This window comes from Moschus berezovskii, chromosome 18, assembly GCF_049115385.1.
Source record: "Moschus berezovskii isolate FMDL1 chromosome 18, NW_MosBer_1.0, whole genome shotgun sequence".
Taxonomy (NCBI): Eukaryota; Metazoa; Chordata; class Mammalia; order Artiodactyla; family Moschidae; genus Moschus; species Moschus berezovskii.
In genome coordinates this window covers 47,888,676-48,016,114 of record NC_142477.1, presented here as the reverse complement: position 1 = coordinate 48,016,114, position 127,439 = coordinate 47,888,676, and the positions used below count along the sequence as shown (strand labels likewise).

At 37.8% G+C, this 127,439-nt stretch overlaps 1 protein-coding gene across 1 annotated transcript; it reads left to right on the top strand.

Moving 5' to 3' along the window:
• The first annotated feature begins 12,188 nt into the window (after positions 1-12,188).
• LOC148774985 (potassium/sodium hyperpolarization-activated cyclic nucleotide-gated channel 1-like) lies at positions 12,189-72,007 on the top strand. The gene is made up of 3 exons (XM_088827587.1): positions 12,189-12,595; positions 70,874-71,297; positions 71,873-72,007. The coding sequence occupies exons 1-3, from the start codon at positions 12,189-12,191 to the stop codon at positions 72,005-72,007; spliced, it is 966 nt and encodes a 321-aa protein (XP_088683713.1).
• Positions 72,008-127,439: the final 55,432 nt, after the last annotated feature.

Here is a 127,439-nt window from a genome sequence, read left to right as displayed (position 1 = left end):
TGTTATAAAGGACTCACTCTGGCTGCAGAGTCTGAATTTAAATTATAGACTCAAAGTAGTGAGAAGAGGTCTGCTTCAGAATGTAGAGAAAATAAGAATTGTTGACAAATTGGATATAAGGAGGATGTGAAACAGATATCAATGATAAAATCAATTAAAAAATCTGAACAGAATTTAATGTAGAATGTATAAATTTATAGTTGATGTTTCACAAAGATTGTTAACAAAAGCCAACATAGGTTAAGAAATTTTTCCAAAAACAGTTGTTGCTGAATAATATTATTAGAGAATATTATTATGCATGTGTGTACACACGTGCTTAAGTCTCTTCAGTCATGTCTGACTCTTTGCGACCCTGTGGACAGTAGCCTGCCAGGCTTCTTTGTCCATTGGATTCTCCAGGCAAGAATATTGGAGTGGGTTGCCATGCCCTCCTGCAGAGGATCTTCCTGACTCAGGGATCAAACCTGAGTCTCTTAAGTCTTCTGCATTGGCAGGTGGGTTCTTTACTATTATCACTACATGTGAAGCCCCATATTACTATTATTATATATATATATATATATAGAGAGAGAGAGAGAGAAAGTTAATAATTTCACATATACACATAATAAAACTAAACAATTTTGATGAATGTGGAGACAAAAATATAGGCTAATGGATCTATGAATCCTCTCGTGTGGGAAACAGATGCCAACTCTCCGAATTCCCTTACAGTCCAATGGTTAGCACTCTGAGCTTCCACTGCAGGGGCATGGGTTCGACCCCTAGTTGAGTAACTAAGATTCTGAGCACCAAAAAAAAAAAAGACAGTTGCCAACTCTGATGAAGCAATCTGAAAGAATTTGTTAGACATATACTAGGAAGTTTCCCTGGTTGCTCAGCAGTAAAGAACCCACCTGCAATGCAGGAGATGTGGCAGAAGCCACGGATTCCTAGGTCAGGAAGATACCTTAGAGGAGGAAATGGCAACCTGCTCCAGTATTCTCGCCTGGTAAATCCCATGACAGAAGAGCTTAGTGGGCTTTGGGGTCACAACTGAGCTACTGAACAGCAACAAGAACAGGAAGCTTAACCAGTCAAGATCCAGGCAATAAAAAGGTGGCACACTCAGCAGATTTCATTGAATATATTTAATGAAAGAGCATACGGTAAACAGAGATACGGGCATAGTTACAGAGACCCACAAGGATGGTGGAGCAGCCACATGGGAACTAAAACAGCAGGAAAGCATCACTGCTCCTAAAGTGGTAATTATTACTAACAAGCTATAGATGCTGAGAAGGCAGTAGTAGCTGTGGCCACAGAATAAATCTGCCTAGGATAGCACCATGGTAAGGAAGGAAGGAACATGCATAAGGGGAATTTTTCTCCTCTTGCCTTCTGCTTTCTAGTTGTTCCTCCTATTTGCCTTGAGAGTTTAGTATATATGGCCTCCCGGTGATGAGCAGGCCATGGGTACCAGCCTCTGGGGCACAGAGAGATAAGAAGAGGACAGAGATCAAATCTGGAGGGAAAATAAAGAAGATACAACACAGAGTTTCACATAATTTAAATAAGATCTGAAAAGTGTGACCCGAAAGAGGGCAGCTCTGTGGAATTCCTATAGGAGAATCTATGGATTGCATCTCTTCCTTGTTATCGTGGAAAACTCAGCCCCAACTGCTCACTTTCTCTTAGTCTGTGTTGAGGAGCTCAGATTCTGGGGGAATAACATCCATGACCTGGCTTGAGTCAAGCACCTACAGTTGTGGTGCGAGGAAGGGGTAGTAGGGTCCTGTTTCTGGAGCCCAATCCTAACCATGTGAAATTTGCAAAGAGATCCAATTCAAAGAAAGGGATTATAAACAAAACAAGTCAGTAGAAAGCTCTCTTGCAATATTAAACTATTTATAACCAATATTTTTATTTTACCTAAAAAGAAGTTACTCTAAATGTACACCAAAATTTCAGAATACTGGGATATTGTTTAATTCATTTCTCAATTCCAATAAGATCAAAGATTTGTTCTTTTGTGTGATTCTTTACCCTCTTTATTTCCAGCTAAAACTTTATCCATAATTCTTAGTAATGTCTTTAAAAATAAAAATCCTTTGCTTACAAAAATCTTAAGAAGAGGGCACATGAGTGGGATATTGTAGGAATTGCCACCATTGGGATGTGAGGGGTGAGGTACAAAATAGGTAATAAAACCTCAAAATGTAGGTTTGCTAGAGACAAGAATCACAAAAATTAACCTTTTTTAACTCAACTTCTGCATTCTAAAGAATTCAGAGGCAAAAACAATAGTGGTCTCATTTACAAAAATATGCAACTTCATATCCAGACTTCCTCTGAAATTTCTTGCTAAAGAGGTGGAGAAGGTCAGCTCTGAGACCCAACTTGATCAATGGCCTCTTTGTTAGTGAGAGTACCACCTCCTCTCTCTCAGACAATGGGTCATGAGGACTGGCCTTGGAAATGAAAGGTTAAAAGAAAGTACTTTATTTATTTATTTATTTTTTATATTCCTTTTTTGCATTCTCTTTTTTTTTTCTTTTTTTTAAAAATTCATTTTAATTGGAGGCTAATTGCCACTACTGCTGCTGCTAAGTCACTTCAGTCGTGTCCGACTCTGTGTGACCCCATAGACGGAAGCGGCCACCAGGCTCCCCAGTCCCTGGGATTCTCCAGGCAAGAACACTGGAGTGGGTTGCCATTTCCTTCTCCAATGTGTGAAAGTGAAGAGTGAAGTCGCTCATCGTGTCTGACCCCTAGCGACCCCATGGACTGCAGCCTACCAGGCTCCTCCATCCATGGGATTTTCCAGGCAAGAGTACTGGAGTGGCTTGCCATTGCCTTCTCCGGGAGGCTAATTACTTTACACTATTGTATTGGTTTTGCCATACATTGACATGAATCTGCCCTGGGTGTACATGTGTTCCCCATCTTGAACCCCCTTCCCACCTCCCTCCCCATCCCATTCCTCTGGTTCATCCCAGTGAACCAGCTCTGAGCATCCTATATCATGCATTGAAATTGGACTGGCGATTTGTTTCACATATAATAATATACTTGTTTCAGTGCCATTCTCCCAAATCATCCTACCCTGGCCCTCTCCCACAGAGTCCAAAAGACTGTTCTATACACCTGTGTCTCTTTTGCTGTCTTGTATACAGGGTTATCGTTATCATCTTTCTAAATTCCATATATATGCGTTAGTATACTGTATTGGTGTTTTTCTTTCTGGCTTACTTCACTCTGTATAATAGGCTCCAGTTTCATCCACCTCATTAGAACTGATTCAAATGTATTCTTTTTAATGGCTGAATAATACTCCATTGTGTATATGTACCAAGGCTTTCTTATCCATTCGTCTGCAGATGGACATCTAGGTTGTTTTCATGTCCTGGCTATTATAAACAGTGCTGCAATGAACATTGGAGTACATGTGTCTCTTTCAATTCTGGTTTCCTCGGTGTGTATGCCCAGGAGTGCGATTGCTGGATCATATGGCAGTTCTATTTCCAGGTTTTTGAGGAATCTCCACACGGTTCTCCATAGTGGCTGTACTAGTTTGCATTCCCACCAACAGTGTAAGAGGGTTCCCTTCTCTCCACATCCTCGCCAGCATTTATTACATGTAGACTTTTGGATAGCAGCCATTCTGACTGGTGTGAAATGGTATCTCATTGTGGTTTTGATTTGCATCTCTCTGATTATGAGTGATGTTGAGCATCTTTTCATGTGTTTGTTAGCCATCTGTATGTCTTCTTTGGAGAAATGTCTGTTTAGTTCTTTGGCCCATTTTTTGATTGGGTCATTTATTTTTCTGGAATTGAGCTGCAGGAGCTGCTTGTATATTTTGGAGATTAATCCTTTATCAGTTGCTTCATTTGCTATTATTTTCTCCCATTCTGAAGGCTGTCTTTTCACTTTACTTATAGTTTCCTTTGCTGTGCAGAAGCTTTTGATTTTAATTAGGTCCCATTTGTTTATTTTTGCTTTTATTTCCAATATTCTGGGAGGTGGGTCTTGGAGGATCCTGCTGTGATTTATGTCGGAGAGTGTTTTGCCTACGTTCTCCTCTAGGAGAGTTATAGTTTCTGGTCTTACATTTAGCTCTCTAATCCATTTTGAGTTTATTTTGGTGTATGGTGTTAGGAAGTGTTCTAGTTTCATTCTTTTACAAGTGGCTGACCAGTTTTCCCAGCACCACTTGTTAAAGAGACTGTCTTTTCTCCATTTTATATTCTTGCCTCCTTTGTCAAAGATAAGGTGTCCATAGGTGCGTGGATTCATCTCTGGGCTTTCTATTTTGTTCCATTGATCTATATTTCTGTCTTTATGTCAGTACCATACTGCCTTGATGACTGTGGCTTTGTAGCAGAGCCTGAAGTCCGGCAGGTTAATTCCCCCAGTTCCATTTTTCTTCCTCAAGATTGCTTTGGCTATTCGAGGTTTTTTGTATTTCCATACAAATTGTGAGATTATTTGTTCTAGTTCTGTGAAAAATATCATTGGTAGCTTGATAGGGATTACATTGAATGTATAAATTACTTTGGGTAGTATACTCATTTTTACAATATTTATTCTTCCAATCCACAAACATGGTATATTTCTCCATCTATTAGTGTCCTCTTTGATTACTTTCACTAGTGTTTTATAGTTTTCTATGTACAAGTCTTTTATTTCCTTAGGTAGATATATTCCTAAGTATTTAATTCTTTTCGTTGCAACAGTGAATGGAATAGTTTCCTTAATTTCTCTTTCTATTTTCTCATTATTAGTGTATAGGAATACAAGGGATTTCTGTGTGTTGATTTTATATCCTGCAACTTTACTGTAATCATTGATTAGCTCTAGTAGTTTTCTGGTAGAGTCTTTAGGGTTTTCTGTGTAGAGGATCATGTCATCAGCGAACAGTGAAAGTTTTACTTCTTTTCCAATTTGTATTCCTTTTATGTCTTTTTCTGCTCTAGAAACATGATCTATCTATCGATCATCTATCTAGGTATTATTAAGATAAGAAGGGCATCATTTCAGTTAGAGGCGTGGGCAGCATTGGAGTTAGATGGACCATAATCAAGAGGTATCTCTGTCACATACAAGAAAGGTCAAATCTTTATGTGATTAAAATCTTTGAACAAAGTAGGGTGGAAGGAAACCACCTCAACATAATAAAAACCGTGTATGAAAAACCCATAGAAAACATCATGTCAATGGGGAAATACTGCAAGTGTTTCCTCCAAGATCAAGAACAAGACAAGGACTCTTGCTTTTACTACGTTTATTTAACATTACAGTGCTTTTGTTTGGATAAAATTTGGCTATTAATTCATTTTATATATCACTATGCATTTCATGCTATAAGGATGATCACAGTGGACTATACTTATCAATTTGTATCTTTTACCCAGAGTATGAACCCAGAGTATGAGCAATATAACACCAGCTTACTCTGGGCTGGGCCGTATGCAATGTGCTTTACAGGTATCTATCTCACTTTAAGTTCGTTAGGCAAAGATTGCCTCTATTTTATTACATGATAGGATGGAGCGCTTGCTGACGTAAAAATGCCTCTCCGTCATCAATTGAAATGACCATGTGAGTTTTTTCTTTCATTTTGTTACTGTGAGGTATTATAGTGAATGATTTTCGTGTGGTGAGATCTTCACTCAGGAATCAATCCCGCTTGACCAGTGTATAATTCTTTTAAAATGCTGCTGAATTTTATTTACTATTTTATTAATGATTCAATTGTCTTACTAGTTATACATCTATTTAGATCTTTTGTTTCTTTGTATTTTAGTATTGGTAGATTTTGGATTTCTAAGAATTTGTCCATTTCATTTAGGTTATCCAATTTGGCGGTGTACAATTATTCTTAGCAGTCTCTTATAATCTTTTTTATATCTGCAGAATCAGTAGTAATGCAATATCCCCATTTTAATTTTTGATTTTATTAATTTAATTTTTTCTCTTTTATTCTTAGTCCATCTAGATAAAGGTTTGTTAGTTTTGTAATCTTTTCAAGTAATTAACTTTTAAAAAATTTATTTATTTTAATTGGAGGCTAATTACTTTACAACATTGTGTTGGTTTTGCCACACATTGACATGAATTCGCCCCAGATGTACATGTGTTCCCCATCCTGAACACCCCTCCCACCTCCCTCCCCATAACATCCCTCTGGGTCATCCCAGTGTACCAGCCCTGAGCATCCTGTCTCATGCATTAACTTTTGATTTCATTTATATTCATTTATATTCTTTATTGTTTTCCATTCTCTATTTCATTTATCTCTGCTCTAATCTTTATTATTTCCTTCCTTCTGCTAACTCTTGAGTTTTGTTTTTCTATTTCTAGTTTCTTACTTTGTAAAGTTAGGCTGTTGATTTGAGATATCTCTTATTTTTTAATGTAAGCATTTGTGGCTATAAATTCCCCCCTTTTTGTTGTTGTTCAGTCAGTAAGTCCTGTCTGACTCTTTGCGACCCCATGGGCTGCAACAACCAGGCTCCTCTGTCCTTCCTTAACTCCTGGAGTTTGCTCAAATTCGTGTCCTTTGAGTTGGTGATGCTATTTAGCCATCTCATCCTCTGCTGCCCCCTTCTCCCTTTGTCTTCAGTCTTTCCCAGCATCAGGGTCATTTCCAGTGAGTTAACTCTTTGCATCTGGTGGCCAAAGTATCAGAGCTTTGATCATGTCCCATAATTTCTGGCATGCTGTATTTTTGTTTTCACTCATCTTAAGTATTTTCTAATTCTTTTTTTGTGATTTATTCTTTGATCCATTGGTTGTTTAAGAGTGTGTTTTTTAATTTCCACAAATTTATGTATTATTTCAATTTTCATTATTGATTTTTAATGGCCTCCCACTTTGTTCAGTTAAGACTATGCATGATGTCTATCTTTTAAAATCTAGTGAGGCTTAATTTGTGGAGTAGCATGTGGTGTATCCTGGAAAACACCCTCTCTGCACCTGAGAAGAATGTGTGTGCTATTGTTGTATCAAATGTTCTGTGTACATCTGTTAGCTCTGATTGGTTTATTGTGTTATGTCATCTGTTTCCTTACTTATCTTCTGGTTGTTCTATCCATTGTTGAGAGCAGAGCATTGAAGACCCTACCTATTATTTGTGGAACTGTCCGCTTCTTCCTTCAATTCTGTCAGTTTTTGCTTCATATATGTGTGCATATATGCATACGTGGATATGCAATCACAATATATATATTGATGGTTTGTCATGATGTTTGTCTCTTTGCTGTATTATACTTTGTATTAAAATACAATGTCATTTTTTGTCTCGCAACTTTTCTGTTTAAAATCTATCTTGTCTGATATTAATAGAGACAGCTTTGCTCTCTTTTGGCTACAATTGCATGGAATATCTTTTGCCATCCTTTCACCTTTGGTAAATTTTCCCTGTTTATTTGTATCAACTTTTAAAATTCTGTTTATTCTAAATCCTGTTGTCAGTGGTGATGGTTATGCAGTTGATTCTGATGGCTTTTTAGGGAAGCAATATTATCAACTGAAACTACTCTGTATTGTAGATGAGCTGAAACTGAGTGCCCTGTTCTAACGTTAATAGGGCCAGTGTTTGACATTAAGCATGATACTGGTGTTTGCTTTCCAAACGGATACTCAGGTTTGCCTGTACATCAGACAGAGGGACTGTGAGACTGCCTCTGGACCTCTATTGTTTTCACTCTTCCTTACCATTGCCTTCAACAGAGGAAGATCTGACTTTACTTCCTTACATGTGAAATGTGTATTGATCATAGTCATTTATTTTAACTAGAGGACTAAAATGTTTTATCCCTTAAGTCTTTAAATTACACTGAGATTTTCCAATATGTTGTCAAACTTCATGTTGCCCATCTATCTTATTCTGGTCTCATTTCACATGTGCTTGCGTCTGCTGTATGGAGATTTTATTTTAGTTTCATATCAACCTTTGCCTGTTGCCTGCAATTTGATTTCAAGCACAATATTAAAGGAAACATGGAACATTTAAAAAAGATGCATGATCCTTGTATTTCCTGAACAATACTCGTTTAACTACTGATGGGACATTCTCTGAAATGAGTTCATAATTGATACTCTCTGATGAGACTTCAGAAATCAGATTCCTTTGAAATACATGGCATTTTGACATCATCAACATCTAATGACATGGAGTGAAACATTATGGTAGTCTTACTTTTAAGATGACTGAAAAAAAAGGAAAAACACTTTAATTTAGCTCTATGGATTTCAGCCTGAGATGGTTTATCATGAACAGACATGATTGTATTTTCATGACAGACAGGGAAACATGCCGAGGAAAGGTTCAAAATTCAGGCCTGTTCTTTATATGATACACGTGTTTCAGGATTGATTAGAGGAAGGACAGGATGATGTGAAAGGAGGTGAAAATGTTTTTCAGTCGCTAAGTCATATTCAACCCTTTTGTGACCCTGTGGACTGCAGCACTCCAGGCTCCTCTGTCCATGGGATTTCTCAGGCTAGACTACTGCAGTGGGTTGCCATTTCCTTCCACAGGAGATCTTCTTGACCCAGGGACAGAACCTGTGTCTCCTGAGTCTCCTGCATTGGCAGGTAGATTCTTTACCGTTCAGTTCAGTTCAATTCAGACACTCAGTGGTGTCTGACTCTTTGAGACTCCATGTACTGCAGCACACCAGGCTTCCCTGTCCATCACCAACTCCTGGAGCTTACTCTTTACCATTAGGAAAGTAAAATATAGGTTGAGGCTGGAGAGTGGGAAGAGGGAGAAGAGCAGAGTCTAACTTGCTGTGATTTTCTCAATATCACTCTGAGCGAATAATCAGTCCTTATGACCAACCTTGATAGCATATTAAAAAGCAGAGACATTACTTTGCCAACAAAGGTCCATCTAGTTAAGGCTATGGTTTTTCCCGTGGTCATGTATGGATGTGAGAGTTGGACTGTGAAGAAAGCTGATCGCCGAAGAATTGATGCTTTTGAACTGTGGTGCTAGAGAAGACTCTTGAGAGTCCCTTGTACCGCAAGGAGATCCAATCAGTCCATTCTAAGGGAGATCGATCCTGGGTGTTCATTGGAGGGACTGATGCTGAAGCTGAAACTGCAATACTTTGGCCACCTCATGCGACAAGTTGACTCACTGGAAAAGACTCTGATGCTGGGAGGGATTGGGGGCGGGAGGAGAAGGGGACGACAGAGAATGAGATGGCTGGATGGCATCACCGACTCTGTGGACATGAGTTTGAGTGAACTCCGGGAGTTGGTGATGGACAGGGAGGCCTGGCGTGCTGTGATTCATGGGGTCGCGGAGAGTTGGACACGACTGAGCGACTGAACTGAACTGAACTGAATATCTTCCTTGGTCAAACACTTCTCTAATTCATTCAATGAACTGAGAAATAGAACAATTAAATAATGAAAGAAATCTGTGTTAGCCACAGAAGTTTCATGATTGAGTCACATTCTAAAACACATTTGGTAATTCTGTCACTGATTGCTTTCGTTCTTTCATAGCTCTCACTTCGTCCTAATCTTTCTGCAATTTCTCTCTTTTTTTAGGAAACTTTTTGTCAATCCACATTATAAATGACTTTAAGTCAACAGTCTGAAAGGAACATGGAGAAACTTGAATTTTTCTATTGTTGGTAACTTTGTTAATGAGTGAATTTAATATTCATATCTCCACATTTTAAAAAATAGTATTCTTTTTGAGAATTTAAATGAATGAAGAGTGGCCTAAAAGCTATACTTGGAGCAACCAATGAATAAATTTGTGACTGTATTTAAACACTTCTTTGTTCTATTTTGAAAATTTATTTTTTAGTAATTCTGTCATATTAGCTTAGTTCAGACATTGAAACAGGAAAAATTCTGACAGAAATAACTGCCTTGATCATAATTAAGATTAAGTTGAAAAAGAACAAAAAGAAGGATTGGCTTGAAGGAAAGAGAAAGTGACTTAAACTTAGCATAACGTTTTGGTTGGTATATTTTTAAATTATTATAAAATTTATGTTAAAATATACATTGTCACACTCATGACTGAAAATAGAGGGATTGGAGAAGCCTGCAGGATGGGAGAAAAGTAGGGAACATCTTCAACAAAGAGAAGATGCCTGAGTAATCGGGCCTTTCTTCGGAAGAACTGTGCTTTAGGCAGAGTTGGTTTTTATCCATCTCCTTGGTTTCCTTCTTCCCTCAGCACCTGGTATCCTCACCTGACCTCCTGGGTTTTCAGAGTCCCTACTCTGATAAATCGGAGCACTATACTGTGCCTATTTTCCTTATTTCTTACCATTGAAATTTGGCCACCTATACTTATTCCTTAAGGTTCTGGTTTTTGATTAGCTAAAAACAGATGGTGTCTGAGTCAGGGTGGAGCGCGCCGAACAAAAAGATGTACCATAGATTATGGTAAGTAGAATGGAAAGGGGAATCGTACAGAATTAGAGCACAGCTAGGCCTAAGGGAGTCTCGTTTCTGCTTCTCTTCTTTTCCCCTCTGCTCTCTGTTTCCTTTTTCAGCCTCTGTTAACCCTGCATGAGGGCTTCTAGTTGCCTTCCTTTGTCTTTATCCCTGCCTCTCCTATTCTCAATTGGCTTCCTCCCTGTTCAGCTTGTTTTTTTTTTTTTTCAGGAAAACTCTTTGACTGGCCCCAATCATTTTTCATGCTAAGTCACTGGCTGCCAGCTTGTTGTAGAGTTCCTCCCCAAGATGCCCACTCCTCTCATTCTGAAAAGTGGCTGTCGCCAACAGGACCCATGAGATCAGGGACTCCTGGCAGGGCAGGGATTCCTTTACTGAGGCTGCTGGCAGGGAGGCAATGCGTGTAACTGGAACAGATGTTTTGGGACATTTGGGAGTCCTAAAGCTCTTCAGACTTTGGGGCTGCCCTGCTGAGTGACTGGTGAGTTTGGCAGCACATCTTGCATCCTTCAGCTAAACCAGTGGGTTTGGAAGACACCACGGGAATATGAGGAATCTCAGAATGCTTTCTTCAGCATCAGCAGCAAGCTGTAAGTTTCACTTGAGAATACTTTCCCCATCTGAAAGGGTCATTACGTTCTGTCTAGATTCCAAGGCATCTTGGCTTTCTGGTGAGGCATCATTGAACACTGACCAACACGCAAGCCTCTTAGTATGTTCTATTGATTATATAACCTGAAAAGTTAGGTCAGCTCTAGTGAGGTTTCCTTAACACACTTTTCTTTCAGTATTGGCTGCTGGAAGACCAGCGAATTGATGTGAGTGGACTTGGGAAGGAAGAAATCCCATCTTCTGTATAGGAAGCTCCAGAGAAAAATCAAGGATAAATGTAAGGAGGTCAGCTGTCGGTCCCTAGGGGCAGAGCTTCATCTGCAAAGCCCCAGCTGATTACCCTGGGTTACAAAGAACCTAGTCTCTTCCCCTGTCTGCCTCTCTCCTTCAACTACACACACACACACACACACCCACCCACACACCCACCCACGCACGCACAATTCCCTGTACTCATGAAATTTAGCATCTAATGTCAGCCGTTACTTTCTAACGCACACCTAGCTGTACGTTGAATTTTCTGCATGCAGAACCACCCTCTCCCCCTTTCCTGATCTGTAACATCAGTCAAACACGAGTTCAATGTGACAAGGTCTCAAGGAGTTCAAGGATGTTTGTCTCTTTTGGATGAATATATATCCGCTGGCTCAGTCTTTCTCCCACTCTCTCTTTGTCTCTCTCCTCCTTTTCGTGCAAACATACACCGAGTCTCTCACAACATGTACAAATGAATGTCTCCGAGGGCTCCCGAGTTCAATGTCACGCTGGGCAGAAGTGGAGCGAGAGTGGAGCGACAGCGTGTCGCGTGCGCGCGGGTAGAGTCCCTCTCCGGCCAGCAGAGGGCAGCCGAGCGGAGGCGCTGGCGCGCGAGGGCTGAGCCGAGCCTCGCCTCGCTCGGGCAGCCTCAGCCTGAGCACCAGCCGCGCCGGAGCCCGGAGCGCAGCCACTGAGGGCAGCGGCGGCGGCGGGAGCGAGGCGCGCAGCGAGCAGCGGCGCGGGCGGGAAGCAGAAGCCGCCGCCGCCGCCGCCGCCGCCGCGACGGGCAGCCGGGCTCGGCGGCCGCCGGATCGGGCCCCTGCCCCCTCCGCCTCGTGTCCCCGGCGCCGGGCGGCCGGCGAGTCTGGAGCCCGCGCCGTCGCCGGCCGCGTCCCCCGGGCATGGAAGGAGGCGGCAAGCCCAACTCCTCGTCCAACAGCCGGGACGATGGCAACAGCGTCTTCCCCGCCAAGGCGCCCGCGACGGGCGCGGGGCCGGCCGCGGCCGACAAGCGCCTGGGCACCCCGCCGGGGGGCGGCGGGACCGGCGCGAAGGAGCACGGCAACTCCGTGTGCTTTAAGGTGGACGGCGGCGGCGGCGGCGGCGAGGAATCGGCCGGGGGCTTCGAGGACGCCGAGGGGCCCCGGCGGCAGTACGGCTTCATGCAGCGGCAGTTCACCTCCATGCTGCAGCCCGGGGTCAACAAATTCTCCCTCCGCATGTTCGGGAGCCAGAAGGCGGTGGAGAAGGAGCAGGAAAGGGTTAAAACTGCAGGCTTCTGGATTATCCACCCTTACAGTGATTTCAGGTGAGGACTTGCGCTCACCGCCCCACCCTGCCTCCCGGGCGCGCCCTCCCTCGCGCTCCCGGCTCCTGGGAGGGGTCGCCCCGGGACTGGCGGGGAGGGGGCGCCGGGCCGGCCGCGGGAGGAGCCGCCGTGGCTTCTACCCGGGCGGCAGGCTCGACTCTTCTACAACTAGTTTCCACCCAGGAGGGGGTTGACTGATGAGTTCCTGTTGCCCGGGGAACCCCGGGGAAGGTTCTCCTCCTTTGCCTCGGGAACTTTGGGGCCAGATTGGGGAAGGAGGCCACGGATGGGAGGATGCTAAATTGTGCAGGGAAACTTTCACCTCGGAGAGATGGAAGTGTAAGAAAGTGGCCAGAAAGTCGTTGGGGGTGCCACCTTCCCTCGCGCTGTTCCCCCAAGAAGTGGGTCCGTCCCAAAGGGGCAAAGGGTGTTCCTGAGTTTGGGGAGAGGATGAGGCGACCCGAGACAGTGACTCACGGGTCCTGGCCGGTCCAGCCTCTCTCGCCCATAGAGGGTGTTAATCTGTTTCTTATCCGCTTATAGGCACTGGGTATCCTCAGTGCCTTTCTTCAGGAGAGTGGCTGGCAGGCGGAGAAAGGGTAATTTGAGCTTGGATTGCTCCTGATTTGAGATTCGCTGCCTGGTGGGGCAGGAGCCTGACAGGAAGCCTCAAGTTCCCGAAGAGGAGACAGGGGGCGTTTTCAGAGCCCCCTTCCTGAAACAGAGGGGCACCCTTTCTTGACCTTGGCTACTAGTCTATTTCAAAAATCTCTTTCCCACTTTCCAACTCGGGGGACAAGGGCAGGCGAGCTGTCAGCTGTCAGGGAAACTCTGCTTCGGTGAATTAACGTTAAGACGTTGCCTGATCTTATTTGTCGCCCAAGTTTTCATTGGGTTATAAGCGTGTTTAGAGATTATCAAATGAAGGTCGTGAAGTAGATCCTCTTATTAGTGTAGAACACCCTGCGGTCACGTTATATTAGCGCCCGAGGAAGGCTGAGCTTTTAATTAAAAAACAACAACAAAACCCAGTAAGCAAAAGCCAAGAGTGGCATTTATGTATGTAGATATGTGTGTCTGTATGTATCCATTTACTGCTGAAATCGTTCGGAAAAGAAAAAGAAGAAAAAGAATGCGGTGCAAACTAAGCAGTTTTAATAGGCGGCTGTTAAACAGCAAACAAATATAGCAATAAAAAGCAGCATTACTTTGAGTTGCTTGTAGAAACTAAGGGACAGTTGCCTTCAACTCCACGCCTTGATGGGAGCTGTCCAGAGTTCTGAATGACGTTTAGTGGAAAACCCATACTTCTGCCGCACAAAGCCTTGGAAAAACCGTCTTCACCTTCTCTGAGATATACGTAAAAATACATATATTCTCAGAAATAAGTAACCATGTTATTTATGCATAGGATGAATGTACTTTAGGAAGTGTAGAATGTTAAGGTTCTTATATGGAAAAACACATAACAAATTCCAAAGGACGACTTATAAAACATAACTACATTTTCAGTATATGGAAAATTAAGAGTTTGATTGAAAAAAATGTTCATGTTAAAACAATCTACTAAATAATCAAACATATTTCCTCCAGTAGGCTAATACTTATAGAAGCAAACTATGAATGACCTTATTCTAAGGTATATAACATGGTCATATTCTTTAGAATTTTAAGTTGAAATCAGATGTAGAATACTATTTCTACCTCAGTCTTCAGTGGAAATATATTTCAACCCATATTGTTATTTCTTCATGAAAGAATGTTACAGAAACTGCCTTTAGTCTTAATAATAAAACTAAGCATGTTCTTTCCAGAAATATATGCAGTTCAATATATACTTGCAAATAAAATGCTACATTCTGTTTGTTTGACTTTGCACTCAATTAAATGGTTAAGTATGATACTTTTGTTCCTCAAGCAGTGTGAAAAGAGACTGCACTTTTTCAAAATGGTGGCATATAATTAAACTTTCATCATTTATTAGATAAAAAACATAGGGCCACCTTTCAGGAATTGGTATAGTGTGCCAGAATCTTTTGAATGAATGAAATTCATGAAATTAAAGATTCTCCACATTTTCCTAAGTAAGTCATATGAGACAGGGTATCTCTTTAAAACAAACAAAATAAATTTGTTACTAAACGGGAGGAAGAAATGGAAATCAGATGATAGTTTGACTTAATCATGCATTTGAAAGAAATGAGAGATGATTAAAAAGTGAGTTAATACTCTAAACAAACTGCTGTGGAACAGTTTGGAACATTTGATTTTCCCTTGCATAACTGGAAAAAGAAAATGGTAGAGGTAAATATTATAATTTAGATTTTTAACTGGAAGGAATCTGAAAAAAATAGATTTTAAAACTCACAATTTCTGTATACACTGGTCTTATCAATAAAACAACAAAGGAAGAAATGTAAATACTTGCTTGCATATTTTAAGTCATTATTATTTCATTGATGTCTTTATATCATTTCACTACCAATATAAGGTTTCTTAAAAATCTGTAACATGCCAGGATAATGTAATGAAAAAAACAAAAATAAAAAGCATAATTCTGTTAGCATTTTTCATTTTCTAAAGGAAAAGCAGTGTGGGAATAATCAACAAAGTATAAAAATGTTATAGTCATGAGCTGTTCACCTCAGACCCTTTCCTGATGAAGACACTTTAGGGGAAGTGCTTTGCTATGTTTCCTACAATGCCAAAGTTAAGTTCAGTAGTAATTTAGTGACTGAGAAAGTGAGACTTAAGACTGCCTTTCCATGGAGAATGGGGGAGATACCAGAAATTAAAGATACCCTTTTTTTTTTTTTGTAACCCCCTTCACCATTCGAAGCCTTCACAGATCCAGGGAAGTTCTGTCAGTCAGTTCTTGGTCAGCCCCACACTGCTGAGTGTAGCATGAGCCCGCACTCCAGGGCATGTCAGGACTTTGACACTGCAGCTGGTGATCTAGTCCCTTCCCAGGATGATTGATTTCCAGGGCAGGCTCCCTTCTTCCCTCAGGCTGCAGGGCTGTGCTCCCATTGAGACTCCAGAGAGCCAGCTCCTCCAGGCGCTCTCACCCGCCTGGGCCCAGGAGTGCTGTTGCTGTGTCTGGCGAGGAGTAGTTTTCTCTGCCTCCGGTGTAAGTAGGGCAGAGGCACTGTATTTCCCTTTCTTCTCAGGGGAGGATGATGTTAGAAACCTTAAGGGACTAAACAGGACTCAAATACCATCAATACTGTTGGAAATAACTGGGTGGGAGCTAGAGAATTCAGTTAAAAAAAAAAAAAGTATAGTTTTGTTTATACCATGGTATAGAATCACCCTGACTTCACCCCAACTAGGGAAAACATGGTTAAAAAATAAAATCACACAATTTTTGTGTAGTGAGGACTCAGTTTCAGTCTTCTTGAGTTCCATGTGAACAGTACACACATACAAATAATTTGAAGGTTAAACTTGATTTTGAGGTTACTAACAGTGATTGTACATTTATTAGCTAAAACTTTACTTTTCATTCACTTAATAAAAAAGTGATACTGGGCAAGCATTGTAATTTCACAGCCAGTCCATTTATGATATAATCATTCAAATGCATTGAAAGAAGAGCTAGGGGACTCTTGTGGATGGTTGCTATTACACAAGTAATTTGCCTTAGAAGAATTTATCAACAGATTATTTGTCAGTTCAAGAATTCTGACATTATTTTGTTGGATCATGCTTACATAAGTGCCTTTTTAAAAAAATAATGCTTCCATTCCATATATACTGCCAAGAAACGTCTTGCCTCTGGTAAGGGAGGAGATTTTATATCTTGACTCATTATTTCTTCCACTGCGCTTCATCAATTAGTGTGAATGACTATGAAAAGCTTATTGTGTGGTAAGTACACAGGGACTCTGGAGACCAGAGTCATTTCCTAAAGATACTGCCACACCTGGCCTTGCCTCTCTGCCTCAGGCTACATCCACAACTGTGCTGATGTCAGAGGCCACTGATGTGTTCATTAGAGATGGGAGGCTTCCTCTGTATAACAGTCAGAGAGAGACTGCTTGTTTCTAGGAGCTTCTCCCAGGAAAACAATCCAACCTTCTGGGGTTTAAGGACTAATTAGCCTACTGTTATGTTATCTTTGTGCAGAATGCACTGTATTTTTCCCAGCAATGCTCCTTTTTTTTGCTTTCTGTATCAACACAGCCAAAATTAACCATAAGAATTTATTTTTTTCCTCTGTTAGGTGAACCTTTTTCTATCTTACAAATTCAGTTAAGTTCTTCATAGTGGCTCTAGCAGCTGTTCAGCCCAATTATAGTGAAACTATTTGAAAAAATGTGGAGGTATGAATTCATTCAGTTATGTTTTCTTAGTATACATGTAAGTTATAAAACTTTAAATTTTGCTAAATAGTTCACTATTTAATTGCATTTAATAGATATACTGATTATACTATTAAAATGTTAAGATATTTTCCATTTTTTCCTGAGTAACTTTGCTTTTAAACCTACTTTTGGGGTTTGTTATGTAAATTGAGAGTCAGACAGAAGCACTTTTACCAATTCACGTTTTATTATGTGGGCTTGTATTGATGAACTTGCATCTTGAATAATAGTGAAAGAATTTCAAATGCACTGGAACCATATATTACTTACCATTGTTATGATAGGATCATTTAACAGAATTTAAACCATATCTGCTTGATCAAAAATCACAAACCAAAACAACACCAACACCAGAAAACAATTTAAATAGTATTTGTAATTTTGCATTATTTCACTCAATGAACCTGTGAGTATGAACAAGTGAGTATGAGGTAAGCAAGATAAATCTGTGATTTGGATGTGATCTTTTTGCCATCCCAAGTGTAATTCTTATGTTTAACAGATTATTCACTTGTGCTCACTCGTGCTTCGTTCCTCAGTCCTCTCTGACTCTTTGCATCCCCATGAACTGTAGCCTGCCAGGGTCCTCTGCCAATGGGATTTTTTTCCAGGCAAGAATACTGGAGTGTGTTGCCAGGGGACCTTCCCAACCCAGGGATTAAACCTGTGTCTCCTGCAGCTCCTGCATTGCAGATGGATTCTTTACCTGCTGAGCCCATTTACTTCCTTACTTGGAGACAAAAATTGGACTTAGGATAAAGACTTTCCAATAGAGTTTCTTATAGGTATAATGCAAAAGTATGGTAGACTATCAGCACTGCAGGAAGAGTATTGAACAATTTCAGGGTCTGTGATAAATTTTCATTTCATCATTCTGAGTAAAGAAGTAGCAAGCTATGAATTAGGCTGACACAATATATTTTAGGAGAAGAGTTAGTGGTGATGAAGAAAAAGTCTGCATGCACTAGAATAAAAAACTATTTATACTTACACCAAGTACTTCCAAAATTAATTTGTGTGTGTGTGTGTGTGAAGGCATCTTGATGTACAAATTAGCATTATTTTCCCAGAAGAGAAAAATCAGGGGAAAATGGTGATGTTCCTTGGTTCACTTGGAGTTTTCTATGTTTTTGCAAAATAAACCTCCTGGCTGTGTTAATTCTGTGTGAGTGTGTGTGTGCGTGTGCCCACATAAACAAGCAAGAGAGAAACTGTTCAAGAGACATTTGTATATAAGCACAGCTGATAAATGTTCATTTATCAGACATACCTCACCCAAGTATGAGTGACAAAAATTGATTTCATGACCCTTTTCAAGTTTATTCGTTAAGTTCCTGGTAATATTATGTTTCATTTAATAACAGCCACTCAGTTAAAGCAGAGTATCAAAATTATGCTTGCCTCCGATTTACAATTTAACAATCTTATTTGCATAGACCTGTTTTTATTTTCAAGATGCTATAGCTCTAAAGAAGTAAGGCTAATTAAATCTAAAATAGAATGGATTTATGTGTACATATAACTGATTCATTTTGCTGTACAGCAGAAACTACCACAATGTTGTAAAGCAACTATACTCCAATAAAAATTAATTAAAAAAGGAAGTAAGGCTAATCACACACACATAGAGTTAGCAACTGTTTACACATTTTTATATTCAGGTTTCTTTCAAGGATTTCATTATTATCAGCAGTGCTGCCGCAAACATCTTTGTCCATTAGTCTTCGTTATATTCTGTACATGCAGATCTTATCAAGTAATACTGCTCCCAACTGAGACTCTTCTTAAAATTTTAAGTGACATGGACACAGCACTGTTGATATTCTTGTTTAGATATTCACAGGCAGTTTCAGGACAGAAAGTCAGAATTGTCCTCCATTCTGTTCATCACAGAGTATGTGGAGTGGCAAGAATGATCTTATGCCATGTTATCTTATGTCTAATGAAGTTATCACACTACTTAAAATCCTTTGAGAGCTTCCCATTACTCTTGAATATATTTGACAAACGAGCTGAGCTATAAGACTTGCATAATTTCAACTTATCTGGGCAACCTTGTCACACACCATTTGCTCCCTCACTGTCCTCAGCCACCTGGGTAAGTTTTCAGCTCCCAGAACCAGCTGAGTTCTCTCCTGCCACAGATTTTGATGTGACATTTAACCCCATTGCCTGAAATTCTCTTTTCACTTTAAGTCATTCTGCATTATAACTAGTTTCTCTTCCTCATGTGGATTTCAGTTTAATCACTGTGATCACCTTCAACAGCTCCCCCCCTCCACTTTCTTTTTCTGTCTGGGCTTTTTGTTTCATCAGAATTTGTACTTCATGTATGTTTTGCTACTAGAATTTAAGCTCCCTCACTTCATCAGTATTAGTCCATTTTATATTCCTCATGCCATAAGAATGCATGTACTAGACATTTTTCCTGCTGAGCTTTCTCAGATGCTTTAGTTTTTAACAAGTTTTTGAGAGATTATTTATCTACCATACAATTCACTCATTTAATGGGAATGATTGAACGTTTCTAATATGTTGACGGAATTGTGCAGCCATTACCACAATCAATTCTAGAAAATTTTTATCACTCTAAGAAGGAATGCTGTATCCATTAGCATGCAATTCTCTTCTTTCCTTCCCTTCCTCCCCCAACACACCTCTATCCAATCACTAATCTACCTTCTGCCTCTATAGATTTTTTTTTTCTTATTCTGGAAATCTCATATCAATGGAATGATATATAATTTTTTATTACTGGTTTCTTTCACTTAGCATAATATTTTCATGTTTTATCCATGCTATAGCATATTTCAGTTCTTTATTCTTGTATGGATATACCAAATTTTGGATTTCCCTGGTGGCTCAGATGGTAAAGAATGTACCTGCAGTGCAGGAGGTCTCCTGGAGAAGAAAATGGCTACTCACTCCTCACTTGCATGGAGAATCCCCATGGACAGGGGAGCCTGGTGGACTATAGTGTATGGGATTGGAAAGAGTTGGACATGACTTAGCGGATAACACACACACGTACACCAAATTTTACTGATTCATCAGTTGATGAATACCTTAGTTTTTGGTCGTTATGATTACTGCTGGTTTGAATGCTATTGCACAGTTGTTTTTTTTTCTTTTGTGCAGAGATGTATTTCCATTTGTCTTAGAAGTGAAATTTCTGGCCCAGTTTATTAAAAAAAAATATTGAATGAATGCACACTTCAACCAGGGTGTGCTGTATTTATTCTTTACATTAATAAATTCAGTTAAATAAATCTCTTTTCCTACAGCAATACTTGGCATCCTTTCCCTGTTACCACCTATAAGTACATTACATTTTCCTGCCCAGTACAGAGAGGACTAAATGAAACTGAAGGGAAGTTAAGCACCATGAACCTGGTGACATGGATGGATGATGAGAACTGGGCCAGAAGTTTAGCTCTCTGGAATCTTTTTTTTATTTTTAATAACCTTTATTTTTCAACAAGTATGTTGTCTTTTTTTTTTTTTTTTTGACTGCATGACATGTGGATTCTTAGTTCCCTGAGCAGAGATAGAACCCATGCTGAAGTGAAAATGCAGGCTCTTAACCACTGGACCACCAGGGAATTCCCAGTTTGGAATCTTGATTCTTTCATTCCAGCTCTTTTACCTCAAAGAAACAAGGCTGCCAGTATAAATAATTCTCCACATCTGCAGGAAAACATTATGTTAAAATCCAATCATTTATTCTCCCTCCTTCTTGAAACCATCCCAAAATAATATGAAAAAAACACAAAGAAACACAGACAACTAGAAGAAAAAGGAGAAAGCAGAGAACAAGGGATCTGGAAACATTTTGGGAAATAGAAAGCTAATGAAGTTACTCTGTTAACAGTTACCCAATCCTTCACCACTGAACCCTGAAGTGTTCAGGACATGAAGGGACCAGTTAAGAAATAGTTTCCAGGAAAACCAGTCTGAAACCAGGAGGATTAAGGGTCTCCTTAGTGAATGCAGAGCACTTAATCCTAATATAGAAGGCTTTGTTGTGCTTGGTTAATTCTCCCCAGGCAGGAAATAGGAAAATTACCTTCATGGAAGACACTTCAAGGTCTTCCAGTAAAATTTCTTATTTATTACCTAATGACCTTGCAGATAGCCTTAATTACATTTGTATACAGAGACTGTATGTATATTTTGGTACTAAATCATCTAATATGATCTAGAAGAAAAAGATTATGAGACTTTTGAGAAACATCTTCATCATAAAACAGAAAAGCTAAGTCAAACAGCAAAAGAAAGTCCCAAGAACAGAGAAGCATTTGGGATAAGGGGAAACTAAACATTATTTTAAAATACTCTAAAAATCATATCTTCAGTAGGGTATTTCATCTGTACAGTAAGAACAATATGCTATGAAGAGAATAGTCAGGATGTAATAAGTTGGCACGTTAAGTCTAGCAAACCCCTCATGATTAAGGCCAAAAGAAAAAGAATAGAAAATATAAGCAAAAATAAAGGCTAATTTATAAGGTCAAGCTTAATAAAAAGGAGTTGCAGGATGAGAACATAGAGTGAAAATGGACATATGGAATTAACAGAGACATTTTAAATAAAATTTCCAAGTAGTAGGATGTGAAATAGCATTTCTGAGAAACTCACAGAGTGCTCAGCACCATGAAAGGAAAAGACCCCACTAAGGGTCATCACACACCTCAGAACTCCTCTGAATCAGAGAAAAAAAGAAAAAAAGCAACAACAAAAAACGAAACCCTAAAACTTTCCAAAGAGAAAGTTACAAACTTACAGTATTTCTCAAGAAGTGAGAAAATACTATAAGCTAACTGATAGTGTGATAAAGTCTACAAATTGTGGGAGAAAGTGACCTCTAAAAAATTGTAAACCCTTCATAATAGGAAGATTTAATAAAACCAGTCAGAATTCGAAAACTCTAATGTTAATCACCCATGAATCCTTTCTTACAAAGTTACTAAATGATGTGTTCCAGTAAAACAAAGAATCACATCAAAATCGTGTGAAAACAAAAGATGGGATATGGAATCTGACAGAGAAGAACCTTGAAAGAAAGTCCCAGGAGTTCTGAGTAACTGGGTGGTCTTGAAGGAAATCAATCTAAACAGGGGCCAGAAAGCAGAGGGCCCTGGACTAAGGCTTTCGGGGGAGAGAAAAATCCTTTGGAACAAGGTTATCTATGAGTTTCATAGGAATGCCTATTGGGTATGTTGAATACGAACCCCTCTGCCAGTGCAGGAGACATGAGAGACACGGGTTTGATCCCTGTATCCAGAAGATCACCGGGAGGAGGGCATGACAACCCACTCTAGTATTCTTGCCTGGAGAATTCCATGGACAGAGGAGCCAGGTGGGCTACAGTTCATAAAGTCACAAAGAGTAGGACACGACTGAAGGGACTTAGCAGGCACTTAATACAAGCAAATAAACAAAAGATCTTTATCAACTCCAGGAATAAAGTGTTAGCCGCTCAGTCGTGTCCCACTCTTTGCGATCCCATGGGCTGTAGCCATTCTCCAGGCAAGAATGCACAAGTGGATAGCCATGAATTGAAAAGAAGAAAAAAATTACATTTCTTGGATCAGCAATGAATAACGATTACTGGCCATTGTAAAGTTAAATAAGGATGATTTACTCAAAGATTATGGTCCTGTTATTCTGGAAGGAAAGAGAAAGGTAGATGAAGGTTGGGTGTTCTGAGAAAGCTGCATGATTGAAAATGAGCAGGGTTTAAAGTTGATGTATCAGTTTCTTTTTGAAATTTAATGTCTTTTTGAATTTAATGTCAGAAGAAACAATTAGGATGTTTGAATTAAGGAAGTGGGTGTGTAGAGTGAAAGGGAGTTTATATCTTCTTATAATCCTTTAATACTATTTTAGTTGTTAAAAAAAGATTATGGATATGTTTTGAGGTGACATACTTTTGTTAAGAACACAGATTCTGGAGCCAGCCTGTTTGGGTTAGAATCCGAATTCCACCACCTCAGTATCTGGGCCTCAGTTTCCTTAGTTATAAAAATGAGGAAAAACAGTATTGGGTTGTTGGGAAGATACATATTTTTGTGTTATGACTATATAGTGTCTAGATGTAGTGGCTTAGAAGGTAAAGAATCTGCCCGCAATGCGGGAGTCCTGGGTTCATTCCCTGGGTTGAGAAGATCCTCCTGGAGAAGGGCATGGCAACCGACTGCAGTATTCCTGCCTGGAGAATCCCCATGGACAGAGGAGCCTGGCAGGCTACAGTCCATGTGGTTGCAAAGAGTCGGAGCGACTGAGTGACTAAGCACAGATATGTAGTGCTTAGTCGTAGTATCTTCTGCTTAATGCTATGTGTTAGCTATTATGAAAGTAAAATTGAAACGGAATTAAGAAGTGTGAACTATTTGAGAAAGGAGAATCCTAAGTACCTGCTTGTCAGTCTTCAGAATTCCTACAGTGGATGTGTCTGTGAAGGGAGGGCCGTGTAAAGGGTGTGCTGTTCTGTTTTCTTTTTATCTTCAGGGAAGACTGGGCAGCAGAAACCCTGATGTGCGGTGGCAGTTTTTGTGTGTGCTCTGTGACATAAATTCCCTCATGAGAGAATGAGCATTGGAGAACTTCTAATACAGCTTCTATCCGTAAAATTTTCTAGATATAATAGTATTATCTTCTAAGTTACTACAGAATGCTACAGTGTTGAACACTTAGAAATAGCTTTTGGGGAAAATTCTAATGGCATTGAGTTGCATACTCCTTCACATTAATCTTTATTTTCATCAGGAAATGGCATAAACCATTTGAGGTTTTATTTTAAATCAGTTAAATGTTATATATGAGCCAAATAAGATGATTCATAACTTGCTAAATTCTTTCATTTTTCTTTTGTCGATTTTTTTCCTTTGGAGTATAATTGATGTACAATATTATATTAGTTTCAGGTGTACCATATAATGAGTCAATATATTTATTCATTATAAAATGATCATTATGATTAGTCTAGTTATCATCTGTCACTATACAAATTTATTGTAATATTATTAGTTATATTCCCCATGCTGTATATTATATCCTCATGACTTATTTATTTTGTAACTCGAAGTTTGCACCTCTTAATTCATGTCCCTTTATTTGTTATTTATTTTCAAATTTAATAGTCTGTGGAAAAATGGTTATTTAAAAACATAGTTTAAGAAAAAGTCTTTTTTTACATCATTTTTCAGCAGATGTCACTTATTACCCTTGCAGAATGTGTTAGTATTATTGTTTTTTAAAAGGAGTATATTTTATTAAAAATTATGCAATCTTGATTGTTTGAGAGACATAAGCAGAGATTGAGAAAACGACTCTTGAGGGTTATATGAGTATACTTTTTTGGAGAATGCGTATTCCTTTTTTCTGTAGAAGAGTTATTAATTGTTTAAATAGTTTGTTATTTTTTAAAAGGTTTTTTTGTTCTGAGCATAAAATTTGGTATTTGTCTTGGAAAATCATGTAAGTGAATTAGGATGAAGATTAGAAACATATTATCTAGGATTTAGATGCATTTTTAAAATATATAAAATAGCAGAGGTATAAAATAGCAATTACCTAGTTATGGTTGTACACATACTGAATAATATAAATAACCCCCAAATCCTATGAACTTAATTACTGTATATTAATTGTTCCTTGACTAACCATTTATGTTATTGACACTTAGATTTCAGGCTCAGAGAATACTTTAAGAATCAAATGAAATTTGTGAATTCTCTGCCTAGAAAAGTACATGTATTCTCAAAATTTTTGTCTGTAATTTTAAGAAGTTTTTTGTTCCCTTCAAGCACATTTATTTTTGAACCCCAAGTTAAGACTTCTTGAACTGTTTAGTATTTGAACACAGATGTATGATACTAGAACCAATGCATGGAAGACAGGGAGATAGAGTTTTGCTTGGACATTAAATTGTTAGAGCTACAGTTAGAAAAATTTGCCTTGAGAGGGACAGAATTCCATCAGCCAAGTTAGTTTGTTTTGAGGCTAGATGTGGCGCTGTTGTTGAAGAACTTGTCTGCCAATGCAGGAGACATAAGAGACACGGTTTGACTCGGGTCGGGAAGATCCCCTGCAGGAGGGCATGGCAACCCACTCCAGTATTCTTGCCTGGAGAATCCCATGGATAGAGGGGTCTTGAGGGCTACAGTCCATAAGGATGTAGAGTCGGACATGACTGAAGTGACTTAGCACGCACACACCTTGTCCATAGGGATTGGGCAGGGATCATTCTGTTGTTGGGTCAGTCAGTATAATCAGGAACAGAATTATATTTGGGGTGGGAAGAGGCTAAATTACTTTTTTTCAGATACGTTTATCTGCCTTAAAGAGCTTAAAGAACCAACTGATAAATGATAGAATTAACTGCAAAATTCACTGAGAACTTATTATAAGACAAATATATTTAAAAATATCAGTAACTTTCCTATATATTAACAACTCAGGATAGTTAATAGAAAAATCAGTGCCTATGAAAACCAAAAATATAAACTATATATTAAAAATGAGTTTTACAATAAATACTATTAATCGACAAAAATAATTGAGTAAAATCCATTGTTACCAATTTATAGCAAAATCAAATCCAAATAGGTTAAACTTTATTAAAGGTAAAAATAAGTTATATCAGAGTACCTAAAAATATTAGCGAATTATTTACTAATGTTGCTTTGGTGGAGAGCTTTCCAGCATATGGCTCCAAAGACCGTGTAAATTGTTGCAACTTTTCTAAATGTCAGTTTGACACTATATAAAAAGTTTTTGAAAATTTATAGGCCAGTGTGTTTTTTTATAAAACGAAATATGATACATGTGAATACATGCATATAAGAATGATTCTTATAAATATTTTTCATAATAATAGAAAATTATAAATAAATATAACCTGAGTAAAATTTCAACCCTATTCTATACCCCTTGTTATCAGTTTTCCTCCATATCTCTGCCTTGCCTTTTCTTCATAGTACTTAGCATAATTTATTTATGCTAAATGTTTTGTTTACTTCATTTTATTATCAACCCTCATCTATAATGTAAGCCTGACTTAGGATGAGGGTTTTTTATTGTTTTAACCATTTTATTCTCACGATACATGTGTGTGTGACACAAAGTACCTGCTTAGTAAATATGAATGAATGACGAAATTGTAGAAACACTATGCTTAATTTTAGTTTTTGTACATAATTTCCAACAACCAAGTGGTATTTTCCCCTATATTTGCTACAAAAAACTATTTTAATTTAGTGTGGATATCTTAATCTGATACACAGAAACATATATTAGAAATAAGATTTTATGTCACTTAAAATAATATAATACATACTTGTATTAAGTATGTTTGCTGTAATGCTTGTTTTTATGTTGTTTAAAAGAATTTTGGGAATATATAACGTGGATCTTTGGGGATAGCTCTTGTTTCACAGGCTTATAAAACTATTTAAATGTCATTGCTTTGGAATCAGTGTTATCTTCATCGAAATAGATTTGAAAATACATCTTTCTGGGCAGTGACATTAAGGAATAATGGCACATTTACTTTACTGTATATATCTTTTATTTTTTTTTCTTTTTTGCTTTTGCCAAATTGTACTGCTTGGTATAACAGTAGTAAGCATTTCATTTCAAGCCCAGTTATATAGAGATAGAAAATTGTACTATCTATGGACAGGGAGGCCTAGCATGCTCTGATTCATGGGGTCGCAAAGAGTCGGACACGACTGAGCGACTGAACTGAACTGAACTGATCGGTATACCTGATAAAGGTAGAGTCAATGTTTTGAAAGAGGATTAATTTTGAATTTTAACTCTGTGGTAAGTAGATAACTTTTTTTGTGTGTTTGACACACAAAAAACAAAAATTCAAGCAAAAATTCCTGATAAAGCACTATTAAATTGGTTCTTGTATAGTTAATGGAAAGGAGATCATAGATCTTGATACAAGAAAACTGAAGTTGAATGATTTTGAGAAGGAAAGGGAACCTGAATCTTAGAAGACACTGATAGTTTGGTTTTTGCACATAGAGAGTGAAACGAAAAAAAAAACCTCTGACAATTTCATAGAAAAACTGTCCCCATGAACCTAAAAGATAAAAGTAATTGGGACTGGCCTGTGTGACAGCTGCAAGACCTGTGTTTTGTGAACCTCCATGTAGGTCAAAGGAGGGAAGTAATGGGAAGCAAGGTCATCTGGTAGACCTGAGAGCAGATGACCCTTCCATATAACCCCCAAGTATTTGCTGGAAGAGCAGCTGAAACTCAGATGAGATTTGCAAAATCCAGTAGCAGGAAGTCTGCAGTCATTTGAAGAGGAGAAATGATGTCCCAGGTTTGGGGCAGGAAATGTAGGTTAAGGGCCTGGAACAACGGAAAACCTCAGATAGTAGAGAAATTGTCAAAGAGAAGCAGGATAATATAAAAAAAAGTATTTAAGAGTCAGCTTGCAGAAGCCAGATGGGCTTCAGAAAGCATAAGAATTTCAATGAATTCAAGCTTATTAGATGTTTAAATTTAAGTTCATAATAATGTAAGAAATCATTACCTACTGAAACTCAGAGGGACCCAATTCATTACCTTGAAACCTAAGTGAATAAAAGGAAAGAATCAAACATTGACCCTGCTTTTCCTCAGGTATCTGAACCAATGTATAACCAAATAGTAGAGGAAGAAAAGATTGTTCTTATAAAATCATTAATGCTAATACATGAAAAGCTAATGATACATTTAGAAATTCATGGTTTTACACTCCCATTCAGTGAATACATCTAGATGTTGTACCAGTAGGTATCAAATACAAAGGGTGGGGGAAGGTGCTGAACTTTCACCCGGAGCATGTAATCAGCAAAATCCAGTGTTAGAAGACTGACGGGTCTGTAGTAGGAATGGGATGGAGGGGAATTTCTAAATTAAGAGACATTCTGGAAATGGAGGCTGGGGAAGAGCAAAGTATACAGTCTAGGCATGTACATTTGTGATGAAATTATAGAGATATTTAAGGAAGCAACAAGTGAAAGGGAGCAGAACTGTTATTTTGGAGGGTGGGAGGGGCCTGTGACTGGGACCCTGAACATGGATGGATGAGCTTCTTGGGTGGGTAGAAAAGTTTTATTTCATGTCCTGGGTGGTGATTTCAAGGTTGTTTGGCTTCTGATAAGTCACTGTTTTCTCCAGTTTTCTATATCTGTTTTGTTTTATACTAAAGAGTGAAAGAAAAAAGGTAAGAGGTCTTAATTTTCAAAAAGAAAGGTCAGGATATAATGAAAAGAAGTCGACTGTTACTGTTTATCTCTCTGTTTTACTCACAGATGTGTTTTTGTATTTGCAACAAAACCCTAATAATGCTAAGGCAAAGCAATGGGATGCAACTTTATGGTAAGAAAATGACCCAGACATAATCTCAGAAAAGTGAGAACTTTTTAACTTGATTTGAGGAGATATTCAACCTCTTTGCAACTAATTTGTAAAATTCAAGAAAATAATATCTTTACCCTTCTGAATGTTATAATAATATGTGAAAAATGCCTGACACATAGCCCATGTGTGATAAATATTAAATTTCCTTTCACTTTCTTTTGTTATCCTGTTAATATTATATAGGTACAAATATATAAATTATAGTGTTTTTTTTAAAACACATGAGCTCACACAGTAAAGATTTATTGAAAGCTGAGTATGTTTTCAAGGACTATTAAGTATTCTAGATGCGAAAAGAAATGAAGCTAAGTCATAGCCTTTGAGAGGCTTTTTGTCTAGTAAAAAGACAGTGTATACATAAGGATGTAATTTTAAAGGAAGGAAAGAATGCCAGTAGGAAAACTGTATAAAATAATATACCAGTGGAGAAAATCATGATGCCTTAATTCCGTAATATTTAATCATCAGCTAAATTTTAGAATTTTTTCACTGTTTATCAGATTTCTTTTTGGTAAGCCATTACAAATAATCAGTAGTTTTGCATGTTTTTTTTTTTTTTTTTCTATAAGAGGAATTACCCTGGTGGGGTAAAATCCCCTCAAATTTGTAACAATTACATCTTTATTAGTTCATTGTTACACTGTTGTATTCCAAAAAACATAACGTATTTTCAGGTTTGTCTTAAAAGTCAGGCAAGTCAAGAATTATTTCAGAACTGTGTGCTTAAAAGAGAGAAAAATCCATTTGGAATGTAGCAAAGGGGTTATTTATTGACTGTGGACTGCCTCTGTATCTCTTTCCTATGTAAAAATAAAGCTAATGGCTATCCTTCTGTATTAACAAATCATGTTGGAAAGAGAGAGAAAAGCTCTTAACCTACTTTTCTATCTTCAATTTTTAACTTTATCATGCTTGTTAATTGCCTGGGTGTCCTTTAACCATCTATTTCCATGATTCTTTCCCAGAGGCTTGGTTTAATTTTAAAAGTGCAGTGTATTCAGCCCTAATTATGTGAGAGTTCATTGTAGGCAAACAGCAAGAGATAGTAATGACCAAAATGTCTTCTTAAATCAGTGCCAGGATACCACAAGCACAATGAAGTAAACTTTTCATGACTAGGAAATACAATTATATAAGGTAATACTTAGAAGCCAGTAATGTTTGAAAATAGGATTTCTTCCTAGAAACCTCACTGTGATGTTTTAAATATATAATTTTGTAGTTTTATACATTTTATTTCTCTTATCAAGTATTTAAACAAGCGGAATACTCACACAGTCTCAAATTCTTTTCATAATCAGCGTTTGTTGTTCAATCACTATGTCATGTCTGACTCTTAGCAAACACATAGACTGCAGCACGCCAGGCTTCTCTGTCATCCACTATCTCCCACCTCCCAGAGTTTGCTCAAATTCATGTCTGTTGAGTTGGTGATCCTGTCTAACCCTATCCTCTGCTGCCCCCTTCTCTTTTTGTCTTCGATCCTTCCCCTCATCATGAGTCAGCTCTTCTCAAGTGGCCAAAGTATTAAAGCTTCAGCAACAGTCCTTCCAATGAATCTTCAGGGTTGATTTCCTTTAGAATTGACTGGTTTGATCTTCTTGCAGTCCAAGGGACTCTCAAAGAGTCTTCTCCAGCACCACAATCAAATAACTAGACCTCTACTTTATCTGAATTGGAATAAAGTTCACAAAATATGCAAACTGTGTGCCTAGAAATACCATCCATTGTTTTCTTCACAAAGCATGCTATTATGTTGACTTAAATGTCCAGACTAAATCAAGAAATTAAGCATTGTCTGTCACTGTTCTTTTTACATTAACTTAGTGGAGGTGAGATTATTGTTGAAATGTTTTAACTGGTCACATATGGGAAAAGTGTTTTATTCTATGAATCATTGTCAAAATGCAGACTTACCTGCCAAGTTGTGGGCCACAGTTGTAAACGTCTTTATATATATTATCTCATTGAGTCCTTAGAACAGCCCAACAGGTACTGTTTGTGTCATTCTAGAGTTTAGAAAACCAGATTATGGAGAGGGTAAGTGGTCAGTTTCTAAATGGAAAAGCTGGGATTTGAACCCAAGGATCTGTGTGAGAGCTCAGGATATTAACCATTGTCCTTTGTCCGAGAAGAATTCAGCCATATCCTGATCCAGTGATTCAGTCTTTTTTCTCTGACTTTATAAAAAAAAAAATGTACTGTTAGAATTTATATATTCTTTTCCTGGCTATAAGAATCTTAGTTATTTAACAGATAGTCTTGAGTGGGAAATGTGCCCTGTTAGCCAAAGATTGGCTGCAGTTTTCTGAGAGCTTCTAGTTCATCATATTGAATTAGATCCTATGTGTCAGTACCTAATTATTTCAGATGCTCATTCATTTTTCTAAAAAGCTAAATATTTGACAGTAAAGAGTTAAGGATAAATCTTGAAAATTGAAATGTTCTTATCCAGGCAGGCAGATAAAATGGAAATAAGACTGTAATGATTCTTTTGACTCCAGAAAATATAACAACCAGTGAAATCAATTCTACTTCCTAAAATACTTCTAATTTCCTTTCATTATGTTTATTTGCCTTCTTTTAAATGATAGTGCTTATATACCAAAATGAACAGACTATTCAAGTGGAAATAGCAACCAAGAGCTATACTGATAATGAAGGCTTTGAGAGGTATTTGGATATAGAAAGAAGTTATAAAACTTTAGTTACAGATAATCTTGAAGAGATATAGTTATTACGCTAAAAGGTCAATGTTTGCCATTAGATTACAGTCTACCACCATATAAATGTTATATATTAGATAGCTTACAAATTGGTGTTCATTAGAATAATAATGGACTACAACTGCTTGGGAAAATTTAGGATGGTTTTTATTAGGCTTTGAGTCTACTGAAAAGAAGGCAAGTAATAAAGGCAAGGAGCAATGTGTAAGGTTTTAGGTGACAGATTCTCGAGAAATTCCCCCGAACTATAGTCCTGCTGTGGGCTTCCCAGGTGGTCCTAGTGGTAAAGAGCCTGACTGTCAATCCTGGAGATGTAAGACATGGATTCGATCCCTTCATCAGGAGGGAGGAGGGCATGGCAGTCCACTCCAGTATTCTTGCCTGGAGAATCCCATGGGCAGAGGAGCCTGCCAGGCTACAGTCCATAGTGTCACACAGAGTTGGACACGACTGCAGTGACTTAGCACATATGTATGCATAGTCCCCCTGTATGTCTGAAATAATTTCTTCAGGTTTCCTGAAGTCTGATTAACAGGATAGTCCACCTAATGGAGTCATTGTTTCCAAAAACAGTTATTTCATAACTCACCATTACTTACTGAGGAGTTATAGAAGTAACCTGAGAAACTAAATCCCAGACAGAATTAGAACTAAAAAGAGAGTTACTGGAGCATTAGGAAAAAAATCCTTCTGAAGCTTATCTGTTTAAAAATAGAAGTAATTTTAAATTTTTAGAAAAATGAGATGTGATATTATCACCAGTCATCAAGATTAGAATTTCATGGATAATAATGGATATTCAAAAATATGTTTCATCTTTTGTCCTCCCTAAGTAAATTTAGATTATTTGTCTGTAAGAAACGTTTAAACTTTTAAACAACACAAAGCAAAGCAAACCCACTTTAGTTTGCCACTTTCCTTTACAGACTTTTATAAGTGTTGATTTCTGTTCACTCTTGCTCACTTGTTTATCATTACTCAACCCTGCATTACCTGGCTTTCCATTTGAGCAGTGCACCGACAAAACCAACCAACAACCAAATAGCAAATCTTGTCAGTGTCATTCAACCTCCTTGTTTCTAAATCCAGTAAACACTTTCCAGCCCTCATTTAACTTCAGCCCTTATTGTCACTTGACACTCCTTCTTGACTTCTCTGACCCTTCTCTCCCCTTCTCTGCCCTGTGCTTCTGCAGGTCGCTGTCAGGCTCTTGCTCTTTCACCCTTAGCTTAAATGTTACTGAGTCTAAAGGTCTAGCTTCAAAGATTCTCTCCTTTCTGTATGTGTTTCCCTTGGGAAATGTTATCCATTGCCCTGTTCTGAACTACCGCTGCCTATATGCTAATGATTCTCTTGATATAGTCCAGCCCAGAGTGTATTCCATAGCATCAGACCACGTACCCAACTGCCTCTTTGATTTATTATGTTACCTTTAACCTGTTGGCCAAAAATGTTCTTCAACTTATGTTTCCTTATGGATGGAGGATTAACGGTTATGCTTAACCCTGACTCTCATTATTATTCTGGGCTCCTACTTGTATTTCCCACACTCAGCCTCTGGTGCGCAGGTGTGCATCTCGGCATCTATACACACATACACACATGACTCACTGTGCTTTACTTATTCTACCTCCTAAATATCTCCTGAGTATGCCTACCACTACCATGGATCATGTTGTCCTCCTCTCTTATTTTTCTATTGTGATTCATCCATTGGCTTTTAGTTTGGCTCCACTTCTGCCTTCCAAACCAACATCATGTTGTACCCACTACATTTTGCTTCTTGCTCAGGATACATAGAATGGTCTTTCACATCTCTGTATTTTTTTCACATTTTCCCAACTATTTAACATGTGTCTAAGGACAAAATCAAAATTAAAAGCTAAATTGACGACTTTCTAGTTATCTATTCTTTGGAGTTAGGCAGAAAAATAGTGCTGGGTTAAACTAGATCTAATAAACCAGAGACAGACAGGCAATGAAATTCAAGAAGCAGGGCTCTGGAGAAATTATCTGAAACCCCACAGCTCTGCAGGTCAATTTATACTGATTTGCTGATCACCTAGGATGTGCCAGCCCCTAAGATAGACCCAGGATAGAGCACTGAAGAAGGAGACATCACACTTGCCTTTTCTGAGCTTACAATCTTGTGTGAAAGGCTTGCATTGAATGAGTTGAGATGATCACTGTAGCAAATTACAGGGTAGTATATGAAAGCATAGAGCAAAGGGCTTAGTCTAATCCAGAGGGTTAGGAAAAGCCTTCATGAAAATGTGACAACTGAGCTTAGAATTCAAAGACAGATAGGAATTAGTGAGGTAAACCAGTAGTTTCAGGTGTAGGTGAGGATGGAACTAAAAGCCCGATACATGACATGTGTAAAGAAATAACTGCTGGTAATATTTTGAGTTATTTTCCACCAGTATTATTTGGATAGATAAAAATGTTGATAGCTAATATTTAAGTACCTCTTAAGTCTCACACTGCATATTTATTTCTTTTGTAACGTCTCATTACAGCCTTTGTCCGTTTTTTCCTCTAGTGGTGGTGGTTTAGTCACTAAGTTGTTTCCAACTCTTGAGGCCACATGGACTGTAGCCCGCCAGGCTTTTCTAGGCAAGGATACTGGAGTGGGTTGTCATTTCCTTCTCCAGGGGAATATTCCTGACCCAGGGATCGAACCTGGGTCTCCCAAATTGTGGGCGGATTCTTACTGACTGAGCTACCGGGGAAGTATTTGAATATACTCTCATTCAAGGTTAGATTTACCACAGATCTTTCAACACATAAATGACCATTCCTTTACTCTGCATTCTCTTAGAATTTATTTATAATTCATATTTCATTATCTTGAGACTGCATGCATTTTCTGGTTATTTTAGCCATTCAATTCTTCCTCTTTTTTTTTTTTTTTCAAATTCCTTCCAGAGCATTTATGTCTTCCACCTTTTTCGAGTTTTGTTCGCTCTCCTACCATTTATCTGAATAACCTGAATGTCTTGTTCTAAAACGTAATCCAAACATATCTTACTGCAAACATGTTAAAATTTTTCTCTCTTATTGAGAAACAGATATCAAAAATATTGTAATAGTGCAATTATGGTTTTACTTTATTTTATTTAATGACTTCTAATGTATCTAGTTGATGAATAAAACTATATAGGTTTATATAGATTTGCTTGTGTTTGTGTGTTTTTCTAGAGCAAGCTATACCCTGTATTACTCTTTATGTAATGATAAGATGTGTATTATTATGTTATGTGGCAGCCTGGGTAGGAGGGGAGTGTTGGGCAGAATAGATACATGTATTTGTATGACGGAATTCTTTTGCTGTTCACCAGAAACTAACACAAGATTGTTAATTGGCTATACTGCAATACAAAATAAAAGATTAAAAGAATGTGGTGGTTTTTCTGAAGATTTCATAGACAATCTGACTAATATTCCTGATAATAAGATTATACTGGAAAAAGTTAAGTAACTAGATGTATTGATATATGAGAGTTTGAAATAAAGTGATACCTCAAGAAACGCGTCTTTTGGGAAAAGAGCTTGTGTGCATCAAGTCCAGCCATGTTAAGATCCTCACACTTCCACATTCATGCACGTGCATGTTTTATAAAACGTGTAAAGCCTAGAACCACACATGCAGCTGCAGTAGAGAGCTATCTGTCTTGGTCTATTTCGGGACCAACATGGCAGAGTCTGGGCAAGTCGTGAACCATGAATAATGTGTCTTTTTCAGCAGCATTTTCCCTTTTTACTCTTGAGCCTCTTTCCCATTAAAACAGAATGTATTTGACATCAGCCATTACTAATGATGTTGAGACTTAAGTGTATGAACACTGATGTGACTTTATCCTATTTTTGTACTTATATTTTTTTATCTAATGGTACACAAGAAATTGTTCACAATGAAAAGGAGTAAGCAAATTACTTGGATGTGGGTGGATGATAGGAGCTGTACAGAGATGACCCTTAAATCATATTATGCTTACTTGGCTCTTCCTGAAGGTAAAGCTGATTTAATGCTTTGGACTGATCCAGGAAAAGGTCAGAAAGTGCAGTTGAGTATAATAAATGGGGCTGAGGTTGAAGAACATAAATTTATAGTGCCATCCTTGACATGGTTGTCTGGATTTTCTCTACCAATTCAGCATCTCTTTGTATAAATAGAGAATTCAGATTGTAGCCTAGATCCACATTTGGGTTTGGCTGATGGATGTGTTTGAATGATCGACAGTGACTCAGTGGGCTAGAGAATGAATACTGGAAGTGAGTATTCTAGTATTCTACTATTCACAAGCTCTAGTTTGTGAGTTCAGTTCAGTTCCGTTCAGTAGCTCAGTTGTGTCTGACTCTGCAATCCCATGGACTGCAGCACGCCAGGCCTTCCTGTCCATCACCTACTCCCGGCGTTTATTCAAACTCATGTCCATTGAGTTGATTATGCCATCCAACCATCTCATCCTCTGTCATCCCCTTCTCCCACCTTCAATCCTTCCCAGCATCAGGGTCTTTTCCAGTGAGTCAGTTCTTCATATCAGGTGGCCAAAGTATTGGAGCTTCAGCATCAGTCCTTCCAATGAATATTTAGTGTTGATTTCCTTTATGATTGACTAGTTTGATGTCTTCCCAACATATATCTTATAAAATTCAGAGTATTAGTGAGAGCTCTTGATTCCAGAAATGTTAGTGAAACATATTTTTCCAGAAATCATATGACCACTTATTTGTATCCAAGTGATAATAATTGTTTGGGAATTCAGAATTTATCGGCTGCTTACATCAATATAGAGTAAGTGCTTCTATATCCACATTTCTCTTACTGAAAATGTATTCCATTTCTTATTTTAAATCCCACAAGTTCTTTTACTCTAAAATATACTAAAAAAAAACAGTAAATTTTTATAATATTGAAGAATCTTGTCAGTTTTAGCATCATTTCCTGATTTACATGTAATGCCTAAAAATATACCCACAGTGAAAGTGAATTCACTCAGTCGTGTCTGACTCTTTGTGACCCCATAGACTGTGTAGACTATCAGGCTCCTCTATCCATGGGATTTTCCAGGCAAGAATACTGGAGTGGTTTGCCATTTCCTTCTCCAAGAGATCTTCCAGACCCAGGGATCAAACCTGGGTCTTCCGCATTGTAGGAAGATGCTTTACTGTCTGAGCCACCAGGGAAGTCCAAAAAATAATGCTAAATTAATTCTAAGAAATGGAAGAGGACACAAACGTTAACTTATATCTAATAAAAATGCATTACTGTTAGTCCAGGTATGTCACAAAATAAATATTCTCTATTTCATCCTTACAAAACTTTGTTAAAGTTCATAATATAAGCTTGATGTAAAATAATGAACAAATATGATAAATTATGTAGATAGAAAATACTCTGAAGAAATATATTTTTTGTAGGATCTATATTTTTGTCTTCTTATTCGTTATTCTTTTATTGAACAGTGTCGATAATTGCCTTCTCAGAGAGTTCTATGGCATTTAAAAAATATAGGCTTCTAAATTCTCATCATGAAATAGTTATAAATAATTAGATTCTAACTGGAGACACTAAAGATTTTTGAGTATGTATCCCAAGGAGCTAATTTTCATAATCATAATGAGCAGCTTAATTTAAGGCACATTTGTGTGTGTGTACAGACTAAAAGTCAATGAAAATTAACATCATATTTAAATTGCAAGCATAACTGTCTCATGGAAAGCTTCATATAATACCTCAAAGGTTTTTAATTATATTTGAAAGATACTAGTTTGTTGTTTCATCAAAGAGAACAGTGTTGTACCCTATACATTAAAAGAAATATAACTTAAAAAGTGAAAATAAATAATGGGAAGTGACTTGGGGAAATGTATTTGTTCATACTTGAAATTATGAGTAATAAAATAAAAGCTAGTATTTGAATGATTCAGCTGTGCCTTTCTTGTGGTAGAAAGCATAAGGTCAAATTTGTGATGGTTGCTTAGGAGTCTATTTTAGAATGTCTTATCGGTTGATTGTAGCTATAGAAAACTTTATTTGAAGACAAACACATTTCTCTATCACCTCTAACCCCGACATGTGATGCTGATACAAGCAAAGAATCAAGCTACTGGAAACATCCTCTAATGACTAGGGTTGTCTGGTGGAATTTAAAAAGATAATCTAAAGAGCTCCCGGCAGCCAAAGATGGAACAAATTGAACAACTAAATAAATAAAGTAGTATTGAATTATAACCCAAAGTGTAAAATAAGTGTCCGTGAGTCTATACTGATGTAAATAAATAACTGAATCAATACATAAATGGAGAAGACACAAATCTCTCTGCCAAAGAGTTCCAAATAATTTATGTAGCTCCTAATCCCTTAAGGAAGTGTACTGTTCCTTCTCATTCCTTAATTGTGGGCTGTTAGTAGTGACTTCTTTCACAGTGAGAGTGAAAACAGGAGCAAATTTACAGTTGAGAAATGTGACCAACGTGACTAGCTAGGTGATCAAGATTAATATGAATAAGTTATGTTGCTAGTTATGTGCTCTTGACATGGTGTGGTTTCTATCTCTTCCTTCTCCAGACTCATGATTCTAGTCTAATCATGAGAAAAACATCAGTCAAATCTAATTTTGAGGCCTATTTTATAAAATATATGACTTGTACTTCCCTGAAATATCAAAGTCATCAAAATCAAGAATAGTCTGAGAAACTTTCACCAAGAGGAGACATGAGTAGAATCCTGGATAGGACCCTGGAACAGAAAAAGGACATTAGGTAAATAGTAGGGGCCTCTGAATAAACTGGAGACTTTGAGTAATTGTGATATATCAGTATTGGTTTATTCCTTATGACCAACATAAGGTTTAAAAATAGGGGAAATTGGACATTGGGTAAAAGAGATCTCTGTACTATCTTTGTATTTTTTAAACTTTATAATTATTTGAAACATATTTATTTGAAAAATAACAATCAAAACAACTTCTTAACAACCAGAAGCTCATAGAACATAAGAGCTACAAGCCTCTCAAATTAAAAAATATGCTCTTTTGCATAACATTTTTCTTTAGTTTTTTGGTGATACTGTTTGTATTTTTGAATTGTTTGCTGTGGCAACCTTCTGTTCCAGACACTTATACCAAAAGCAGGTACTTTCAGACAAAATAATTCCACTTACCCTGGTCAGATATTTTGACTTATGTCCCTTCACCAGTTTTTAATTACTTTATGAAATTCATTTCTTTTGTTCCAAACTGGGTTGATAAGATATTTACTTATTATATCTGCAAGTGAATGCTAGTGATCTGCCTGTGATTACTAATCATACACTTAGTTTAGAGAATTGTCCTGTGAAAAACCCACTGTGACCAGTCAGGCATACTGAGATTCATTATCATGTTAATAATAACAATAAAAAGAAAACACACATCGAATTCTGAACACCCCTATACCATAACATTAGCATTTTCTCTACAGATACACTAATCATTAAGGTAGTCTGTGCACAATAAATAATGTGGTTTGATAAGTCACTCACATGTAGTTGGAGGCTTGTGATGCAAACCTTGTGGTCCACAGTTCTTTGGTGTTTTGTGACTGGTCAAATGGATTCCAATAGTCAAAGCAGTTTATCCAGATAGATGCAGTATTGGATGACATCTATCCCATAGCAGTCTTAACTCTTTCTCTCCCCTTGTCCCATTTCCCCATGACATTCCTGCAATTCAGGAGAAAAAAGTGTAAACGTGTTTCTTATATAGTTTATACATTGTTCAGTTCAGTTCAGTTCAGTTCAGTCGCTCAGTCGTGTCCGACTCTCCGCGACCCCATGAATCACAGCACGCCAGGCCTCCCTGTCCATCACCAACTCCCGGAGTACACTCAAACCCATGTCCACAGAGTTGGTGATGCCATCCAGCCATCTCATTCTCTGTCGTCCCCTTCTCCTCCCGCCCCCAACCCTTCCCAGCATCAGAGTCTTTTCCAGTGAGTCAACCCGTCGCATGAGGTGGCCAAAGTATTGCAGTTTCAGCTTTAGCATCAGTCCTTCCAATGAACATCCAGGATTGATCTCTTTTAGAATGGACTGGTTGGATCTCCTTGCAGTATAAGGGACTCTCAAGAGTCTTCTCCAACACCACAGTTCAAAAGCATCGATTCTTCGGCGATCAGCCTTCTTCACAGTCCAACTCTCACATCCATACATGACCACGGGAAAAACCATTGCCTTGACTAGACGGACCTTGGTTGGCAAAGTAATGTCTCTGCTTTTTAATATACTATCAAGGTTGGTCATAACTTTCCTTCCAAAGAGCAAGTGTCTTTTAATTTCATGGCTGCAATCAGCATCTGCAGTGATTTTGGAGCCCAAAAAATAAAGTCTGACACTGTTTCCACTGTTTTTCCATCTATTTCCCATGAAGTGATGGGACCAGATGCCATGATCTTTGTTTTCTGAATGTTGAGCTTCAAGCCAACCTTTTCACTCTCCTCTTTCACTTTCATCAAGAGGCTTTTGAGTTCCTCTTCACTTTCTGCCATAAGGGTAGTGTCATCTGCATATCTGAGGTTATTGATATTTCTCCCAGCAATCTTGATTCCAGCTTGTGCTTCTTCCAGCCCAGCGTTCCTCATGATGTACTCTGCATATAAGTTAAATAAGCAAGGTGACAATATATAACCTTGACGTACACCTTTTCCTATCTGGAACCAGTCTGTTGTTCCATGTCCAGTTCTAACTGTTGCTTCCTGACCTGCATACAGGTTTCTCAAGAGGCAGGTCAGGTGGTCTGGTATTCCCATCTCTTTCAGAATGTTCCACAGTTTATTGTGATCGACATAGTCAAAGGCTTTGGCATAGTCAATGAAGCAGAAATAGATGTTTTTCTGAAACTCTCTTGCTTTCTCCATGATCCAGCGGATGTTGGCAATTTGATCTCTGGTGCCTCTGCCTTTTCTAAAACCTGCTTGAACATCTGGGAGTTCACGGTTTACATACTGCTGAAGCCTGGCTTGGAGAATTTTGAGCATGACTTTACTAGCGTGTGAGATGAGTGCAATTGTGCGGTAGTTTGAGCATTCTTTGGCATTGCCTTTCTTTGGGATTGGAATGAAGACTGACCTCTTCCAGTCCTGTGGCCACTGCTGAGTTTTCCAAATCTGCTGGCATATTGAGTGCAGCACTTTCACAGCATCATCTTTCAAGACTTGAAATAGCTCAACTGGAATTCCATCACCTCCACTAGCTTTGTTAGTAGTGATGCTTTCTAAGGCCCACTTGACTTCACATTCCAAGATGTCTGGCTCTAGGTCAGTGATCACGTTATCGTGACTATCTTGGTCGTGAAGATCTTTTTTGTACAGTTCTTCTGTGTATTCTTGCCACCTCTTCTTAATATCTTCTGCTTCTGTTAGGTCCATGCCATTTCTGTCCTTTATCGAGCCCATCTTTGCATGAAATGTTCCTTTGGAATCTCTAATTTTCTTGAACAGGTCTTATACATTGTAAACTAAGAAAAAAAATGTATTATCTCTTCAGTCAGATTTATTGACTTTGCAAAAGAAAATTCGTAAATGTAACAATAGCAGGTTCTCTGCTTGCTCTGACCCATTTATATTAGTGGTCATGCAGAACTGAGACCAGGCCAGTCTCATAGACACACAGTCTTAATGTTTAACTAATGTGTATAGTGGAACATTTCATTTCAAGCTTTACTACTGAAGATGAATATGCTGAATTGAATAATTATGTGACAATTGGAATTGATTCCACCTGTATATTTGTTTTTTTCTATCTGGTAGTTGTCAGAGAATAATCAAAATTTACTCAACATGCAAGTATGGGAGTTATATATAATCATGTACTAGGTACTGAAATATATTCAAAGACTTAGATGTGAATCTTGCTCTCAGGGACCTTATAGTCTAATGAGATAGGAGTAGGAATGTACTGTTTATATAAGGTACTTTTTAATGTGTATCATACATTTGTGTGTGTGCATGCTCAGTCATGTCTGACTCTTTGCGACCCTATGGAATGTAGCCCGCCAGGCTCTCCTATCCATGGGATTCTCTAGGCAAGAACATTGGGGTGGGTTGCTATGCCCTCCTCCAGGGGATCTTCCCAATCCAGGGATCAAACCCCATGTCTCTTAACTCTCTTGCTTTGGCAAGTGGGTTTTTTACCACTAGCACCACCTGGGAAACCCAATATCATACATACTGTCTGATAAACTAATGTGTATTGAAAATAGTTTTCTGGTAATAAAGTTTAGAATTAATAATCAATTAAAACTGGGAGGTTCTGAAGAGTTCATGGAGGAAGGTGGCATTTAAGTTAGAAGGAAATGGCAACCCACTCCAGTACTCTTGCCTGGAAAACTCCACGGATGGAGGAGCCAGGTAGGCAACAGCCCATGGGGTCGCAAAGAGTCAGACACGACTGAGCGACTTCCCTTTCTTTCTTTCTTTCTTGATGAGAAGTAGGATTTGGGTGGTGGAGACAGAGAGAGATGGTGTTTAAGGCACATGGTCCAACATGAGTGATAACAGAATAGAAGGAGAAGGTCGTAGGAGATATCAAGGAAGATATACTGAAAACAATTTTTCTAAAAAGTGAGGAATGGGTTTGTTGTGGGAGATATCGAGGAAGGTATATGGAAAATAATTTTTTCTCAAAAATGATGGAGGAATAGGTTTGGTTTTCTGATTGAGAATGCATTTAAATGTTTTAAATGCATGTATTGTCATTTTCCAAGGAATTGAGCCATTTGTAATTATATTAAAAATAATTTGATTGTATGACTTCAAATGTAATTTAGGGTAATTACATTTCTTGTGCCATGCATATGTATGTGTTACTTACTCTTGTAAAGTGAGAGTTAGGAATATTTATTTGAACCTATTTTGTCGTATGTTATTCACTTGGCATTTTTTCAATGATAACTGTTTTTTTGGAAGAGACTCCTTATTGATAAATGCGTTGTAATTAATTGCTTTGTAGAAATTTGTAATTATATAGGTTGCTCGTATCCTTTGAAAACTATGCATTAAAACGAGGATTTAATCATTTTTCTAAAAAAAAAAAAAATGAGATGTTTTTTGCCAGTAGGTAAATCCTGAGGTAATAGAGTTTATGCTTGACATAGATCAAACAGAAATTTGCAGGTTATTACTGTATTAACTATAGCGGTTTCCTTGGATTTCAGTAGTATAAGAACTTGAGAGTTTAATAAAGTATTCCTATTCAAATGCATGGTCCAGAATTATATCATATTCTGATGGAAGATGATTCCCTGTTAGCGACCTCCATCTACATCTCTTAAGGAAAATGCACTATGTTTATAAGCTCCTTTGGGAGTAATATTTTAAGGAAGCCAAAGAAGCCCAGGGCCTGAACTGGAATTAAAATTCTCTCCTCGATTCTGTGATTTAACTTAAAAATATATAGCATGGGTTATGTTTAGAATGTTTCAATTAACTTTCTTTTTCAGGAAAAAAATAAGCTTCAATAAAGCATAATTTGAAGATTCAGGGTTTTTGGTTTTTTTTTTTTTTGCTGTGTTCTTAAATTTGCCTTTTCTCCTTTTGCTTCAGTCTGTGTGGACTGAATATATCACACTGATGACTCAAAGCAAATTTCTTCCCCTGTGGTCTATATCCCATTTTTATCCCTCATTGACAACCTCATTTCCTGTATATTTACTCTTCATATTAATTTTTTAAATTAATGGATTCTATACAATCCACTTTCAAGTATAATTAGATTTCTCCTAGTCATGAAAAACAGTGAATAAATATATACTACCCCTCACTCCAATCACAGAGGGAGGTATCACTCTTTATCTAGATAAGAAAAAGAATGAGCAATTTGTAATTTGTTCTTCATAATGTCTTACTGCCATTACTTTTATATTGGTCTTTGCATGAATAATCCAAAAATTTCTTCTCCATATCTCTCTCAAATCTTGTGCCTCATTCCTTGTGCATATGTCCTCGTTTTTTCTGTGCTTCTCGATCTTGAATTTTCTGCTGTCTATCCTTAACCTGAAAGAGATGGGAATACCAGACCACCTGACCTGCCTCTTGAGAAACCTGTATGCAGGTCAGGAAGCAACAGTCAGAACTGTACATGGAACAACAGACTGGTTCCAAATAAGAAAAGGTGTACATCAAGTTTGTATATTGTCACCCTGCTTATTTAACTTATATGCAGAGTACATCATGAGGAACGCTGGGCTGGAAGAAGCACAAGCTGGAATCAAGATTGCTGGGAGAAATATCAATAACCTCAGATATGCAGATGACACCACCCTTATGGCAGAAAGTGAAGAGGAACTCAAAAGCCTCTTGATGAAAGTGAAAGAGGAGAGTGAAAAGGTTGGCTTGAAGCTCAACATTCAGAAAACAAAGATCATGGCATCTGGTCCCATCACTTCATGGGAAATAGATGGGGAAACAGTGGAAACCGTGTCAGACTTTATTTTTTGGGGCTCCAAAATCACTGCGGATGCTGATTGCAGCCATGAAATTAAAAGATGCTTACTCCTTGGAAGGAAAGTTATGACCAACCTAGATAGCATATTAAAAAGCAGAGACATTACTTTGCCAACAAAGGTCCGTCTCGTCAAGGCTATGGCAACCCACTCCAGTGTTCTTGCCTGGAGAATCCCAGGGACGGGGGAGCCTGGTCGGCTGCCATCTCTGGGGTTGCACAGAGTCGGACACAACTGAAGTGACTTAGCAGCAGCAGCAGCAGCAGTCAAGGCTATGGTTTTTCCAGTGGTCATGTATGGATGTAAGAGTTGGATGGTGAAGAAAGCTGATCGCCAAAGAATTGATGCATTTGAACTGTGGTGCTGGAGAAGACTCTTGAGAGTCCCTTGAACTGCAAGGAGATCCAACCAGTCCATTCTAAAGGAGATCAATCCTGGGTGTTCATTGGAAGGACTGATACTAAAGCTGAAACTCCAATACTTTGGCCACCTGATGTGACGAGTTGACTCACTGGAAAAGACTCTGATGCTGGGAAGGATTGGGGGTGGGAGGAGAAGGGGACAATAGAGAATGAGATGGCTGGATGACATCACCGACTCGATGGACATGAGTTTGCATGAACTCCGGGAGTTGGTGATGGACAGGGAGGCCTGGCATGATGTGATTCATGGGATCGCAAAGAGTCGGACACGACTGAGCGACTGAACTGAACTGAACTGATCCTTAACCTAATCTCTATTCATTTCTCCAACACTCACTATACATCCTCCCTACTCACATGATGCCTAAACCAGCACTTCCACTCCTGACCCCAGTCTTACTCTATACACGAATTTTTTTTTCCAACTGAAATAGAATATTTTACCAGAGTATTTTTTCAGCCTTCTTAAAATGAATATGTCCACATCTTACCATAAAACTAGATTTTCCCAATTGCTCATTTCTGTACCTGTTCCTGGGCTTCCCAGGTGCTGGTAGTGGTAAAGAACCCATCTGCCAATGCAGGAGACATAAGAAACATGGGTTCGATCCCTGGTCAGGAAGATCACCTGGAGAAAGCCATAGCAGCGCACTCCTGTATTCTTATTTGGAGAATGTCATGGACAGAGGAACCCGGTGGGCTATAATCCATAGAGTCACAAGGAGTTGAACACAACTGAAACAACTTAGCATGCACATACCTATTATATTTATTCAATGTTCTCTGGCCGGAAGTCTTAGAATCAGCTTCCCTGTCCATCGTTCCTTCCATTTCTTACACTCAGTATTGGCAAAAAGCAGAACTTTCCCCCTTTTTCCTTTATTCCCACTGTCTGCAACGAAGTCAAACTCTCATCATCCTCATAACCTCATAATACCATTGTTGTTGTTCAGTCACCTAGTCATGCCCACCTCTTTGCCACCCCATGGACTGCAGCATGCCAGGCCTCCCAGTCCCTCACCATCTTCCGGGGTTTGCCCAAGTTCATGTTCATTGCATCAGTGATGCCGTCCAGTCGTCTCATCCTCTGACATCCTTTTTTCCTTCTGCCCTCAATCTTTCCCAGCATCAGGGACTTTTCCAATGAGTCATCTGATGCAAACAGATGACCAAATACTGGAACTTCAGCTTCAGCGTCAGTCCTTCCAGTGAGTATTCAGGGTTGATCTCCCTTAAGGTTGACTGGTTTGATCTCCTTGCTGTCCAAGGGGCTCTCAGGAGTCTTAGCACCAAAGTTCGAAGACATCAATTCTTTGGCATTCTGCCTTCTTTACGGTCCAGCTCTCACTACCATACATGACCACTGGGAAGACCATTAGCCTTGACTATACAGATTTTTGTTGGGAGAGTAATGTCTCTGCTTTTCAACACACTGTCTAGGTTTGTCATAGCTTTCCTGCCAAGAAGCAATTATCTTCTGATTTCATGGCTGCCGTCACTGTCCACAGTGATTTTGGAGCCCAAGAAGAAGAAATCTGTCACAGCTTCCGCCTTTCCCCCTCCTATTTGCCATGCAGAAATGGGGCTGTATGCCATGATCTTAGATTTTTTAATACTTAGTTTTAAGCAAGCCCTTTTACTCTTCTTCACCATCATCAAAAGGCTCTTCAGTTCCTCTTCACTTTCTGCAATTAGAGTGCTGTCATCTGCATTTCTGAGGTTGTTGATCTTTCTCCCATCTGTCCTGATTCCAGCTTGTAACTCATCCAGCCCAACATTTCTCATGATTTGTGCAACGTATAGCTTAAGCAAAAAGGTGACAGCAGACAGCCCTGTCATACTCCTTTCTCGATCTTGAACCAATCATTTGTTCCATTCAGGGTTCTAACTGTTGCTTCTTGACCCACATACAGGTTCTTAGGAGACAGGTAAGATGGTCTGGTATTCCCATCTCTCTAAGAGCTTTCCACAGTTTGTCATGATCGACACAAACACTTTAGCATAGTCGATGAAACAGAGATAGATGTTTTTCTGAAATTTCCTTGCTTTCTCTGTAATCCAGCAAATGTTGTCAATTTGATCTCCAGTTCTTCTTCCTTTTCTAAACCCAGCGTGGACATCTGAAAGTTCTTGATTCGAATAATGCTAAAGCCTATCATGCAAGTTTTTAAGCATGACCTTACTAGCATGGGAGATGAATGTGATTGTTTGGTGGTTAGCACATTCTTTGTTACTGTTAGGGGAAGCACACTGACTGAAACCACCCACCCTGGCCAGGCACCATAGTAACCATTTGCATGAGTTGTTTTACGACAGGAGGTCCTGGTAAGAAACACAGAACTAATAAGCCACCACCAACTGGAAGAGTTCAGGAAAGGTCAAAAGGAGACACCACATGTCCGACCACCTCCCAGACTCCTTCTCTCTCGCATCCTTCTTGGCTGAACAAGGCATGCACCACCAGGAAGGACTCTGAGTCGGATGATTGGCTAAAGACAACCCGGAAACTAATCCCATCCGCATAAAACCAGTGGCAGAGCTGTTCTCCTGGGTTCCCTTATCCTACTGCTCTCCACCCGGGTGCCCTTTCCCAATAAAATCTCTTGCTTTGTCAGCACACGTGTCTCCTTGGACAATTCATTTCCGAGTGTTAGACAAGAGCCCAGTTTCAGGCCCTGGAAGGGGTCCCTCTTCCTGCAACAAATGGCAACATTGGCGGGGACTCTTCTTCAGTGAGACTGACATCCCGACCACTCGGGGTACGCAGGGGCCAGCTTGCCTGCCAATGGACCAGACCCAGCAGCCGCAACTGGGACCCTTTTGTCCCTGGTCTCCTGACATGGACAACTGGCCAGAGTGCCCCAACTGGTAAGGAACAAGAGACTTTATTGGCCTCTCTCTCCTCCATTCTCTCTTTCCTCTCCTTAACCCTTCCTTTCTTTCCCCTTTTATCTAGTCCACTGGTCCTGGACCCAGGAATCTGACTGATCACCTCTTGTCAGAGAACTCAAATTATGGTTCTCTTCTGGTTGGGATTTGGAATGAGGAGTGATCTTTTCCAGTCCTGTGGCCACTGCTGAGTCTTCCACATTTGCTGACATAATGAGTGCAAAACCTTTATGGCATCATCCTTTAGGGATTTGAATAATTCTACTGGAATTTCATCACATCCCCTAGCTTTACTAACAGTACTGCTTCTTAAGGCCCCCTTGACTTCACACTCCAGAATGTCAGGCTCTGGGTGACTAACCACACCATTGTATTAAGCCAGTGGGGGCGGGAGGAGAAGGGGACGACGGAGAATGAGATGGCTGGATGGCATCACCGACTCTGTGGACATGAGTTTGGGTGAACTCCGGGAGTTGGTGATGGACAGGGAGGCCTGGCGTGCTGTGATTCATGGGGTCGCGGAGAGTCGGACACGACTGAGCGACTGAACTGAACTGAACTGAACATAGTAATACCATATCGTCCTTCTAACTGAACTGTTTTCCACTCCAGGTTATCATTTACATTGCTTTCAAAGCAATTTTGCAAAAGAAAAGCTCATATTTCATTATGCCACTTAGTTATTCAAAAATTTCCAAATTGTCTTATTGTATTGTGTATTGACTCCAAATTCTTTCAGGTACTTTTAAATTGCTTTCTAATGGCTCCATTATATGTATTTCTCTCTAATTCCAACTTCTCTCAAAGGATTTACTCTTTGATTTTTCAAGGGTTGTTATCTGCACAGTCTTTCAAATATTTCCACTCTTCTACCATAGGGGTGTATTTTATTTCCCCTGACCCTTTCATTTTGCGTGCCCAAATCCCATCTGTCAGATCTAGCTTCATCAACCCCTTCTTTCTCCCTTCCAGTCAGGTGTGTTCCATTTTTTGTCTTCAAATAAATTTTTAGGAATTTATCACACAAAGTGTTAGTTACTCAGTCATGGCCAACTCTTTGCGACCCCATGACTGTAGCCTACCAGGCTCCTCTGTCCATGGAATTTTCCAGGCAAGAATACTAGAGTAGGTAGCCATTCCCTTCTGCAGGGGATCTTCCCAACCCAGGGATCAAACCCAGGTTTGATTTGCAGCAGATTCTTCACTGTCTGAGCCACCAGTAGTAGTTATTGGCTGAGTCTAGAAAAATCAGCCAGCTCTTAAGGTCAGTTATTCAGTTATTCTTACTCATTTCTTCACTCGTTTTACTTCTGTGTTTATGAATCTTCAACTGGCATCACTGCCCATGAGCCTATTTTTGGATGAAGAACTAATCTGTGCACATGAAGATGAATGTAGTCCTTATACACACTTACTGTGAAAACAACATTAAAACTTTGGAAATATTTAGGTGATCAATATGCACATTTTCAAGATTTTTCTGATACCATAGCTGTTGAAGTGTCCGTAGTGTCACATGTAAGAAATTATGAAATTTCAGACCAAGTTTTTTATGCACAGTTTTTAATAATTTGCTTAATTTTTAAAGTCAGGCTTCTGCAGTTTGAGTGCAGGGTATTCATTGAAGGCAGTGATTCTTCTTAACTCTTCTATGTGGGCAGAGAACAATAGTATTAATAACCAAAACTGTATCCATTCATTTTGATGCTGTCTTCATCCTAATTGATAAGACTTGCCTGCTAATTCATTAATGTACTCATTCATCAATACAACAAATATATTTGATCACCTGTTCTTCCAAGAATAAATCAAATTCTGAAGTTACTGCTACTGCTGCTACTGCTAAGTCACTTCAGTCATGTCCGACTCTGTGTGACCCCATAGACGGAAGCCCACCAGGCTCCCCTGTCCCTGGGATTCTCCAGGCAAGAACACTGGAGTGGGTTGCCATTTCCTTCTCCAAAGTGTGAAAGTGAAAAGGGAAAGTGAAGTCGCTCAGTCGTGTCCGACCCATAACGACCCCACGGACTGCAGCCTACCAGGCTCCTCCATCCATGGGATTTTTTAGGCAAGAGTACTGGAATGGCTTGCCATTGCCTTCTCCGTCTGAAGTTACAGTCTCTCTTTATTTCCTTGGGCCTTTCCTAATTCTTTTTCCATCTGAAATGTTCTTTTTAGCCCCGACATAGTCTTCATCTATCAAATCCTTGAGTCAGCTAAATGTCACTTCTCTGTAGCTTCTTCCAGTCCCCTGAACTAACTAAAGTACTTTCTCTTTCTCCTGAGTTTCCAGAGTGGCTTTGTTTATATTCCGTTAATTGTCATCCAAATTGATCATGTAATATCTTGTATATTAGTGACTTTCATTCATCTTACACTTGTCATGATCCCTTGTGAAGTATAAGACATCAAACTTTTTATTGAATTGAAATAAAATTTAGTTGGATTGAAGTCAACATATGCCATTACTAATACTAAATTTAGAGAATTATTCCAAGATAGCATTTCACACTGATCATTGTGATTATTGATACATGATTACTTGACTTTTGTTGGCTTATATTAATGAAATCTAGCCTAATGACAGACTTAGGTAAATATGTATTTATTCCTAAAACTGAATCATATAAAATATTCAGCTTTTAGTTTAGAAAAGCTTTCCTGTAACAATGGTGCAAGTAAGTGGCAGAGAAATATATTAGTTGTAAAGATTTGTAAAGAGATGTAAGAACTAAAGTTAGTTCTCTGTGGTTAGTCACTCCATCATTCTTGGAAAGATGTCTCTTTGTACTCTCCATGCCAAACGCTGCTTCCTCTCAGAGATTCCATCTCAGCCTCATTTTCTGGTTCATATTCTTATTGCCCAAGAAGGGACTTGGCTCATGACCATCACTTTGGCTGTTTCCTCCTTCCTGTCAAAATGTCCTCTGTAGAGACTCGTGTTCTCCCATGGTTTCTGTTTTCAAATCCACGCAAAGATTCTTAAAGTTGTCTTCCCAGCTCTGACACCCCCTCGGAGTTCTAGAATATTACAGTTCCCTGGCTTCTGTCATGTAAATATAAACCATACTCAACTCATTATCTCTCAAACTGATCTTATAATCTTTCCCACCTCTACTCTCCAAGGTTTCATGTTGTCATTTTCTAGTCTCTCTGGCATAAGATGCATGTTTCTCTGGCATATTTGACTCCTTTATCTTCCTTCTCCACAGATCCAGTCATATTTTATTTTCCTCTCACAAGGATTGTTTACTCTGTCTTTTTTTCTTAATTTATTTTTCTTTGAAATATGCTGATTTACAGTGTTGTGTCCCTTGGACTGCAAGGAGATCCAACCAGTCCATTCTAAAGGAGATCAGTCCTGGGTGTTCTTTGGAAGGACTGATGCTAAAGCTGAAACTGCAGTACTGTGGCCACCTCATGTGAAGAGTTGACTCACTGGAAAAGACTCTGATGCTGGGAGGGATTGGGGGCAGGAGGAGGAGGGGACGACAATGAGATGGCTGGATAGCATCACCGACTTGATGGACATGAGTTTGAGTGAACTCCGGGAGTTGGTAATGGACAGGGAGGCCTGGCGTGCTGTGATTCACAGGGTGGCAAAGAGTCGGACATGATTGAGCGACTGAACTGAACTGAACTGACAGTGTTGTGTTAATTTCTCCTGTACAGCAAAGTGACTCAGTTTATACACATACCTACACCACCCTTATGGCAGAAAGTGAAGAGAAACTCAAAAGCCTCTTGATGAAAGTGAAAGAGGAGAGTGAAAAGATTGGCTTGAAGCTCAACATTCAGAAAACAAAGATCATGGCATCTGGTCCCATCACTTCGTGAGAAATAGATGGGGAAACAGTGGAAACAGTGTCAGACTTTATTTTTGGGGGCTCCAAAATCACTGCGGATATTGATTGAAGCCATGAAATTAACAGACACTTACTCCTTGGAAGGAAAGTTATGACCAACCTGGATAGCTTATTAAAAAGCAGACACATTACTTTGCCAACAAGGTTCGTCTATTCAAGGCTATGGTTTTTCCCGTGGTCAAGTATGGATGTGAGAGTTGGACTGTGAAGAAAGCTGATCGCTGGAGAATTGATGCTTTTGAACTGTGGTGTTGGAGAAGACTCTTGAGAGTCCCTTGGACTGCAAGGAGATCCAACCAGTCCATTCTAAAGGAGATCAATCCTGGGTGTTCATTGGAAGGACTGATGCTAAAGCTGAAGCTCCAATACTTTGGCCACCTCATGCGATGAGTTGACTCACTGGAAAAGACTCTGATGCTTGGAGGGACTGGGGGCAGGAGGAGGAGGGGTCAACAATGAGATGGCTTGATGGCATCACCGACTTGATGGACATGAGTTTGAGTGAACTCCAGGAGTTGGTGATGGACAGGGAAGCCTGGCGTGCTGTGATTCATGGGGTCGCAAAGAGTAGGACACGACTGAGCGACTGAAATGAACTGAACTGAACTTTTATATTCTTTTCTATTATGGTTATCTCAGGATATTGAATATAGTTCCCTCTCCTATACAATAGGACCTGATTGTTATCCATTCTATGAAATTGAAAGTGAAAGTTGCTCATTCCTGTCTGACTCTTTACTGGTCCATGGATTATACAGTCCATGGAATTCTCCAGGCCAGAATACTGGAGTGGGTAACCTTTCCCTTCTCTAGGGAATCTTTCCAACTCAGGGATCGAACCCAGGTCTCCTACATTGCACACGGATTCTTTACCAGCTGAGCCACAAGGCAAGCCCAGGAATACTGGAGTGGGTAGCCTGTCCCTTCTGCAGTGGATCTTCCCAACCCAGGAATCTAACTGGCGTCTCCTGCATCACTGGCAGATTCTTTACCAACTGAGTTATCATAATAGTTTTCATCTACCAACCCCAATCTCCCAGTCTTTCTTTCCTCTACCCACTACTCTTTCTTTTCTTCTCTCCCTTTCACAGTTAGTTTTCATATTAAATTTCTTAAAGATGGCTTCAATTCTCTCAGTTTCTTGCTCTGATACACAGATAAGTCCTAACAATTCTTAGATTTGAGAGGATTGTTGGTGCCCCTCTAGGTTTACTTTCTATAGGGGAGAATATAGAGACCCATAGTGAGGGGATTTTTCTCAAGATTATAAGGGTGAGATATTAGATATCAGAATTTCAGCATTAGTGCATCCAATCTAGTCTTCTTTCTGATTAGATTATTCTCATAGGCTTATTCTTATTCTTAAGTAGTTTTCTTTTTCTTAGCACCAATAAATTTGTCTTGATCAATAATAAAAATACCACTGACAAGATAACAGATTACTATTTTTGGCTTAAAGACATAACTATTATTTTTCTATACATTTGTTTTAAAAGAAAGAGCAGTTAATTTGGAAAATATTAAAGCAAAAAATGAACATTATGCTTATTAAATAAGACTTCTGTTTCTCGATAGAATGCTTACCTGTCTACTAGTATCCATAAAGGTAAGAATTTAAGAAATGGATATTTAAGCCCAATTTATGTCTCTGCTATCTAGGGTGCATTTTTAGTAGAACATATTTGGGGTGGAGCCAGAGAGAAATACATAATTTTGCATTTGTGTCTAACTATTTTGATAATACTATTTTTCAGTAAGTCATTCCTGTGCTATAAGGAAACTTGTGCTATGGCTATGGCATAAACAATACAGCTTTTAGGTTTTCCAAAAAATTCCAAGAAAAATAACCATAAGTTGGGGCATTTTAAGCACTAGTACAGTATCAAACATGCTGAAAAAAATATTAGACTAGTGTCCTCAACAAATTTGATTATGTTAAATTGTAAAACACATATTGTAAAACCATGTCCAATATTAACATGAAATATTTTACAGGTTATCCACGTGAACATTCTAGAATTCTCTGAATTGTATTAGTAACTTGATGAAATTCTGGGAACTAACACTAGTAAGGGGAATCACCATTACAGTACTATTTTGTTACCTTTCAAATTGGCTGTCAAACTACTAGGACACTAGGAGTTTGTCAGACAAAGTAGCTATTTCCCAATTGCTCTGAAACAACTTAGTATTCACAAAGTAATTTCACAATAATCATTTTCATTGTATTTACGCAACAGTTCTGTGTGACATACATAAAATGTTTTATTAGTTCTACATTTACAGATGAGAAATCTGAAACAAAATGGTATGTGTCTTAACCAAGATCTCATGGCTAGTTAGAAGCATCTGAAGCTTGAAGCCAGATTTTCTGATAACTAACACAAGATTCTTTGAGTCTTACATCATGACTCTTTGGAAGACCTAATAGTTTTTAATGTGAATGGGTTTGTCATCCTAAAATGACATACATTTTTAAAATTCTTTTAAAATCTGACCTATAGTTTCTACTCAAAGGAGAAATAGTATCAGACAAATAGTATAAATTTGTCTTATACTATAGTATAAGAAAAAAAGCGTTTTCCTTTTGGTGTTTGTTTTACCACAAGCAATGTGAGAATGACAAGTTTCCACTCACTAGAAACCATCATAGATCTCTGGATGGGTTGAAGACCAAACAATCTTTGGGTTCTGATCTCAAGACAAACCACTTGGATGTATCAGGGGCCCAAGGTGTTTGAAAAATATTCTTCCAAGCACAACACACTTTCTTATTTTGCCCTCTGTGACTGATTTCTTGGAAGCTGTTGGGGTTTGTGAGACCAGCCACTATGCGTTCCATGGCTCCTCCTCTATGCTGTCACTCTACTGTTTAAGCTAAGTCCTTCTTTACTTTAAAAAATGTGTGGACTCTGTTCACATTTCTTCAGAGTTTTAATCTAGTCCAGCTTTGTGTATTCAGCTTTTTAAGTCTTTCCTCACAAGGAAGGTTTTCATTTCTTTAATTTTCTTTTCCCCTTATTCTCTTTGGGATATCTTCTAGCTTGTCCATGTTTTCCTGATATTAAGAACGAAATAGTCAAGGAACAGATACTTGTAGACTGAAATTCCGATACTGTGCCTTTATTTCTTAAAGCCCTGAGTATTCATGCATCATTTATTCAGTAGCTGTTTAGAGAAATCACTCTAATTCCAGGCATTGAATTAGACAGTGGGCACACAGTGGAAAGGAGAAATGTGGTTCCTGACCATTGTACATCCATTGTAGTTGGACAGATAGACCTTAAAAAATTGTCCCTATACACATAAAAACACAAAGCATTTTTTTCTGTGTGAAAGAAAAGCAAAGGTACCTAAGGATTGTATGCCTGGGGGACCTGGCCATGCCTGAAGGTAATTTCTTTATTCGGTCCATGAATGCTTCTCTAGGGCTTACTGCGTGCACTGCACTGTTGCAGATTTTCTTTAAATGTAATAGAAGAATACATGATCCTTACCATTCAAAAAAATATCAAGAGATGGCTTGTGAGAGTTTATGCCTACCCAAATAAATGATTTTTGCAATCTTGTATGATGTGTGAGTAAGTCTCTTTGGGCTATAGTGTTATTTTTTTATTGACCCATAATTAATTAAAAACAGTGAGCTGGCTAAGGAAATAGTTTTACTTCAAATTCCTCTTCCCTTTCCCACATTGAAAACTTGCCCCCCGACTTGCGATCCATAAAGGTATTTTGGAGATGCTATTGCTTGCTCTTAGATTAGGATTAATACATTCAGCATATTAAAAAGCAGAGACATTACTTTGCCAACAAAGCTCTGTCGAGTCAACGCTATGGTTTTCCCAGTGGTCATGTATGGATGTTAGATTTGGACTGTGAAGAAAGCTAATCGCTGAAGAATTGATGCTTTTGAACTGTGGTGTTGGAGAAGACTCTTGAGAATCCCTTGAACCGCAAGGAGATCCAACCAGTCCATCCTAAAGGAAATCAGTCCTGGATGTTCATTGGAAGGACTGATGTTGAAGCTGAAACTCCAACACTTTGGCCACCTGATGTGAAGAGTTGACTCATCTGAAAAGAGCCTAATGCTGGGAAAGATTGAAGGTGGGAGAAGAAGGGGATGACAGAGGATGAGATGGTTGGATGGCATCACCGACTCTGGACATGAGTTTGGGTAAACTCTGGGAGTTGGTGATGGACAGGGAGGCCTGGAGTACTGCAGTCCATGGGGTTGCAAAGAGTTGGACGCGACTAAGCAGTTGAAGTGAACTGAAATGAAGGTTCATGTGCCACACAAGTAGAAGAAAAAGGAGACTGGCTTAGAGAATTTAGGACTGGGCTGGAGGAATTGCTGGTCCATTTGAGGATGAAGAAGGTTAAGAAGAGAAGTAAGGTGCTGAAGTATATTCCAAGCATTTGCAGGGAAGAACTATGCAGAAGAAATCAAGAAAAGCAGGCACGGAGGATTAGTAATTAGATTAGCTTGCCTAAAACTCTGTGATCAGGTTGAGGATTAGTGAAAGAAAAGGTCAGAGACAGGTAGAAATGTAAATTAAGACATTTATCAAATTTTAAACCGCCAACAGTTTTGGCATGATTTAATTCTCATAAAAGTATTCTATAGGTTAATATATTCTTTTAATCTTTATATTGTCGTATAGACCATATGGGTTTTGAAATAAGGACTTTTGAGTTAGTCACAAAACACAACAAAATAATTATTCCTAGAATTGCTATCTTTGATACATATATAAGATCAGCTCTTAAATCTTCACTTTTTTTCAGTTATCTCTCTGACACCAAGATAAGTCTGAGATTTTATTTCTTTACAAGTTTCTTGTTTTGTATTTGCTTTTTAGCTGTTGAAGAAACTAAGCACCCAAGCTATCACTTCTACCCGAAGGTGGAAGCCATGTCTTTTAAAGTGAACTGAAATGTGAGAAATGTACAAATCACAAAATCTTCTTGCAGAATTTAGTAAATTTTTAATAAGTGTAACATTTTCCTTCAAGTCACTGGGCTACAGAGAAAGCACATGTATCTTCAACGTGTTAATGAATGGTATTCAGTTATCTGCTGAGCAACCTCCTATTGCTTCTTTTTGAAGAAAAAAAAAAAAGGTTTGGTAAGTACCATTGAATGAAGAAGGGTGAGGTGAATGAACAGAGGCCAAACATTTCTAGTTACAGCTATGCAGAAAAGTATGAGTTGGTGGGGACTGAAGTGGATTGGAGTGTATTTCATTCTATTCCTTTGTAGGTGACTGAAATTTCTCATTATCCTGGAAATTCTGCTTAATATTTGTCCCAGTGTTTGTGTGAGTTGCCCAGACTATTAGAGAAATTTTGTCTTCAATTCTTAAGTATTCCACAACAAATGCTATTCTGCCCACACACCCTGATAACTTGTTACAGACCTGGCAGCATATGCTCCTGGTAGAAGCATTTTCTTCTTCAACACATCACTCCTTCTGCTCCTCAGATAACATGCAGCTGGAAGTGGGTGAAAATCAATGCAATTCAAGTAGGAAATAACATCTTTTAGTATCATTGTTTTAGGGACAAATGTCAACTAAATGGAAGTATTACTCCTATTTATCCACATAGAACCTAGCATCTGTGGAAATCAATCTTTACCTTCAGACGTTGACTGTTAAATAAATGGATATTATTTTTAAAAGTATTTTAAGGAAAAAAAATATGGTACTGTAAAATTTATAATTATAAACATTAGCATTAGAACTTAGCATTTTTAAATTGAGTTTGATTTGATCGTATTCTTAGCTATACTTGATCATGATCTTTCATTGTAACTGGGAAGGCCAAGTTTTAAAATTTATGAAGAGAAAACAGTTGGTACTGCCTTGGGGCTAAAGCATTAACTAAGGGATTAAATACATCACTAGGCCTTTTAACTTTTCCATGGCATTTATTCCCTTTATCTCCCTTTTTGGTAACTATTTCTCTTGGCATTCCTAGTGGCAAATCTAGCAACTGCCGAGTGTCAACCTAGAGACTAATGGTTTTGTTGCTTATTAAATGTTTGTGGTGTAGTGCAGATGACACCACCCTTATGGCAGAAAGTGAAGAAGAACTAAAGAGCCTCATGATGAAAGTGAAAGAAGAGAGTGAAAAGTTTGGCTTTAAAGCTCAACATTCATAAAACTAAGATCATGGCATTTGGTCCCATCACTTCATGGCAAATAGATGGGGAAACAGTGGCTGACTTTATTTTTCTGGACTCCAAAATCACTGCAGATGGTGATTGCAGCCATGACATTAAAAGATGCTTACTCCTTAGAAGGAAAGTTATGACCAACCTAGACAGCATATTAAAAAGCAAAGACATTACTTTGCCAGCAAAGGTCTGTCTAGTCAAGGCTGTTGTTTTTCCAGTGGTCATGTACGGATGTGAGAGTTGGACTGTGAAGAAAGCTGAGCACCGAAGAATTGATTCTTTTGAACTGTGGTGTTGGAGAAGACTCTTGAGAGTCCCTTGGACTGCAAGGAGATCCAACCAGTCCATTCTAAAGGAGATCAATCCTGGGTGTTCATTGGAAGGACTGATGCTAAAGCTGAAACTCCAATACTTTGGCCACCTCATGTGATGAGTTGACTCACTGGAAAAGAGTCTGATGCTGGGAAGGATTGGGGGTGGGAGGAGACGGGGATGACAGAGGATGAGATGGCTGGATGGCATCACCGACTCAATGGACATGAGTTTGGGTAGGCTCTGGGATTTGATGATGAACAGGGAGGCCTGGAGTGCTGCAGTTCATGAGGTCGCAAAGAGTCGGACACGACTGAGTGACTGAACTGAACTGAACTCTCCTGGCCGGACAAGTTTTTGCAGTTGTGTAGGAAAGGTATGGGAGAAGGCAATGGCACCCCACTCTAGTACTCTTGCCTGGAAAATCTCATGGAAAGAGGAGCCTGGTAGGCTGCAGTCCTTGGCGTCGCGAAGAGTCGGACACGACTGAGCGACTTCACTTTCCCTTTTCACTCTCATGCATTGGAGAAGGAAATGGCAACCCACTCCAGTGTTCTTGCCTGGAGAATCCCAGGGATGGCGGAGTCTGGTGGACTGCCGTCTGTGGGGTCGCACAGAGTCGGATATGACTGAAGCGACTTGGCAGCAGCAGCAGCAGGGAAGGTATAAACTGACTCTGTGAACCCTGCCCACCGCTCCTTCCCCCAAGGAAGACTTGATCACTCTCTCCTTTGTGTGCCTCAGGAAGGCTTTTTCTAAGTCTGTTTTAGAAACACTATTGATTGTCTTTCCTAGTCCTTATTTTCTTGAGGACTAGGGTTTTGTCTCATTCTCTTTGTATGCATAAGGGCAAGCTGAGCAAACAGAACGTATGAGTTCATAAATTAATGTTTGTGTCAGGAGTAAAAGGCAACCTCAGGAAGTCCTCAGCAAATGCTGTCTTTGAGTTTCTTTAATAATAGTAGTTTCTTTAAACAAATGACCAATTATTTTTCTCTTTTGAAAACTCATAGTACCTTCAGTGTACTATTCATGACCAGGTCTTAAATTCTCTTCTAGTCTTATTTAATAAGTACAAGATTTCCTTTTTCATTAAGTTGGAAATTCTTAAGTATAGAATTTGTATGTCATTTATGTTTCCATTTCTCAGAATGTATCTTCCTGCTATGTGGAAGATATTTTTTGGAATTAGTATAATGTATTTGGAGAAAATGTTTGCTTGGTACTAAATTTGGCTCTAGCTTTCTAAGTGTTTTTTACCTATAGAGCTTCTGAATGACTTTGCTTTATACACTAGTGAGGTATCTTTGCAGGCCAAGTCGAAAAGAGTTTGAAACAGGTAATTCCAAAGCTCTTTTATTTGATGTGTGGTACTGGGCATAAGGACAGATGAGCTGTCATGTTGATTCTCTGGAGATGTAGGTAAACTCTCAATGGCTTATGCATGGAAAGGCACAGAAACCAAAGCCCATATCTATGGCACCACAGTCTGCTCCCTGTTAGGGCTTACACTTCTTGTGAAAACAATTTTGTTCTTATTTCAGATGGTGACTGATAAGGACAGGTGAACATGTTGCTACATTGTGAGAAAGGTTGTTTTTTTTTTTTTTTTTTAACACCACTTAAAATTCAAGCAGGTTTTAGAAAAGGCAGAGGCACCAGAGATCAAATTGCCAACATCCACTGGATCATGGAGAAAGCAAGAGAGTTCCAGAAAAACATCTATTTCTGCTTCATTGACTATGCCAAAGCCTTTGACTGTGTGGATCACAATAAACTGTGGAAAATTCTGAAAGAGATAGAAATACCAGACCACCTGACCTGTCTCTTGAGAAACCTGTATGCAGGTCAGGAAGCAACAGTTAGAACTGGACATGGAACAACAGACTGGTTCCAAATAGGAAGAGGAGTACGTCAAGGTTGTATATTGTCACCCTGCTTATTTAACTTATATGCAGAGTACATCATGAGGAATGTTGGGCTGGAGGAAGCACAAGCTGGAATCAAGATTGCCGGGAGAAATATCAATAACCTCAGATATGCAGATGACACTACCCTTATGGCAGAAAGTGAAGAGGAACTCAAAAGCCTCTTGATGAAAGTGAAAGAGGAGAGTGAAAAGGTTGGCTTGAAGCTCAACATTCAGAAAACCAAGATCATGGCATCTGGTCCCATCATTTCATGGGAAATAGATGGGGAAACAGTGGAAACAGTGTCAGACTTTATTTTGGGGGTCTCCAAAATCACTGCGGATGCTGATTGCAGCCATGAAATTAAAAGACGCTTACTCCTTGGAAGGAAAGTTATGACCAACCTAGATAGTATATTAAAAAGCAGAGACATTACTTTGCAACCAAGGTCCATCTAGTCAAGGCTATGGTTTTTCCCGTGGTCATGTATGGATGTGAGAGTTGGACTGATCACCGAAGAATTGATGCTTTTGAACTGTGGTGCTGGAGAAGACTCTTGAGAGTCCCTTGGACTGCAAGGAGATCCAACCAGTCCATTCTAAAGGAGATCAATCCTGGGTGTTCATTGGAAGGATTGATGCTAAAGCTGAAACTCCAATACTTTGGCCACCTCATGCGATGAGTTGACTCACTGGAAAAGACTCTGATGCTAGGAGGGATTGGGGGTGGGAGGAGACGGGGACGACAGAGAATGAGATGGCTGGATGGCATCACCGACTCGATGGACATGAGTTTGAGTGAACTCTGGGAATTGGTGATGGACAGGGAGGCCTGGATCGCAAAGAGTCGGACATGACTGAGCTACTGAACTGAACTGAACTGAACTGAAATCTTTGAATCATTTTTTCAGGCTTTGAATTTTGTAGAAGGAGTGTAAACATGGGAATTGGTCATGGGTTCAAGGTCGTTTTCTCATTTCCTGCTACAAGAATTTAAGAAAGGTCTTTTGCCGGATGAGATTGTTTCCTCTTGTTAAATTTAGATTATGCTGCCCATGTCTCTGGTTGTTTTGAGTATCAAAACAAATTTTGTAATCAAAATTGTTTACAAAATGCCTGTTACCTAATGAATATTACTTACACGTCAGTGCCTTGATGTTCTTTATTTTTCAAAATTCAATGAGGTATTATTATATATAAAAATGAGGATCATCAGCACATTCCAAACCATCCATAAAATGTAGACATTTTGCAGAATTCCAAACACAATAATATTCTTGGATATTCATTCTGAACCTTAAATCACATCTGGTGCTTTAAGGATCAAACTGGAGCAATAATGCAAAAGACTACATGGCATCAGCAGGTTAGAGTGAACAAAGAAGATGAAGGCTTCCTGAGATCTGTTGAGTAATGAGAAACACAGGGGAAGTGACTTGCATTATCAGCAACAAGAGAGAGAAAATGGATGATCTGAAAATAAGCAATGTGATGAGAAGATTATGTTAGCCTTGAGGGAAGAATTATTTTGGAGTGGAAACTCCAAATCTGGATACACCTTTAGTTAGCCATGCATTTAGACAGGGAGAAATCAGTCACCTTCCTTCTTTTCAAAATTTCAGATTGGTCAGATGAAAGTATATCATCAAATATAAAGCCCTTCGCAACTGATAGTCGTTTAACTGAACTTCAAATAAAGTTGTGTTCATTGTCTATGTCATGGGACCATCCATCAGTGTGATCACCTAATGTCCTTTATCTGTCCCTGGAAACAGTTAAAGAACAGATTCAACTTAGTGAATCTTATACTGGAATAAATGGTACTAGAATACATTTTGGTTGACATGACTTCTGACAATATTTTTGCTTTCCTTAAAGAATTAAATGCTGACAGTTAAGGAGAGTAAAATTTTAAAAAATCACTGGATTAAGAAAATACTAAGAAGCTAAGAAATTGTTTTAGATTGGACTTTTTAAGGGACTCTAAAAAAGAGTAGGAGCTGTTTTATACATTTTATACTTACCTTGTATATATTTAGGATTTTTTTATATAATATCTGTATGTCATCATAAAGATAATACCACAACATAGGGCTATGTAATTCCTAAGGAGTTCTTCATCCTGTAACTTCTGATTAAAGCTATAGACTTATAGAAATGTATTTCATATGGGAAATTTACGGATAAGCAGATGTTTTGGTTCAGAGGAATAAATATTGTAGCCTTCATTTGAAGTAAATTTGAATAACATAGTGAAAGTATCCTTGAATTACATCTTTTTTTCCTGTTTTTTTAAAGCAAGAAAATATGTGTAAAAATATGACACACCATTCAAGAAGAAGTAAATCCCCTGGAGAAGGAAATGGTAACCCACTCCAGTATTCTTGCCTGGAGAATCCCATGGACGTAGGAGCCTGGTGCGCTACAGTCTATGGGGTCACAAAGAGTCGGACACGACTGAGCAACTTCACTAAAAATAAATACATAGATATTAATTTCTAAACGAGGCAAAAGAACAAGTGATCATATGTATTTTAATTAAAATCTTATAATATTGTAATAAACATAATTCTAACATAAATTTGATTTATTTGAAATTTGATCATTGGGAAATCAGAAACATACATACTATTTGCTTGACAATTTATAAAGAAAACTGGCATAGAGTTTGGCTTGGAATAAGCATAAAAGTAGTATTTTCAGACATCTTTTATTAAAAGGCCTTTATCAAATTGCTGACATCTCATTATGGTATGGTATTCAGTGTTCACTAGTTGGTGCCCTCAAATGCTGGATCACAGAGAGAACTTGAAATAGGAGGTTGGGGCAGGGAGAAGACAAAAATCCAGCTCATCTGGGAATGGAATAAAAGAAGGTACTCTGAAGAAACTGGTATTTAAGCTGACCATTGACGTAGAGGTAGAGTTTGGGTTTTGGGAAAAGAAAATCCCAGACATTTGTTTGGCAATGGCAAAGAGAGAGTCTGAAAAACAGTCTTTTTCTTAAGTTTATTAAAATTTTTTTTTAAAATAGTTGCTTTACAATGTTGTATTGGTTTCTACTGTATAACAAAGTTAACCAGCTATAAGTGTACATAACAGCTTCCCACTAGCTATCAGTTTTACACATGGGATCGTGTATATATATATACACGTCAATGCTACTCTCAGCCCATCCTACCCTCTCCTTCCCCCACTGTGAATTTAGTTGAGGATCATCTGTGTACAAAAAGATAAGCTTCAGGATACAGGATTGGTGCATACGCTAGAGGATTTTGAATGATTACATTTCATTTTCAAGCAATAGGAACATTCTGGTAGATATAAATAGGAAGTAATTTCCTGGGGAAGGTAGAAACAAAAAAAATTAGTAAGCAGAATAATGATATAATATAAACTTCATAGAGGGTGATGGCATTGGAACAAAGTGAAAAGCTGAATATGAAAACTATTGTATTAGAAGGAATGTAAGCCTGGGCAAATGAACAAAGGCCAGAATTGGGATGGCAATGATCAAGGATAATTTAAAAATTTTCTGCTTAGTGGCTGGCTAACAGAAAAAAAAAAGCTATGCTACAATAAGCAGACATAATATCAGGAGAATTATTTTAAGGCTGTAAGGTTCATTGGTTTGGATTTCAGTCTTTGAGATGTCTGTTCCACTGGGATACTCAGAGGCCACTAACTATGCAGGATGTAATTAGAAATGCATCAGTTTATGTCAGAGGTTAAGGCCAGTGATAACCATTCACATTACCATATCAGGTGAGCATGTGTGGCTGCTGAAACCAACAAAAGCGTGAATAGAGGGATGAAATGTGGGATGACCTAATCTTATGCCCACCTTAGTGGTGGAAAAAGGGATGTCAGGTAAAGCTTGAGGAAAGTTAATTTCTGCTAATATATAAATATGAGTGAAGAATTATCAAAATGCAGAGTGATAGAAACTGAAGGTTTGGGGGAGCAGTGAACAGAATTTTAAAATGCCACAAATGAGAGTATATGGACCAATATAGGCCATTATGGAAGAAAATTAATACACAAAAAACTGCAGTTTCAGAGGAAGGGGGAAACAGAACAAACATGTTTACTTTTTCCTGGACTGGGACAGATCCAATACCTTCTTAGGGATTAAATTTCTGTCCCATTAGCTCATTTTAATAAATAAGATTAGCTAAAACATAATGTACCTCCCATTCCACTCAAGTTCTTATTGGGTAAATCGCTATTTACTGGAAAGCATTTGTCTTCAAATACGGTTTAAATTAATTTTATACATAAGTTAAGCTAAACTTTCCTACAAATTGGGATATTTACTGTACTGAGAAAGCTAGTGTATTTTCACTTCAAAATATCTATATTTGTCTGTGTTTCCTGATACCTTCATTCCCCACCACCTTTTGACATGAAGTTGTCCCTGTGAAACAGCAAGGCATTAGACTCCATAATAGAGCTGACCTGGAAAACTTCTTTGCAAGGCTTAGGATAGGCATGTGTCCTACAAAATATTAACCCCAATGTGAATATTCTGTGTGTAAGTAATGAGATTTGTAAGGTGACAAAGGATGTCTGAGAACCTGTCAGGTCAAAGCTCAGGTATTGGCTGCTAAGACTTGGTGGGGTGAATTGCCACTGATAGTACTAGGAAGGTGACATAGCATTAAGAGAAGGGATCATGTTATTCAAGAGATATATGCCCAATAATCAGGATGTTAATTGGACTTTTGAAAATTGAATCAGTTTTAAATAAAATTTAAAACGTAATTGCAAAGACTATTTGTTTTATAAAAAAGTTAATCCAGCTGGACTTTTGTTTATTTATTTGTTTAGGTTGATAAATAAGTTGGTTTATAAGTATATGCCCAATTTATGTTTGACTTCTAAAGATATAATTGTTAGGAGTGACTTTTCAGTGTGAGTAGGGGAACTAGTTTATCTTATCAACTGATTTCAACCATTGGTAAAAGAGATGTTGCTCAGTTGCTAAGTCATATCTGATTCCTTGCAACCACATGGACTGTAGCATGCCAGGCTTCTCTGTCCTTCACTATCTCCTGGAGTTTGTTCAAATTCATGTTCTTAAGTCGGTGATGCCTTCTAACCATCTCATCCTCTGTCACCCGCTTTCTCCTCCCACCCTCAATTTTTCCCAGCATCAGGGAGGAGGAAAAGAACCAGCATCAGAGTCTTTTTCCATGAAAAAGATGTGGCTCTTTGCATCAGGTCGCCAAAGTATTAAAGCTTCAGCTTCAGCATCAGTCCTTCCAATGAATATTCAGTGTTGATTTCCTTTAGGATTGACTACTTTGATTTGTTTGCTGTCCAAGGGACTCTCAAAAGTTTTCTCCAACACCTCAATTGAAAAGCAGCAATTCTTTGGCTATTATGGTCCAACTCTCATGTCCGTACAAGACTACTGGAAAAAACATATAGCCATGTGTACATCTGGTATCATTTGAAGGATTTAACCAGAAGTTTTTTTCCTAAATGTTTACATGGGGAAATTGATTAACATAAAAATAATTTGTTTATGAATATCATTTATTAGTAATTAAAGTGATCATAGTTTTTAGTGATATATTAATCATCATTGAAATACCATTTTTTGTAAACTTTATCTGCTTTTAGTATAAGGCAAAAATGATTACCTAGGTTATTATTCTATTGTAATTGTTAAGATTTGGTTTTCCGGTGAGTGTTGGATTTATAGAGAAAGTTAGCTTTCTATATCACAAGTTCTATAGACTTTGGATACATGATTTTATGCAGTCCTTCTGGCAGAGAAACTCTGAGAATAGGAGAAAATTGAAGTCACAGCAGTTAAATGCCCTGCCCCAAACCATACAGCTAATGTTTCTGCTGCTGCTACTAAGGTGCGTCAGTCGTGTCCGACTCTGTGCGACCCCATAGACAGCAGCCCACCAGGCTCCCCCGTCCCTGGGATTCTCCAGGCAAGAACACTGGAGTGGGTTGCCATTTCCTTCTCCAATGCATGAAAGTGAAAAGGGAAAGTGAAGTCGCTCAGTCATGTCCATCCCTTCGTGACCCCATGAACTGTAGCCTACCAGGCTCCTCCATCCACGTCCATGGGATTTTCCAGGCAAGAGTACTGGAGTGGGTTGCCATTGCCTTCAGCTAATGCTACTAGGATTTGAACCCTAGACTACCTTCAAAGTCTAATCATTATCTTTGACAACTACTATCTCTAAGAGCAGGATGAATAAGAGAGGGGTTTTATAACATTCAAAACCAGATGTCAAATCCAAAACTGTTTGCTTGCAGGCTGTCTGACCTAAGAATATATTTTTAATCTCTTAGTTTTCTGTTTATTTCAATGTGTTCTGTATTATAAAAGTCCTCATTCAATAAAATCGAAAGTTATATAACATAAAAGATATAGTAAAAATGTTAGTCGCCCAATCATGTCCGACTCTTTGTGACCCCATGAACTGTAGCCTGCCAGGCTACTCTGTCCATGGAATTATCCAGGCAAGAACACTGGAGTGTGTTGCTGTTCCCTTCTCTAGGGGATCTTCCTGACCCAGGGGTTGAGCCCGTGTCTCTTATGTCTCCTGAATTGGCAAGTCTGTTCTTTACTACTAGTGTCACTTTGGGAAGTCCAAAAGGTATATTAGGAAAGTATTTACTACATTAATGATGTTTGACTTATTAAAAAAGGATTTCTTTAAATATCTTTGTGAAGTGTATGTTTCTACTTAAAATTTAATTAATATATCTTCTTAGCATTTGCTGTCCTGGATACTGTCTGCATTGCTGCAGAAGTTAAACAGAAGCCAAAATAGTTTTTTTTAACTTTTTATTTCATATTAGGGACTAGCCAGTTAACAGTGTTATGTTAGTTTCATATGAACAGCAAAGGGACTCAGCCATACATATACATGTAAGGATAGGATAGTTTTGAACTTCAAATAATTAGTAACAAGAGCAAAAGTGAAATAAGAAACATACTGAAAATAAGTGTTCTGGGGGTTGTAAAGAAAAAAAAACCCTAAATTTAATTGCCAGAATGGGACTTGAAGAACAGATAGAATGCTGATAGGAAAAGGAACTAGTAGAATGGAAGTAACCATATCTCCTACATACGTACCTAGGTATGATGATGGCGATTAAAAGTAAGTACTGTCTTGCTTGAGCTATGAGGTTCAGTTCAGTTCAGTTCAGTCGCTCAGTCGTGTCCGACTCTCCGCGACCCCATGAATCACAGCACGCCAGGCCTCCCTGTCCATCACCAACTCCCGGAGTACACTCAAACTCATGTCCACAGAGTCGGTGATGCCATCCAGCCATCTCATTCTCCGTCGTCCCCTTCTCCTCCCGCCCCCAACCTTTCCCAGCATCAGAGTCTTTTCCAGTGAGTCAACTCGTCTCATGAGGTGGCCAAAGTATTGGAGTTTCAGCTTTAGCATCAGTCCCTCCAATGAACATCCAGGATTGATCTCCTTTAGAATGGACTGGTTGGATCTCCTTGCAGTATAAGGGACTCTCAAGAGTCTTCTCCAACACCACAGTTCAAAAGCATCGATTCTTCGGCGATCAGCTTTCTTCACAGTCCAACTCTCACATCCATACATGACCACGGGAAAAACCATTGCCTTGACTAGACGGACCTTGGTCGGCAAAGTAATGTCTCTGCTTTTTAATATACTATCAAGGTTGGTCATAACTTTCCTTCCAAGGAGCAAGCGTCTTTTAATTTCATGGCTGCAATCAGCATCTGCAGTGATTTTGGAGCCCAAAAAAACAAAGTCTGACACTGTTTCCACTGTTTTTCCATCTATTTCCCATGAAGTGATGGGACCAGATGCCATGATCTTTGTTTTCTGAATGTTGAGCTTCAAGCCAACCTTTTCACTCTCCTCTTTCACTTTCATCAAGAGGCTTTTGAGTTCCTCTTCACTTTCTGCCATAAGGGTAGTGTCATCTGCATATCTGAGGTTATTGATATTTCTCCCAGCAATCTTGATTCCAGCTTGTGCTTCTTCCAGCCCAGCGTTCCTCATGATGTACTCTGCATATAAGTTAAATAAGCAAGGTGACAATATACAACCTTGACGCACTCCTTTTCCTATTTGGAACCAGTCTGTTGTTCCATGTCCAGTTCTAACTGTTGCTTCCTGACCTGCATACAGGTTTCTCAAGAGGCAGGTCAGGTGGTCTGGGATTCCCATCTCTTTCAGAATGTTCCACAGTTTATTGTGATCCACACAGTCAAAGGCTTTGGCATAGTCAATGAAGCAGAAATAGATGTTTTTCTGAAACTCTCTTGCTTTCTCCATGATCCAGCGGATGTTGGCAATTTGATCTCTGGTGCCTCTGCCTTTTCTAAAACCTGCTTGAACATCTGGGAGTTCACGGTTTACATACTGCTGAAGCCTGGCTTGGAGAATTTTGAGCATGACTTTACTAGCGTGTGAGATGAGTGCAATTGTGCGGTAGTTTGAGCATTCTTTGGCATTGCCTTTCTTTGGGAGCTATGAGGTACTTACCATAAAATGTTAAAGAAGAGATAAGAAGGGAGGAGGAAGCTATATTAGGGAGTGCCTTGATATTTTTACTTAAATGAGAGGGTCCATGTTGGTTTTTCACCTGTATGTTACATGTTAGATGGTTACTCTGGAACTTGTGGGTTGAACTGATCAGATAACATAAACAGGAGACTTCTTGAGATATTCCAGGCAAGAGCTAGATTTGCCTGAAGTCGAGACACAACAGTGGGTATGCAAAAAGGGAGTGGGTAGGAAAGACAATTCTGTAATAAAATGTACAAGACATAGAAATTGAGTTAAGGGGAAAAGAAAATTACAGAGCAAAGAATTAAGAAGAGATACTTGTGGCCAGGGAGGTGGGAGTCTCATGAGGTCAGTTTTCAGGATCATCTTCATTGCTGTTTTTTAAAGCAACTTCTAGAGTGAGTGATAACTATATTTTCCTTACTAGCTAAGGAATGAACCCATGTTAACCAAAGAAGTGTTATATTATGCAAAGTCTACAGAATTGTGTTTATGACTGCAGAATAGGGTCAATGATACTTTAAAAGGAAATGATAAGGTTTAATCGAGCATCATATTGATATTGAGATATTTAATGGCTTCAATCCTTATGAAGCACCACTAATAAAAAGCCATGGCGTGGTAAACATTATTGCTATAATAAAGAGTGGATGGCACTTTATCCTTTTCATTTCTGTTGACTAAGAAGGATAGAATATGATTTTCCCTTTAAAAAAAAGCAGAAATAAAAGCATGTTTTTAAAAGTGAGTATTTTTTAAAAGGCTCCTGACTCCTCTCCCCAAATTGGATTTCTTTTGGTAAGCAAGGAAAGGTAAATGAATACTAAGTATAACTCCAGCATTGTGTGCCACAGCTTGTTATATGCTAGCATCTGTGATTTGCATATAGTACTTAAAAAAAACAACATTTGGTTCTATAATAATCTTTATTTTACAGATAAGAAAATTTAGGGTTATATAATTTGAGTAACTTCTCTCTGAATTAAACAGTTGGTGAGAATTTCTGGTTGAAGACAGCTGCAGTGGGAATGGTAAAGGGCAAATGGATGAATTCAACTTACATCTACACGTTAGAACTAAACAGCCTTGGTGATTGATTGAATAATGAAATTGAGTAGATTTTTGGCCAGGGGTTACCTAGGCTGGTTCCCACTATCTAGGATGGTTCCAAATGAGGTATAACATTGTACCATTTTCTGGCATAGGAAACATCTGAGGGATGTTTGTGGGAGGGAAGGTGATGAGATTGAGCTTGGGTGTGCTGTCTGACATGAGTATGAGATATGCAAGGGGATAGATTTAATTAGACTGTTGATTATAAGGAATAGGAGGCTTAGAAGACAGGAATGGACTATAGATAGTCATTTTGTAGTCATCAGTTATGAATTAATCATGAAAGACATGGATGAGTGTATAATATTGCCCAAAGAGCATGTGTAAAATAGAAGATAAAAGGGCTATGTGTGACACCCAAGGGAACAGCAGCCTTTCAAGGAAAAGTAGAGTGGAGCCCCGAGAAGAGATGATAAGTGTCTAGTAGAGTGAAAATCCTCAGGGCACACATGATTTCATTTTAGAGTTCAGTGATGTCACTTTTTTTTGAAACATCTATTACAGTATTGCATGTTATCTACATCTCTCCTCTGTCCTTCGTGTATTAAATGGCATATTTTGCATTTCCATTAGGAGAGGGGAAAAAAAAAGAGAAAGGATTTCATTGTAATTACCAGCACATGATGTATGATTGACATGGGTATTTGTATACTTGTCCATAAATCTATAGGTAAGTTTTGACAGAAAGACTGGTGAAATGAGAAACATTAATCTTTTATATAATTCGGAGGTGAGAGTAGAAACCAGGGCAGAGTGGGACTATTATAGTTCTTTCTTGTACTACTACTTTTAACCAAAGAGTCACTCATAATTAGGAATGATAATAACTTTGAAAGGTTCATGCAAGTGTATGCCTTAAAAAATGTAGCCCAAATAGTCTAAGTAGGAGAACTAATGTAAAATAAAAATTTCTTGGTTAACAGAAATGTCTGTCATGAAAATTTATACAAGTTTCGTAAAAAATAACTGCTCAGAGACTACATCTTCAACCAGAATGTAGCACCCCTGTTTCTGTAGACAGTTTTATGACCATAGAGTTGTATTAGTTGATTTGTTTCTTTACTTTTACAAGTCTATACTGTAGCAAGTGTGGTCTATTACCTAGTCTAACTACAGTGTCAATAGACTTTAAAGAAATCAAGTGAAAGCAATATTAAAATAATCTTTGATGAATTTGTCATATATTAATACATTTTAACTCTATATTAGTACAATATTAACCTGGAATAAACTGCCTAATTTTAATATAAGGTGAGATAATGTTTCAAAAGGTAGCTAATAATCACAGCTATGTTGAAAATGAAATCAGAAATTTTAAACAAACAATTGTTTGGAAAAATCATGGCAAACTGTTTAAAGTAGTTGTTCAATTAAGCAGTGATAAAAGTGCAAATTTTAGGTTGATTCTGATTTCAAACCTAGTGTCTGTTCAAATGTTTAGCCTCAGAACAAAATTAATAATGTTTTCTCTTTTCAAATTAAGAAGAATAGAGCATAAATATTCGAAGTGCTGTGAAGCTGTGGCAGTTCTAGAATTTGTGATTGACCTTATCTGTAATTATAAATTTCCAGTACCAATAGATTTTATGTGCCCTTTTTATTACTGCTTATTCTAATCTATGATTGAAGATTTTATATATAAAATACTTCAAAGCACCTCCAAAGAGTCTTCCTTAAGGTAGTTCTGTATAATATAGATCTCCCTGTTTTCATCCATATTGTAACTATAAAGGGAGTTTATTTTTACTTCTTTATCAGATTAATGGGGGTATGGGTGTTCATGAGCTTATTTCTATAACTTTATCTCAAATAATGTTTCGAATTCTGTAGTCACACTGCCTCGATTTAGGAATATATTTATTTTACTTAAATTTAACTTTATGGCCATTGAAAGAGCTATCTTATTTACAAAATGAGCAGTTTGTTCATTTATTTAACTTTGTGCTTGTGCTCAGTCGTGTCTGACTCTGTAATAATTTTTATGGTGGTGGTGGTGGTGGGGAAGGACTGATTATTGTCTACATCTTAAAATCTGATTTCTTTTATTTATTGTAGGTTTTATTGGGATTTAATAATGCTTATAATGATGGTTGGAAATCTGGTCATCATACCAGTTGGAATCACATTCTTTACAGAACAGACAACAACACCATGGATTATTTTCAATGTGGCTTCAGATACAGTTTTCCTTTTGGACTTGATCATGAATTTCAGGACTGGGACTGTCAATGAAGACAGTTCTGAAATCATCCTGGACCCTAAAGTGATCAAGATGAATTATTTAAAAAGCTGGTTTGTGGTTGACTTCATCTCATCAATCCCAGTGGATTATATCTTTCTCATTGTAGAAAAAGGAATGGATTCGGAAGTTTACAAGACAGCCAGGGCACTTCGCATTGTGAGGTTTACAAAAATTCTCAGTCTCTTGCGTTTATTACGACTTTCAAGGTTAATTAGATACATACATCAGTGGGAAGAGGTAAGACATATCTTTTCCTTTATATAAAGTTTCTATATCATGAGATTTTAAACTGTAGTGATTTTAAAATGAACAACTATGCTATGAATAATGACTTTTATGAAGTTCAAAAAGAAAAATTTCATTTTTTTCTTTTTGGTACATAAGTGATACATTTGCAACTTTAAAAGATATGGTTGAAAATTGAATTTGAATAAAGTGAAAAAGTTAGTGATTATAAAGCAATTATCTTATGCCAACTCAGTCTTTTCAAAAGGAAATCTACTTTAATCCGCAAATTTTTATCTTAACCAGTGCAGCTGCTCCTTCACCACGGGAGGTTGTTTTTATCTACCATATAATATTTTGTTTTATCTAATACATCAAGTGCCATCTTTGACAAAATTGTAGGATCTGATTGCTAGTTTGTATCATTAGTTCTGTGAAATAATGCAGAATATGTTTCCTCATATTGAAATTTCAGAGAAACATGCTTGAAGAAAAAAGATTCTTTTGAGTATTTCCAACTTGTATATATAAAGACATTTTAGTGTAATAATTTTGCTCTTTGTTATTCTTTGTGTTATTTATTGTAGATTCTCTGTATTCTCTGTACTAGATCATTTCATAATACTGAAAAGCAGCATATCCTGAAGGGAAATTATTACATAGAAAACACAAATAATACAGTGAATAAAAACAGTGAATCTGGCCAGTGTTTTGCTGAATAGGGCATCCATTATTCTTAGGCAGTAGGCGGGACTTGAAAGGGCTCAGAAACTGGGTGGGACCTGAAAGGGCTTTGGAAACTGGAGTTTCTAAAGATGTGAGTCAAATGTCCCATCATCAAGCAAAGGAGGTTAAGTCCCTAATTTCAGAGTCTGCATATTAGTTTTTTGATTTTCTTTTCCTTCTGCTGCTGCTGCTGCTAAGTCACTTCAGTCGTGTCCGACTCTGTGTGACCCCATAGACAGAAGCCCACCAGGCTCCCCCCACCTTAAAAATTAATTATAACCTGAACTTTATTGTCTGCATAAAAATGGGAGTCAGAAAGGCCTCCAGAGTGACTAAACCTGTACTAAAGAAAACATCACACTGACTAGGGATTAATCGCCACTTTACTAGCTACAGACATGCTTTTTAGGATGAATTATATTTTGGAATTAGGTTTAACAAGTCATAAAATGAAACTTCTGTGAACATTAGTTCTGCTTTCTGTGAGACTGTGGCAGTGTTTTGTGTGTGCTTGTTGATGGCATTTTGGTTCCTAGGATTTCAGGAAATGACATGCAGCAATAAAACCCAGTATAAGACACTGCTAAAAGGCATAAAAATGGATAATTCTTGAAATATGGATACGAATTATATTTAACATCAGATGAAGCTCATTTGAGAAACTGGATTCATCTTGTATCTCTATATAGCACATTCCATCTAACACGTAATAAATGTTTGGTTCTCAAACATTATTATGCTAATGTTAATATCAAAGCAAGGTAATTATTGATAAAATAGCTAATATTTACTGATGGCTTATTATATGTCAAGTAATATATTTGATTCTTTACATGGATTAGTTCATCCAAGCTTCCTAACTTGCCCAGATTCACAGAGCAGTAGATAGAACTGGGATTCTGACCTTGGCAACATGACTCCAGATCCCAAGCTCTTAATCACAAAATATAGCTTCTCACTATAACATATATTCTTTGAGTGATAAATGATTTAATATTATACCATTTTATATGTATAATAAAATACGTGGGGAACTTTTCTTAACTGAGCTTTGTGGTCCAAGCAATGTATGATTTGAATATTTGCCTCTTAAAACATGGTCCTAAAATTATTTTAATGAGTATCCTGTGAGAAGAAAAGTCACTGATATAAATACCCAGACAATTAAAAATACAGTGGACAATGTGACTATTTTCAGTGTCTTGTAGTTTGAACCTAATTACCCTAGAGAATGGCAGAAGGATGAACAGATGGCATTCTATCAGATAAAATGGCAGGCTTCGTAGTCATAGAAGAGCACGCTCCTGACCACTGTTGTCCTCTGGTTCCTGGCAGCGGTCAGAGGCACTTAGGTGTGTGTAACTTGATGGTGTTTTACAGATGCCATGATAGAATTCAGGAGCATTGGCTCATTGCCATCATCACTGTAAAATGAAATTTAATATGCCATTACAGACATTTGGTAACCAAACCCATTCAGGCTTGAGTTGTGAGTTGGCATAATCTTATTTATAAATAAGTGACATTGATAGTAAATGAACCATAAGAATCCCATGGACGGAGGAGCCTGGTAGGCTACAGTCCATGGGGTCACAAAGAGTCGGACACGACTGAGTGACTTCACTAAGCTCACTTCATGAAGAATGTTTTCTTGATTATATGATACCCCCATATAATATCACATATATCATGGATATTTAATATCTGTTTATAATACTGTTAGAGGAAAAAACAGTAGTAATTAACCCCAAATTTATTATGGATTTATTATTTCATGATTGTATTACCTGCATGATTGAAACCAAAGTCACCAAAAAACGTGAATGGTTCCAAATTAGTATTTCTCTACCAGATTTTATAAATGCCACCAGGATGTGTTTACAAGTAGAAACACAACAAGTAATCAGGTTTCTCTCTGAGCATTTGGAATAAGAGTACAGAGGAAGATGTGGGTTCACCCACATGTCTTTGAGTTCTGAGCGTTTTAGTACCAAGCTGGCTCATGCTAAATTCAGCAAATTTGGGGAAGTAATGTGTGAAGTCTGGAAGCTGCCACAGTTCTAAATGAATCATTCCCAAGGAAAGCGGCTGCCTTCTATAGGAAACTGCTTCCATCTTCAATGAAATTTTTTTCCCCCTGGTCTGAATTAGTTCAACTGAAAAGCAACAAGATGTGCCAAAGCCAGATAAATTCAAGAAATATTGTGAATGAAATAGAGAAATGTCAAATTTTAGCCCTTATGTTACTAGCCTGCTAAAATTAAACATAGTGGATAATATTGAAGGAAAGAGCTGATTTGGCCAACTAATTTATGAAACATGGTGTTAGGGAGCATGGGGAGTTGTCTTCCAGAAGCAATGATAAGATCAACAGCTTTAGGATGCAAAATTAAAGCTCTCTGACACTGTACTGAAACTTTATATGTATGGCCATGTGAAGTGAAGATCTGGGGTGATTGTTTAGATAAATCAGGTCAGAAAATTCCTTTTCCTATAATCTCCAGAAAATGGAATCTCTCTCAGTTTTGTATTTTGACTTAAAAAAAGCATCCTTTTAATTCAGCATTGTTGTTATTGTTGTATTTCAAGTGAAGTTCGTGACCCAGTCCAGAGTGCTGGTTTGCAACCTATCACAGAAAGATCCCATTCTCTGTGATCCTCCTAAAAGAGACATATGGTGAGGAAATCCTTAGAAATTAAATGGAATGTTATTAACAATTTTGACATTCACCAGCCACTGAAGAGATAAAGGCTAGATTAAGAGCTTAGTAAATAGGAGATTATTTGGTTAGTAAAGGTGAAGAGTTCCAGGAATCTTGAATGTTACAGCTGCTGATCCCTGTTGTTTTATCAAAGGCAGATGATCCTTGAAATGATTAGATATTTTGGAAACAATAATTGAAAAGAGAAATATTAGTCTGCAATGGTTATCTGTTTGTAGGAGTCAATGTCATAGAAAGTAGAAATTCTTCATGGGCAGTATAATACAGGTATGGTAAACACATGAAACTCCTGTAATAACTATGGTTTTGGAATACATACCTATAATATTTTATTTTTTATTCCTCACTTACTATCCTCTCAACCATTTGGGTGTAGATTTTAGACCTATCACAATCTACATGCCTATTTTGAGGCAAGAAAGAGGGCTGTGGTTCTGATTTTCATGTATGTCTACAGAAATTTCAGATGAATAATGTGTCTGGAATATTGCAATGCTCTTATAGCAATCAGTATTAGATTTTTATGTTGGCTTAGAGGCAGATATGTATACAAATTATGTTTAACAACAAGGCATTAATAAGGAAATGTATTCCACAGGGAGCTAATACAGACTGCAGTTTCTGTCTTTCGTTAATTTTAGCATTCTAATTGGTGTAGATTAGAAACTAACTCTTGTTATAAATTGCCTATTTATAATTATACCATGCATATTATAACTACTTCCATTTTTTAGAAAGCACATAGAATTCTAAGACTTGCCATAAGCAAACACCATTGTTTTGATAAGCCTTCCCTCTGCTAGAATCTAGGGAGGCTCCCTGTTTGTGGTGTCAGATCTGTGTTTCTTTGCTTGCCTTCAAGGCTCTCAGCAAACCATTTCCTCATCTCACCACTGTCACTTCTTATTTGCACCAAACAGTTCTTTTCTGTTTGATTTTTAGTTTTATAATGCTTCTGGCAGAGAAAGGATTTTTTTTTTTCCTGTATCTGCTAATTTTGCATGTGTCACAGCTCGGGTTTCAAAGGCTTTCTTTTCCGAAGTATTATTCATTATTCATTTAATACTCAAACACCTCTGAAAATATTCTACATTGAGAGACTAAGCTATAATGGTCAGTACTTTTACTTTGAACAGTTCTACTATCTCTGCTTGCATTTGTTCATGCTCATAGTCTGGTAGTGAATTCTCCCATATGCATTTCTTTTCTTTATCTAGGCATAAACGTCTGTAGGGAACATCAGTGTCAACTTTTGCCCTTGAATCTCCTTGTATCGTAGTCCAGAGTTATAAACACAATCTATTGTCCAGGCATACCTATCCGCTGAACACATGGCAGTCCTCCATGGTCTAGATCCATTAAATAATTGCAAAGGAAAATTAATTCTTCCCTCCCAAGCATACACTGAGTGCTTCTATATGCAGATGCTACACATGAGAATACAAATCTTACCCCAGCTTTGTAGGAAAAAGAAACCTGTGAGAAAATAATCACAGATGGTGTGGTAAGTAGTGATGGCATAAAAGAGGGAGTGAGTGATACAGTTTATTTTTTCGCAGAAGAAAGCTTCAGGGATACTCAAAACTGAGTTTTGAAGCTGGAGCCTGCATTACCAAGATGAGAAACATGGGGCAGAGGAGCTCAGTCAGGGAGACATGAAGCCCAAGCAGTCAGCACAGTTCTGCATCTCCAGAATCTGGGTTGCAAAGGCAGTGAGTTTGGAGGTATAGGCAGGAATTTGTGCTGAGGACTGACTCAACCAGTAAGGTGTCACTGAAGCTTTAGAGGCAGGGAGTTTGCATTTGAAAATGCTGCAGAGTGAAGAGGATTGGAGACAACTGAGGATAGAACTAATAATATCAGTTAAGAGAGAGATTTATCACACAGTTGCATTTTTTATATATAGCCAGAATCAGGCAGGATGCTTTTTAGATAGTTAAAACGAGGTTTATCTTTGCCAAGTATTCTTGCCATTGAAATATTTATATCAAATAAAATATTAAAAGAACTTATATGAGTTGTAGTGTTCTATAAGTATTAATATTTGATATAGTTAATAATCATTGATATAATAATATATTAGTATGTTTATACAATTTTATTATTGATACAATTATACTTGAGATTTTTATTTCATACCACCAGAAACATGGTGGTGTAAAATGGGTCTTATGCTCAAAATTAGCACTTATGGATGTTTATTCAAATTGTACCTTCTATTTTCTATTAGGTAAGAAATACTCAAAGTGATTTACTTATGCCTACAACCTTAAATTCTAATATTTTCATCTTAGGAAATGAGATACATGGAAATTATTTGAAATATTTAAATTGATATATGCCTATAATATTTATAAATATGAGATTCATTATGTCATCTTTCTCAGATTAGTGCATCAACTCACAAAAATATTGTGTTCGTGTAAGTTGCCAAATATTTTTTGCAGGCAGATATTGATTCTGCTGAAGACCACTAGGTGTCCTCTACTGGTTGTTTTACTTCAGGGTTCTATATTTGGAAATACCAAAACTGTCTTCTCTTGAAATTATTCATTTATACTCTTTTAGAATCACCTAATTGCTTGTCTATCTATGTTTAGATAAAATGCATGGCAGTGGATATTCACATATGTAAAGATGATTTCTCTGCATTTATACTTTCTCCTCAGGTTAAAGAGTTTGTTTGTTCTCTAAAAATAATTCTTTATTTCAAGAGAATTGTTTTCAACATTACCATATATTTTTTAAGAGGATATTTTAGCAGATCCTCTGGAGTTCTAAAGTACTGTTTGGATAGGCAGTATTATTAAGTCTAGACAATTAAAAAGAAGTTGACGAAGTATGTGTTGGTGTATGTAAATGTGTGTGTTAGGGGTGAGATATATACTTTTATGAATGCTTTTTGGCTAGAACCCTGAAGCTAAAATGTAAAATACTGATGCTTTTGATATGGAAATATCAGTTTAATGCTAAAATATAAGGTCAATTTTGAAATGTCCAGGGTCCTATTTTTAAGATTAAAATATCAGAATTTCTTACTACCCCATCATTGCCCAATCTGTGTTCCCGTTTTGCATTTGTTTATATGCTCCTATTGCTATACGTTGATAACTAGACTTGTAACCCAAACTTCCATGGGGTCGCAAAGAGTCGGACACGACTGAGTGACTGAACTGAACTGAACTGAAGCTTCAAAATTTACATGACATTGCTGTAAAAATATCTCATGAGCTCCTCAAACTCAGTTTGTCCATTTCTGCTTCAGGTCTCCTCCTTCTCTCCTTTCTTGTTACTCAATTCAAAAATCCAAGAGGTATCCTTGACTTCTCTGTTTTCAGTCTCCATAGTTAACAGTAACCAAGGTCTACTGGTTCTGCTTCTTGGCATGTGGTCTGAATTCTAATATTCCTTCACTCAGTCCTCTCTGTCACCATCCTAGTCCAAGCCAACATCAGTCATTTCTTATTTGCATTTTCATAGTAGAGTCATTACTAGGTTTAAAAATTCTCTCTTGCTTGTCCTCCAGGGGCCTCAAAAGTGATATTTTTGAAGAGCAAATTTTACCATATCTTCCACATGCTGAAAATATTTCTATGATATTTCATTATCATAAGGACACATTCCATAATTCAAGGTCCTTTGAAATCTGAGTCTTCCCCACATCAGCTGGAAAACTAGTTTCTCATTAATTTTTAACTAGTCTGAGCATATTTATGTTTGTTATATATGCTTTTTTAAGGCCTTTGCAAGTGTTGTTCACTTTTTCTAGAACTTTGTGCCCTTGGCCAACCCCAATTCATCCATCATACTTTATTCCTTTGACTTTGGCTTTAACTCAAGATACCTTAGGGTGGAATTAGTGAATCTCTCAGGCAGTGTTAGTTCCATCTGTAATTTGCTGGCGTACCCCCATGCTTTTTGCTTTGTAACATTCTTCACCTTTGTAATTTCTCTTAAACTTTGCCTTCCCAACTATATATTAAACTCCAGAAGGGCAGAAACCATAGACTTCATGTGTTTTTAGCTGCTGGCTTCATGTCTGGAAAATAATGGGGCACAAGAGTCCTTACTAAATGAGTTAAATTATGACCTCAAGGGAATTTCAATTCAGCAAATGTACACAAACATAAGAAAAACAGTAGAGTGTCTTCAATCTAAAATCGGAGATTTTTATAGTATGGAAGAAAAACAAAACCGAAGATGTGCTATGAGAGTGTGATAGAGGTAGAGGAGAAGCTCTAAATTAAATAAGGCATCCTGATAAAATTGGCCATTTTGAAAACCCAGCTTGAAAGTATATGTCCTTCCAAATGGGATAGGCCTGGGAAATATTCCAAGAGAACTGAGAAATTGTGGATGAATTCAATCTAGCTCATCATTTATGGGGATAATAATGATTTTCTGCTCAGTCTCTCAGAAGGGCTTTGAGGTTCAAATGATATGTTACTGTTGAACATACTTAGAGACTCTAAGGCTTATAGAAATGTGCATTATTGTCATCATAAAAGTCCCCACTAGTTTAAAATAAGTAAAATTTCAACAGAGAGTTCAGTAGTGTGCTTACTGCTTTTCCAAGTACTGGAAGCACTATAAATACTATTATGCATTATTTCTTTCCAATATATACCTAGTAAAAATTTGCAGCAGTAAATGAATCAGGCTAATTTAGGACAAAGCACATTCAGCCTTTCATTTCTCCAGAATTTCTGGAGAACTGTCTCAGTTTTCTTTCATTGGGTATGTCGACACAGCATGTATTACTTCTACTGATATTTTAGACTCATCTGGGTGCTGTTAGAGTGTAAACTGGGATGCGGTTGTTTCCTGAGTAGTGGATCCAAAATTTGTAATGTGATTCTGTTTTAAACTTGAATTCTAGTTCAACTGCCAGAGTGTTTCATAAAAACACCTTGCTGTAGATTGTGTTACTTTAATTATCTGGGTAATGATCTTAGCTGAACAGGTCACTTTGCTTAGCCTTATATTCTGTGATGCACATATCTACAAAAGGGGAGATGTGAAGAGACATGACATAATTGGAAAATGGTACAGTGAAACCTGAGAATATTTTGTTGTTACAAATAATGAGGTGAAATTCAGCTGATCTCTAAAGGGAATGTTAAATGTAATTATCTACTCACAGACGGAAAACATGTGCTTTTTATTGTCAGTTTCTGACAAGTCAGTCTTTTACTTTAGTCAGATACAACGTCAAAGTGTTTTTTTATTAATTTGAAATATTTTAGAAAACAAAGTTATGCTCACATTATGTCAAAAGTAGTAGTTGATTCAGAGTTCACTGGACAAACGATAGTATTGAAATATATGAGAAACTGTCACAGAAAGTCAGCTTTATAAGGTATTATTACTGTGTTATGAAAACTCCAGAGTAAATAAAATTAGAGCCCTTGAATTGTACTGAGCAATGGATGAGCAAGACCTACTTTGACTTTTCTTTCTATCTTGCTGATGTATGCACTTTAGATTTTGTGTTAGAGAAGTCATGTCTTAGTGTGAAAGGGAAATACATTTGGTTGGTTATGTAATTCTGGTGGCTATTTTGAGTTAAGTCTGCCATTTAGGCCATATTAAAAAAAAAAGACAAAATCTTTTTCTTATTACGTCTTAAAGTGAAAGTAGACATTAAGTAAGGATTCTAGAAACTAGTCCCAGGATTTGTATTATTTAAAGCAGTTGTGAAGGAAGAAAATACTAGCTATTTTGAGATAATCTTATCTGTCAGGAGTGGTGGAATCAAAATGGTTTCCATTAAGGTTGGTGATGCTTCCCTGGTAGCTCAGACAGTAAAGCGTCTGCCTGCAATGCGGGAGACCTGGGTTCTATTCCTGGGTTGGGAAGATCCCCTGGAGAAGGAAGTGGCAACCCACTCCAGTATTTTTGCCTGGAAAATCCCATGGGTGGAGGAGCCTGGTAGGCTACAGTCCACGGGGTAGCAAAGAGTCGGACACAACTGAGCAACTTCACATCACCATCATCAAGGTTGGTCATTAATGGGAATATTTGCAATAATATGCTGATTATTTCAATGTGCTGCCTTTTTCATTGTTACTGGTGTGGGATATGAGCTGGGTAAAAGTATGAAACAAAAGAAATACAGCTGAATTGAAATGAAAATCAAGATTACCTTGCACAAGTTATTTCTAGACACTTTTATATCATGGGAAAAAAATGAGGATGACAGCTTCTACTTAGGTCATATGGTTGTTTTAATAATCAAAAAGAAAATTCATGTGAAAATGCTTTGTAAACTCTAAAACTGAAAGTGTAAAGAGAATAGTAATGTACTATATAATTCAGTTCAGTTCAGTCAGTTCAGTCGCTCAGTCATATCCGACTCTTTGCGACCCCATGAATCACAGCACACCAGGCCTCCCTGTCCATCACCAACTCCCAGAGTTCACTCAAACTCATGTCCATCGAGTCGGTGATGCCATCCAGCCATCTCATTCTCTGTCGTCCCCTTCTGCTCCCGCCCCCAATCCCTCCTAGCATCAGTCTTTTCCAGTGAGTCAACTCGTTGCATGAGGTGGCCAAAGTATTGGAGTTTCAGCTTCAGCATCAGTCCTTTCAATGAACACCCAGGATTGATCTCCTTTAGAATGGATTGAGACAATCAAATTATTTTACTATTTGTTTTCACAGACTCTTTAAAAAAAAGAAAGAAATTCCTATCTTCCTCAATATTTGACATCATACCAGAGTGTAAGGGGGTATTTGGATTGTGATAGTGTGTAGAATCTAATATAGATAGACTGAGACTCCAAGAGTTGTTAACTCCCTAATAATATCTAATCGAAGTGTTTGGGGAATCAACTAATTTTGTGGAGGCTATGCTCGGACATGACTGAGCGACTGAACTGAACTGAACACTCTTTTTAGTCTGGGAAGCAGTTCTCCATTGTGTGAAAATATTAATCTCATGATATGGATAAATGTTCAGAGCAATTCCTTCCAACTGATTGGCACTGAATCACAAGCATTCAAGTTCACAGATTTTAATAATACTGTGCAATTAAAAATGCTTCTCCATTTTTATTCAATATGGAATACAAACTTAGATAGTCCTTAATCTGGTGGAGGATCACCTCTCCCCTACTCCCTGGCATGTTTGTTGTAGAAGCAGAATAATTTTCTAATGACAATAATCAGTTGTTGTGCAGTCACTAAGTCATGTCTGACTCTGCAATCCTATGGACTGCAGAATGCCAGGTTCCCCTGTAATTTGTTAGAAAAGAGTTATTGAAGAACTTCTGTCAATAGATTTATAATGTATATTTTAGAATAATACTAAAACATGAATGGATTCAAAAATTATATGTGTATTTATTACTGTGACATGCAAAGCCATGTTATATGTAGTGAACTCTGCAACTTGTAAGTGACTGGTTTTCTGTTTCCAGACATATTTTGGGAATTGTGACATTAATGACTAAAATTTAACCATTGGGGAATGATTCATTTTTGTTCCTTCAAGAATATTTTATAGAACTTCAAATATAGTTTAAGCCATTACCAGGTAATATTTTAGTAGGCTCTTGGTTGTCAGGTAGTGAGAAAAATTCTCAAGTAGTTGAGTAATTCTTAAACAGAAAAAATATGTGTATGAATATGAGTTTTGCAACTTGGTGCATTTGCATGAGAGGGGTTCTGCCTCGTGTGAGAAGTTTAGCTGGGCTGCAGGGGAGAAAGACAACAGAAAGTGATTGGAAAAAAAAAACACAGTTTTGCTGAAGTCTTTCCTTGTTGCCAAACTACCAGTTTTTGCCTAATGTCGGAGATAAATGTGTTAATGTTTCCAAGTCTTATTGCTGGGAATTTTACCAACTAAATCATCCATCCCGCTTTCCATTTAGCTGAATTGTTATTTCTGATGTTCCAAAAATCTCCTGTGTCTTGAAATTAGAAGATGACTCTGTGGTTTCAGATGAAAAGATTTCTAGTTAGCACATGTCCTAGAAAAATTCTACTGCTTTTGAAAGAATTCTATTTAGTAGCACATTTCTTAAATGTATGACTCTGTACCTCCAGTTAAACATTGTGAGTGTAATCACATACTAACCATTCTAACAAAAAAATAAGAGACTACGTAATTAAATGCTTTGCTGATTCTTCATTTGCGCACTTCATATCTTTATATTATTATCAGATGTAGTATGTAATATAAATCAGTTGGCTACCAACCAGATGCTGAGTACTGTACTATATAGGGGAATACAAAGATGGATAATCAATGACTTTTGCTAAACAAGATTTTGTAATCTAGTAGAAGAATTAGAAAAGGAAATAAACAGTTGTAACAGATATCTATTAGAAATTGTTGAATGGGATATTCTGAGTATAATTGTAAGACTACATCTTGGGCACAAAGAACTCCACAGTCAATTCACTAAGTCTGCTAAAGGAGCAGGAGTGGGGAGTGTTGGTGTCTGAGTTAGATATTTATCCTCCTTTGATTAATAAGTGGAAATAAAGCTGTAAAATTCCATGCTTCACTAAAGTGTAAAATTTGTTGAGTTTTACAAGCAGTAAAAGCAATTTTATTTATTAATAAAATAATATCAATACTGTGTTGAGATTGCAAAATTACTTCCCACTACTGGACTATGAAGCATTTTCATAACATTCAAACCATACACATTTATGAAAGATTTATAAACGTAGAGAACTTTTTAGGAAGCAGAAAGAACATTATACTTAAATTTCATACAGAGCATTATAAACTCAGCAATTAGTGAGAGAATTTAACAGAAGGAACCTAGTTTCTCGCTCATTTACTCTCTTAATCTCTTTTCTATAGTATGGATGCTTTTGCACGAGACTCCTAACCAGAAAATGTTAATTTGAAAGACCAAACATATCAAAATTAACTTTTTTTTACTCCATATGGATCTTCAGATGATAATTTATTTTATTCAGTTATTTCATTTGATGTGGAGAGGAAAGGCTTCAGGTTAAAAATACAATTTAAATGTGATAAAATTTCACAGCTATTTATAAACATTTTCTCCCAAATTATGCTGCTAACAGTTTCTTAAAGGAAAGAAACATAAAAATCTTCTTACAGTTCAGTCATGCAAGCATGTTATCATTAGCAAAAAACAATCAAGATGTCCTCAGATTTGGGAGAGACTTTCTTTAGAAGTGTTTCCCTCATTCTCTGTGATTTTAGAAATCATATCCAGTATTCCCCAGTGTGTGGTCTCTGATGGTTTTATGGAGACAAAATTTTGTTTTTGTTTTTTAAATGTTGAGATGTTATCACTTGGCCCAAGATACCTTAGGAGCTTCTCATAGGGTCTTAGTGGACAATTCAATGATCTGCCTCAAAGTGATATATATATATATATATTACTTTCTATGACTCTTTGGCCAAAATCTGTCACATGACCTCACCTAGCCACCAGAAATCAAGAAGAGCAATCTTACTATGCACATGGGAGGCAATGAGCTGGAGCTATTTGCATATTAGTATTACTTAAGGAGTTGGAATAGCTGAGAGATAGAGACAGAGTTGTCTGGAATGGATCACTAAATTGGCCTATGGCTAACTTGCATATAAACTTGGATCTATTATATTAAAAATAAAATTGTGAGTCTACTTGATCATCCAATGTTTTTCTTTCAACAATATCTCTGCTCTTAGATAAACAACCTTTTAGGTAGTGAATAATGCCATTATGGAGAAAACATGTTGTGTGGTCACTCACCTACAGTCAGACATCCTGGAGTGTGAAGTCAAGTGAGCATTAGGAAGCATTACTACGAACAAAACTAGTGGAGGTGATGGGATTCCAGCTGAACTGTTTCAAATCCTAAAAGATAATGCTGTTAAAGTGCTGCACTCAGTATGTCAGCAAATTTGGAAAACTCAACAGTGGCCACAAGACTTGAAAAGGTCAGTTTTCATTCCAATCCCAAAGAAAAGAAATGCCAAAAAAAGTTCCAAATACTGTACAATTGTGCTCATTTCAAATGCTAGCCAGGTTATACTCAAAATCCTTCAAGCTAGGCTTTAGCACTATTTGATCTGGAGAACTTCCAGATGTATATAGGAGGATTGTTATGTACTCTTGATGAATTACTCTCTTAAGCACCATAAAATGACCCTTTTAATCTCTGATATATACTTTGACATTAATGTAGCCATTCCATCTTTATATGATTAATATTTGTATGGTATATATTTTTCCATGATTTATTTTTATCTGTTTTCATTTTAAAGTGAATGTTTTGTGTGCAATTTTGAATCTTGGTTTTTCTTTTTATTTTCACATCTGACAATCTCTAACATTTAATTTAAACAATTTACATGTAATGTAAATCCTATAATTGAGTTTAAGTATACTACCTTGATATTTGTTTTCTATTTATCCCATATGTGTTTATTTTCCCCAATTCTCTCCCCTTTTTATATTTATTATTTTGTATGACTCTGATCTCAGCTACTGAATTAGTAACTATTGTGTGTTAATGTTAGTTGTTCAGTCTTGTCCGACTCTTTGAGACCCCGTGAACTGTAGCCTACCAGGTTCCTCTGTCCAGGGAGTTTTCCAGGAAAGAATCCTGGAGTGGGTTGCCATTCCCTCCATTAGAATCAGTAACTATACTTCAGCATTTTTCCCAAAACTTGTTCTGAGGTTGACAGTATGCATCTTTACATTATCACAATCTACATTCACAAAATATTATACATTTTTACATTTGGCCTGAGAAATTTAAAACAGTATATTTTTATTGTCTCCTTGCTGGCCTTTGTGCTGTTTTTGTCATATAATTTATCTCTATGTTTGTTATAAATGCCCAAATATTTTTGTTCTAAACAGATAATTGCATTTCAAGATATTTTAAAAATGAATTTAAGAAGGTTTTTTTTATGATTTCGGTCGCCATTTCCTTGTGTAGATCCAAATTTCCATCTGGTATCATTTTCCTTCTCTCTGCAGAACTTCCTTAAACATTTCTTGTAGTGTTCGTCTACCATGGATGAATTTTCTTAACTTTCATATGCCTGACAGTCATTATTCCTCTTGATTTTTGAAAAGTATTTCTTCTGCATAAAGGTGTCTAAGGAGATTTTTGTTTCCTCTTAGTACTATGAAGATATTAGTTTATTTCTTTTCCTGCATACATTGTATCTGATGAGAAGTCTGATGTCACTTTTTTCTCTGTTCTACTGTATGTAATAAGACTTTTTCCTCTGGCTGGTTTTAAGATTTTCTCTTTAGCATTGTTTTTCAACAATTTGACTTTTAAGTGATTTAATCTGATTTTCCTCATGTTTCTTCTGCTTGATATTTGTTGAGTGCCTTTGATCTGTGTGTTTACAGTTTTCATAAATTTGTAAAAATGCTGGCCATTATCTCTTCATGTAGTTTCTGCTTCCTCTACCCTTTTTTGATAAAATGTCTTGGTTTTAGTTGTGACTTCACATGCATGCTCTGTGCTCAAAGACTCACTGAAGGGTCCTTCTGCAGATCTTGGTGCTCTTGCTCTGCACATCCCCCTTGTCTCCGGTGTTTTGACTCATAAGTTCTAGCTACCATGGCCTTCCTATCTCTATTGTCTCTCAACTCCACTAAGCTCTATCTTGGTTTCTTTTATCTGTACTCTCCCCTAGAACTCACTCTAGGCAGGGAACTGCTGCTTGCCTCTTCCAGGAGTTATTCTGCATTGCCTGTGATCCAGTATCTGAAAAGCATCATTTCTCATAGTTTGTCAGGTTTTGTAGTTGGCTACAGCAGGAAGGGAACCTGGTCCCTGTTATTCCATTTGGGTAAAAAACAGGATGATATGCTTTGTTTCAGAATTGAAAAAAATCATATTTTATAGAGACATTTTTGATTTCAGAGATGGGTATGATATGTGTGTGTCCTAAGTCGCTTCAGTCATATCTGACTGCGACCCTATGGACCATAGCCTGCCAAGCTCCTCTGTCCATGGGATTCTCCAGGCAAGAGTACTGGAGTGGGTTGCTGTTTCCTTTTTCAGGGGATTTTCCTGACCCAGGGATGGAACCTGTGTCTCTTAAGTTTCCTGCATTGGCAGATAGGTTCTTTCCCATCAGTACTCTTGCCTGGAGAGTCCCATGGACAGAGGAGCTTGGTGGGCTATGGTCCATAAGCTTGCAAAGAGTCATCCTTCTTCCATCATTAACAGAATGTTTTTATGGATATAGGTGGACATGTGCATACACATTTTGTGCCCCTATGTAGAAAAACAAATGATGAACTCATCTGAAAAGTTAAAGTATATGAGACTTCATCCCTGCAATTATTATAGATTTATCCATTAACAATTGGTTTGGTTACTTTCTTCTAGAATAGCAGATCTTCTTAAGCATTAAACTTTTCCTAACAAAGTATTATGGACATTTTCAAAGGTACATACTTTGAAAGAGTTTCACAGTGAATACTAACAATATTCACTGCCCAGATTCTTTAACATCTTAGTATATTTTCTGTGCCACATATTTATTCTTTTATTCATATACCATTTATTTCTTTTGATATATTTCGAAGGAAACTGCAAGCCACAGTTTTTCAGTCTTCTTCCTCCAAATATTTTAGCATGCATCAATGCTCCATCTTTAAGCTCTCAATTTTGTACATGTACTATGACATATAGAGTGCTTTTTCTGATATAGTATAGTTTATAGCATAACAAAAGTAAAAATGGTCAGTTCAGTTCAGTTGCTCAGTCGTGTCCAACTCTTTGCAACCCCATGAACTGCAGCACGCCAGGCCTCCCTGCCCATCACCAACTCCGAGTCCACCCAAACCCATGTCCATTGTGTTGGTGATACCATCCAACCATCTCATCCTCTGTCAGATAATATAAGTAATATTGTGAACATTAAGTGATCTTAAAAAGTTCAAATATGCATTTTAGTAACAATGGTTCCACCATGATTATGTTTATCCAATAAATATCATACTTTTAATGCTTTTAGTTTCTTTAATCTTTAGTGATTTTTATGATTAAATTAGTGAGACTGTCTTTAGATTGGAACATATTCTTAGCATCCTTTTGGTTTTGGTTATTTCCCCTCTGGAAAGAAGAGGTTAAATTGGGTGACACTGAATATCTTTTTTAGGCCTGGAATTCCCTGACCCTCATCTTCTCCTCCCAACTCCTCAGATGTACCCTGCTATGATTTGTGAAAGCAAATAATTTGAAGATTTTTCAAACTAGTATTCTTTATGGCTGTATTCAAAATGTATTTAATTGGAGGAGGGGTAGCAAGAAAACGGTCTTCTTACTAGTAAACATCTATTGCTTGCATATTAACACATTTCATTGGAAGGACTTATGCTAAAGCTGAAACTCCAATACTTTGGCCACCTCATGCGACGAGTTGACTCACTGGAAAAGACTCTGATGCTGGGAGCGATTGGGGGTAGGAGGAGACGGGGACGACAGAGAATGAGGTGGCTGGATGGCATCACCAACTCGATGGACATGAGTTTGAGTGAACTCTGGGAGTTGGTGATGGACAGGAAGGCGTTTCGTGTTGTGGTTCCTGGGGTCGCTAAGAGTCAGACATGACTGAGCAACTGAACTGAACTGATGCACCAAATATGTTTACAAAAATACAGAAAAAACTTTTGTGACTTTTCTATAGCTTAAAAAGATTTTGCTTTCCCTTATGTGACTTTTTTCAAAGTAGGCGATTTCTTGAGAGCATGTGAAAGGGTTCATAGTGCAGAAAATAACACTAGTAGTAACAAATAGGGCTTCCCTAGTAGCTGAGCTGATAAAGAATCCACCTGCAGTGCGGAAGACTCCGATTCAATTCCTGGGTTGATAAGATCCCCTGGAGAGGGGATAGGCTACCCACTCTAGTTTTCTTGGGCTTCCCTGATGACTCAGACAGTAAAGAATCCACCCACAATCTGGGAGACCTGGGTTCAATCACTGGGTTGGAAAGAGTCTCTGGAGGAGGGCATGGCAGCCTACTCCAGTATTCTTGCCTAGAGAATCCCCATGGACAGAGGAGTCTGGCAGGCTACAGTCCATGGGGTCTCCAAAAGTCAGACATGACTGAGTGACTAAGCAAAACACACAGCACAGTAACAAATATTCTCAGTAAGTAGTGCCATGGCCTCTGTTATTCCAGTGTGAGCTTTCAGTGGTCTGCAGGCACATGTGTGCCATATATAAAATAGTCACTTATGTTAGGAAGACACTAACCTGTTCAGTTTTTGTCGTTGTTTATTTAACAAGTTCAAGTTCAGTCCCTATATTAACAGTATAGGGTCAACTTTTATTTCATCAAGTCAAGTAAAAAATTAAGCTTGAAAACACAAGTTGTCTGGCATTTTATTGCATATTTATGCCAACAGGGTTCTAGTACTTCTTATTGACTGAAGTGTCCAAGAATTTGGCACTTTGCCCATTCTCTATTGTAATGTGACAACCTATGTGTTATTCTTTTTTCCTCAGTACTTTTATAGGTTCTATAAATAAAGTGTGATATACTTAGATAAAGGCATTTAAAATTTCACAAATAAACTGAGAATACTTTGGCTATAAATGGTTTATAAAACCAAGGAATGATAATACTTTCAGGTAATATTACATTTGGCCTTATGTTATGACCTTAATCTGTACACATACTCTTGGAAAATGGAAATCAGGAAATTATAATATCTTCTTTGCCACTCAAAGTAAATGTAATTTTTCTGTCATGTCCATTTTACCTAAAGTTACACATTATATTCATAGATAAAAGTACACATGAAAGACTATATCTGTCTTGACTGTGCACCCTAAAACTGGTGGTTCTATATTTTATTTCATAGACAATCTATTTTTTCTCAGAGCATGTGTATGGTAAAAAGTAGTCATGTTAGTTTTTATTTTGACAATAAGTGACTTAAAAAAATACAATCTACTAGTATTACAGTTTCTCATTACACTAGAAATATAAAAAGCCATGATGAATAGTTGACAAAAATTCTTGCTTCCCCAGGTCAGTGAAAGTAATCACCATGGCTCCTCCTGGTCTACAGAGGAGGCTTTGGAGTGATGGCTCAGTCTAAAGTGAATCATCAAGTGGATGAGAGACAACTTTATGCATCCTTTTCACATGATGAAAACTATCATATGCAATAATATCCCAATTATTCTGGGAAAGAAATGACACATGTGTAACTTAGTAAGAGAAGACATTCCTTCTGGTGACTTGGAATAATAAATGGCTGATTTTGTAGGTTCTACATTTCAGTGTCAGTTACCAAAAAGAAACCTGTCATTTAGAGAGGAAGAATAAAATGAAATCAGAATACAGAATTGTATTCCTCCTGCCTGAAGGCACAGTCATCTTATTTAGCATCAGTTCTTAAGCATTTGACTTTGAGAAATCTATTTGAAGTAGAAGTGTAGGCAAATAGATAGACCCTGCTTGTCATTTATGTACATATATATGTTATATGAATACATGGCATATGGCATATATAAGCGTATATTTATATATTGTGTACATAGTAATGTCTTTTCTGATAGGTTGTTTTAACTTTCTTTTCCAAATTGGATCTTGTAACTCCTCTGAGTCCTCTGATTAAAACCTTCCAGTGACTTTATTATAATAAAGTCTGAATATGCCTTACCATGACCTCCAAGACCTTGGATGATCTGACCCCCTTCCTCTCTCTCCAAAATTAGCTTGTATCACTCTCTCCTTTAAAAACTTCCCTGGAGGCTCAGACGGTAAAGCGTCTGTCTACAGTGCGGGAGACCTGGGTTTGATCCCTGGGTCAGGAAGATCCTCTGGAGAAGGAAATGGTGACCCACTCCAGTATTCTTGCCTGGAAAATCCCATGGATGGAGGAGCATGGTAGGCTATAGTCCATCGGGTTGCAAAGAGTCGGACACGACTGAGCGACTTCAGTTTCTTTCTTTTCTTTCTACTCTCTCCTTTGCAGACTGTTCACTGGCTTCATTAGACTTCTTCTTGAAGCTGGATCCTTCATTAGGAATTTTTGTATTGGTTGTATTCTCTGCCTTCCTAAACAACTTGAACATTATCTTTTCAGAGTGATATTTTGTGAACACATATAGCTCAAGTTGTTATTCCTCTATATTCATCTTCACAATATTGTGGGTCTTTGCTTCTTGGCACTTAGAATGGTTTTGTTGGGACTTCCCTGGTGGTCCAGTGGCTAGGACTCCATGCTCCCAATGCAGAGGCCCCAGGTCCCATCCCTGGTTAGATACCACATGCCCAACTAAAAAGGATCCCGCGTGCTGCAACGAAAATCGAAGATCCTGTGTGCTGCAGCTAAGACCTGGTGCAGCCAAAAAAAAAAAAAAAGAATGGTTTTACGTGGTTCATGACTTATTGCTCTGTGTGTCTCCACCAGGATGTTGGTTGAGAGTATAAACTTCAGCTTTCTCTGTTAGTGTTGAATTCCCCGTAGTTCCTGGTACATGGAGAACACAGTAGTGATTGTTGAAGGATAGTTCATGAGAGCAATCACTACTGATGCTGATATTGAAATGATCTCCACATCAATATTCAGAACTGCTGGTCTAGACGGTCATGTAATTATTTTCAACAAAGAAGCATTATTAGATGTTTATTTGCAATTGACATGAGTAGTCCTTCACAATTATCATAAAATTAATAAATGACAACAATGTCATGTGGCTGATGTACACGATTGTGTCAAAATTCTGTTTTGTTTCTTTTGAGGTATGTAACTTTGCTAAGTTTTCATTTCCCAATCTACATAGTAGGAATAATAGATAACTCAGGGGAGCATTGTAAATATTGAATACAGTGCATCTGTCATCTCACATGACAGTAGTATATGCTATTAGATCAAGCATTTCCATGAGAGAAAAATCAAAGATGATATTTTAGCCCAGAACCTGAGGACTCAGAAAACAGATTTTGTGTTAATACTTCCTTATCATCTAAGAGCATGACAGGTTTCTAGCAGAAAGAGCCCTCCTTCCTCCAGGACTGACTCATAGCCTCATCACCACAGTCTGCCTGAAACATCATCCAGACTAATGCCAGTATATCCCGGATCCCAGTTTGCCTCTATAAATGCAAGAATTCTCAGATTACCACATTTTTCCCACCCCATATGGTTCCATGCATGGACTACCCTAACTTCCTCTTGCGACCCTCTCCAACCCCATCCCCGGTACTGTCCACTGGGTCACAGGTATCTATCTCTTTCAACAAAATTCCTCTGTTCACTTTTTGTTTTCTCAAACTGAAACCTAGTTTTCACTTGAAGACACTGTTTCTCCTGTAGCCATGCAAGTGGTGATTTTTCTCTTTTTTTTTTCTTATTCTTGGGCCCTGCAAGTGAGAGAGGATGTTGATCCTCCTCGGTCACACCCCACTCCCCTCCCTCTAGCCAGCTGCTTACTTGACTCCTCTTGCTAACCATATCCATATCCAATCCACTGAGTCTCTTTCAAAATAGATCTGGAATGTGACCATTTCTGAACTATTTCCACTTTTACCATTCTGTTTCAAGATATCCTCATCTCCCACTGGAGTTATTGTTCAGTTCAGTTCAGTTCAGTCGCTCAGTTGTGTCCGACTCTTTGGGACCCCATGAATCACAGCATGCCAGGCCTCCCTGTCCATCACCAACTCCCGGAGTTCACTCAAACTCATGTCCACTGAGTTGGTGATGCCATCCAGCCATCTCATCCTCTGTCGTCCCCTTCTCCTCCCGCCCCCTATCCCTCCCAGCATCAGAGTCTTCCAGTGAGTCAACTCATCGCATGATGTGGCCAAAGTATTGGAGTTTCAGCTTTAGCATCAGTCCCTCCCTTCTAAATGTTTTCTTTATTTCTACCCTTGCATACTTTGGGCTAATTTTTCACATCGCTGTCAGTGCCTTCTTTTGAAAACCTAAGCAAACCATGTCACTTCAAAGCTCCAAACAATGCAATGGTTTTCAGTCCCAGGAAGAGGCCCATAAGGTCCTCCTACATTGTCTGACTCCTTGACTACCCCCTGTAATCTCATCTTTTATTGGAAGGCTCTTTTTACATCCTTCTAGCCACACAGTACCCCTTCTATATCTAGAACTTTGCCAAGAATGTCCTTCATAGCTTTTGGACCAGCTCTTTCCTCTATCTGGAAAGCTCTTTAACCAGATAAGTCTCTTGTTTTTACTTCTTTCAGGTCTCCTCTTAAGTTATGGGTAGAAGGTCAAATTATGAGTGAGCTCTTCCTTGACTACTGTATATAAAGCATCAGTCTTCTGCTGTGTTCTTTATCCATCCTGATCTAATTTTTCTACATAAAACTTATCACAACTCCCTATATTATATATTTATTTACCTCACTTCCCCTAAAATGAAAGCTCTAGGAGAAAGGAGACTTTGTTTTTTTACTTATTATTTTGTCCTCTTCACCTAGAGCAATTTTTAGGATCTAGGTTGATTTATATTATTTGTTGAATGAATATTTCAATTGTCTCATCACTCTTCTGAATTAAAGAGGATGGGATTCTTCATTTTCATCACTAGGAGATGTTTCTCCTACTTACAAAGAAAAGCTAACTTTACCGAGTTCTAATGAAATAACAGAGGATGGGCAGAAAATGAATATAGATAATAATATCATAGTAGTTAAGATGAAAGTTTCTTGAAAATTTCGCATTTAACTCAAGAAAAAGATATTATATAACCTATTTTCAGAGCTTGGAGGTTTATAAATGGATGTAATCTTAGAGGAAAGTAAGACATAAAGAGGCAAAGTGAACTTGTCTAGAATAATGGAACTAATCAGTTGTCAGGCAGGGTTGCATCTCTGCCTCATTATTTTCTATTCAGAATCCATTCACTCAACAGTGAATATTCACTGAGCTCCTACTGAGGTTATGCTGTGGTCAAGCAAACAGACACAAGATCTCCTCTGATGGATCTTAAAGTAGCAAAGGAGATTACTGTTAAAAATATTGAAGTTAAACATGTACATTCTTGGCACGTGTATTGTGAAGGAAGCAACATCTAAAAAGTTTATGTGGGGAAACTGACCCAATCTGAAGGATAAAGTGACCTTCCCTGGGTCAGTGTAATCACGAAAGGAGTGGACTTTTGAGGGATGAGAAGGAGCTAGCAAGAGGCAGAGGAACTGATTGTTTTTCTGGCAAAAAGATCAGACCCCTGTTCCTGGAAGAGGCAGGAAGGAGCACAGTGGTGTCACTTGATGGTGGAAAGGCTTAGGCGACCTTTGATAGTGCTAGACTCCTGATTTAGTATTATATTAACTGCTTATTAAAGCATAATGGCCATTGAGAAATGTATAGCCTTATACACAATTTAACTGCAAATAAAGCGTTCCTTTGCCTTCTGTTACCATTTTAGGAATGTGTTTGCCATTAGCTGAAAAGTTCACCTCTCCAGTTGTTTGTGTTGATGGACTTATTTTCACTTCCTTATTCTTTCTTTCAAAGAGCCCTCTCCTGACAATCTAGTTCTTTGTAGCTCATCTTTTCTCATGCAGCTAGTTTCCTATTTTTATTGCTGAGTCATCCAATCAAGCTTAATTGTCTCTCTCTCTACAGCTGGCTCTGTCTTTTGGAGAAAAAATTCTGCTCCAGGTGCACTTTTTAAAATTAGGGAAATATGAGTGTCTAAATATGGACCCAGCTAATTTAATGGTGAATTGTGAAGCTATGGAAGATGATTAGCATCTTTTACCTTTCACCATGGTGACCAATAAGATGTTGAACTATCCTATCACAAGCTACCCATCACACCCACTAATATTTTTTAAAAATTCCTTCTACATGATTTTTATTTGTTGCTTGATGAGTTTTTTCCTTTTCAGAAATTTTAGATTAACTCAAAATCATCACACATTCCCCCCCCCCCCAAAGGAAATGTGTTTTAAAATAATAATACAGCTAAACTAAGAAATTACATTTTGGAAATAATGAAAAATCATTTGAATTTTCTCTTTGTTATCCATGACACAAAATTTCCAAGTAAATTCATTGTTTAAATGTTGAAAGGGAGATGATTTAACCTACTTAAGAAAAAGGCTTATAAGACCTACCATATGGAAGTCTTGGATGAATAATAAGAAAAGTATGAAGTTAAGACATTTGTAATGTTTCTAAAATACTTTGTTCCATGTTATTGAACATAAATAATATATCTAATGGCTGAGTAATACTCCATTGTGTATATGTACCAAAGCTTTCTTATCCATTCGTCTGCAGATGGACATCTAGGTTGCTTCCATGTCCTGGCTATTATAAACAGTGCTGCAATGAACATTGGAGTACATGTGTCTCTTTCAATTCTGGTTTCCTCGGTGTGTACGCCCAGGAGTGTGATTGCTGGATCATATGGCAGTTCTATTTCCAGTTTTTTGAGGAATCTCCACACTGTTTTCCATAGTGGCTGTACTAGTTTGCATTCCCACCAACAGTGTAAGAGGGTTCCCTTCTCTCCACACCCTCTCCAGCATTTATTGCATGTAGACTTTTGGATAGCAGCCATTCTGACTGGTGTGAAATGGTATCTCATTGTGGTTTTGATTTGCATTTCTCTGATTATGAGGGATGTTGAGCATTTTTGAACCAGTTCTAATGAGGTGGATGAAATGAGAGCCTATTATACAGAGTGAAGTAAGTCAGAAAGAAAAACACCAATACAATATACTAATGCATATATAGGGAATTTAGAAAGATGCAAATGATAACCCTGTATATGAGACAGCAAAAGAGACACAGATGTATAAAACAGTCTTTGGGACTCTGTGGGAGAGGGTGAGGGTGGGATGGTTTGGGAGAATGGCATTGAAACATGTATATTATCATATGTGAAACCAATCGCCAGTTAAGGATCGATGCATGTTACAGGATGCTTGGGGCTGGTATGCGGGGATGACACAGAGGGAGGATAAGGGGAGGAGGGAGGTGGGAGGGGGGTTCGGGAGGGGGAACTCACGTACACCCGGGGCGGATTCATGTCAGTGTATGCAAAACCAACCAATATAATATTGTAAAATAATTAGCCTCCAATAAAAAAAAATGAAGGAAAATAAATAAATTTAAAAAAAGAAATAATATATTCTAATATACTATATCGATATTCTAAAATTTGTCCTAATTAGTGAACTAATTAGTAAATGAAACATCTGATCAGTTTATCAGATATTAATTTTTAAATATTTATATTAGGTTAACTTGTTTACAAAATTCCACTTATAGTGTCCCAGGTAATACATTTTGACCTAAGTAGATCAAATTAAAGATTCAGATTGTTTGATACTTTATGTTTCATGGGGGCTCAGCATCTATACTTATGTGATATTCAAAATGTTTCCAAAAAACTTCATTTACCAAAGATTTCATTTTCCCTTTCTTCATATTGTAGCTATACACATAACTCTTTCTCAGTTAACTTACATTCTAAATTTGATTTGTGGGGCTAACATTGATAGGAACAGAGAGGGAAAACAAATTATTAATAGGATGTATAGATATCATGTGGAGAAGGAAATGGCAACCCACTCCAGTAGTCTTGTCCGGAGAATCCCACAGACAAAGGAGCCTGGTGGGCTACAGTCCATGGGGTCGCAAAGAGTCGGACACGACTGAGCGACTAACACACACACACATAGATATCATGCTAGCGCATCATATATGTTATAATAAATAATCCACACAGTAATTACAAAGGTAGGTATTATTTATCCTTTTCACAAGTGAAGAAGCTCAGTTTCAGAGAAATTGAGAGGAAGTCAGTGAAATTATTCTTTAAATGAAAAGTTTGATATACACATTGTGAGTTTCCCTAAGTATACTAATGCTGTGTTGAGATCTCCATTTTCTATCCATTACAGTGAAACAGAACACCTTACTGTGACAGTAAGACTACTAAAGAAAAATAGAATTTAATTCAGTGAGATAATGTGAGGTGAAATAAGGCAAACATAAGGAATCCGGGACTTCTATTTTCAGCTTTGTCACTATCTCATTAAATGAACTCAGAAAAGCATTTAACCTTTTGAAGCCTGATTTTCCACTTCTAAAGAAAAAAAAGAAGTAGAACAATTATGAGATTTATCTAACAAAGCTTTTCCGAAGATTAAACTGTGTGAATTTCCTATTCCTGGAATAAAGATTACTAGAAACTAGAGCTCTGTACGTATCTTTATGATGAGCTCATTTCACACTTAATGTTTAGTCAATTTTTTTCCTAATCATGGGAAGGATTGGGGGTGGGAGGAGAAGGGGACGACAGAGAATGAGATGGCTGGATGGCATCACCGACGCGATGGACATGAGTTTGAATGAACTCTGGGAGTTGGTGATGGACAGGGAGGCCTGGCGTGCTGTGATTCATGGGGTCGCAAAGAGTCGGACACGACTGAGCGACTGAACTGAACTGAAAAGAAACAGACATTTTTTGTACCTTTCCCAGGGTTTTTCCACTACTCAGAATGATCCTTTGGATAAGAAGAAAATTACTAAAGAGCCTAATTTCTAGTCTGTTTGTGTTTTTAACTAACAGTGTGACCTTGATTAAGTCGTTTAAATTCTGAAACCTCAGGTTACTTATTTGAATAATCAGGGATGGATTATCTAGTTCTTTAAATAGCATCAGTGTATTTCAGTCTTCCAGAATAATGCTTGGCACGTAATAGAAGCTCAATAAATAGTAGGTGGAATGAATGAGTGAATGAATGAGTCATTCCACTCCTTAATTTTCTTTATTGCTTGAGGTGCTATAGGTGTCAGAGAAACTTCAAGGAAAGCTATGAGGGAGCAGTACTATGGAGGAAATGTTTGAATGAATTGAATGAGTTTTCTTCTCTGTTCACAAAAGAATGTTAGTTTTCTGGAAATTTGGTGAAATTTGTTTTGTCATCTAGGTCATTTATTGTGTGTATTTGTGTTTCTGACCCTAACCCTCTGTAAATCTGTGATTTATGTAGTACAAAACTGGCTTTGGTATAATAATCATGCAAGTATGTCTTGTTTGATTTCCTCACATAATTTAGTCCCTTAATGTTCCCAATATTTGTGTTCTGCTGTTACTGCTGCTGCTGCTGCTGCTAAGTCACTTCAGTCATGTCTGACTCTGTGTGACCCCACAGATGGAAGCCCACCAGGCTCCCCCGTCCTTGGGATTCTCCAGGCAAGAACACTGGAGTGGGGTGCCATTTTAACACCAGTTATTTCTTTAAAGTTTCTTTTGAAGTAATCTCAGATTTACAGAAAAATTATAAAGATAGTGGACAGAGTTGCTGTATCCCTTTCACCCAGATTTCCCTAATGTTAAAATTTAACACAATTATGGTACATTTATTAAAAATGAGAAATTAGTTTTGGTGCACTGTACATTGGTATGGCACTGTTAATTAAATACAGGCTTTATTTTGATTACACCAGGTTTTCTGTTCATGTATTTTTCATATTCTAGGATTCTGAGATGCCACATTGTATTTAGTCATCATGTCTCCTTCAGTTCAGTTCAGTTCAGTCTCTCAGTCGTGTCCGACTCATTGTGACCCCACAGACCACAGCACTCCAGGCCTCGCTGTCCGTCACCAATTCCCGGAGTTCACTCAAACTCATGTCCATCGAATCGGTGATGCCATGCAGCCATCTCATCCTCTGTCGTACCCTTCTCCTCCTGCCCCCAATCCCTCCCAGCATAAGAGTCTTTTCCAATGAGTCAACTCTTCGCATGAGGTGGCCAAAGTATTGGAGTTTCAGCTTTAGCATCAGTCCTTCCAATGAACACCCAGGATTGATCTCCTTTAGAATGGACTGGTTGGATCTCCTTGCAGTCCAAATATCTCCTTAGACAAATGTAATTTTCTTCAGTCTTTTCTTGTTTTTCATGACCCTGATACTTTGAAGAATTGTTGTTTTTCAGTCGATGTTGTCTGACTCTTTTATGACCCCAGGGACTGTAGCCTGCTGGGCTCCTTTATCCATGGAATTCTCCAGGCAAGAATACAGGAATGGGTTGCCATTACCTCCTGGAGGAGATCTTCCAGACCCAGGCATCAAACCTATGTCTCCTGTGTTGGCAGGAAGATTCCTGACCACTGACCCACCTGGAGAGCCCCACTTTAAAAAGTACTGGTAACTATTTTGTAGAATCTTTTTTCTGAAGTTTTCTCATGTTCAGTCAGTTCAGTTTAGTCACTCATTCATGTCCGACTCTTTGCGACCCCATGAACAGCAGCACGCCAGGCCTCCCTGTCCATCACCAACTCCCAGAGTTCACTCAAACTCATGTGCACCGAGTCGGTGATGCCATCCAGCCATCTCATCCTCTGTTGTCCGCTTCTCCTCCTGCCCCCAATCCCTCCCAGCATCAGGGTCTTTTTCCAGTGAGTCAACTCATCGCATGAGGTGGCCAAAGTACTGCAGTTTCAGCTTTAGCATCAGTCCTTCCAATGAACACCCAGGATTGATCTCCTTTAGAATGGACTGGTTGGATCTCCTTGCAGTCCAAGGGACTCTCAAGAGTCTTCTCCAGCACCACAGTTCAAAAGCATCAATTCTTCAGCGATCAGCTTTCTTCACAGTCCAACTCTCACATCCATATATGACCGTTGGAAAAACCATAGCCGTGACTAGATGGACCTTTGTTGGCAAAGTAATATCTCTGCATTTTTAATATGCTATCTAGGTTGGTCATAACTTTCCTTCCAAGGAGTAAGTGTCTTTTAATTTCATGGCTGTAATCAGCATCCACAGTGAGTTTGGAGCCCCAAAAAATAAAGTCTGACACTGTTTCCACTGTTTCCCATGAAGTGATGGGACCAAATGCCATGATCTTCATTTTCTGAATGTTGAGCTTCAAGCCAACATTTTCACTCTCCTCTTTCACTTTCATCAAGAGGCTTTTTAGTTCCTCTTCACTTTCTGCCATAAGGGTGGTGTCATCTGCATATGTGAGGTTATTGATATTTCTCCGGGCAATCTTGATTCCAACTTATGCTTCTTCCAGCCTTGCGTTCCTCATTATGTGTTCTGCATATAAGTTAAATAAGCAGGGTCACAATATATGGCCTTGACGTACTCCTTTTCCTTTTTGGAACCAGTCTGTTGTTCCATGGCCAGTTCTAACTGTTGCTTCCTGACCTGCATATAGGTTTGTCAAGAGGCAGGTCAGGTGGTCTGGTATTCCCATCTCTTTCAGAATTTCCACAGCTTATTGTGATCCACATTGTCAAAGGCTTTGGCATAGTCAATAAAGCAGAAATAGATGTTTTTCTGGAACTCTCTTGCTTTCTCCATGATCCAGTGGATGTTGGTAATTTGATCTCTGGTTCTCATGATTAGACTTGATTAAAGAAAGGATATCTGTGAAGTGAAATGTTCTCTATATCTTTTAGGGGTATATGACATCATCACAAACTATCACTGATGGTGTTAGCCTTAATCATGTGATTAAGGTACTGTTTGCCAAGTTTCTCCAGTGTAAAGCTAGTATTTTACCTTTCCACACTTTTTTAGAAGCAGGACCTTAAGTACATCCCATACTCAAGGGGAAAGAGAGAGATTTTTGCCACCTGGACGGAGAGATATGGAATATTGACGAGTCTGTGGAAATGAGTTAAAATCATCTTGATAATTAATAGTATTTAAGGTCGCAAAGAGTTGGTCACGACTGAGCGACTGAACTGAACTGAACTGAAGGGGAAATAGCTTTAATCCATGTGACTAGCTTGTTTACTTAGTGTTTGTTTCACTTATTTTTATCAGCCTTTAGTGGTGCTCGGTTGCAGCAGCTATTACTGTGGTGTTCTAATGCAATTTCATCTACATTTATTATATTTGAAATTCTTCTATAAGGATAGTTTGCCCATTCTTCTCTACTTATTTATTTTATTATTTGTTTATATCAATATCGTCTTATGAGTTGGAGAAGGCAATGACACCCCACTCCAGTACTCTTGCCTGGAAGATCCCATGGATGGAGGAGACTGGTAGGCTACAGTCCATGGGGTCGCTAAGAGTCAGATAGGACTGAGCGACTTCACTTTCACTTTTCACTTTCACGCATTGGAGAAGGAAATGGCAACCCACTCCAGTGTTCTTGCCTGGAGAACCCCAGGGACGGGGATCCTGGTGGGATGCCGTCTATGGGGTTGCACAGAGTTGGACACGACTGAAGCGACTTAGCAGCAGCAGTCTTATGAGTATATATTTTATTCTTTGGGTTTTCATCCAATGCTTGTTATTGTTGTTGTTGAGACTGTTCCAGCTGTAGTCAGCTCTTTTGGGGTGGGCTCCTGTGTCCTTTCGAGATAGCCTAACCATGTTTTCCCCAACATTGCTTTCTGACATTACTTGATGCTCTGTATTCATCTTGTATTTCCTTTCTCTAGCCTTTGAATCTTTAGTTTCTCCCAGGAGCCCTAGTTGTTTTATTGAAATGCTTTTTAGAAATTAAGATCTTAGCCTCAGTTTGGCTCTTTGCCACCAAAGTATCATGGCTTCTAGGCTGTCTTAGCAGTCAGACCATAGAAGCAGTTTTAATCCAGACGTATCTTTATGTGAAAACACTTCTTCTGATGCTTGGTTTCCACCACTTCTCATTACACCTGTCACTTGAAGACTTTAATATGATTGATTATATTCCCCATTTTTTTCTACTAATTAAATATTTAGAAAAATAAAGTAAATATCAGCAAGAGTAAGATTTCAAAGTCATGACTCCCAAAATTGTACCCTGACTCACTCTGAGTTTCAAATTTATGTGCCCAACCCCTTGTTGGGTGTTCCTACTTGAAAATCTACATGGTACCTTAAATTCAATATGATGAAAGGTGCATTCTTCACACATCTTATAAGCTTACTCTCTCATTTTTATATATCTTAATGGCAGCAAAAAGTTAGACTCTTCATCATCTCACTTAATCTAATCAACGACTAAGTCCTGCTGATCCTGCTTTCTCAATATAATCAAGGTCCTTTCCTTCCGCCTGTCTCCCTTTCTTCTCCTCCTAATACTGTTCTAGCTCAAAAATTCATTGCCTTTCACTAGGTGACTTGTACCTGTTCCCTAACTGGTCTTGTTTATATAACTTTTTTCCTGTATTTATTCTTCTCCCTGCTCTAGCAAAAATCTTACCATGCTACTTCTCTGCTTGTTGTTGTTTAGTTGCTCAGTTGTGTCTGACTCTTTTGAGACCCCGTGGACTGTTAGCCTGCCAGGCTTCTCTGTCCATGAAATTTTCCAGGCAAGAATACTGGAGTGGGTATCCGTTTCCTTCTCCAGGAGATCTTGACCTAGAGATTAAACCTGTGTCTCCTGTATTCAAAGGAGGATTCTTTACCACTGAGCTAACAGGAAAGCCTACTTCTCTGCTTCAATCCTCTCAAATGAGTCTTAAATGAAATTTATTTACTGACATAAGTCCAGCTCCTTAAAATATACAAAGTGTTCTAAACCTCATTGTTCCCAGTCACTGAATGCTTAACATTCAGGTAGTGGCTTCTGTTTCTTTGTGACTGTGCTTTTCACCAGTTGCATCCTCTGGAAGTAAGAAGAATGCCTCCCTGTCTCTTCCTTTAGCACCAGTCCCTACCCCTCATGACAACACACATGCACACAAACACATACTCCTCATCAGAAGTCCTTCTCTGACTTCGTATTTTGGGTGGCTGAGTGGATTTTCAGTGCAATTATTGCTACCTGCATTTTTGTCATTATTGTTATTATTGTTTGCTTAAAAATGCCAAGCAGTCTGTTTACCTGCTTTATCTTTTTCCTCTCTCTTTAATTATTGTATCATAGTTCCCCGTCTGTTTCCACCTTCTCTAGTGGAGTGAACACCTGAGGAAAGCACCAGACCTTCCCTTTTTTTAGCATCAGTGATGCTAAAACACAGCACAGTTTCTGGTGGATGGCAGGTCTGTAGTATCTTTTGGAGTGAATGGATGAGTAGGCTGGAGCTGACTGGTGTGGAGGGAGGACAATTATAGTCTTCTTAGAATGTCCTTTCTTGAATTCTATTTCTAGAAATTCATTATGTTTGCGACTGAGATGGTATGGATGAGAACTAGTACAAAAACCAGCGCTAGTTGTTCCTTAGTGAATATTTAAAATACTTTTAAACGTGTTACATGCATTTTCTCAATTAACCTTCACAAACAACACCGTAAAATGGCTTTTTTCCCCAGTTTTACAAGTGAGGAAATTAAGGTGGTGGCAGAGTTTGTTAGAACATCTTCTTGGGTGCATACACCATTTTTTCTATTCTGCCTAAAAGGTGGGCAATGAAGTGTCAAGGCTGAGTTCTCACTCGTGAAATACAAGTGAAAATAATGCACTTCATTTATAAGCCTGGCACAGAAAACCTTCCCACACTCTTTCTTCCATTCTCCTTTCCTTTTTCTGGCTTGAGCCATGGTCTCTGCTTTTTGGAAGACAGTGGAATCACACAATGGAAAGAGCCTGAATCCCGCAATTTTCTACCTGGTGTAGACACTTGTTAATGAGAAACACCCTTTTGACTTTCAATGAGCATTATTAACTTATATTTTGTTAAAAACTCAAGATTTAAAATTTAGTGGTTATCACAGAGACTATCATCAGCTATGCAGAGGTGAAAAGTGGTTATTTAACTTGTGTCATGTCCATATGTCAAGCTACTGTTATATATCTGTAGATATATTATTTAAGAAGAGGAGACCGTGGTGTGAAGTCTGACTCTCATAATTCCTGGCCATGTAAAGTGATAGAAGTTATTTAAAATCACCACGGTACCCTTACCATTATCATCATAACATTTTTATGAGGAACAAGGTAAGGTAGTGTATATGAAAATTCTTTCAAATTTGTCCAGACAAGCAAAAGCTAAGAGTTCAGCAACACCAAAGTAGTTTTATAAGAGACGTTAAAGGGATTTATCTAAGCAGAAAAAGCCACCACTAGAATATGAAAATTATGATATAAAATGTCTCATTGGTAAAGGCAAATGTGTAGTAATGGTGATAAATAAGCCACATAATAAGCTACTAGGAAGGTTAAAAGACAAAAGTTACAACCTATACCTCAGAAATATAGAGAATCATAAGAATTGCTATGGACAGTCATACACCAGTAAAATGGACATAGAAATGGATGTAGAAGTGGATGAATCCTTAGATATGTACAGTCACTGAAGATTGAGCCAAGGAAATGGCAACCCACTCCAGTGTTCTTGCCTGGAGAATCCCAGGGACGGGGGAGCCTGGTGGGCTTCCGCCTATGGGGTCACACAGAGTCGGATACGACTGAAGTGACTTAGCAGCATGAATGGAGTAATTACCGGAAATGAAACTAAATCAATAATAAGACAACTCCCAACAAATGGAAATTGTAAAACTCAAATGTTAATTGTAGTTATATATGCTGTGCACAAATGTTTGTTTCCCTGCATTTAAAAACAGCATTATCTCATGTTTATTTCTTTTTTTCTCATTTTTATTGATATATAATTGACATACAGTTCTGTATAAGTTTGTGATAGACCACATAATGACTTGACATAAATATATTGTGAAACAATTGCCAAAATAAATTTAGTTAACGTTCATCTCCTCATGTAGTTAATCCCCTCAATTTTTTTACCTGTGATGAAAACTTTTAGAAGTTGCTCCCTTAGCAACTTTCACCATCCTGCTGTGTGGGTTACAGTCTCTAGGGTCACAAGTAGTAGGACATGACTGATGTGACTTAGCGCACACACACATGCAAGCATGCTATGTTAACTAGAATCATCATCTTATACATTATATCCCCCGTACCTTATCTCATAACAGAAAGTTTGTATCTTTGATCACCTTCATTCATTTCCCCTATTCCATAGCCCAATAACCCTGACAGTGATAACCACTGATCTGATCTCTTTTCATGTATATATATTTTTAATTCCACATATATGAGGTCATACAGTATTTCTCTTTCTCTATCTGACTTACTTGACTTAGCATAATGCTCTCAAAATCCATCCATTTTGACACAAATGGCAGCATTTTCTTCTTTTTTTAATGGCTGAATAGTATACACATACACGATCACAGGGACACACACACATCCTTAGGGTGTTTCCATGTCTTGATTGTTATAAATGAAGCTGCAGTGAACTTGGGGGTGCAGATATCTCTTCAACATAGTAATTTTGTTTCCTTTGGATATATACTCAGCTTTGGAATTTCTGAATCATGTGACAATTTTAGTTTTAATTTTTTTTAGGAACCTCCATACTGTTTTCCACAGTGGCTGTACCAGTTTGCTTTTAGCACACAAATTCCATGTGCTCTAATTCATACTAGCTTAACAATTGTTTTGCATAGTAAGGGTTAACTAACCTTTTAAAAGCAATTTTGATTATATTTTAGAATAGCATTGATAGCTCCTACTTCCAGCAATGTTCATGAATATTTGCTATTTAAATTACTACATATAAAAGGACTGAAAGAGGCAATGCAAACACCTTGATATTAGTTAAATTTTGCACATTCTGTGTGAAGATGACTGTTGGGGATGGAGTGAGATCATTTGGAATGTGTAAAATGGAAATAATATAACACAGAAAATTGAAAATCCAAAACCATATAGACACAACTGCAATTCTTGAATGGTACCCATTATATGTTCTAGATTTTAATGCTTTAGTTTCTTTCCTGTTTTTGTCTAGCTCATTTAGTATTAAAAGGGAAGTAGCCAAAGTAAAAAAGAGGAAGAAAAACAGGAGACATGTTTAGGTACTGATTGAGAAATCAGCCCTTAAATAATTGAGAGATGATTAGATTTGAAAGACTTTTCAATAGCAAGAAAAATTAAGGTAACCTTAAACCTCTGGCCATTGTTAGCAGAGGGAAATGATCTAGTTCAAATTTCCCTTTTGTCTCCTTCATCTCCTTGGCAACTTTTGTGGCTGAACATCATGGCCATGCCCATGCCCCCAGCTTAAAAAAAAAACAAAAAACAGGATAATTATAGCTTGCTTTAAGACATTTATTTTACAAACAAATTGCTATTTTCTTCATGAATGTTTATCACTGATTTTATTAAAATAATGGATTTATATGGAGGAGCCTGGTAGGCTGCGGTCCGTGGGGTCGCTGGGGGTCGGACACGGCTGAGCGATTTCACTTTCACTTTTCACTTTCCACTTTCACACATTGGAGAAGGAAATGGCAACCCACTCCAGTGTTCTTGCCTGGAGAATCCCAGGGACGGGGGAGCCTGGTGGGCTTCCGTCTATGGGGTCACACAGAGTCGGACACGACTGAAGTGACTTAGCAGCAGCAGCAGCAGCAGGAAACTAAGAGATAGATGGATGAATAGTTATATATGACACTATGACATGAATAAATAAGAGAAATGCCTTAGGGAGAAACGAAAATATAGAGGGTTTTTTGTTTTTTTGATCTTCAAACTAAGATATTGAGAGAGGGATATTTGGAAATGGCAGTTTGGGTTCATTGAGTATTCCTGATTATAAATGAGCAGGAGATACCTATTGCTACTGTCCATCTAAGCTATAGGGAAAAAACAGGATGTGGCATGCCTTTAGTACATTTTCTCCTGCCTGCTCTACTTGAGAAGAATAAACCTGAGTCCAAACAGCTAAAATTAAAAAAATACATTACTGGAACATTTTAATATAATAATCATATTTCCTTACACTTGGATTTGGTGGGCCCATAGATTGTATTATCCATAATACCCTGGATCATACTTGAAAAAATTTCTACCAGAGTGCAAAACTTGCTAATTTGCTACTGGACTATTGATATAGCAGAAGTTCCCCACCCCCGCCCCTGCAACCAAGGAATTAGAAGGTAAAATTAAATCACATCAAGTAATGGATTTTTCTACCAAACATTATTTGTCTTTCTAAATAATTAACTACTTGAAAATAATCATTAGGGCTAGTGGCCAACTGAAAATAGCCTAAAATAAAAATATGCATCTATCAACATTTTATTTCTCTCTCTTTTTTTTTCTGGAACATACTCAGTGTATAAAGCTAAGTACCCCTCTGTGTTCCAAGGTTATTTTCATTTAGCCTATTAAAACAGAATGAGGCAAACCTAATGTAATCAAGAAATGGCTATTATAATTGTCAGTGACATTAACTGGTGCGTATTGGGTTTGAAACATGCAATCTCTGCATTCAGTGTTCATCAATGTTGGAAGATTAGTAAATACACACAAACCAAAGGAGTGTAAAAACTCACAAAATAACATGACACAAATCAACAGTGCAAATTATACATACTTAGGTCTCTGAAAACAAATATCTATTTGGATTACATCATATTATTTAGAATTATATAAACTGTAGTTATTGAAAATGAGAAGAATAAAATTATTTAAATTTTAATAAATATGTGTTAACTTCAATTATGATTGTAGCATCCTTTAAGTTCTGCACTGGAAATGAAATTGTTATAATACACACAGCCTGCCTTCAAGAGGCTTATAGCCCATTCAGTCAAAGAGTTAGAACAATGTCTTTTGTAGGCTAAAAGGAAAATAAGTATATTACTGGTGCAGATAACAGTTGCTATTGAAGATTGGAAGTCACTGACCATCAAAGATGATTTCCTAAAGGAGTCAGGGCTTGATCTACTATGTGAAAATAAAAATGTTATTTAGATAAAAGAGAGAAAACTGAGAAAAATAAGTCAAAACACCAGAAATAATATAGTGATATTTAATTATGAGAAGATTAGTGACTGCAGTTGTGAGTGCAGTAATAGAGTTTGTCAGTTACATGTCAAAGGTTTTTAATCTGAGAATAATCTTCAAGTAAAATTCTGAAAAAATTATTTAAGAATGTTGGCCGTACACATAAATGTTTATAGGAAGCACTTCAGGTCCATAATTTTTGCCAGCTTGATAAAGGGGTCTAACTTTCCTTAAAGGATGAAAAGCTCTGCTCTGTGTTCAGAGCTTTCTTCCACATGGAAGAAAGGGACCTTTTCATAATTAAATTTTAGTGACAAAACTAAGGTAACAACCCTAAAATGTTCATTGTATTTTTTTATCATCTTCTACAAGTTATATTTTATTATCATTAAATGGAGCCCCCAAACGCCAGCTTATTGAACAGAAATACATCTCTAGATAAAAACAGTCTTAAAGAATATAACAATTATTCTTAATTTTATAGTAATTGTTTTATAAACACATACCAGTCCATCCTAAAGGAAATCAGTCCTGAGTATTAATTGGAAGAACTGATGCTGAAGCTGAAACTCCAACACTTTGGCCACCTGATGGGAAGAACTGACTCATTTGAAAAAACCCTGGGAAAGATTGAAGGCATAAGGAGAAGGGGATCACAGAGGATGAGATGGTTGGATGGCATCGTAGACTCAATGGACATGAGTTTGAGTAAACTCAAGTAGTTGGTGATGGACAGGGAGGCCTGGTGTGCTTTAGTCCATGGGGTCACAAAGAGTTGGACATGACTGAGTGACTGAACTGATCTTTTATCTATGCAGAAGTAATTTAATTATTACAAAGCAAAGTAGGCATGCAATGTAAAGAACATTCCAAGTTCCCTATTCATCTAGAATTCTCTTTATTCCCCATTAAGTTGTTAAACTAATTATGTCTTATGAAAGTACAAGTTAATATCTTAATTAATGAAAAGTAGATTATTAAATGTAATAACATAAAATTCTTAAAAATGTTTTATCATAAGAAGGTTGGAGTTAGAACTTATATTGTGTGTGTATGCTAAGTCACTAAGTCTTGTCTGACTCTTTGTGACCCCATGAACTGCAGCCTGCCAGGCTCCTCTGTCCATAGGATTTACCAGGCACGAATACTGGAGTGGGTTGCCATTTCATTCTCCAGTATATCTTCCTGACCTAGGAATCTAACCTGTAACTCCTGCATTGACAGGCAGATTCTTTACCACTGAACCATTTGGGAAGCCTAGAACATATATTAGTCAATATATATGTGTGTCTGTGTATCAGTTTATCTTCTTGAAATAGAATGAATAAAATTGAAATGGACTTTCAGTCTTCATTTCAGAATAAAGAGCCAACATATATTCCAGTATCATGTTTCATATTTAATCTATTCTTTCTACATTCACAATTATATTGCTATGTAGATTCATGATTTTATATTTTCACAGATAATTTCATAGGGAGATAATTCCTTTAGTGTTCCTTATTATGCATTTCCTACATTCTCAGGGTTATTTGCTGCCAGAGTATCAAACCCATTAAAAAAAAAAAAGGAAGAGTTCAAGCTATAGAGACTAATCACTGGAGAGGACATTTCTATCTGAAAGCCATGGCTCCTTTTATTGTGTCCTCTGCCACCATCAAATCTTCCCACAACACAGGCCTTATCCTCTTACTTCCTTACTTAACTCCTTTCCTGACTCCCCATCTTCTGCAGGATGAAATTCTGACTTTTTAGCATCACATACCAGACTCTTTTTGATCAGAACTCAAGTTTCATTGGAGGAAACTTTTGCTGCCACCTCCTGTCAAAGTGTTTTTATTCAAGTTTCACACAGTTAGTCTCCATTTCTCAGGAGTCATGGCATTTCACTATCCCTCTCAGGTGGAGTTACTTAGCTCTTCCTCTCTGCTCCTTCTCCACAGTGTAATATTAAGACTGTGTGGTTAAATTTTGTTTACAAGTTTCTCCCTATCACTAGACTAAAGGATCTCAGAGGGCACAGGCTCCATTATTTACCTAGGCATGCCCTGGAACTGGTATATAGTGTGACAGACAGGGACTCCATCATCATTCACCAAATGCATTCTTGCCAGCCTAGATAGAAATGATATTGAACTGAATATAATTATATAGAATATAATTTTATATTTTATAAATTGTATAATATATAGTATTTATAATGTGTATATAGTTCCTTTTTAATATGTTGAATTAATTATATGGGGGATATCTAGTGCTGAGCCAATTTATTTCTGGAATAAATTCAGTTTGCTCTTGATATCTTAGGCTTCTTTAACTTTATTTTGGTTTGCTATTATTTTGCTTAGTATATTTGCAGCTATTTGATATTTGAAGCTTCTTTTCTCAAAATTATCTTTGCTAGTTTTATAATCAAGATTACAGAAACCACATAAACTAGGCTACCTGTTTTGTTCTGTTATCTTTAAAAAGTTGGTTTAGTTGAATATGTATTTTCCTTGAATGTTTAGTTCAGCTTCCCTTTAGGCATCTGACCCTGAGATATTTTTTGGCAATATTTTTAATAATGATTCAGTTTTCAAAATGTTATTCAAGTTTTCTGTTTCTACTTAAATCACTCCTGGTCATTTATAATTATTTTTGAAAATATGACTTTACCTGAGTTTTTAAGTGTGAGGGCATATGGTTGCTAATAAGTCATTTCATATAATCATTTTAATATCTGTTCTTAATCATTGCATCGGAGAAGGCAATGGCAAGCCACTCCAGTACTCTTGCCTGGAAAATCTCATGGACGGAGGAGCCTGGTAGGCTGCAGTCCATGGGGTCACTACGAGTCAGACATGACTGAGCGACTTCACTTTCACTTTTCACTTTCACACATTGGAGAAGGAAATGGCAACCCACTCCAGTGTTCTTGCCTGGAGAATCCCAGGGACGGGGGAGCCTGGTGGGCTTCCGTCTATGGGGTCACACAGAGTTGGACACGACTGAAGTGACTTAGCAGCAACAGCAATCATTGCATTTTTTCTTCCTTCTTTCTTTGGTTTTATTCTGTTTATTTTTTGACAGGTTAGATGCTTAGTTCATTAATTTTGTGTTTTTTTCCTAATATATAAAGTATATACATGCATATATGCACACACACATGTTTAAGTACCACTTTAGTAAATCTGACAAGTTTCATATATAGAGTTTTCATTATTTCCTAGTTTTACATTTATTTTCTGGAGATAAATATTATCTTCAGTTTTTAGATTATTCATAGATTCATTCCAAACAACTTATTTTACTTCCCTTTTTGCAGCTGTTTTATTTTAATATCTTTTAAAACTTTGTTGCTCCTGGATTTTAGCCCATCTTTTTTTCCTTTGTATCCCCTCCCCCCATTCACTACTACATGACTAATCATTTAATCATTTTACCTGATTTTATTCTAAACCCAGGCCTTTGTGGGATGGGTTTATTCTGATTTGTCAACTGGAAATGTAGCTCTTGTATTGTATTTTGGGGTATCTGCATCTCTAATCTAGCTGTCCCCTGCTAAAGACTTAGTGACTGAACAGCAGTAGAGGAGGCCTGGACTTCCTCTCAACTCACTCACCTTTTTCACTAAGTATATACAGTCCTTTCAGACATATTCTAGGCCAGCAGAGTGTGGCTTAATTCCTCAGGATGAATTCCAGCTCCTATGTTTGCCATTGTAAAATCACATTTTCTTATTGTTCCTATCTTTTAATTATTTTCCCTTTTTCATCAGATTGTATGTGTATATATATGGCTTCCCAGGTGGCTCTGTGGTAGAGAGTCCACCTGCCAATGCAGAAGACACAGGGCAATGCACGTTCGATCCCTGTGTTGGTAAGATCTCCGGGAGGAAGAACTGGCAGCCCTATCCAGTGTCCTTGCCTGGATAATCCCATGGACAGAGGATCGTGGTGGGCTACAATGCATAGGATCTCAAACAGTCAGACACAACTGACTGAGCATACACTCACATACATAAATGTGTATATAACCAACCCCTGCTCCACGTATAATCTATACTAAGTGGAGTTTCTCTGTACATGCACTTTGTCATATTTTCCAAAACAAAAGTCAGTTTTTTCTATTTTTCATTAGCTTAAAACGAAAATTTATTAAGGTATAGCTAGTGAGACAATTTTTCTGGCAATGGATGCTTAAGTTGTGGAATAGTAGTGGTGTATTTTGGAGAAGGCAATGGCAAGCCACTCCAGTACTGTTGCCTAGAAAATCCCATGGACAGAGGAGCCTGGTGGGCTACAGTCCATGGGTTCGCTACTAGTCGGACAAGACTGAGTGACTTCACTTTCACTTTTCACTTTCACACATTGGAGAAGGAAATCACAACCCACTCCAGTGTTCTTGCCTGGAGAATCCCAGGGATGGCAGAGCCTGGTGGGCTGCTGTCTATGGGGTCGCACAGAGTAGGACACGACTGTAGCGACTTAGCAGCAGCAGCAGCAGTGGTGTATTTTACTGTGGGACCGTAACTGGAAGGACTGGCCGACTTACCACTTCTAACTTTGCCTTCATAAGAATTTGAGGCAAAAGTTTTATATTAAAAATTAAAGGACATTAAGCTAATTTTTCTCATCAATGATTCTTATCTGTGAATTTGATTTTACTTCTTATATTTTCATTGTTCACGCACAAGTTGGAAATGTGAACTGTGCTCTTTCCTTGAATGTATTGGTTTCTTTCTTTTAAAAAATCTTTCAAAAAATTTTTCTGTAATCTTCACAGGTGAATTTAATTCTTTTTTTTAAAATTTTATTCACTTTTAAAATAATATTACAAGAGTGATGCAGCTATCTTATTTTCTTAAAAGGTTAGCAGAAACCATAAATATGATAATAAGTAAAAGTCTTCATATTTAATATGTATACATCAATGTATACAATTAAGATATAATTAAAATGTATACATTAATAGTAACAACTATTAATTAATGTATACATCCCCAGATTCTGTATTGATGCAATCATTGCAAATATAAAAGCTTTATACAATCTGTGCATCTAAAAAATTCACCATGCTGCTCATATTATTCTGAAACTAGTTTTATTCAATTAAAATATATCCTGTATATCTTTTCATATTAATCCTAATATTTTGAATAATGACACAGAATTGTTTTCTGTTTCTGTACAATATAATTGATTCTTAACTAAGGGATATTTAGATTTATTTCATTTCATTCTCTTAGTGACAATGCTACAGGAAATATTCTCATACACAGTTCATTGATGAGTTCTACAATTATTGTTTTAGAGAAGTTCTAGAAGAAGAATTACTGAGTTAAAGTCATAAGTGTTTTCAATTTTGAAGATAAACCTTTCAAATGAAATATAAAATCAGTAGATGTTTGGTTATAGTCACCGACAAATAGAGGTACCCATTTAATTTCAACCATTTGCACAGCTCAAGCATCTGTCTCAAATATATGCCAACTAATAGGCAAATATTTACCTTGCTTTTATTGGCTGTTTGATTTATATTATATACTTACAAAGTAAGATAGCATGCTCTTTTCATTTTCAATAGCTCTTGATAAGCCTTAACTGTAAAAAGTTTCAGTGTTCATGTTCACTTTTTATTTCTATGAAAATATAGCAGAAAATAAATGGGAAAATACAGTAATGCAAAATAAAGTTTTATGTATTTGTTGGGACACTGCTATCTCCCTTTATCTTTCTGTCCAACTCAATGACATAGTATTGTTGCTTGATATATTGTAATTAAAGTAAACTGCTGTCTGCTGCTGCTAAGTCACTTCAGTTGTGTCCGACTCTGTGCGACCCCACAGATGGCAGCCCACCAGGCTCCCCCATCCCTGGGATTCTCCAGGCAAGAACACTGGAGTGGGTTGCCATTTCCTTCTCCAGTGCATGAAAGTGAAAAGTGAAAGTGAAGTCGCTCAGTCCTGTCTGACTCTTAGCGACCCCATGGACTGCAGCCCTCCAGGCTCCTCCATCCATGAGATTTTCCAGGCAAGAGTACTGGAGTGGGGTGCCATTGATGCAAGCTTAGGGTAATTTGCTAATTATAAAGTTATAGCCGCTTTGCCCTTATTTGTGAATTATGAAAGTCATTGATATTTTGAAGTTGTGTCTTTGGTTTTATTGTTATTGCATTTACAAGTATTCTGTAAATATCTTATCTGAGAAGATTGTCCACTTACATTTACTTACCGGTTCTTAATGTTAACGCATTCATTAACTCAAATGTATCATTTTTTTAAAGTTTGATATATTTAGCTTCTGTGAACATATGACGTGCAATTTCTGCCCCTTTATTATTAATACGTTTTGAAAGGTCATTTATCAGCAGACTACAGAACACTAGTTAATAGATATTTTGTCACCTATGTGACTGGCTCACTAATTTCTTACAATGCCACTATTTATTGATAGGACCTCTTTAGTGTGTCAAAAGCACAGATTTTTTTTCCTAATGTTCCTGACTTGAGTGTTGAATAATGACATTACTAGCACAGTGGGTTCAGTTCAGTTCAGTTGCTCAGTCGTGTCCAACTCTCCGCGACTCCATGAATCACAGCACGCCAGGCCTCCCTGTCCATCACCAACTCCCGGAGTTCACTCAAACTCATGTCCACAGAGTCAGTGATGCTATCCAGCCATCTCGTTCTCGGTCGTCCCCTTCTCCTCCCGCCCCCAACCTTTCCTAGCATCAGAGTTTTTTCCAGTGAGTCAAATCGTCGCATGAGGTGGCCAAAGTATTGCAGTTTCAGCTTTAGCATCAGTCCTTCCAATGAACACCCAGGATTGATCTCCTTTAGAATGGACTGGTTGGATCTCCTTGCAGTGGGTAAGAATGTGTAATTGCCAGCCAGACTGAATGTGTTGGAACCTTGGCTCTACCACTAGCTGGCAATGCCATCTCAGATGGGCAACATCCTTATCTCCTGTGGGTAATGGCATCTGTGAAATGGGAGCAAGGGTAATATCTTCCTTATTTTGTTGTTATGAAGAGGAAGAAAGAAAGGGAAGAAGGAAGGGAGAGATGGAGGGAGGGAGGGAATTTGATTAAACCACTTAGAAAAGTATTGATAGTTGGATTGTGTGTAACATTCTATTGTTATTCATTTCATTGCGTATTTGTATTATATATAAATAAATTACTCCATTTAAGTTTTGAATTCATTTCAATGTTGTTGTGAATGATTGTTTTAGTTCCCAGGGCTTGTGGTTTTCCCTGAACCCTAAAACAGTCATTCACAACAACATTGAAATAAATTCAAAATTTTAAAGTATTTTAGATTGCTGGAGCTGGCATTGCTTGGTTTTCAAGCGTGAGATAGTTTTAAAACTTGTTTTAATAGAAAAATCTATAAGAAAAATAGCTCAGGGAAGGAAAATACCTCCAAAATATTTGTTTGAAGAGTCCCCAAAATAAATCTTTTACCAAAATTGAGAAACAAAGAGCACACTGTACTTAAAAACCTGAGTGGGTAGGAGGTCTATTTTAATATCATCAATGTAGATTATTGACAGGTGCTGGAACCTTAACAAAGGTGAGGTGCATAGAAGATAATCCCAGAGTGAGTATCTGGGATGGGAGGCACAAAACTGGCTTTCTTCATCGTATTGTAGTTGACAGTTGAATATATACTATTGATATAGCGTATTAGCACAAAAGAGCCAAAATCAAAGAAACACCCGTTATAATACTGAAACTTCAATCAAAGTTGGGTTATTACATGCAAAACAAAACAAAACAAAACACCCTGTGCTTAGTCGATCAGTCCTGTCTGACTCTTTGTGACCACATGAACTATAACCCACCAGTCTCCTCTGTTCATGGGGATTCTCCAGGCAAAAATACTAGAATGGATTGCCTTGCCTTCCTCCATGGGAATCTTCTCAACCAAGGTATCAAACCCAAGTCTCCTGCATTGCAGGCATATTCTTTACCATCTGAGCCACCAGGGAAGCCCAAGAATACCAGCATGGGTAACCTATCCCTTCTCCAGGGGAACTTCCCAACCCAGGAATCAAACTGGGGTCTCCTTCACTGCAGGCAGATTCTTTACCAGTTGAGATACCAGGGAAGCCCCTCCACCCCAACCAGGTTTTTTTTTTTTTTTTTAAAAAACAGCTATACTAAAATACATCCTTTCCCCTTTAAGAAAAAAATAATTATATAAGATTGTCTTCATCAGTTATTTTTTTTAAACCATGAATAGATGGGATCTTAATGTTTCATTGCACTCATTACTTTCCCCAGACTAAGTCAGACTCTGTCTTATTGGCAGAATGAGAGGTGATATTTGATCACTATGGCTATCTGTCCTAAGTCACTTTAGTTGTGTCTGACTCTGTGCTACACTATGGACTGTAGTCCGCCAGGCTTCTCTGTTGATGGGATTCTCCAGACAAGAATACTGGAGTGGGTTGCATGCCCTTCAAAGGATCATCTTGACCCATGGATCGAACTTGTGTCTCTTACGCTTCCTACATTGGCAGATGTGTTCTTTACCTCTTGTGCCATCTGAAAAGCCCCCGCTATTGCTATCTATACTTTCTCCAAAAACTTTTACCTGGAATTATCCAGAAATGATGACATTAAATGTTTTATTTTTACATTATCAGAATAGCAATCTTAATTATCCACTTCTTTAAACATGTAGCCACAGTCCAAAAGTGATTTTGGAAAATGAAAAGACCGTTCAACAACAAAGATAATATTTATTGTAGTGACAAAAAGGAAAACCAGAGACCATTTATTTTCTTTAAAAATGCTTAGCTTTGTAGCTTCAAGCAGAAACTAATATCAAAAGTTTGTCATACTACTAGTCATATTTTAAAAATCCATATTGGCAGTGTTTCATAACTGGCTAGGTTTCATTTTGTCTTCTGCTATTCCTTTGGGCATGGTCCTCCACAATCGATTACCACTTTAATGGTAGTAGAGATTTTGTTGGCAAGGCTTTCAGCTGTAAATTGCATGCAGGAAGCTGTATATCTGTTTTTCTCTCATAATAAATTCAATCATTTAATGCTATATTTAGAATCCATTTAAACATTCTATACAGAGAACATAAAATAATTGTTACATTAAAAAACTACCTGGAAAGTGTGCTGTTACTGACTTGCATCCAGTATTCATGTGTAAGAAGCAAGATTACATCACGTTTTCAATGCTTTGCTCGGCCAGATTTTCTTGTTCATATTTATCGTGCATAACATTTTATGATTTTTTACATATTGTATTCAGAATATTACTGGAAACAAATTAGTAATTATTCTAGCTGTGAAAGTATCTATGATCCGTATGAAAAAGTGTCTGCTTGAAAAGATACCTGAAAACAGATAATTGGTTCAAAAATATATTTTTGGCAACACTAGAAAAGGAAATGGACTGAGAGTATATTAGATACTGTGACAATATGGATTTATCATTTATGATATTATCAGTTATGTGTCCCCGTCTTCCTAAACTTATGAAAAGATGAGAGGTAGGAACCCTGCACCACCTATGGAAAACAGTCAAGATCCATCCAAAAAGATTTTTAAAATTCCTCTCTTTTCTATATAACCACTTTGACTATTTTCCTCCACTAAGTTGGACAAATGTTTGTGTTGATATTTGTTGGCACTGATTGCCTCTAAACAATAGGAAAAAGAGCTTAAATATGCATCTACTTTCAGTGATTGTTAATGAGAATAGAGATGAAATCTGATCACAAAACATCCAAGCTTTTTGTGCCACTGTGCCAAAGCTGTGTGTATGTGTATTTGCCAGTAATGTAATGAACACTCAGAGAGAGCGCTTCTCAGACACTTGAATCTGAAGAGAGGATTACGAAGTTATAAATACATGTTCTATCTTAATCACAGGAGAAAGAGAAACTGGCACTGTTTTCCCAGTCAGCAATCACAGAAGTATTCAATAAGCAGCAGCCAAAATTTTTTAACCATTTTAGATAAATGGAAATTGAGGAAGACAAATGTGTTAGTTCACTTGGGATACCCTACAAAATATCATGGAATTGAAGTCTTATACAACAGAACTTTTATTTTTTCATGGCTCTGGAGTCTAAAAGTCCATGGTCAGAGTATCCGCAGGCTTGGTGTCTTTCGGGGCTTTTCTCCTTGGTTTGCACGTGGCCACCGCGTTGTTTCCTCACACGCCCTTTCCTCTGTGCTCTTGCTTCCCCAGTGTCACTGTTTGTCTAGATTTCCTCTTCCTATAGCAGGACACCAGTCATATTGCATTAGAACCCACCGTATGGCCTAATTTTAACTTAATTTACTTTTAAAGGGCTTACCTGATGGTTCAGCAGTTAAAAATTCCACCTGTAATGAAGGAGACATGGGTTTGATCCCTCGTTTAGGAAGAGCCCCTGGAGAAGCAAATGACAACTCACTCCAATATTCTTGCCTGGGAAATCCCATGGACAGAGGAGCCTGGGGGCTTCAGTCCATGGGGTCACAAAGAGTTGGACACAACTTAGCAACTAAACAACAACAGTAACAACGACCTTTTAAAGACCTTAACCCCAAATACAATTGCATTCTGAGAAACTAGGGCTTAGGACTTGAATTTATGAGTTTTGGGAGAACAGAAATAAGCCCATGATGACACACGTCCCATTCTTTCTTACTTTCTATTTGAAAAATATAGATACATTATCAGAACATGTAGTTAAATAAAGGGATTTCTTTTCATTTTATACAAGAATATTAGGCAGTATTAAGAATCCCTGGATATTATAACTAAATAACTGCAATTCTACCACCATTTTTTAAAAAGTTGCCTAGCAGCCAAAATAGATATCATGAAATCCATGTGCAAAAGATCATCTGCTTGACTCAGGAACATATTTTAGGCTCCAACACAGATCTGATTTATTTTTAATTTATACATAGTTGTAAGAGAAACAATCTGATTTCCTGGAATTGTAGCATCAGAAAGGGATTAATTAGGGTGAGAAGGAAGTTGATTTTCGTTGTCATCTCCCAGCTGCTGATTTTACAAGTGAGAAACACAGGCTCCAAAGGTCAGTGGCAGAATCCACGTTAAAACTTGCCTTGAGTCATGTCCAACTCTGTGCAACCCCATGGACTGTAGCCCATCAGGTTCCTTGTCCATGGGATTCTCCAGGCAAGAATACTGGAATGGGTAGCCCTTGTCTTCTCCAGGGGATCTTCCTGACCAGGGATCAAACCTGGGTCTCCTGCATTGCAGACAGATTCCTTACCGCTTAAGCCACCAGGGAGGTCCCAAGAATACTGGAGTGGGTAGACATCTCCTACTCCAGGGGATCTTCTGACCCAGGGATCGAACACGGGTCTCCTGCATTGCAGAAAGACTCTTAACCTGCCTTACTGGCTGCATATCTAGAACTCTCAGATGAGCTGCTTTCGATTTGGAATTGGATTCTATCATCTCAGTTTCTAAAAGTTATTTCTTATTGAAAAATACTGCTGAGGTTACCTACCCAGAGTGGAATAGAGACTTTACATTTTTCGCTGTTGTTTTCTGAACCATAGAAAAGAAATCTACTCAATGATTTACTACTCAATGATCTCTAAGTGAAATGCCATAGAGATATGTGACAAAGATCAGACACTCACCCATCACCCAGGATGGACTAATCCACGTGACTCCTTCCCTGCTCTGATTCCCAGAAGTGTTATTCATTTTTACCTCTTTCTGATCAGGGGACAGATATTAGAAATACTAAATGGGGAAAATAACTCTGTTTTGACAACCCTGTACCCATTTTCCATGCCATTTATTATTTGTGTTATCTACTTAACAATAGGAGAGAAGTGAAGTACTTCAACTTTTTCTGCTTCTTCCCATTTTGCTTTCCAGTCTTGCTTTTCTTCGCAGACAGAAATTTAGGCTACTTAAAATATGTTTAAATACCTTTTCCCCGTGAAGTGTTTCCTAACTTCTTTAACCCACAGAGCTCTTTTCTAGAGTCCTAAGTACCTCTGGCTGGAACACTTCACTTGGCACTCATCTTGGTGGTGTGTGCCATTTTCCTTAAACGGACTGCAGACCTCTTGGCAGCAGGAAGTCTGTTCAATATCCCTATGAATTTGCTGTTTCTCAGGTCAAGAACCGCCAACAGAGTGCATCCTATCTCCTCCAACTGTTTCCAGTCTGCTAACTTCAAAGTGAGAGGCCCTTAAGACCTCTTCTTCTTTTAGAGCCAACCTGTAGATTTTTGGTAGGATCTGCTAATGGATATTATCATTTTTTAGTATAATGTTACATGGAGAAGAACATTTCCATAAGCTTTCAGTTTCTATAGTTACTAAAACATTTCATCATAAATGAGGATTCCAGTGATTCTACCTTAGTCATTAATTTTATTGAAACATACCATGATTTTAAGAATGCAATTTAACATATTTTATGGAGGGTATATAGAATTTTTGGTAAGAGAGGGGAGAATAGGACAAATATTTTTGGTTCAATTAAAAATTTTTGCCGAGAACTCACCTGTTTTTTATAGCTGTTCTGTTGATATCAAAGGGGGAAACATCACACACACACACTCACACACACACACTCATACACTCATACACACACACATACACACACTCACACACACATACACACACTCACACACACTCACACACACACTCACACACACAAATGGGTGAAGCGAGAGTGAGAAAGGGAGAGACAAAGACTGCATGATGGAAAATTGTTCTTATAACTCTTACTATTTTTACCCAGCAAATCAGAGTACTTACTTAATCTGTCCTTCTTGTAAAATGACATGGCCACACAATCTAAACAAATTACGGTAACTACCCTTGCCAGCATGATGTTTCTTGTCTCTGTCCTGAAGCCAGTAGGTGTTGAGTTGTGAGCAGGCCTGGACAAATGGTAATGATCTAATTATCATTTCTAATAAGCTTACTGTTTCTGTGTGTCCTTTATTAGAGAGACAAGAAAGCTCCTTGTTAAGTTCTGCAGTGGATTCAGTCTCACGTTTGTTTCGGTGAAATAAATAGCACAGAAAATAAGAAAGTTTTAAAAAATAAAAAATAATACTGTGCAGCCTGCCCAGAGTCTACTCCCCCACTGATACCTGTTGCCCCCATGGAAACCATTACTAGAATCTAAAATATTACGAAACTTTTTTCCCAACGGTGATCAAGCAACTTACTATAATTTTTCTAAGAACAATCAGATACCAGAGGAACTTCAAACTGTCCTAAACCGCAGATATAAAGGATTTGTCTTTTGTTTTAAATGACAGTTTTTATCTGAGCCCCTAAGAAGTAACTTTCTCTTTTAAGATAAAGAAACAAATCATTAGCAGCCAGGCAGATCAAAATACTATGTGCTTTGGTGGAAATTTTAAACACCTTTTCTGTTTCTAGCACTTTCTTAAATATTTTTCTAATTTTATTTTGGATGACTCAAAAGTTCCAGAGTTATTCTAATTTAGTTTATCCAGTCAGCAACATTTCCTTCAATATTAATTCTCTTACAATTATGGACTCCCCTTCATGAAAAATATAATGTGCGTAACAGAACATAGAACTGTGCAAGAAGTTTTACAAGACTCATGGGCAACTTCAACCCCAGCGAGGGGTTCTCGTTTAAAAACTGTCTCTATATGGTCATTTAACAGGGAGAAAACACAGCTTCACACCGCTGGTCCATGTTCTAATCCCTTGTTCTGAAAAAGCAGCTGCCGGAGTTTAAGCCAGTGATGTGTTTCAAGTCTGTCTCCATGTGTACTGCTGACCCACGCATGATTGTGTACATAAACTATTTGTTCCTTGATACTCCTATTTGGTCAGCTGAATTTCTCTTGAATAGGTAGTCAGATTGAATGAGTTGTTTATAGATTTCAATCTCTATCAGGCATTGCCACACTGTATAGTTCCTATGATATGGCAACTTAGAATAGCTAATAATTTTGATCACCCACTATAGGCGAGGCTCTGTTCATTTACTGTCTTATTCAATTCTCAGTAACCTCAATCAGGTAAATGCCATAATTATCCATAAGATACTGAGACACGGAATGCCTTTTAGTTGTTTATTGTTTAAGTGTTTCAAATGGAGTCAAATAAAAACTAAAATTACCTGACTTATTCAGTGAGAGAACCAGAATAAGATTCTGGACTAAAGGATCTCAAAGTGTGTACTCATTCCACAAAGTTGTACTTTAAACACATCTTGAGAGTTACACAATGATTTGTTGAAATTTAAATGTGGAATAATCAAGAGGCAAGCGTATTTGATTTAACACAATTATATGAAACAATTAAAGCTCCACAGAATGTTTGGACATCTCTTTCTTAAGTGATACATCACTTTAATTATCCTTACAGCCCCCAACTGGACCAGAACATGAGTGAACTTAACAAGGTTTGGTAATGTTGAATTTTTCCTTATGCCTAACTGGTCCTGGCAGCTAGGATGTTAGAAGGTTTCTGGTTTTTAGCTTTTATAAGTTTGGATTTATCTGCATTTCAGTGCCTTTTGGACTCTATTATTTTAAAACAAATCCTCCCCTCTCCCCACCATTGCCAGTTTTGTTATTTGCATTTCTCTCCCTGGATGAACTCATTCCACATTTATAACTTACCACAGTCAATTCCCGGATATATATTTCACCTCCAGTTTCTGCTCTGAGCACCAATTCCAGATTATTTTCAGATGTTTTAACTTAGGCATTCTACAGGCCAGAATTTCCAGGTAACTTTCCTTCCCGTTTCTAATTCCATTCTCTACACCTTCACTGATGTGACTTCTAGCCTTCTGTCATTATTCAAACCAGAGAAGGCAGCCAGGGAGGAGGGGGTAGAAGTGAGGTTTTCTGGGGGTGAGAGAGATGATGACTGTGATTAATGTAAGAAGATATCTCTAATATGCTGTTGGAATAAAGAGATGGATTTTGTATTAGATAAAGCTATAGGTTAGAGAAATAGAGAATGTATGTACGGAATGTGTATCTATTTATATTTTATTTATCCCTACCTACTTTCTTTGCCTTCTTTCTTTTCTTTTCTTCCTTTCTCCTTTCCTTTCCTTCCCCTCTTCCTTTGTCTCTTCCTGCCTCCATCCCTCTCTCTCTGTCAGACTCCCTTGTAGCATTGATAATGATGGGGTTTCATTGCCTAAAATTCAGCTAATGCTACAGCTAGAATTTGCCTTAGCAATCATTCATCTGCTGATTTTGCTTTTCAGTTGAGAAAACTAGGACCCGGAAAAGTTAGGCAATGGTCCACATTTTAGAGCTAGTTTCCAGGGCTCCTCATGTTCAATAGACAAGTCAGGAATGCCTCAGTGGGCTGGTTTGAGTAGAATTCCTATTATCTGTGACTGATTGACTGATTCAGTAAAACTGATGCCTCTTCTTTCATCTCAAAGAGAGGATGCCAGAAGCAGCAATTTATCTGAATTCAAAATAGCAGAATCATAAATCATGACATCTTGATGCATTGTTGGCCACTTGAAAGCAAAGAAGGTGCATCGTTATCCAGCAGCAGAGGAAACACGTTTTTCCTGAGCCTTGGGATGCTGAGGCCCTGGGGGAGAGAGGCATAATGTCACTTTCCTTTCACTAAAGGAAGCCGTTTAGTACCAGATACTCTTATTAGAGATCCCTGAGAACTCTGCAAGTGTTAATGTACTTCCCAAAGTGTCTGGCTCAGGATCAGGGCAGAACCAAGATACTCTAAATTTAGGGAAAATTAGGGAATGATAATAAAAATGAGATTCCCTGGTAGCTCAGCGTTAAAGAATCTGCCTGCCAATGCAAGAGGCACAGGTTTGATCCCTGGGTAGAGAAGACCCCCTGGAGAAGGAAATGGTAACCCATTCCTGTATTCTTGCCTTTTGAGAAAGGACTGGGAAATCCTACAGACAGAGGAGTCCAGGGCTTACAAAAGAGTTGACGAAGACTTAGCAACTCAACAACAATAACAAATATCTATCCCCTTGTAGCCTTTTAGAAAGCCTAGAGTACATTTGTTTTGCTCCTCTTCGTCTTTGTGTTGGCAGTAGCAAGGTTAAATGAGGTTTCTTGTCTGACTGTTAAATGTGTGGGTATTCCCATTGGAGCGCTGCCCAGGTGTTACAGAGATTTACCAGCTTTACTGTCTTGCTAAATATGGCTCACAGTCAGGGATAAGTAAGTTTGCCGTGAGGAGACTGAACTTGTGGTTTGCCAGTACGTACATTGCACGCTGTGTCCTATATGTCACATACGTGTGTGGGGGGGTCTATGTCTTAGTGTGGCTGTCTCTACTCATGTGTGTGTGTGTGTGTGTGTGTGTATGTGTGTAAGGGCTAATAAAGTCATTATTCTGAAAATAAGAAAAGGATGTATAGAATAAATAAAAAAAATTTTTTTTGTTTGGTAATCCAAAGGGTTTGAGGTAAAAATCTATTATTTTAAAACTAGCTTACTGAAAATTAAACAAAGTGATTTTGTTGAATAATATTTAAAATAAAAACATTAGGGTATTTCAAGACACCTTTTATCTCCTTAAAATTTCCAAAATTTAAATAGTTTGATTGATGATATATTTTTTAAAGAAGTAGCCTGGATTTTCAGACAATGCCTAAATGAAGGTATCTAGAGAAACAAGAAAATTCTCCTTGTTTCTAAATCTTCAGTAACCTTTCTTTTGCACTTGCATGGAGCTGGAGACTACCTAGGATGGACTGTAAAGTCTTATTTTATGACATGAAAATACAGATTCCTCTAAGGCATTAGAAAATGATTGCTTGAATTTGTATAGTTTTACTAAACCTAACTACATTTCTTTCAATCCATTTATATGTACTAAGTGAAGCAGAAGAAAATGAACAACAAAAAAACACAATCCCAAAAAAATTCCACTCCTGATAAAGAAAAGTTCCTAAGCAAAACCAAACATTAGCATCTAGAAAGTATGATAGAATAAATACAATGTATAAAGCCATTGAAATGTGTGAAAAGATTACGTAGACAATTGAAAATCAACATTTAATTGAAATCCTCTATTATTTATTTTTTTCTCTAAGATATTTTTGGCCCCTGTGAAAAATGAAAGATTATGCTAATATGAAGTATTTTCAGTTATTACATTTCCACTTAAGGATTCCTTCATTCTATTATTTTCTTTATAAATCCTAAACACTTTAAGATTTTAAAAGTTAAATATTTTAAAAGTATTTTGGTCCCTGTTCACAATGTATTATTTTACTTAATATGGCAGGAAATTTGACTAATGTACTTCAAAGGGTGATTCCCTGGAGGAGGAAATGGCAACCCACTCCAGTATTCTTGCCTGGAGAATCCCATGGACAGATGAACCTGGTGGGCTATAACACATTGGGTCACAAAGACTTGGACACGACTGAAGCAACCTACCATACAGGTTATTACAATCATGCCTGCCTCATAGAATCCTGTTCCTCTGCCTGTTTTTGGATATAGAAAGGTACAAAAGCTTAAACTAGGCTCCCAGACAGACAGTGAGTTCTTCTGGAGGGAGTGACCTCTGAGTTGAATCTGTAAGGATGAATAGGAAGTAGTCAATAGATAAAAGGCTTGAAAACAGAATCCTGGCCTTTTCTTATTATTTGAATGACTGATGGGAGTTGAGGGGAATGGGACTGATATCTGGAGACCAGAGCTGAGTGTCTAGCCATCTTGCAAATGCAGCACAATTTAAAACGGGGTTAGCAGACACTTTTTTTTTAGTAAAATAATTGCTGTGCAAATCAAGAAGAGATTATATAACGTTTGGTTTGGAACTTAAACAAGTATTCTTCAGTATCATGCAAAATCACTCCATTCAGTGACCAGTGCAACAGATCTGACTGAGTGTGCAGTTGTATTGGTGACTCTACCTGTGGGGCAAAGGTTTAACTAGTCTTCTAGTGTAGCCTTGCCTGTGCATAAATGCACATTATTCCATTAATCTTGTAATGCATAGAGTTAGCATGTATATGTGTTAGTTACTCCATTGTGTCCGACTCTTCATGAGCCCTCCAGCCTGCCAGTCTCCTCCATCCAAGGAATTCTCCAGGCAAGAATACTGGAGTGGGTTGCCATTTCCTTCTCCAGGGGATCTTCCCAACCCCTGGGACTGAACCTGGGTCTCCTCCATTGCAGGCAGATTTTTTTTTTACTGTCTGAGCCACCAGGGAAGCCCATCATTGATTTTTATTTTCTTGTTATTTATCCTACATATTAACCTATAATGGACTATGTATTTTAGAATATATGTGTATAGGTAGGTTAAATACTCTATTCCTTTCAATTGTAAGTTATAAAAATGGTGCTAATATTTCTTACAAATAGAGGTGTTAATTTTATGGATTTGAAAGTCACTGAGCTATAACCATTTTGAAGATATAATGGGAAGACTGTAGTTAATTTTGGCTATCGATGGCCAGTGGAATTGAAATGTCTGGGTTTTTTTTTTTTTTCTTTCTTTTGATTTTGAAATTTATTTTTAAAACATAAAAGATTCCAAAAGGTTTACCAAGATCCTCTGCTACAAATAGCAAAATCATGTAAGCTTAGGAGATCAGATATGTTTATTGATGTATTTTCTGATAATTGTGCTAAAGGAAATCAACCCTGAATATTCATTGGAAGGAATGATGCTAAAGCTGAAGCTCCAATATTTTGGCCACCTGATGGGAAGAGTTGACTCACTGGAAAAGACCCTGATGCTGGGAAATATTAAAGACAAGAAGAGGAGGGGGCAGCAAAGGATGAGATGGTTAGATAGCATCGCTGGCTCGATGGACATGAATTTGAGCAAAGTCTGGAAGATACTGGACTACAGAGGAGCCTGGCAGTGGTGTAGTTCATGGGGTCACAAAAGTCAGACACGACTAAATGACTAAACAACTGTGCTGGGCCTGTGTATTACTTTTGTTTTGCTGTTGTAACAGGTTGCCACCAATTTAGTGGCTTATAGGAGCAACAAATATCATAGTTCTGTAGATCAGAAGTCTGATGTGGGCTCACTGAGTCAATATCAAGGTGTTGACGGGCTGTGTATTTTTCTGGAGACTCCAGGGGAGAATTTGTTTCTTTGCTTTTCAGTTTACTGAAGGCTGCCTGAATTCCTTGGCTTGTGGCTCTCTAGCATTTTTTAAGCCAGCAGTGGAATGTTGTATCCTTCTTAATTTGAATTGCTTTGGTATAACTCCTTAATTGCATCTCTTTGTCTAACTCTCTTCTTCTTCTTCCCTCTTTCACTTTTAAGGACCCCTGTGATTACATTGAAGAAGGCAATGGCACCCCACTCCAGTACTCTTGCTTGGAAAATCCCATGGACAGAGGAGCCTGGTAGGCTGCAGTCCATGGGGTCTCTAAGAGTCGGACACGACTGAGCGACTTCACTTTCACTTTTCACTTTCATGGATTGGAGAAGGAAATGGCAACCCACTCCAGTGTTCTTGCCTGGAGACTCCCAGGGATGGGGGAGCCTGATGGGCTGCTGTCTATGGGGTCGCACAGAGTCAGACACAACTGAATCGACTTAGCAGCAGCAGCAGCAGTAGTGATTACATTAGGTCTGTCTGGATAGTCTAGTATAGTCTTCGTATTTTAAGATCCACTGATTCACAGCCATCCTACAAACTTAATTCTCCTTTAACATTGAAACCTAATATATCCATAGTTCCAGAACTTTGGACATGGGAATCTTTTCAAGGCCATTATTCAGCCTTTCACACCTTTCACGTCGTTGTGAGGATTAAATCCTTAAACTGTCAGCAGGACACTGGCTTTAACTAGGATACCTTTCAAGTAATATTTCAGAGGAATGTGGTCATAAAGATTACCTACTCTTCTGACTACTAGCATATGTACATTTTATCCAAAAGGCAAACTATCAACCTCTAGAGGTACATTGAATGTGTGCTTGTGTGCTAGGTAGCTCGGTTATGTCTGGCTCTTTGTGACCCCACAGACTGTAGCTCACCAGGCTCCTCTGTCCATGAGATTCTCCAAGCAAGAATATTGGAGTGGGTTGCCATGTCCTCCTCCAGGGAA

Coding starts and splice junctions, on each gene's coding strand:
- LOC148774985 (XM_088827587.1), top strand. CDS start 12,189: ATGGAAGGAGGCGGCAAGCCCAACTCCTCGTCCAACAGCCGGGACGAT. Junction 12,596..70,873: donor CACCCTTACAGTGATTTCAG/GTGAGGACTTGC, acceptor TATTTATTGTAG/GTTTTATTGGGATTTAATAA. Junction 71,298..71,872: donor ACATACATCAGTGGGAAGAG/GTAAGACATATC, acceptor TATTTATTGTAG/ATTCTCTGTATTCTCTGTAC.